The sequence below is a fragment of the Megascapheus bottae genome, chromosome 2 (assembly GCF_031878675.1).
Source record: "Megascapheus bottae isolate mThoBot1 chromosome 2, mThoBot2.hap1, whole genome shotgun sequence".
Classification (NCBI taxonomy): Eukaryota; Metazoa; Chordata; class Mammalia; order Rodentia; family Geomyidae; genus Megascapheus; species Megascapheus bottae.
In genome coordinates, this window is record NC_143510.1 from 860,272 (window position 1) to 1,004,450 (window position 144,179).

Consider the following 144,179-nt stretch of genomic DNA (forward strand, 5'->3'; position numbering starts at 1 on the left):
TCAAAAGAGTTCCTGCTTGGCTTTTTTACTCCCGAGTCTAACAGTTTCTTCTAGTAAGAAAGTAAGACTAGCACTCCACCATTTGAGCCACAGCTCCGCTTTCAGATTTTGCTGGTTAATTTGGAGACTTCACTGCCTACGCTTGTTTTGGTACTGCAATCCTCATAACTCAGCATCCTGAATAGCTAGGATTACAGGTGTGAGTCACTAGCGCCCAGCTGATTTATTCTTTTTGACTCCGATTTTTTTTTGACTCCCATTCTTTTTGACTCTGAAAATGGTCTTCTGTAGATACACAAGAATTATGTATTTTCTCCAGCATTTTCCTATTGATGGAACTGTACTGCCCTTCTGGTTTTCTGCACCACAAACAAATGCCTGTACAGAAACTCTTACGTGCAGAATATGTTTCTATGGGCTGGATTCCAAAGAAAGGGATGGCTAGGTCAACCAGTATATATTTTTTTAATTTTAACAGATGTTGTCAAATCACTTTCCAAAAAGTCTCTACCACTCCACACTTTGCCCAGCAAAATATTAAAATAACTTTTTCCCCTAAGGTCTCTGTCAATAAAACTTTATTGCTTCTCCCCCCTGCCCCTCCCTCCAGCTCCTCCTTCTCTCCCTCCCAGCCCTCCTCCCCTCCGGTGACTTTCATTTGCAATCTTCCATTAGTGTGAGTGTCTTTTCATATTACTGGACAGAATGAGTCTCTTCATACTCTTGCTGTTCCTCTCCTCTTAATCCACACCAAGCACCATCATACAGAGCAGATTTTAACTCTGGCCTTGTATTCAATTAATACATTTTTACCTAACCCATTCTTGTTTGATGTGTGGTATGTGTGTGCCACAATGGGGGTTGAACTCAGGATCCCACACTCTTGCTTGGCTTTTTCCACTCAAGGCTGGCACTCTACCACTTGGGCCACACCCCATTTATGGTTAGAGACTCGATTCTCTCTGACTTTTCTGTCCCAGTAGACTTCAAACAATAATCTTCAGATCTCAGCCTCCCGTGCTTACATGCAAATTTTATTTTTTTTCCACATGGAATTTATTTTTTGTGGATAAAACATGGAAATTCGGGCCTCTTTGACTCATGACTACAGTCGTAGCTATGCAAAAAGCTGAGATCTGAGGACTGGACTTCGAGGCAAGCCTGTACAAAAAAAAAATCCATGAGACTCTTATCTCCAAGTAAACATTAAAAAACCAGAAATGGAGTTGTGGCTCAAGTGACAGAGTGCTAGACTTAAGAAGAAAAGAAAAAGAAAAAAGAAAAAAAACTCAGGGACAGTGCCTGTGCCCTAAGTTCAAGCCCCAAGACAAGCACAGAAAAAAGAAAAAGATCATGGTAGTCATCACAAAGCTCATGATAAGTTGTAAGCTGTATATGGAAGAAGGTGTCACTGAGATCTGACTGTCCTTTATCATTACAGAGGACGTAAAACACCACTCTGAAGTTGAAAAATAATTTTACCAACTTATATACCAACACAACACTACAAGTGGCATAAGCAATAAAGACGAAAAGATCACTTATAAATGTCAAATTTACTCAAAAATGCTGCCTTTTCAGCCATGGAAGTCAGACATCATTCACTTAACAAAATCATCTTGCCCCAATGTCAGATCTCTGCTAGCATGATACCCAGGGGGAGCCACAGGTCATTCACAAGTCCCTCTCCTTGTGTTATTTCTTCATTGTACTATGATCATGAGCTTCACTAAAAGACATGTGTTCTTACACATACTTCAGCTGTCACATTCATCACCAACATTCTGAAGCTTTTCAAAATAAGAATGTCACTAAACACAAAGACAAGTTTTCTTTAGCCTGTGTTCTATCAGGAAAGTAAGTCTGTGTCTCTTCTTGATTGTGGGGGCTGGCTGTGTGCTTGCTCTCTGACTGGATGGGGCAGAAGGACCATTTTCTAGGCTGAGGCCTTAAAATGGGCAGTGTTTCCTTCCTGCCTGGTAGGGTGTATGTTCTGCCTTCCATTTAAAAATACTATAGCCAAGTATCTACAGGGAACTCAAGAAACTAATCCTCCCCAAACCCAACAAACTATTCACTAAATGGGCAAGGGAACTAAAGAGAGACTTATCAAAAGAGGTTAAAATGGCAGGAAAATATATGAGAAAATGCTCATCATCCATGGTCATAAAGGAAATGCAAATAAAAACAACCCTAAGATACCATCTTATCCCAATTAGAATGGCCAATATTCTGAACTCAGACAATGACAAATGCTAGTGGGGTTATGGAGAAAGAGGAACCCTACTGTACTGCTGGTAGGATTGTAAACTAGTTCAGCCACTCTGGAAAGCAGTGTGGAGGTTTCTTAAAGAACTGAAAAGGGACCTTCCCTATGGTTCCACCATACCACTCCTGGGCATCTATCCTAAACATCATAACCCAGGATATGTTAAGGACAACTGCTCGGCCATGTTCATCTTTGCACTATTCACAATAGCCAAGCAATAGAAACAACCCAGATGCCCAACTACAGATGAATGGATACAAAAAAGGTGGACTCCATATACAATGGAGTTCTATATAGTCAACAGACAAGATAAAATAATGGCATTCGCTGAGAAGTGGATGAAATTAGAGTGAATCATCTTGAGATAAGTCAAGACCAAAGGAACAAAAGGCACATGGAATCCTTAATATGTGGATATTAGATCCAAATAGTACAAGAGCGATGACTTAATATTTGGGTATCCAAGGTTATGGACATGGTCTTGGAGATATAAACATAACTATATGGACATAAAATCTATGACGGGCTATATACTCTATATACATAATGTTTTATTACATAGATTAATATGTAACTATGACAAACAAACCCTCAGCTTAATTTTAATTATGTTCTAAAGTCTATATGCCAGTGATTATATATAGAGGTTCCCTTCTTGAATACTTGTTTGTTAAACATGACATTTGAAATATGATGTAAAAATCAATGTTAATAAATTCTTCAATAAAAAAATAAAACAACAACAACAACAACAAAATACTATGGCTAGGCCCTAGTGGCTTATACCTAGCTACTCATGAAGCTGAAATCTGAGGATCACAGTCTGAAGAAAGCTAGAGGTGGAGCTGTGGCTCAAGTGGTAGAAGGCTAACTGAGCAAAAAGCTGAAAAACAGCATCCATGCCATGAGTTCAAGCCCAGGACTAGCTCAAAAAAAAAAAATCATTGGAAATGGTGTTGTGGCTCAAGGGGTACAGTGCTATCCTTGAGCTGAAGAGCTCAGGGACAGCACGCAGGCCAGAGTTCAAGAACCACAATCAACAACAACAAAAAGTTAATTAAATTAATTAAATACACATTCTGCTTTAAGAATCATTCACTCCACCAAAAAGTTTTACAGAATTAATAATAAATTGCCCTATAATGATTAAATGAAAGAGCTTGTACTATAATTTCATTCTTTTTTTTTCCTTTTTTTTTTTTTTGCCAGTCCTGGTTTGAGCTCAGGGCCTGAGCACTGTCCTACTGTCCTTGGACTTTCTCAAGGCTAGAGCTCTACCACTTGAGCCTCAGCACCACTTCTGGCTTTTTTCTATGGATGTGGTACAGAGGAATCGAACACCAGTCTTTGTGCATGCTAGGCAAGCCCTCTACCACTAGGCCAAGCTCCAGGCCTATAATTCCATTCTCATAAAAATGTATTAAATTACAAAGGGTAAAGTTTTCCAGGTATAAATATAAAGCTCACCTGTAGTTTCGTAAACAAAAAGACAGAACACACATGTCACAAAAAAACTACTTTATTTCTAATAAAGATAAATTTGGTTCAAACTTTTGACCATTAATGTACCTGGCAGTGTATGCAAAGTCACAGATTTCGAACTTCCCTGGAATTGAATCATCCTGCTTTAAAAGCTTCAATTCTAAAATAAGAATTATGAAGTGACAGAAAACATCACAATCTGAATTCTAGTTAACACAAAACCACATGGTTTGTAAGGTCAAGTCCCTAATTTACAGCTGGGAAAATCACCATAGAAGACAACTAAGACTGGATCAGAATCACTTAATGGAAAACCAGAGGCAGGCCTCAAACTACATGTCACATCTCTGGCCACTTGCATAAAGAGGGATTTGCAAGCTGGAGGACAGTAAATCTATCTAAACCTGTCTAAATGTGATCACCTAATAGTACTATTGCTTTCCTAAAATTTCCAAATAAGTTAGACAGTGAGGTGATAACATACTCTTTCCTGAAGGATTATTAAAAATCTTAAACTTCAGTCTCTGTAATGTCCTTTTCAAAACTCAAAATATGAAGAGATGAAGAAATGGTGAGAAATGCAACTATCATATTCAATGTACATTATGTAAAAACTGAACTACTAACCTGGGGGTAGACAAGGGAAGAGAAAAAATGGGAGAGAAGGAATTTTAAAAAAATCAAAAATATCCTCCATCTTGAAACATACCTATCATCCTCAAAATACAAGAAAACTCACCAGGCTTTTTAGGACATCAAGTCTTCTCATGAAATCTCTTTTTCCCAACAACTGGTCAGAAGTGAACAGGGACAAGCTGCACTAAGGATATACAAAGATTTTTTTTTTTAACTTGTTCATTTAATCCATTTCTGAATTCTCTACCGTAAGTGAAGAAACCAAATGTAAGTGAACAGGAGTCTGTCTGCAAATATAAAATCCCTTTACATAATTGGCTCTTAGAAGTTTGGAGCTTATGGAAAACCCAATTAAATTTTACCTGGCATATATGTACTAAAATATTTTGTTTGCCTTTTGAAGCCACACAAGATTCCAGCCCACAGACACAGAACCTTCAGTTTCTTTCTCACAACGGTCATGTACAACTCCAAAATTACACTATAAAAATGTTATTAAAACTCAGTAATAGTAACAAAGAAATTCACCACAGAACACTAATTCTTGGAAATCCCATGGAGCCTCTAATACACACACACACACACACACACACACACACACACACACACAAACACACATACATCTTCTTACCCAAGATAAACAAAAAATAACAACATATAAATTAAGTGCCAGACATAGAAGGCTCCCCATGGTACGCCAATGTTCTTACATTACAATGGAATTAATCCTGATCTCACTTGAACTCTGTAAGCTGAGTACATAATGGCATTATTTTTCAAAGGGAATATTATATCAGTAAATTACTGCACACTTTACAAATAGCATGTGTAATGTTTAATCCTTAACAGAAATCAGCCTCATGCCTCTTTATAGGCACCTGTACCTGGGACTTTGAGAAATAGTGCACAGTGGCATCCCACATCCAGAAGTATCAAGACCTCATCCTGAGCCAGGCATTGGTGGCTCATACCTGTAACCTTAGCTACTCAGGAGGTTGAGATCTGAGGATGGAGGTTTGAAACTAGCCTAGAAAAAAGTCTGTGAGCTTTTTATCTCCAGTTAACCAGCAGTTATCCAGACTTAAGCAAAAAGCCAACTGAGCCTACAAACTAAGAGTTTAAGATCCAGTAGGTAGTAGCATTAAAAAAAATAATGGGGCCGGGAGTCTGGCCTATTGGTAGAGTGCTTGCATAGCATGCATGAAGACCTGGGTTTGATTCCTCGGTACCACATACATAGAAAAAAAGAAAAAGAAAAAGCTGGAAGTGGTGCTGAGGCTCAAGTGGTAGAGCTCTAGCCTTGAGAAAGTCCAAAGATAGTGCTCAGGCCCTGAGTTCAAGCCCAGGACTGGCAAAATAAACAAACAAACAAATAAGTAAATAAATCCTCATATTTATTTGTGACCCAATAGTGAATACCACTATTCTCTCCATGCTAAGTAGAATGCATAGAATGCAAAAGCAATCAGACTTCACTAAAATGAGATTCACGTTTTTAATACTATCAAAAGCCAATAAGCCAGGCACCTGTAATCCTAGAAACTCAGAAGGCTAAGATCTGAGGATCACAGATCAAAGCCAGCCCAGGCACAGAAGTTTGTGAGACTCTTAACTCCAATTAACCACCAGAAAACCAGAAGAGATACTGTGGCTCAAGAGGTAGAGTGCTAGCCTTGAGTTGAAGAGCTCAAGACAGAGCTCAAGGTCCAAAACAACTTCAAGCTCTATGACCGACAAAAATGTCTCTCCCCCCCCCACAAACTTCTCCCCAAAAAAATAATTGCCAAGAATATCTGAAGATCAGATAAGTGAACCAATTTCTCACTTATAGAGACATTTAGAAAACTTTTTTGTGTTTTCAACTTAAAAGCATTTTGTGCATTACAATTTCCTTGCCTTAGGAAATAAAGGAAAGAATGACTCCAAATTACATGTGTCCTTCAAACATGAATGGCCATCCAGAAATTGAATGTGTCCAGGGGGTGAGTTCTCCATCACCTTTTCCTTCTATGGGACCCTACCACTACTAGGCAATGTTAAGAATAATACCTGTGGCTACAAACTCACTTCACACAAGAATGAAAAGTTGAGCCTTGATGAGAAATCAACAAAGAAAAAAAATGTATCTTCACATATGTTCAGCCAGAATCATAAGCTCTTGTCCCAAGACATCTGTTGGTACTAGGGCAACTTTTAACTTTACCAATCCAACATCTTTCCCCAACCTCTGGCCATAAGCACAAGCCATAATTCAGGCCAACCTAAATAACCCAACCTAGTCCTAACAATTACCTTAGAGACAGGAAACTGACTAAAGTTTCATCAGACTTCTGTGGGATGTTCCAAACTAGAGACAGAAGACGCCACATTTGCCTCTAGTCGGAACTCTTTTCCTGTCCGAGGCTGTGATCTGACTTGCCTTATTTCACTTCTGGGGATATACAAATTTAGTGGCACTTTAGAAATTTTGCCAGAGGTAGCCCCTGGAACATTCTTCCTCCTGACACTTGTGTGGCTAGCTATGTCTTACATTCAGATCTCAATTCTCAACGTTTGACATCCCTTCTGCACAAAAGCTTCTCTAAAGCAGAAAACTGTTACATTATTCTACCTTAACTTTCCTCACAGCAGTCACCTTTTAATAGATATTTTTTCAAATCTCATCGCTATATCTAGAACATGACCATAACCAAACATGAACTCATTCCATAATTTCTTGAATAAACAAATACAAGCTGTAAATAAGTGAGTCCAAAGCCAAAAGGAGCAAGGCTCTAGGGAGAAAACCAGCCTGAAAGAATGCCATTAAGGAAAGAAGCAGAGAAAAAGTAGGCATTTCAGGCACCTGTGTGAATAAACCAAACTGGATTAAACAGTGAAATGTACAAATAAGATGCCTTCTAACCAGAACAAGCACTACTACTGAAGAGAATTACAATCCAAAGTGACTAAAGAGAATTACAATCCAAAGTGACTAAAGAGAATTACAATCCAAAACTAGCACAGGCAGAAAAGTCCATGAGACTACTCTATCTCCAGTTAATCAGGAAAAAAAAAAAAAGCTAGCAGTAGAGGTGTGGCTCAAGTGGAAGAACATCAGTTTTGAGAGAAAAAAGCCAAGTGAAGCTAAAGGTCCTGAATTCACACACACACACACACACACACACACACACGCACACGCACGCACGCACGCACACGCGCACACGCACACGCACGCACGCACGCACACACACACACACACACACACACACACACACACACAGAGGCTTTAAGAAATGGCAGTCAGTGCTTCAAAAATTCTCATTCACAGGTCAGGCACAAAGTGGTTCCTGCTTGCAATCCTAGCTACTCAAGAGGCTGAGATCTGAGGATTGGTTTGAAGCCAGCCAGGCTGGAAAGTCCATGACACTCTGATCTCCAATTAACCACCGCAAAAGCCAGTAATATAGCTGTGGCTCAAGTGGTAAGGTGCTAGCCACCCTTGAGCACAAAAGTTCAGAGACAGTACTCATATCCTGAATTTAAGCCCGCCCCCGGGGGGGGGGGGGAGCAGCGGGGAATCTTTTTCTTAGATCTAATCTCCTAGGTATTGCTTGGGACTCAGACTAGAAGGAAAAGAGAAATATTCTGAGATTGTAATCTTATTCTTGAACTTGCCCTGAGTAAAAGAAGGGAATTAGGGTACATTTCCACAAGCAATCCTGAAAGTTGAAATGAAGTCTCTTTCTAGTGAGGTCTCTTTGTAGGAGTCAGAAATAGGAAGTCTCAATGCCTGAAAAAAAGCTGAATCCAAAACGTAAGAAGGGAAGGGTTGGTGCTAAATGGGATCAACAGTAGCCAACACAGGAGTGTTTGCATGTATTCCTGGTCTGAAAATTAAAAAGAAAAACTATACTGTATTATGACACAGATAGCTTGAACAAAGTAAGGATCCAAATAATTCTTTCCTCAAATAAACCTTAGAGAATATCAGTACTAGTTTCATAAGAGAAAAACAATATGAAACTCTAAAAGTTCTCTCATCACTCATAGTTGTATTGCAAAAATAAAGTGCATTTGGCTACTTCCACAGCAGAATCCTATGACATTTTATACCTTAAATTCTGATTTTGTTGGGGATGGGATGGTAAGAGAATCCCAAGACAGATGAGAGCATGCTGGATTTGAATCCAGGGCTCTAATCTCAACTCTTCCATTAAATTTGTGTTGTCACTCATCTGTTTATTTCCCTTGGTCAAGAAATTAATAAGTCACTTTCCTTGTTCAATGAACTAACAAGTAAAGATAAACTGAGACGATCTTTTCTGATTAAGGTATTGTTCCTCATTAATTTCTAATTAGAAGTGATATTTGCTCCGTAACTAGAAGATTTCTGCAGATGATTTCCAGTTGAAAATCTGGGTGAGCCAAATCCTTAAGAACCCTTCCAAGACTCATAAGGCTTTTTCCTACAGTACTTCTCTCTCACCGAAACTGCCCCGGTAGTCGTAAATGTAAATAGCATGCTGTTACAACTTCTGAAATAATTTGTGAACTTAATTTAATTTTTCGTTAAGCCCAAATTCATTATTAAAACGCTGCAGTATACCTACAGAAGCAGGCCCTCGTGCTTGGACAGCGGAATGGAAAATGACAGAAACCACTTCAGAATTCAATTAAAGACAAGCTTCCTAACCACTGGCTTAGATGAGGAGGAAGACTGAAGTCAAAGCACAATGAGCGCTGGAACTTGAGTCACAACCAAATGGAAATCTCTGAAGACAGTGAAAGGGGCAATCTCCCCAAGACAAGCAGGCAGGACTAGGAGAGACTGACCCTGAGTTCACATCACTTCTCTTTGAGATCATTGATATACAGTTGTGATAAGTTCAAAAACAGGCTGATGACAGAGAGAGACAGGAGAGGAAATCACTGCCATGCCTTTTGGGAACCTCAGTTGAACACATTTTGGCAAAGCTGACCCAAAATCATATGGGATGACTCTGGATAAAATGCCATGACTTTTGCCAGCTGCATTACGACCTGGAGCTAGTTCTTCTCAAAATTATTAATAATGAAAAATACTTACACAGGATACACATGATTGCCAGGAAAAAAAATGCACTTCTTTGAAACAGATTTTAAAACAACAAACCACCCACAGAAACCACAAGGGCACAAGATGAAATGATTCTGGTCCCGACTTGTGAAGCACTTAAGCACTCCCCAAGAGAAAGATGCAGCATCAGGCTCTTTTGCTAAGATGAGTGAATGGACTGTCTATGAAAATACCTAATTTACAATTATCACGAGATCAGTATAAATATACTTCTAATGGCCTAAGTTTCAAGAGAAACAATTTCCTCCAAGGAGAACCTTACCATTTTAAGAGACTACTTACTTCTTTTAAGAAAATGCTTCTTTTTCTCCAAGTAAAAAACTAGGTAAAGATTCAAATTTGGATCTCAAAATATATTAAATCTTCCTTAATGTACTTAGCATTACAGTATTAACGCTATATAAGCTACACCTATTAGAATGGTCCATTTTAATATCAATATTCCCTGTTATCAGCCTCAGCATCATTAATACATTAGGATTGCTCAATTTGTACCTTAGTAAAACATTATACCAGATACCTAACTTTAAATAAAGCTGAAAAGAAGAAGGAATAAATACAAGGGAAGGAATATTGATCCAGAAAGAGAAGGCAGGAATTAGATATCTGGAATTATACACTAGGCCAGTTTTACTGAACAAGTAAAGAGAACCAGAAAGGAAGTCAGTCAGGCTATATGTAAATGAGTTTTTATGTAAACTTTACCTATTATCCAAGGCATTGTTACATGCTAGCTTGATTCTTCTTTTCTGTGGACTTCCTTTCTGGTTCTATTTACTTGTTCAGTGAAATCATCTGTTACCCAGTTCCTGCCTTCTCATTTCTGCTGGTCTCCTAAACAATATTCCTAGACTGAGCAGTAGGAACTATCTAAGTATTAATTTTAAATCTTATAAACTGTAGTTCCAACACAAAGAAAAAGATGAAAATGTCAAGGATAGAAAGACTGGACTATCATGTTATCAGGAAGAATACAGTTCTGAAGAATGACTAGACGTCCATAAAATGCAGAACACACTCTATAAACATACAGAGGAGCTCCAAACATCACACAATTTGTCCACCAAAAATTTTCATGCTGTGATAAAAGAACCCTTTTCTAAATAGCTGTTAAGAACAGTGATTATGTGTACAGAAATGATAAAGGTCCATAGTTTTTTTTGGGGGGGAGGGGGGTTAATGCCAAGGCTTAATAATGGTAATCAAAATATAGGAAACTAGTGAGAGTTTATGGTACATATTCTCAGACTATAAATTTAGGGGAAATTTGGTTTTGGTTTCTGCAGTGCTGGAAACCTGAACTCAGAACCTTGTGCATGCTAAGCAAGTGCTCTACAACTGGGCTACACGAGAGAATACATTTTACACAAAGACTTAGTGACAGTATGAAGGAAGAAACCTTTTATACACTAGATAAGAAAAAGTACAAATCAGAGTAAAAGATGAATAAACAAAATATGTAAAACAATGATCTTCAAATACTGGACAGCAGCAAATACAATTCCTGAAAAAGGTTGCCAGACGTTTAGCACAGCTAATCAACCTCCATCCTTGCCTCCATATAAGAACTAAAGCAAGATTCCAAACATGTTAAAAATGGTAGGAAAGGGGGCCGGGAGTTTAGCCTAGTGGTAGAATGCTTGCCTAGCATGCATGAAAACCTGGGTTCGATTCCTTGGTACCACATACATAGCAAAAAGCCAGAAGTGGTGCTGTGGCTCAAGTGGTAGAGCTCTAGCCTTGAGAAAATCCAGGGACAGTGCTCAGGCTCTGAGCCCAAGCCCAGGACTGGCAAAATAAAAAAAAAAAAAATGGTAGGAAAGTTTATTAGAAAAGAAAGATGGCAAACAGAGAGATGACATTAGCAGAGAAAATAGCCCAGTTGCCCTACCACAGAAGAGTAGATCCAGAAAATGTGGTACATACACATAATGGAATTTTACTCTTCAACTAATGGAATAATATGTCATTTGCAGAGGAATAGATGGACCTAGAATAAATCATGTTAAGTGAAGTAAGCCAGGTTCAGAGAGACAAACGGACATTTTTCTCTCATCCATGGAAGCTAGATCTACATACAATTATGCACAATACCAGCTCAGTGCATTTACAAACAGAGAATACAGTCTGGGGAGGAATCCAAAGGTGGAGCTCCTCTCAACAACTAAAATACTGTTTACCAAAACAAACAATAGGGCCAGGAGCTTAGCCTAGTGGTAGAGTACTTGCCTAGTATGTACAAAGCCCTGAGTTCAACACCCCAGTACCACATATACAGAAAAAGCCAGAACTGGTGTTGTGGCTCAAGTGGTAGAATGCTAGCCTTGAGAAATGCCCAAGGACAGTGCCCAGGCCCTGAGTTCAAGCCCTAGGACTGGCAAAAAAACAAAACAAAACAAAAAAACCTCTAGGAAAGGGAAACACATTTCTCTGGGGGAGGGACAAAAAATGAAGTACATAACTCGTGGGTAGGGATGGGAAGGGAAAATAGGGGAGAATGAAGAGCTACTACTGTCATATCTTCACTTAGGGAATTGTAAACCCCCTTAGTACAACTACAAAATAATGATCCTTTTTTTCCGGTCCTGCGGCTTGAACTCAGGGCCTGGATGCTGTCCTTAAGCTTTCTTAAGGCTAGCACTCTATCACTTGAGCCACAGTAATAGTACTTCTGGCTTTTTCTGTGTATGTGATACCGAGAAACCCAGGGCTTCTAGGCCACACTCCTGGCCCCAATAATGACAACTTTTTTTTTGAAGTGATCACCTTTTTATTAAGATGTTGGCAATACCCAAATCTGGGCTAGAATCACCCTAACCACATTACCAGGCTCTGTCCCCTCCCACATACCCTGTGGGGCTCAGAACTCCCAGAACACAAAACGCTCTTCTCCACAAGTCTTGTCATTCCATTGGCCGTTGGTGAAACAGCCACCTATAGAAGAGAAAGGATGAAGACAAAGGCAATCACAGGTATTTTTCTTCTGAATAAAAACTCTTCACGTTCAACCTCTACTGTCCTACTCAATGAGTTATTGAGACAATAACCCAAAGAGGCTACAGAGACTGGCCATGGAGCTGAAATACTGGCAGAATTGCCTGCGGCTGAGTTATAATACTAAGCAATTGTTGCCTACTACAGAGCTGCAACTCTAGTGGTCTCTGTCCACTGTGGAACCAGAAGGGCTGTGTGGACTCTGCCACTGAGAGCAACAGCATAAAATTTTGTGTCAACATAGCACCGACATGCAAGAAGGAAACAGCACTTCAGATCACCTTCCTCTATTTTTAGGAATCCAGACATTGACCTTCAGTTAAATAGGGAGACTTGGAGGCACAGTCAGAATAGCCAAGTCATCTGGGCGTGGTGGTTCACACCTGTAATCTAGCTACTCAGGAGGCTGAGATCTGAGGATCAAGGTTCAAAGCCAGCCCAGGCACAAAAGGACCTGAGACTCTTATCTCCAATTAACCTCTGGAAAAACAGGAAGTGGGGCCTGGCTCCAGGGATAGGACAACAGCTGTGAGCTGAATAGCTCAGGGGCAACATCCAGGCCCAGGGTTGGATGGTAGCCTTGATCTGAAGAACTCAGGGACAGTGCCCAGGCAGAGTTCAAGCCCCACAGCCCACACACACAAAATAATAATAATAATAATAATAATAATAATAGCCAAGTCATTGGCAGGTTCAGAGAGTCCATTATTTCAAGATTGGTCAGCTGGGGCCTTGTTAAAATAAAAGCTATTTAACTAACACCTGGCAGGTGCTGTGCCACCGTTTACTGAATTCCAAGACAGCTGCAAATGAGTGCAAGAGAGAATAACTCAGGAGCATTAAGTGCTTCCCCTCCGCAGACTACCACCAGCCCATGGTGCAGAGTCACTGGTTCAAAGACCCAGATCCACTGGCTTGGGTAGGCAAGTGAAAGATGAATTGTTACTGAGCACTGGTGGCTCACCCCTGTAATCCTAGCTACTCAGAAGGCTGGGATCTGAGGACTGTGATTCAAAGTCAGTTAACTCCAACTAACCACCAGAAAATTGGAAATGGCTCTGTGGCTCAAAAGGAAGTGCACTAGCCTTGAACGAAAGAACTCGGGGATAGCGCTCAGGCCCTGAAATCAAAGCCCCACAATCAGGGGGTAAAAAAAAAAATCCTGTTTTAGAACTATGTTGATCACTTTATGCTAGAATAAAACCTATAATTAATCTTTAGGTGTCAGTGAAAAAAAACTACTGGGGGTCATAGACCCTGGTTGCCATATAGGCTGGTCACTTCTAAGCTAGAAGGCTAAATTACAATACTTTCTCTCAGAGACCCAGGATAATATCCCTTGTATTCCCCACCACTCAAGGCTGACTGCTCTCCACCAAAGGCAAGGAAACAAACGAGAAATATCTATGTAACTGATTTAGTTTATCAGGTTTCACCACAATGTCAGGTAGTAACTCAAGCCCAGATGGCCACTCACTGAGCTGAGAAGACAAAGTCAATGTCTTTTAGAGGAATCCATTTTCTCCATCCATTCAAGAAATAAAAAGAAGTTGAGGCAGACAGACTGAGTTTATTTGAAGGGGAAGGGGAACCATGAGACTTTCCATTTGGAGAGGAGTGAATCTAAATAGAGGCCTCTCTGAGAGCTACTGATATAGTGTAGGAATCCTCCCAAGCTTTCTGCTGATGCTTGATGCCTTGTGCATGAACCACCCTGGCTCTCCTCATTAGTTGAGCAGGAGCCTAGGGCATTCTGGGAGGAAGTGTCTGAGGGGAACTCACATCACTATGGGAAGAAGCAATTGAGCAGGAGCCCCAGGAACTATGAGAAAAAGAATTGCCATGAGGGCCCACATGTTATCTGCCACATTATGTCCACTGTTTGGGGTTTTTTGTCAGTCATGCGGCCTGAACTCAGGCTCTACACACTGTCCACGAGCTTTTTCGCTCAAGATTAGCGCTCTACCACTTTGAACCACAACTGGCCTTCCAGTTTTCCGGTGGTTAAGAGTCTCGTGGCCTTTTTTATCCGGGTTGGCTTTGAACAGTGATCTTCAGATCTCAACCTTCTGAGTAACTACGATTACAGGTGTGAGCCCCAGGTACCCAGCAATGTCCATCAATTATTACATGTGTCTACCTAACAGTTTCCTTTTCCTCAGAGTGAAAAATGTCAATGCAATTAACTTTGCAGACCAAGAATCTGAAAATAAAAGCTCCAAAGCCAGAAAAGCATTCTCAGATTAGAATTAACACCAATTCACACATGAATAAAAAAAATCAACAAAAACATTTTTCAGTGATGAGGAAAAAAATTACAAGGGGACAGTACAATACTTATAAGATAGAGCAGGACTAAAAGAATATGCTGCTGGATGAAAATTTAAAAAAAAAAAGATCCTGACAAACCAGCCAGGGCCAAGGGCCCCTCCTATAGAGGTTCTGCAACTTTCACCATGGCCTTGAGCAATCCGATATGCAGGCCTACACATCACTGCACCATGGCCTTGACCAGTACCGAGTGCAGGACCATTGCCCCTATAAGACTTCAACGTCCACAATGAGCTGCTTGAACGCCAGAAGTGTGCACCATCAAACAAGCAACCAGTCAGAGGCACTAAAAGATTCATGGAGAGTTCATGTGGTCTGCCTGGAGCCTCTGATTGGCTCTGGGGACTGCTATTGCCCACAGGCCATCCAATGAGCTTGACAGTCACACAGCTCTCTCCTACACACCATACTCAGGCAGTGCCCTGCCGCAGAACCCCTCCTGTATAACAGAAGCACCGTTTTGTCTTTTCCTTTTCCTTCAATAAATCCTTACTGTTTACTTCTCCGTTTGTGACTGTGGACTCATTCTTCCAGATCATCAACACAAAGACCCAACCCAGGTGTTGCAATTTTCCAGTATCAGTGAGTTTTTAGCTTAATTTTCATGCTTCAAGAATGCAAATTTCACATTGTCTTTACAGAAAGTACAACTTAGTATTATTTTTTAAACGCGTACATATTGGGGGGTTTTGAACTGAAGACCTCATGCTTGGTAGGCAGGAACCAAAAATTTGAGCCACCCCTCCAGCCCTGCTCTTTTCTTTTTATATGGCTAATGCTGTCAGGTTCTCAGCAATTCCATGGTTTGATTGACAGCTGGCAGAACCTTTTCTGATACCTAAAAGCAATGGTATCTGGCCAAGAGCAGAGCCAAAAACATTCCCAGATCATAACTACTACTGCAGTATTGCCGCCACTACAGAAAGTACATTTGAGACAAAGGTAACCACAGCTATCACCCCATCACGGCAAGAGGCCTCAGGCACTGTCCATCAGGTGGCCAGCTTCCACTACAAGAAGAGTTTTGGCTCAAGTGGCAGAATGCCAGCCTTGAGCCAAAAAGAAACAAAGAGCCCAAGTTTAAGCCCCAGTATTGGAATGCACGCACACATACACACACATACACACACACACATACTCCTCAAATCTGTGGTTCTTGTATAAAGCCTTCATATTTCCTGAGCTAGCTCTTCTACAGCAACTCCAAATGACAAAGCACATTGGTTAAACAATTAAGGGTTCGGTTGGGGGGGGAGTGAAGCCCACCCAAACTCCAGGAACTTTCATTAGACATGCCTTTCATTCTTTTCCTCCTTACCCATCCGAAGAGCTTGTGGTGTTTTACCATTTTAAAACAGCTCATTTTCTGTTAATGTAGATCATCTAAATATATAAGCTAAATGTCTACTTCACTTCTAGAAACATGATCAAGTAGCCAAAGCCACAGATCTGTTTTGATGACCACTTTGACTCAGTTGTCCATTGCGATAAGAACTCTAGCCTTGCCATTAGCAACTGAGTACAACCATGAGTTCTCATGCCACCTGGAAACTAACTGTCCCCACTACATTCACATCTCCCAATCCAATCACAGTTGCAGTTCCAACTCCTAATGTCTGGCCTTCAGAAGAGAACTTTCATAGACAGTCCTCTCCAAAGTCACTAGAGCTCTCTCAGGAAGTTCCCATAGCACTGGTGCTATAATAGGTACCCTAAAAGATGCTTCTGCTGGGCCCCAGCTTTGCATCTGTGCCTTTTGATCCAAGCTGTTTTCCTCTGCAGTCCCTTTAAGATCATCTTGGGCTTCAGGAAACAGAAGCTCACTGAGAAGCATCTTGCATGGGAGACACACAACCCTCCAACAGGCAATGCCGCCTTCTTATCTGCTTAAAGAAAACAAGGGTCTACTTTGGTCCAGAAATGAAGTGACAACAATTCTCCAGAAGCCCTCCAAGGACAAAGACTGAGCTAAAGGTCAACCAGGCCCCACCAGTAACCCAGGACTGTGTGAACTCTGACATTTTTCTCTCTATTTAACATGACACCAGAGACTGTCCCCTGAAGATGGTTGACAATGGGCGGAATTGCTACCTTCCCATGGCAACCATGAAGAAATTTCCTTTCTGAACACTTCATCATGTACCTTTGTTTAGCATATGGGGGTGAGTGGCCAGGCGTGACTTGGAACTCCTGGATGTGGGGCCTAGGATCTAACCAGTTTCAGTACAAGATCTGCCTTTTGAAGCCTCCTAATTTGAGTCTCCTACTCAGAGGCTTACTCCCTAAGCCTCTAAGTTCCTTCTACTTGAACATATGGCAAGTTTAATAATTTCAACCTGTGCTGTAGACTAATTTGTGGCCTATTTCAGTCAAAGAAGCAACTGTTTTAGTATTGAGCAACGATGGCTCATGCCTGTAATCCTAGCTACTCAGGAGGCTGAGATCTGAAGATCACAGTTCTAAGCCAATGCCGGGAAAGAAAGTCCATGAGACTTTTATCTCCAATTAACAACCAAAAATCCAAAGTGAGGGATGTGGCTCAAGTGGTAGAGCTCTACCCTTAAGCAGAAATAGCTAAGGGATAGCAAACATGCAGGCCCTGAGTTCAAATCTCAATACTAACACCAAAACAAAAAATTTTTCAGGGGCCAGGAGTTTGGCCTAGTGGTAGAGTGATTGCCTAGCATGCACAAAGACCTGGGTTCGAGTCCTTGGTACCACATACATAGAAAAAAGCTGGAAGTGGCTCAAGTGGTAGAGCTCTAGTCTTGAGAATGCCCACGGACAATGCTCAGGCCCTGAGTCGAAGCCCTAGGACTGGCAAAAAAAAAAACCCACCAATTAGATTCATTAGATTCATATTTTACATTGACATCTTCAGCAAATTTAAAGTGAATCTTCAGTAATAATAAATTCCAGATGAATATGGGACATCTGGTCAGAAATAAACAAATGCCTGACAGCTACACAATTAAAATATAATAATGATAGAAAAAAGAAGAGGTAGAAGTAGAAGGATCAATGTTCCAGGCCAGCCTAGGCAAAAGCACAAATACAAACAAGTGGGTAACCCAAGTTATAGGGTTCTTGCCTAGCAAGTCTGAGGTGCTGAGTTCAAGTCCCAGTACTACAAAAGAAAAAAAATTTCCAATTTCCCCAGGTAATATATTCAATCATAGTAAGAGTTAATAAGTATTTGTCCATGAAGTGTTTATTTAGTCATTTCTACATTCATTTTGGAAATTCAACTAATTCACATGCCTAAACTGAAATTTTCCTCTATGTAATATGAAGCAATTATATCCAGAGAAAATGTTAATGTTCTATGTCTAAGATATACTGCTTATCACTCATAAAAGTACTTTATAGCCTACTTTATTAAGTTTCTCAGTCAATGAGCAACTTATTTTTTTTTACATTTATAAATTCCTAACCACACTATAACAGCCTTCTTGAAGACAAAAATATAGTTTGTAATCTCTGGAATTATCATGGCACTCAGCAGATACCCAGGACAGTTCACAGATTCAATACATATGGGAAATTTTTACAGATCTGAACTCAAACGATTTCCAAATGATATAATTATGTACACACCTGATAAAGATGACAAAAAATGGTAGAGTGTAAATGGAGTAAAATGACAGTAATGTTTTGGACTATTCAAGTATTCAACAGCATTAGTAGGAAGGCTGCAGTAAGGACTTTTGCCATCTTTTTGCTCCATAAAATATGAGCAATGGTGGCCAAAAAAAAAAAATCAAAACTTTTTTTCAGAACACCATAATGAATCACAGACATTACTCCAGGCAGCTATGGTCACCTGTCCTAGGTGTTGCCTCCCTTTCTCAAGGATCTTAACAGTCTGAAACCAGCAGGCCCCAAACTGTGATGCAATCTGGGGAGGAACCTGGGGAGAGAGGATGGAGTGAACCTCCTCACAGAAAACTACTGGCCCATCTCAATCCTGAGGAGCTCAGGAACATGCCATCCCCCTGCTAATCTTTATTTGGTCTAATTCAAAGTTTGCCCGATGCCAGGAACCTGTTCCTCAGAGATCTGCCAACAACAAAACAAAGAGGGCCTATTGTTTTGGGGGGGGTTGGGGGGAAGGGGGGAGAGAGACATGGACACCACAACAAATAGAACCAAGATCTCAAAAAAAAAGAAAAAGCTATGGAATAAGAAGCTCCATAAGGGCTTTGAAAAGATCCAGCATTTCCTTTTACAATACAGAAAGCCAAGCTCATACATGACGCAGAATGCATACTTGGTTGCGTGTGTGTGTGTGTGTGTGTGTGTGTGTGTGTGTGTGTTCCTGCAAGCTAGCTTATGCCTCAAGAAAGCTGTCCACTAGATCTAAACTTTCACCTTCTGCTAATCTTTAGGCTGTGCACAAGCAGGAAAGGAAGGTTAAGGCAGATGCTTGCCTAAGCATTGGGAACCTGTCCCACCCAGTAGAGAATCCTTGGAGACTCAAGGATGCTGGACATTTATAGAAAGAATAATCTAATCATCAGCTGACCAGTAAGCTAACCAGAAGAGGCCTCAGATAAGAATACAGAACTTCCATGCAGAGTTCAAAAGTCCCTACGGCTGGGCAACCAGTGGCTCATGCCTAAAATTCTAACTACTCAGGAGGCTGAGATCTGAAGTTTGGGTTCAAAGCCAGCCCCAGAACCATGTCCCTCACAAATAAGAGCAAAGATTAACAAATAGGAATGCATCAAAATAAAAAGCTTTCCCACAGCAAAGAAAACAGTCACTAGACTGAAGAAGCAATAGGAATGAAGGAGATGTTTGCCAACTATACATCTGACAAATAATTAATAACCGGACTCGACAAGGCACTCAAGAACTAAACTCCAAAAGAATCAATAAGAGAATTCATAAATGGGCAAATGCATGAAACAATTCTCAAAAGAAGAAATACAAATGGGCAGTAAATACATGAAATACAAATCAAAAATGACACTGATCCTCCTTTACTCTAGACAAAGGCTGGTAGGGAAAGGAACACTTATACACTACTGGTGTAAGAGAACTACTATATGACCTAGTGATACCACTCTTGGGCCTATATCCAGAAAGAATAAGGATACAACAGCAACACTTGCACACTAATATTTACTACCTCACTATTCACAGCAGCCCAGCTATAGAAGCAACCCAAGAAGCCTTGATTCTTTCAAGTACTGAAACACTTGATGAAAGGACAATAAAAATGTGGTATATACATATAATGGAGTATTATTTAGCTATAAAGAAGCCTGAAATTATGTCAAAAAATGAATTATGCACAAAAATGAATAAAATTGGAAATCATCTTGTTATACAAAGTCGGCCAGATGCAAAAGGGCAAAGGTCTGTGTATGAGACCATGATTGTAAATGTGGAGCTGTTTAGAGGACAGGAAAAAGAAGAAAGATGGGGTGAATAATGAGGAATGGAAGGTGAATAATATTAAAAAAAAAACAAACATGACATCACTGGGCACCAGTGGTTCATGCCAGTAATCCTAGCTACTCAGGAGGCTGAGATCTGAGGATTGTGGTTCAAAGCCAACTTGGGAACTAAAGTCCATGAGACTCTTATTTCTAATTAAACACCAGAAAACCAGAAGTGGAGCTGTGGCTCAAGGGGTAGGCCAGTACCCTTGAGCTAAAGAGTTCAGGGACAGCACCCAGGCCCAGAGTTCAAGTTCCATGCCCAACCAAAAAAATAAATAAATAAATAAATGGCATCTATAAATGCAAACTCAGGTGAAAGCTGTCAAATAATAAGGGGAATAGAAAACAGGGAAAGAACAATAGGGGAGGATAATCTGAGAGATGTCAAAGGCATGTGTGAAAGAAATACCACAATGAAACCACTTTGCACTAACAGTCTAAAAATATGAATGACAGGAATATGTAGTAGGTTTTGTGGGGGTGGGCACACTGGGAGAGATATGAGGCAATAAAGAGGGTGTTGAAGAGCAAGTATGTTCCAAGTGCTTGGTGTACATGCATGAAAAATGAAACCTAATGAAACTGCATTAAGACAGGAGAGGAATGGCAACAGGATGACATTGATTGGAGTATATTATACAGGTGTATAGAAATATCACTACAAAATTCCTTGGCACAAGTAATGCATGCTAAAAATGTAAAATAAAATAAATTAAGCATCCAAATAAAGACTGTAAAGAACTATATAAATAAAAACACTTTATAAATACAAGTTGATTTTACAATGGATTATAGTCCTAAATGCAAAATTTAAAGCAATGAAAAGTTTTAGACAAAGAGGAAAAAACCTGTGAAGCTACAGATCAAGCAAAACAAATCATAAAGGAAAAAAAAAAGATAAACTGGAATTCATCAAAATTAGAAGCATTTGTTTCTTGAAATACACAGGAAATTGAAAAGACAAACTGCAGACACAAAGAAAAATATTTGTAGAGTCAAGCACCTGTGGCTCAAGCTTGTAATCTTAGCTACTCAGGTTATGAAGATATTGAATATCTCAATTCAAAACCAGCCTGGGCAGGAAAGTCTGTGAGACTCTCATCCCCAATTAACAACCAAAAAGCAGGACATGGAACTGTGGCTCAACTATTAAAGCACTATCTTGAGCAAAAAAAAAGCTAAGAGACACCACCTAGACTCTGATTTCAAGCCCCAGTACCTGCACAAAAAAGGGGGCAGGGAGAAGGAAGCTAGGAGGAAAGGAGGGAGGAACAAGAAGGAAGGAATGAGGGAGGGAGGAGGGGAGGATTGAAAGAGTTTTTAAGAAAGCTCGAAAGTCACCAGGATAGCTGGCTGCCAGTGGTTCACGTCTGCAATCCCAGCTACTCAGAAGACTGAGATCTGAGGAATGCAGTTCAAAGCCAGCCCAGGCACAGAAGTTGGTGAGACTCTTATCTCCAATTAACCACCAGAAAACTCAAAGTGGCACTGTGGCTCAAATGATAGAGCACTAGCCTTGAGCTCAATTGAGCTCAGGGACAGCACTCAGGCCCAGGGTTCAAGGCCAACCCCCCCCCAAAAAAGTGACCAGGATATCAAGTGTTGGTGGCTCACACTTGCAATCCTAGCTACTCAAGAGGCTAAGATCTGAGGATCACAGTTCAAAGCCCAGGCCAGGCAAGAAAATCCTTGAGTCTCTTATCTCCAATAAGCTACTCTGAAAAAGCCACAAGTGGTGTTGTGGCTCAAGTAGCACATAGCACTTAGCCTTGAGCAAAAGCAGCTCAGGGACAGCACCCACACCCAGAGTTCAAGCCTGTTCAAGACTGTCTCACTCACACACACACACAAAATCACCAGGAACAGTTGTTTAAAGGAGCTAGAGTATGAAGTAGCTTATCCTAAACTTTCACAAAATGGAAACATCCCACCCAGTTCAATTCACTTGGCTTGTGCTATCAAGAGACCAGCGGCTTTATCATAACAATTCTAACTAATTTACAAATCCTACCGTATCTTGGAATTCCATATAAAAAGCCTCATAAGATTAGTTACTGATTGTTCATTTAGGTTCTAGACAAGCCACAAAAAAAAAAAATTATTCCTCTCTGATGAATGAGTTCTAAGCAGCTTCTTTTTGTCTGTTCACTATTAAGGTGATTATAGTTTCAAAAAAAAAAAGTCTTAGAAGTCTGAAGCCAATCATTCTAATAAAAAATACATTTTTTCCATTTAATAAAGGCTAAGAGTTCAGTTATAATTTTCATCACTATTTGCTTTATGTTTCTTCCATTTGGCTTATACTGTTGCTAGGAAACCAGTTCATAATACAATTTCCCAGTGCAGCCCACACAATCACCTTCCAGCCCATCCGGAGGTCACCAAACTTTGTAACCAGGACAATTCTCTACCAGACAATATTCCAATGGATATTTCACACCACACAGGTGCACTCTGACCGGGCATTTGTCTGCTCTGGTCCAGGTCTCCTAACAGGTAAGTGATCAGCCAATGCCCTATTCAAGCTATGGAGTTGATCCCCAACCCAGAGCTGTCCCTAGACACCCAATCAGTCCTTGTCACGCACCCAACTCACTTTTCGCAGTTCAGGACTTAAACTATGAGCTGAATGAAATGCTTGCCCCATTAGAGGCAGGACAGCAACAGATCACAGTCACTCCCCTGAGCAACACACTTCCAAAACTCCTGTTCAGATAAATACTTGAGGTGCAGACTGCATGCGTAGTTGACTAACTCAGGAGCAGCAAGGACAGCATTCAGAGAGAAGTATGACTTTACCTTCCACACAATCAGGCTTCAACTCAGCTCTCATGGGGGGGAAACCAACTAAGCGAAATAATCACAATATCATCTTACCAAAATTAAAAATAAATAAAAAGGCACTAGTGGCTCCCATCTGTAATCCTAAGTATTCAGGAGGATAACACTGAGAATCCTAGCTCTCAGCCAGCCCAGACAGAAAAGTCCATGAAATCCTTCTCTCCAACTAATTAGCAAAAAAACCAAAAATGAAGCTGTAACTCAAGTGGTACGATGCCAGAATGGAGCAAAAAAGCTAAAGGGCAGCATCTAGACCCTGAGTTCAAATCCCAGTACTGACACTAAAAAAACAACTGTCAAAACTCTATCTACTGCTCCTTCCTTTAAGGTGAAAACAAAAAGTAGGTTTCATGTGCAAAAACCTTGGTTTGGGCTGGGAGTTTGGCCTAGTGGTAGAGTGCCTGCCTAGCATGCATGAAGACCCGGGTTCGATTCCTTGGTACCACATACATAGGAAAAAGCTGGAAGTGGTGCTGAGGCTCAAGCGGTAGAGCTCTAGCCTTGAGAAAGTCCAAGGACAGTGCTCAGGCCCTGAGCTCAAGCCCAGGAAAAAAAAAAAAAAAAAAAAAAGCTTGGTTTGAGCAGATGAAGGGGAAAAAGTTTCTTACTTGAGCTGGTCCTGAAGCCAAGGCTCAGGGCTCTGTCACTTGAGCCACATTTCCACCTCCAGCTTTTGGTGGTTAACAGGAGATAGGAATTTCACGAACTTTCTTGGCCAGGGCTGGCTTTGAACCTTGGTCTTCAAATCCCAGCCTCCTGAGTAGTTAGGATGACATGTGAGCCAACATCTTGACTGTGAGGATGGGGTGGAGCTGGGGGGGGTGGAGGAGCCCCACCCCGCCAACTACTGGGCAGTGGGGGGACGTTACAGGTGGGCGGGGCTGACCTACAAGGTCTCCCTGGCCCCGCAAACACGTGGGGGACAGGGGACACCGCCCCGCACGGGGGATGGGAGGAGGGCAGGGCAGCGCGCGCACAGGCAGGGGGTGCGCGCGCACGGGGGAGAGGGTGCGCGCGCGCGCGGGGGAGAGGGTGCGCGCGCACGGGGAAGGGGCGGCGCAGTGACGCAACCTCGACGAGCTCGTGAGCGGATTCTCCTGAGCGCCCGCCCGTAGGACGCGCGGGTGGCCGAGTCCATGGCGACGGCCCGGGGCCCGGGGCCTCGGCGGACCCCGCGGGCGCCCGGAGGTGAGGCCCGCTCCCCCAACCCTCCCGGCGGGCGGCTGAAGCGGGGCCGCGACGCCGCCGGGCGCACCGCCCCCGCGGGCCCCCGCAGGCCCCAGACCCCTGCCCGGAGGCCCAGCGTCCTTTTACCTGCTCCCCGCCGCGCACACACGCCGGCGGCGCTCTGCAGCCCGGGACCCCACCGCTGGGGCGGCCCCGCGCCGCCCGGCTCCCCACACCTCTGCCCCGGAAGTGGATGTCCGCCAAGGCCCGCCCCTCCTGCACCTGTCAGTCAGGGCGCCGGGCGCGCGTCACGTGGGCGGAGGCCGGAGCCCGAGGCCGGGCGGTGGAGACCCGGGAGAACAGTCGGTGCCCGCCCGCGCTCCCGGCCTGGCTGGGGCTCGCGAGGTCACCGGCGTCTGACCGTACACCCGCGCGGCCGCGCTCCGTGTCGAGGGCACGCGGGAGCACCGTCGACGCGGAGACTCCCCCTGTCACTTCTGTCCTCCACCGAGAGCAGCGGTGTCCCCACTGACCTGGTGTGTTCAGGCCCAGGCGGGAACTGCCAAGGCAGCACATCCTCTGCAGACTCTGTATTTTGACTCGGGGAAGTGCGCCTTACCACACATAGTTTTCATCTGCCTCTGGGATTACCACGCTGAGGGCCACCTCTGTGCCCAGCCAACGCCCAGCCATCTTGGCGTGACCTAGGTTCTGGTCATGAGGAAAAGCAGTCAACAAATCTTTCTTAAACCGAGCACAGTTAGCTCTGCTTTGCCTCCTGTGCCTTTGTGCTGAAAACTCCAGGTACGTGTCTAAGCAGTGTCCATGGAAGGACTTTTACATTACCCCAAGTTCAACCTTAAACCGCTTGATAAGCAGCAGTAACAGCCAGGCACCGGCGGCTCACGCCTGGAATCCTCGCTACTCAGGAGGCTGAGATCTGAGGACTACGGTTCAAAGCCGGCCTGGGCACTAAAGTCCATGAGACTCTTTAACCACCAGAAAACCAGAAGTGGCTCTGTGGCTCAAAGTGATAGGAGCCCTGGCCTTGAGCTGAAGAGCTCAGGGACAGCATCCAAGCCCAGAGTCCAAGCTCCATATATAATAAAAGTAAATATCTTACTGAATATTTGCAGTGTACCCAGCATTGGGCTAAATAATTTTAGATATCATGTTCTTATTTACGTAGTTATTCAGATTTTCTTTAAGTAGTTGTACAAAGGTATTTCAATTCAGCATGTCAGTTTACAAGTACAGTATGCCTTGATCAATATCACCTCTCCCATCATTCTCCACATCTCTACCAACTGGTACACTGGTTCTGTTTTCATATATGAATGTTGAATACTATGACTGTATTTATTTGCCTACCCTTCCTCTCTCCATTTGTCTGCCCTTGAGCCACTTGAGCTCCCCCTCTCCTAACAAGACATTTCAGTTTCCTGATATTCGTTTTGTTAAACTGCAAGTTATTCAGAGGACATTCACCATTGGAATCTCCCTTTGTATACCATACTTTAGTCAATTTGTGTATATATGCATCTTGTCTTCTACATGTTTTCATATATGTTTATAATTTAGATCTACCTTTTACATCTGAGAGAACACTTGTTGGGCTAAATATCTAGTTTGTGATTACAACCAACCTACAAAGTGTAAAGTAGATATATTAAAGTACAGTAACTTTTTTTTTTTTTGCCAGTCCTGTGCTTGGGCTCAGGACTTGAGCACTGTCCTTGGACTTTCTCAAAGCTAGCACTCTACCACTTGAGCCTCAGCACCACTTCTGGCTTTTTGCTATGTATGTGGGGTACCGAGGAATTGAACCCAGGTCTTTGTGCATGCTAAGCAAGCACTCTACCACTAGGCCAAACTCCTGGACCCCATAGTAACTTTTTAGATGAGAATACAAACATCATGATGATGACTTAAGAAGCAAAGTAGGATCTAAAACCAGATCTGCCCAACAGAGGGACATAATATTTATTCACTGCATTGCATGTTTATTCTACTTTCCCTACCACTTCTTTATCATTCCAGCTGAATCTCACCAGCTTTATAAAATCCCCTTCCCAGAGTAATTGGTCACTTTTCTTACACATAGTACAGTAGTCTGTAGTATATTACCACTGTTATCCAATCATCACCACAAATTTAGAAAAAACATTTTGCCAGTCCCAGGGCTTGAACTCAGTGCCTGGCTCTGTCCTTGAGCTTTCTCATTGCTAGAGCTCTACTACTTGAGCCATACTACCACTTCCAGCTTTTTCTTCATAGGTGGTACCAGGGAATCAACCCCAGGGCTTCATGCACACTAGGCAAGCACTCTTCTGGCCCACAATTTTATATTATTTTTACAGTCTCTTCAAGAAACCCTGAATCATTTATGAATCACCCCTCACTTCTCCCATCTTCTATCACTAACCTCAGTCCTAAACCTCACTGGTCCTCTTCCTTTCCTTTTTTTTTTTTTTTTTGCTCAGGGCTAGCAATCTATCACTTGAGCCACGGCGCCAATTCCAGCTTTTTACTGTCTATGTGGTACCAAAGAATAGAACCCAGGGTTTCATGAATGCTAAACACTGTACCACTAGGCTACACTCCCAGCCCCTCTCTTTCTGTCTTCTTTCCTTTTTTTTCCTCTCTTCCTTCCTTCCTCATTTGCATTGACTATATTGAGACTTCAACTCAGGACCTGAGTACTGTTCTTTAGCATTCTATCACTTGAACTACAGCTCCACTTCTGGTTTTTTTTTATAGTTAACTCAAGTGTCTCACAGACTTTCCTGCCTGGGATGGCTTCAAATTTGATCCTCAGATCTCACCCTCCAGAGTTGCAAAGCTTCCAATTGTAAGCCACTCATTCCCAGCCACCAGCCTGCTTTCTGTCGTTAGTGTGAGCCACCACACCTGGCTCTTATTTACTTTCGCTGTGCTTCTATCTGCAGGCATGTCATCCTCATAAATTGCAATCTCATGAGATGAGTAACATGATGCCCGGTCTCCAAATGATCAAATATGAAGAAAGATATCCACTCCCAAGAATGAAAAATTATGAGCTTCTGAGGAAAGGTGATAGCTGAAAGGCTTCCCAAGAAAATCACTTGGAAATACAAAGGCGTTTAGCGTCAGCATCCTGACAGGCTACCTCGAGGGCAGGTAGTAACAACTGGGCTTGGGCTATCTGCACAGTTTTATAGTGCTGGGTTCATGTGGAACGTGAAAGCAGGAGCCTGCATTGTGGGAGGGGTTAACATTTACAGTTATACCTACCCAAACAAGGGAGAGGGAAGTTGCATTGTGGGGAGGGGCTGCCATTTGAGATTGCAGCTACCTATATCACCTGTTTCCACATAAAAGCCTGTGTCACCTGATTTCAGGGAAAGGCAGTTTTGTTTTCAACAAAGGTCTAAGGTAGCAGACTGGATAAGAAAATGGAGAAGGAAAGACTAACAATAGCCACAAATTTGCCATTGAAGGTTTGAAAGTCATGTGAGAAGTGAAAAGAAAATAAGAATTGGAAAAAGTGCCACACTGGGGTGACTGATGCTGGTAACCCTAGCTACGCAGAAGGCTGAGAGCTTAGGGTAACAGTTCAAAACCAGCTCAGGCAGTGAAGTCAATAAGACTCATCCTGAGTAGCTCACAAATATGAGCCATTGGCACCTGGCTAGGGTCTGATTCCTTATGACATGAATTTGGATCTAGGACGTCTTATTTTCACTTCTACTAAGAAAACCTGTAGTTTTTACTCACTTGTCAAGTGTGAGTTGCTTTCCCCACATTTGTTCCATGGAACACACACCTGAGAAGTTTGGGTGGAAATAATCTCACGTTTGTGTCCCAAGTTAGTCCCATCAGAATAACCTAATACCAATCTAATGTATCCTCCTTGGCTTTGGGTGATTGTTTAGAATTGAGCTACAGCCCCACTACCAGCTTTTCACTGGTTAGTTAGAGCTGGCAGTCTCACAGCCTTAACTTCCTGGGCTGGCCTCAGACCACAATTCCCACATCTCACCTGCCCTGGTAGTTGGTCTAATAAGAGTAAACCACCAGCATCTAGAGTCATAAGCATGTTTCTTCTTCTTTTGCATCTTATTTTCACAAAGCCCTACCTACCAAAGTTCTATGACTCCTGGAAGAGCCGAGTTGAGGAGCAGCCTTTAGTATGTATCCCTGTGGGGAGTACTCAAATTGTGACAGAGCATAATGTGTTATAAATGTATGCATGTGTGTGGCCAAAATCACCTTTTTGTCATGTGTTCATCAGTGACTCTTATCTAGAATTCAAACTCCAAGGGTATTCATCTGAAAGGGCTGTACTTTTATTTATTTATTATAATTTGGTGGGGGTGGAGGAATGGGACTGGTCTTGGGTCTTGAACTCTGGGCCTGGCTACTTTGGTTCAAGTTTAGTGCTCTACCACCTGAGCCATGATGACACTTGCAGCTTTTTCTGAGTAGTGTATTGGAAATGAGTCTCACAGATTTTCCTGCCAGGGTTGGCTTAAAACTGATCCTCAGATCTCAGCCTCCTGAGTAACTAGGATTATAGGTGCAAATCACCAGTGCCTGGCTTGTCTGTTCTTGTAGATGTCATTATCTTCCATTAACACCTTAGACCTTGCTGATCAAAAAAAAAAAAAAAAAGTGTAGATTTTCATGAGTAAAATTAGTGGCTTGTTCCTTAGAATCGTAGACATTGTAAATGAACCCATGTTGATGGATTGGTATTGTGCACATTACGTAGTGTGGATAAAATATATCAAACATCTAACTCACCTTCAAATTCAAATGTCTAAAGCTCCAATAATCTTAGTATGCTGACAGATACAAAACTTCAATGTTCTACTTACTTAAAAGAAGAATCATGATTATTGTCACCATCACTGGAGGCACTGTTCCCATCATGGAGATGAGGAATCATTGATAAGTGCTTTTCTCTGCCACTGTATCATTTTTCACATATCTCTAGTACAGATACTTAACCTGAGATCTTGGATTCAACATTAAATTAAAATCAGAAGAATATAAAAGTCTAGTTAGGAAACAAATTCCAAGATGTTCCAGCCAGGGCTACATATAATCTCTGACTGTGAGTTTTGATCTTTGAAAATAATGAGCAACCAATAGTTCTAAAATGAATATTTAATGGAGAAAGTCTTTTTGGTTAAACTTAGTGCTTAATTGATAATAGACTTTGAATAATCTCAAGAATATCCTCAGATACCTATACTCAACATGACAGGAAACAAACAGTACTCCCAGGAGAAAATCTCACATGGGACCATTGGAGAATTACACAACTGCCTGAAGCCACGCCCAGGGCCAGGATATGACTGGGAGATGGAGCCATGGTGAAATGTTCTAACATACTCTCTCTTTTTTTTTGGTCGATCATGGGGTTTTGAACTCGGCCTGGGCGCTGTCCCTGAGCTAGGATGCTAGCTCAAGGCTAGCTCAAGGCTGGAGCCACAGCACAACTTCCAGTTTTCTGGTGGTCAATTGGAGGTAAGAATCTCATAGACTTTCATGCCTAGGCTGGCTTTGAACCACAGTCCTCAGATCTCAAGCCTCTTGAGTAGCTAGGACTTACAGGTATGAGCCACCAGCCCCCGGCCACATACTCTCTTTTTAATTGAGATTTTATTGTATTTATTTTTACCTTTTCCTTCCATTAGATACTTTTATTGGACTTTTATTTTTAGACTTTTATAGATAATATTTGGTTGTTAGGTTTATCTGGAGGTCCTATGGCCTAACACATTTTAGGAGGAAATAAAGGTGGAAGAAAAGATAGAAGAGGAAGATACAGAGATAATAGGAAAGACAAGAAAGGAAGGAAAGAGGGACGGGAAGGCAAATGGGAAGATGGAGAGAGGGAACAAGTGTGCTATTTACTGTGACTGGGCAAGGAAAGTATATACTTTGCAGGGGAGGATTCCAGTGGTGTCACTCCTTTGAACAACTAAGTTACAGTTTAACAAACTGAATACCAGGAACCTGAAACATGTGCTGTTCCAGTGGGGTGAGGCCAATGGGAAGGGGACAGACAAATAGAAGGGTAGGGATATACATCATATTCAGTGCACACGTGTGAAAACTTAAAGAGATGGCTGGGATCGAGCAAGGTGGAGAATGAAGGAAGGGGTGGCATTAGTCAAAAACCACATCATACTCATAAATTGACATGTTGAACTGAAACCTTTTGTACAACTACTTAAAATAATAAAATTTTTTAAAATTAAAGGTATATAGGATCAGTCATTGTTATACAAAGGAGCATTTCCCTCATTTAGAAATTAGAATGTTCCTTTTCCAAGACTAGATTATGACAGGTGTTAGCCAGAAGTTGCCCTAACTGTAGTCATATTCCTTAGGGATCATCCAACAAGTACAAAACCAAAGGCGATTGTTCATTTTGTTGGCAGGAACTTCCTATGTTCTAAACATCTGAGTAATGAAGCATGCACTCTCTTGGGACCATGGAGGAACCCAGTCTAACACATTCAGAGACAAACAAAGCTGATACAATTACAGTGAACTGAATCTGAAGCATTGATCAAATCTGCTCTAAAGCTTCCATCACATCCTATTTGTTGTTTCAACTAAGGTTTTGTTTGTTTAGCTAGTCCTGGGGCTTGCACTGCTTCCGGCTTTTTCTGTGTATGTAGTACCAAGGAATCAAACCGAGGGCTTCATGCATGCTAGACAAGCACTCTATCACTAGGCCAAACTCCCAGCCCAAATTTTAACTTTTTTTTTGGTCTTTTCTTTTTTGATACTAGGATCAAACCCAGGCTGTTGCACTTCCTAGGCCAAGTGCTTTGCCACTGAGCTCCATTCCAAGCCCTGGTTGTCATTTTCTTTAAAAAAGAAGAGTCTGTCTTCCTTTCTCTGGTCATGTTCATAGTAAGGTTAAAACAGACTTCTCCTTTTCATGCTCCTGTGACACACACCTGTAATCCTAGCTACTCAAGAGGTTGAGATCTGAAGATTGCAGTTCAGAGCCAGCTGGGGCAGAAAAGTCTATAAGATTGTTATCTCCAATGAACCACTGAAAAACTGGTAGTGGAGATATGGCTCCAGCCTTGAGTGGCTGTCTGCCTGTATTGCTTGTAACATCTACAACAGTAGTTTAGTAATTTCTGAAGGAGCATTAGGATAATGCAAGAAAGATGTGAAAACCCAGCCTGAATTTTGTTTATCCAGTGTACATCATAAAAGTAGTATTCAGCAGCCAGAGACCAAAGGTTTAACCATTTAGAAGTATGTGAATAATTTGGGTATTAAAATTAATCTATAATTTTAAAAAGATTCCACTATTGACATTTATGAAGATTATAGAAAGTTTAGTTCCATAGATACCAGTTGTTTTGTCTTTTGTGCATGTACTGGGGCTTGACCTCAGGGCCCTGTGATAGAGCTCTAGTTTTGAGAAAGCCCAGGGACAGTGCTCAGGCCCTGAATTCCATCCCAACGACTGGCAAAAAAAAAAAAAAAAAAAAAGGTCAAGAGAATAAGACCTTGAGTTCAGGCCCCAGAACCAGCATAAGCGCACTCACACGCGCGCAAGCGCACACACACTCCAATAACAGTTCTGTAGGACTGAAAGCACAAGGACATACAGTCCCAGATTGTATCAAGCCTGAACCACCTAAATCCTCATCTTGTAATTAGCAGCATCTAAGTTCAGAAAGTTGTTCAGCAAATTTGGAGGCACTGATTTCTGTAACTCATGTAACCTTCTGTGTTGTATTCGTAACTCATGTAAGCTTTTTTGTGTTACATTGAGTTTTCAGATTCTTTGCATAAGATATTTAGCTTAAATCTAAGAGTTGCAGTTTAACAAACGTTAATAATGGCATCCTCAGAGATTAAGTGACAAGAAAATTAGTTTGAGTTTAATGAAATCATTGTTTTAGTAAATTTAGCTTTATAATATACTCCCAAACTTAAAGTCTTAATGGTAACAGTTGGTAATCAAGTTTCTGAGAAAAATACAGATTTTTATGAATCCTACTGTGAGGAATAAAAGTCATAATATGTTTTTTACATTGTAGTAAAATGTTAGGAATTCCTTTTCTGTTTTCTCTATGATGAGAGTTGAATCCAGAAAGCACTCTACCCCTGAGTACAGGGGACAGTACCGTAGTTTTAATTCAGAGCCTCAAACATTGCTTGGCTCAGCTAGTGCTCAACTACTTGAGTCCTGCTTCCAGCCCTAATTTTTGTTGGTTATTATGAAGATGGAGTATTGTAAATGTTCATGCTTGGGCTTGCTTGAAACTGCTATCCTTCAGACATCAGCCTCTCAAATTAAAAGGATTATAGACATGAGCCATGTGTGCCCAGTTCAAGCTTCAAAGAATTCTTCATTACTTTTTGCACAGACAAGATTTCCCCAGTTATAAAAATAATGTAAAGATTGTGCCAAAGGCTATCTACAAATTCAATACAATGCCTATCAATATCCCAATGTCATGTTTTTGTTGGTATTAGAACTTAAACTCTGAGCCTGGGCATTGTCCCCTGAGTTATTCAGCTCAAGGCTACCACCCTACCCCTTGAGCCACAGTGCCTCTTTCGGTTTTCTGGTGATTAATTGTAGATAAGAGTCTCATGGGCTTTTTAGTACTGGAGCTGGCTTTGAACCTGGATCTTCAGATCTCAGCCTCCTTCTTGAGTAGCTAGAATTACAGGCGTGAGCCACTGTGCCCAGCACAACATCATTCTTTAATGAAATAGAGGAAGCAATCCAAAAATTCATACAGAATAATAAAAGACCCCATATAGCAAAAGCAGTCCCTAGCAGGAAGAACATCACTGGAGGAATACCAATACCAAATTTCAGACTCTTACAAGGTTATAATAAAAAAATTTTTTTTAAAAAAAGCAGCTTGGTACTGGAACAAGAACAGGCCTGGGGACCGATGGAATGTGACTGAAGACCCAGAAATTAACCCACAGACCTACTGCCACCTATCTTCAATAAGGGAGTCAAAAATAAATAAGAAGGAAGAAAGACAGCCTCTTCAACAAATGGTGCTGGGAGAATCTGTTAAACATCTGTAGAAAACTAAAGTTGGATCCTTATCTGTCACCCTGCATCAGAATTAATTCCAAATGGATCAGAGATCTTGAGGTAAAAGCAGATACCCTGAAAACTTTACAGGAAGGAAGAGGAGATACACTAAGACTCTGGCATAGCTCAAAACTTTTTTTTTGGGGGGGGGGGATTATGGGGCTTGAACATGGCCTGGGTACTGTCCCTGAGTTCTTCAACTCAAGACTCTCACCCTGAGCCAAGCCCCACTTCCCATTTTCTAGAGGTTAATTGGAGATAAGAGTCTCAGATCCTTTTGTGCCCAGGCTGGCTTTGAACCTTATCATCAGATTTCAGCCTCCTGAGTAGCTAGGATGGAGGCGTAAGCCACCAGCACCTGGCTTGAAACTTTCTTAATAAACACCCAGAAACACAACAAGTTAAAGAAAGTTTAGACAAATGAGACTACATTAAACTTCAGAGCTTCTGTATGGCAAAGGACGTAGCAAGATAAATAGAAAGCTCACAGAGTGGGAGAAGATCTTCACTAGCCATACACTAGATAAGGGCTTCATGGCTTCATATCTAAAATATACCTACAGCTCAGAAGACTGAATCTCTCAAAAACAAATCCTCAAAGAAACAACCATCCCATTAAAAAATAGGATAAAGAGGCTGGGAGTTTGGCCTAATGGTGGAGTGCTTGCCTAGCAGGCACGAAGACCCAGGTTCAATTTCTTGGTACCACATACATAGAAAAAAGTCAGAAGCGGTGCTGAGGCTCAAGTGGTAGAGTTCTAGCCTTGAGAAAGTCCAAGGAGAGTGCTCAGGCCCTGAGCTCAAGCCCAGGATTGGCACCAAAAAAAAAAAAAAAATGGGATAAAGAGGGACTGCGAGTTTGGCCTAGTGGTAGAGTGCTAGCCTAGCATGCACTAAGGCCCAGGTTCGATTCCTAGGTACCACATACTTAGACAAAAGCTGGAAGTAGTGCTGTGGCTCAAGTGGTAGAGCACTAGCCTTGAGAAAAGTCCAAGGACAGTGCTCAAGCCCTGAGTTCAAGCCCCTCAATTGACAAAAAGAAAAAAGTGGGTTAAAGTCTTAGAGATTTCTCAGAGGAGGAAATAAGAATGGCTTATAGACACATGAAGAAATGCTCAACATCTCTGGCCATAAAAGAAATGCAGATCAAAACAGCTTTGACATTCCACCTCACTCCAGTGAGAATGGCCAGGATCAAGAAAACTAACAACAGATGCTGGCGGGGATGTGGCCAGGAGGGATCACTACTACACTGTTGGTGGGAGTGCAAACTCATTCAACCACTATGGAAAGCAGTATGGCAGTTCCTCAAAAGACATAGAGCTCCCCTATGACCTAGCAATTCCACTCCTGGGCACTTATCCAAATGTCCAGAAACAAGGACATAATAAAGCCATTAGTACAACAATGTTCATTGCAGCATTATTTACCATTGCTAAGATATGGAACCAACCCAGATGTCCCTCAGTAGATGAATGAATGAAGAAGCTGTGGTACTAATGTACATCAGAAAGAAAGACATTGTTCTATTCGTGAGGAAATGAAAAGACTTAAAAAAAATCACATTAAGTGAAGTAAGCCAGATTCAAAGGAACATAGGCTCCATGGTTTCCCTCATTTGTACACATTCGTACACAGCACACATTAGTACACATCTAGGATTTCCCTAGATCAAAAGCTCAATACAATAGCTCAAAAGCTGTGTACATATGGTCATATAGGATGAGACTAAGGGAAATGAACTCCAGGATATGGTCAAAAGAGGTTTATCTTTGTGATTGTTGTTCTTAATGCACTGTGAAGTTATTTCCTTTCTCTTTTTTTCCCTTTATGGTTTATCTCATGTTGTTACTGTATCTGACCTGGTATATTATATATACATTTATTTTTTTATTTGAACTAGGGAAAGAAAGGGGAAAAACAAGATGAGGGAAGGGGAGGAGAAGTGGGAGAAAAACGTAAGAAGGGGAATCAGTGTTCAAGAAGTAATGTAGCCACTACCTACCTGACAAATGTAACTGTCACCCCTGTACATCACCCTGACAGTAGAATACAGTTTTTTAAAAATGATTATATGTTGATAATTCATAGTACCATCAGTATACTTTGTAATCACTATGGAAGTCAGTATAGTGTTTCTTCAAATAATTAGAAACATAGTTTCCATGTGATCCAGTCACTATACCTGCAGAAAGCAAATTCAGCTTACTGTAGAGATCTCTGGATAGCCATGCTTATCACAGCACTGATTAGCAAAGCTAAATTATTAAACCAGCCTAGGTGCACAGTATGGATGACTGGATAAGGAAAATGTGAGGGGTGTGTGTGTGTGTGTGTGTGTGTGTGTGTGTGTATCTCACACATATTTGTACAATGAACCTTTAGTCGGCCATAAAGAGATTGTCCCACCAAGACAATCTCATACATATTTTATCATTTGTGGAAATGTGTAGAAACACAAAGCAAAGTGGAAATGAAAGGTGATTACAAGCATGTAGAAGGGGGAGGATGGAAAGAGTAATAAAAAGGATGAGCAGGGCCGGAAGTTTGGCCTAGTGGTAGAGTGCTTGCCCAGCACGCACAGAGCCATGGGGTTCTATTCCTTGGTACCACATACGTAGAAAAGGCCAGAAATGGTGCTATGTGGCTCAAGTGGTACATCTCTAGCCTTGAGAAAGCCCAAGAACAGTGCTCAGGCCCTGAGTTCAAGCCCAGGACTAGCAAATGAATAAATAATTTTTTAAAAGCATGTACATAATTATAGTATATGATACTCATGGATGAACTCACAACAAATCAATCTCTACAATTAATATATGCTAATAAAAAGCCTATGCTTAGACATTTGTAGCAGTTTTATTCATGAGTGCTAAGATTTAGGCAACCAAGAGGTTCTCAGTGGGTGAATGGATAAATGACTTATGAGACACATGGCCATTGAAATATCATTCAGTGCTTAAAAGAAATAAGGGACAGGGCCGGGAGTTTGGCCTAGTGGTTAAAGTGCTTGCCTAGCATGCATGAAGACACGGGTTCGATTCCTCGGTACCACATACATAGAAAAAAGCCAGAAGTGGTGCTGAGGCTCAAGTGGTAGAGCTCTAGCCTTGAGAAAGTCCAAGGACAGTGCTCAGGCCCTGAGCTCAAGCCCAGGACTGGCAAAAAAAAAAAAAAAAGAAAAAGAAAAAGAAATAAGGGAAAAGACATAGAAAGAGCCTAAATGCATACTACTAAATGAAGAACACAGATGTTTGCCAGTGGTTATAGGAAGAGAGGAATGAGGGCAAAAGAGGCAAAGTTGAGAAGATTCTCCTCACAGTAAAACCTCTACAGCTACTACCAGAGGATAAACGCATTTCTGTAGTTTCCCAAATCCATGAGGGATATACCACCCAGAATGAACTCTGTGAGCTTCCTGTGTAATAATGAACTGTCTCAAGTATGTTCTGGTAGCGGGGAAAGTTGTGCATGCGTGTGTGCAGAAAGTATGCGGTATCTCCTGTGCCTTCTGCTCAACGCTATAAATCTAAAGCCATTCTAAAAGAATAATAATTATGAAGTTAAAAGTCCACAAAATCCTATGTGAAGATTTTGACGTCATAAATAAGCAAACAAAGTCAGCTTAAATTCTAAGACTTGATGACAGCAAGCTTGATGACACAGAGGCTTGCACACCCATGGACACTGCCACGCAGTTCACCAAAGCTAACTTATGGAACAGCCTAGACGTCCTACCATGGATGAGTGGATGAAGAGAGCATGGCGGGTCACTATATTCAGTGTTCACTCGTGAAAATGGAAACATAATTTTTGAGGGGATGCGGTGGGGCTAACAGCTAGGGAGAATGAGAAGATGTTGACATGGATCAAAACACATTGCCCTCCGAATTGACAGGTCAAATTGAAACTGTTTTGTTCAACTGCCTAAAGAAAATGTTTTTAAAAAATTGAATTGAAAAGATAAATTCTGTAAATTGATGATACTCTTTCATTAAAAGTAGGAGGAAAAGAAAATAACTTTTATGTGCTAACTAATTTATACTATTGTCTCACATATGATCCTTACACTTGCCTATTTTGTCTATTTTTTTTCCTCAGAAGGTTTTAATACAAGCTCACACACAGATTGTATCATATTTAGATATATGGATATAACCCAACTGATTAGTTGAGTTGGTAGTCATTTAATCAATGATTTAAAACCTGCAGTAATGAAAAAAGCTGCTGGCAAAGAGACTGCTGAACAGCTCATGAAACAAGTGAATCTGCTAACCATTATTATTCAAAAAGATTCTGAAACGAACACAGGCAGCTCTTACCTGCAATCCTAGCTGCTCTGGAAGCTGAGATCTGAAGAACAAGGTTAAGGCTAGTCCAGGCAGAAAAATCTGATTTCCAGTTATCTAGAAAAAAAGCAAAGTGGAAGTGTGGCTCCAATAATAAGAGCCAACCTTGAGTGAAAACACCAAGCAAGAAAAGAGGCCCTTCTTTCAAGCCACAATACCAACATGAAACAAACAAAACCAGATCAAACACTAAATAGTGTTAGCTACAAAAGGTGATGAAATGCTGAATTAGATAGCTTCATACACCCACACCCATTCTGAAATGTCTCCATACTGATTTAACCAAGGATGGTATTCACTTCAGTGGCCATGATTAAATTAAGAAATATCCAATATAATGGCACTTGTAACATGGTTGACCTCCAAACATATGTGTGCTTTGTCCAAATCAAACAGTACTTTGTCTTATTTGATTATTTGGTTTTTCACCTCTTTAAGAAAGAGAAAGCTCCATATTTTATGTATAAAATGAGACTTCTTTATAAAAGTGTGTGAGAACTCAGCATGTTGATTAAAAGAACCTAGTTTCCCTGGAATGAGTAGATAGAATAGATATTGGTATAGATATAGATGGCGTGTGTGCGTGTGTGTGTGTGTGTGTGTACTTATGTACCAATATTGGAGTGGAACTCAGAGCCTAGCCTGTTGACTTGTCTACTCAAGCCTAGTACTCTAATACTTGAGTCACACCTTCACTTCCAGCTTTTTCATGGTTAATTGGAGATAAGAGTCTTATGGACTTCCTTGCCTGGGGTGACCTTGAACCACATTCCTCAGAGCTCAGCCTCCTGAATGACTGGGATTACAGTCATGAGCCACTGGTGTGCAGAAGAATATTTTGTAGCCACTGTTTTCATTCAATGCTTTGTGGGAGGTGGTGATTTAAAGGTGGGGGGACATCAAGGTGGAAGTACTTCTTCCTTGTTTAAGCTTGTGATAACTCAAATTCATTCCAAGTATTCTGGATCCATTTTTAGCTAACAGGAACATTTTTCCAAATGATAGCCATTTGATGAGCTGGCGTGGAAAGAACAGGCAGGCTTGGAAGAGCACGACAGCAGTGGTGGCATGGCACAAGGTGACATCATAGCTTTGGCATTGGCTGGCACCTTTGGGCAAGGAGTATGAACTGTACCCTTAGCTCTGATATCTCCCCTCCCAGTGACCACCATGTCTCATCCTCTGATGGCAGTGTACAGCCATGACTCCACCGATGCCCACATTGGCTATCTCTCATGCAGAATCCAAGTACACACACCCAGTTAGCTCACTACTACCTACTGCATTCACATAGAAAATCATAACACTCTATGCCAGAAATGAATTCACATGGTATAGGTCAATTACAATATCTGATGATAGGCAAGACAATAAGACGTGTGTGCGTGTGTGTGTGTGTGTGTGTGTGTGTGTGTGAGAGAGAGAGAGAGAGAGAGAGAGAGAGAGAGAGAGAGAGAGAGAGAGAGAGAATGACAGAGAGAGAGAGAGAGAGAGAGAGAGAGAATGAGAGAGTAATGGAGCTTGAACTCATAGCCTGGGCACTTCCCCTTAGTTTTATCTCTCAAGGCTGGGACTGTACTGCAGGAGCCATACTTCCACTTCTGGCTTTTTGGTAAACCAAAAGGTAAGATAGTTGAGTCTCACAAAACTTTGCCCCCAGATAGCCTCACTCCCGGATCCTCAGATCTCAGCCTCTGGAATAGCTAGGACTACTGCCACGAACCATGAACTCTCAACTCTTGGCAGTTTTTTGTTGTTGTTATTAGATGTATCATATGTATCCTCCATACATGGAATTCTCAATAGTAAGAAACTAGCTGATCACGTATTTGATCACGATGATGTATTTGAAGTATTAGATAGTGAGGTTCTTTTTGTGTATGTGGGCTAGTACTGGGACTTGATCTCTTGTGCTCTCACTTGGCATTTCTGCTCAAGGCTGGCCCTCCACCACTTGAGCCATAGCTCTACATCTGGATTCTTGCTAGTTAATCCGAGATAAGACTTTGCTGCCCAGGCTAGCTTTGAATCATGATCTCAGATCTCAGCCTCCTGAGTAGCTAGGATTATAGATGTGAGTCACCAGCGCCTGGGTATATATTGAGGGTTTGGGGGAGGGGACCTTGTTTTTGGAGTAGTAGTTGTTTTATAGATTCTGCTTTAAAGTTTGGAGACAAACCATCTAATCCCTTCTAGATTAAAAAGTGCCTATGATTGATGAATAGGTAAACTGCCTTCTTTTGAATATCTCCCACCTGAATTCAAGACTGTTTAATGATAGACTGTCAGTGAATATTGACTGAAAAAACTAAAATGTAGGCTAAAACAAGACAAAACACCTCCAGAAGTTTCCTTCACAAAAGCTTGAAATCTTCCAGGAGATTCAAATGTAGATGAAAAGTTAAATCCCTGATCAAAAGTATATAAAGTTCTAAGAGTGTTTTAAGGACAGAGAAAAGACTTTAGAGAGAAATTCAAAATTGGAGGCCCATCTCCTAGGTACGTAGTCATGTGGACACACTGGCAATGAGGAATGCATCTAGCAGATGTTTTCAAGGTCTTTTATTAAGTACAATTTAAAAAATCTCCCTGATTTTATCCAAAGATAAAAATCTCAAGATCTGGATTGCGAATAGACCATTAAGGTATCTGAATACAAGGAAATCTCCAAATGCAAGGAAACTTTGTAGAGGAATGCAGGATTTTATACTATAATATCCCAGTCATCTGAGGGGGCCCTGAACCCCCAGCAATAGCATCACCAGCACTCAGGGAACAGAGCTAGGAGTCAGTCTAATAGCAGCTCAGTGGCTACTCTCCACCTTCGAGCTGATACAGAGCAGGCCTGACCTTCCATGGGGCTGAGATTTTAAAGGTAAACATCACACGCAGGTGGTAGTCATCATATGACGTCACCTTATGGTGACCACAGTCAATCACCACAAGGATGAAACCACTCACAGGTGGTCAGGCAGGTTAAGCATTTTTACAAAAACAAAAACAACTTGGCAGTCAACCTGTCAGGTTATTAGAATACATAAAACGCTGACCTGGGTGTGCGTTGCTCACACCTGTAATTCTAACTCCTCAAGAGGCTGTGATCTGAAGAGCACGGTTCAAAGTCAACCAGATAGAAAAGTCCATGAGACTCTCATCTCCATTTAACTAGCAGAAAGTGGGAAATGGAGCTGTGGCTCAAGTGGTAGAGATCTAGCTTTGAGAGAAAAAAAGTTCAGGGACAGAACCCAGGCCCTGAGTTCAAGCCCCAGGAGACATATACACGCACATATACACGCACACATACATACGCACACATACACACACACACACACCAATAATAATAATAAAAATTTTTTAATCCAAATGTGGTCTGGAAGTATTGCATAAAACAGATCAGATTAACAAGAACCAAAAGTAAGCAGATCCATCACAATGCTCTCTAATTAATCCTGTAGATTTTGAGTTTGAACAAGGAAACAAGAGATTCTGTAAAATTTAGTCTGTGTAAAACTTAGAGGGTGTGGGTGGGGAGGAGAGAGAAACAAGTCAAAACATAGTCTGAGGTTTTGAACTTAAGTGGGCGAATGCTGATGTCATTCTCTGGAGTGCAGCACCCAGAAGAAGCAGGTTTGAAAGAAACCAATATGTTTATCAAAAATCTTATAAAGAAAATCCTACTTAATGTCAGGCCTCAGTGGCTTATGTTTGTAATCCTAACTATTCAGGAGGCTGGGATTGGAGGATTGAGGCTCAAAAGCAGCCCAGGCAGGTAAGTCTGTGAGACTTTTTACCTTTAATTAACCACAAAAAGCCAGAACGTGGAGGTGTGGCTAAAATAGTAGAGTACCAGCACTGAGCAAAAAAGACAAGTCAGAGTGCAAGGTACTGAGTTCAAGCTCCAAGAATAGTGCACACAGGCGCACATGCACACACACATATCTGACCTGTCTTTTCTCAAGAAACACTTCTATGTTCAGCTTTTTTTATATATATATTTTTATTGTAATTAATAGAAGGGTTACATGATATTTGCCAGATAAATGGTGCATTAATTCCCATACATTGATACCCTTTCACATGTCTTGGTCCCCATTTCCCTTCCCCCCTATGTTCAGCTTTTGGGGAGTTAAACTGGAGGTGAAAGTGTCATGAATACTTCTGGCTGGCTAGCTTTGAACCTGTATCCTCAGATCGTAACCTTCTGAGTAGCAAGGATTACGGGGGTGAGACGCCAGGTCCCAGCACATTTCATATCCTATTGGCCATTGCTATATATTCTTTGGTGAAACATTTGTTCCAGATCACTGTCCATGTTTAAAATTATTTTGTTGAGGTTCAGGAATTCTTCGTGTTTTCTAAATATGAACATGTTATCAGATATATGTCTGCAAATATAATATTTGAGCCAGGAGTTTGGCCTAGTGGTAGAGTGCTTGCCTAGCATGCATGAAAACCCAGGTTCAATTCCTCAGTACCACATACACAGAAAAAGTGCTGCAAGGGGCTGGGAGTTTGGTCTAGTGGTAGAGTGCTTGCCTAGCATGTACAAAGACCCGGGTTCGATTCCTCGGTACCACATACATAGGAAAAAAAAAAAAAGGTTGGAAGTGGTGCTGAGGCTCAAGAGCTCTAGCCTTGAGAAAGCCCAAAGGTAGTGCTCAGGCCCTGAGCTCAAGCCCAGGACTGGCAAAAAAAAAAAAATGCTGCAATTTGTGCTGTGGCTCAAGGGCCTCAAGAAAACCCAAGAAACAGTGTCCTAGCCCTGAGTTCAAACACAGGACTGGCAAGAAAATTATATATATGTATATATATGTATATATATATGTGTGTATATATACACATAATATATAATACATTATATATAATAATGTATATGTGTAATATAATATGTGGTATGTAAAACAATATATATTCTTTAATAAATAATATATAAAATAATATATATTATTTAATAAATAATAATGTATAAATATATAATAACAATATATATAAAATATTTGAGTCCCATTCCATATATCCATGGGCTATCTTTATAAATTGTTGATTGTCTTTTATTTTTTACAAAGGGTTTTACTATGTGTCACAGAACTTTTAAAATTTTGATATAGTCTAATCTATCAATATTTATGTTTGGTATCTATTCATCTGTGTGTGTGTGTGTGTGTGTGTGTGTGTGTGTGTGTGTGTTTGCACACGTGCACCAGTCCTGGGGCTTGAGTTCAGTGTACTGTCTCTGAGATAGTTTGCTCAAGGCTAGCACTCTATTACTTGAGCCATAGCTCCACTTCTGGCTCTTTTGGGTGCTTAATTGGAGATAAAAGTCTCACTGAGCTTCCTGCCCAGGCTGGCTGCATGCTGTGATCCTTACATCTCAGTGTCTTGAGTAGCTGGGATTACAGGCGTGAGCCACCAGTGCCTAGATGTTGTGTAGGAACTCATAACCACCTCCAGTGTTCTGCATCGCTCCCCGAATTTCATCTCAGTTTACCGGTGTCATTTTCTCATGGAAGACTTCCTTCCATTTTGAGGTATTTTTAGATGTGAATGGAGCTGAGTTCTAGTCTCACTCATTTGCATAGGAATATTGAGTTTCTCTAGTACCATTTGTTGAAAACAACTGTTTTCCCCCATTGAGAGGTCTTGACAATTTCGGTGAAAATTATTTGACCATGGATGTGAATCTCTGCACTTCTCATTTTGTACCAGTGTTGTCTGACAGTTTGGACCACAGTTTTGATTAAAGTATCATTGTCATAGTTTTGAAATCTATAATTTCCTTCCTTCCTTCTTTCCTTCCTTGCTTCCTCCCTTTTTTCTTTTTTCTTTCCTGCCTTCCTTTCTTTGTCTTTTCCCTTCTTTCTCTCTTTATTTTCTTCTTTATTTTTGTCAGTACTGGGACTTGAACTTGAGACTTCGTGCTCTTCCTTGTCTTATGTACTCACAGCTGGCATGCTACCATTTGAGGCACACCTCAGCTTCTGGCTTTTTGCTGGTTAATTGGAGATAGGAGTCTTTCAGATTTGTCTCTTTGGGATGGCATAAAACCATGATCTTCAGGGGCCGGGAGTTTGGCCTAGTGGTAGAGTGCTTGCCTAGCATGCATGAAGACCCGGGTTCGGTTCCTCAGTACCCCACATACATAACAAAAAGCTGGAAGTGGTGCTGAGGCTCAAGTGGTAGAGTGCTGGCCTTGAGAAAGTCCAAGGACAGTGCTCAAGCCCTGAGCCCAAGCCCAGGACTAGCAAAAACAAAACAACAACAAAAAAAAAACACCATAATCTTCAGGCCTCAACCTGGACCAGGCTCTTCCTGTTTACACTTCTTGTGTAGCTTGGATGGCAGCCTGGTGTGTTACCATGCTCAACTTTTACTGGTTGAGATGATGTCTCATGAAATTTTTGCTCAGAATTAACCTGGAACTGTAATCTTCCGGATCACTACCTCCCAAAAAGAGGGTGAGACACTTTGCAAGCTTAACTGCATTGCTTTTCAAGATTGTTTTGTCTCTGTGCCATACCTTAAGATCACACAGGAATTTGAGAATTGAATTTTTTTCTAATTCTAGAAAGAAATATTGCTGGGATTTTAATAGGAATTATATTGGATTTGTGGATGGTATTGTCTTCCAATCATCAATATATCTTTGAGATTGAGAAAAATGAACACTGTTTTCAATTTTAAAAGTCCATTAGCCAAGCAGTGATGGCTATAATCCTAGCTACTCAGAAGGCTGAGATCTGAAGTTCACTGTCTGAAGCCTGCCAGGGAAAGAAAGTCTGTGAGACTCTTGTCTCAGCTAGCAAAAAGCAGACATGGAGCTGTGTCTCAAGTGGTAGAACACTAAGGTGAGAAAAAAAATCTCAGAGACAGCACCAAGGCCCTCAGTTCAAGCCTCAGGACCGGCAGGCACACACACACACACACACACACACACACACACACACACACGTCCATTAATCTGAGTGCTATTTGTAAATAGCTGTAATCGTAGCTATTCAAGAGCCTGAGATCTCATAGCTGTGATAACTCTGCTGGACAAAATAACAATAAAAAAAATTCAGTCCAGGGAAGGGGAGTGTGGCCTACTAGTAGAGTGCTTGCTTAGCATGTACAAAGCCCTGGGTTCGAGTCCTCATTACCACATAAACAGAAAAAGATGGAAGTGGGACTGGGCTCAAATGGTAGAGAGCCAGCCTTGAGAAAGCTCAAGGACAGTGCCCAGGCCCTGAGTTCAAACCCTAGGGTTGGCAAAAAAAAAAAAAACCATCAGTCCAGCTTTGCTTTTGTACTAAATTCTTACATATACTAGTTTCTGTCCATGTATTTTTTTTTAGTTCTATTTCCATTGATCTAATTCTTCTTTTGGCATATTATACTTTTTATTATGATTTTCTAGAGTATTTTCATGAGTGTAGGTTTATTTTCACAATATTAAACCATTTAATTTTGCTTATGATTTTGGAAAGTAGTGTTACAAATACTTTGTTAGGTTTCATCAGTAATTATTAATATTGTCAGATGAAGTATTATTTAATATACAAATTAGTTTGAGGAGACTCAATGGCTGGGTGATATTGGATCATCTAGCATCTAAGAAGGTAAGATTTATTCAAAGACTTGTTCAAGTTTTATTAACTTCTTCAGGTCTATATATTTCTTGTTACAGTCATGTGACAGACATGTACACTTATATGTATAGTAGAATTGTAAAAAATAATTGTATAGGGCCAGGTGTTTGGTATAGTTATAGAGTGCTTGCCTATCATACACGAAGACTTGGGTTCGATTCCTTGGTACCTCATACATAGAAAAAAGCCAGAAGTGGTGCTGTGGCTCAAGTGATAGAGCTGTAGCCTTGAGAAAGCCCAAAGACGATACTCAGGCCCTGAGTTCAAGCCCCAGGACTGGCAAAATAAATGTCTATGTGCGAGTTCTGGGACTTGAACTCAGGGCTTAGTGCTATACCTCTTGAACCACAGTGTCACTTCTGGCTTTGTGGGGGGTAGTTTATTGGTGATAGAATCTCCAAACTTTCCTGCCCCACCTGGCTTCAAAGCATGATCCTCAGGTCTCAACCTCCTGAGTAGCTAAGATTACAAGCTTGAGCCACTGGCACCTGGCAGTATTATAAAAATGTTCATCCCATTTTCTCATTTTCTAACTCAATATTATTATTGTTGCAATGGAAAAAAATCACACCTGACAATATTCAGTTGCTGTAATTATACTTTATTGTTGAAGACCAAATAAAGATTACAGACATACTACATTAGACATACATCTCTTATGTACATCAGTACATAAGAGAAGTTTAAGGCATCCTGTACAAGTTTTGACTTTGGATGAGATGTCTGTAATATTTCACCTGCAAACATGATGGAATCCAGTGAAAATGTCATCATATTTAAGTGTACATAGTCTTGGTATGTTATATGCTTGACCTGTTAAACACTGAATTTTATAAAATATAATTTCTGAGTGGACACTAGTGACTGACGCCTATAATCCAAGACACCCAGAAGGCTAAGAGCTGAGGAGTGCTATTCAAAGCCAGCCTGAGCAAGAAAGTCCATGAGAAATCTATCTCCAATGAATTACTACAAAACCAGAAGTGAAGCCAGGTGCCGTGGCTCACGCCTGTAATTCTAGTAGCTCAGGAATCTAAGATCTGAGGATCACAGTTCAAAGCCAGCCTGGACACTACAGTCTGTGAGACGCTTACCTCCAATTAACCACTAGAAAACCAGAAATGGCCTTGTGGCTCAAAGGGGTAGGGCAGTAGCCTTGAGTTGAAGGGCTCATGGACAGCGCCCAGGCCCAGAGTTCAAGTACCACAACTGGCAAAAGCAAAAACAGAAGTGAAGGGGGTGGCTCAAGTGATAGAGCATCAGCCTTGAGCCACAAAAGTTTCTGAGTTCAAGCCCCAATATCAGCACAAAGAAGAAATAAATGTAATCTCTGTATTCTATGAGTCAGGATGAAGTAGGAAGATAGAGGTACTTTGTTGTACTCAATCTATTCACGTATTTGCACACTTCTAAGCAAATCTCACTTAGAGAAGCCTGGACACCCTCCGGGCAAGCATGGCACATTCTAACTACGGCTGTGCCTGAGTTTGTCCCTGCAGCTCGGGGTAGCTATGGAAGGAGGTGGAAGGGGTGACAGGTGGACAGTTAGCTCAGTCCTTTGTGCCATGAGGCTATCTTTTTCTTTCCCTTTCTTTTCTCATTCATTCATTCATTCATTCATTTAGATAAATAGGATTACAAGTGTGAGCCATAGGCACCCTCTGTGTGTGTGTTCATATGTGTGTGCATGCATGTGCACATGTGTGAACCCATATGGGGAGTTGATCTGAGGGACTTGAACTCATCCTTGGCTTATTTACCCAGGATTGGTGCTCTACCATGTAAGTCACACCAACACTTCTAGCTTTTTGTTAGTTAATTGGAGATAAGAGGTCTCAGAATTTGACTGCTGGGGCTGGCTTTGAACCTCAGTTCTCAGATTTCAACTCCTCAGTAGCTAGGATTACAGATGTGAGCCATATGCACTGGGCTTCTTCCTTTCTTTTTCATGCTTCCTTTTATTCTTTCTTTTTGTGCTGGCATTGAGACTTGATTTCAAGGCTTCATACACTTCCTTAGCTTTCCTAAGGCTAGTGTTCTACCCATTAATCCATATCTACAGTTCTGGCGTTTTTTCTGGTTAATTGAAGATAAGGGTTCTTTTTTTTGGGGGGGGGGTCAGTCCTGGGGCTTGAACTCAGGGCCTGGGCACTGTCCCTGAGCTTCTTTTGCTCAAAACTAGCACTCTACTACTTGAGCCACAGCGCCACTTCTGACTTTTTTCTGTTTATGTGGTACTGAGGAATGGAGCCACTAGTGATCAGCTAAAACTTACTCTTAAAGATCTTGCTATTATTAAAATTATTATTAAATCATGAGTGAGAAGAGACTGAGGAAGAAATATGAATTAGAGGTTTTGTTGGGAAGTTGTAGAATTGACAGTTCTGAACAATTGTCCTGAGTATCAGCAAGATATAATAAGCATGCTGTGTCCCAAACATCTTTAGATGTCTTCCAGGAGAAGTCAAACACTGCTCTATGATGTAGCCATCTTTGATTTTTTTTTTCCCCAGTTCCAGGGCGTGAATTCAATCAGAGCCTAAGTGCTACTCTTGGGCTTTCTCAAGGCTAGTGCTCTACCATTTGAGCCACAGCACCGTTTCCAGCTTTTCCTATGTATGTGGTACCAAGGAATTGAACCTGAGTCTTTGTGCATGCTAGGCAAGCTCTCTACCACTAGGCCAAATCCTGGCGCCATAGTCATCATCTTGACAGCAGCAATACAATGTTGGAGAAGGTGATTTAGACTTTTTTTTTTTTTAATCAAAGCACTTGTGATGGTCATGAAAGGACTGGAAATGAAGATCTCATCTTTCATACATCTAATTTAGAGTATGCTTCAGAGCTGAGCATGGTGGCACATACCTGTAATCCTAGCTACTCAGCTGACTGAGATCGGAGGCCAAAAAAAGTCTACTAAGATGTGGCTTAGTGGTAGAGTGCTTGCCTAGACATGCATGAAGACTGGGTTTGATTCCTCGGTACCACATACATAGAAAAAGCTGGAAGTGGTGCGATGGTTCAAATGGTAGAGCCCTAGCCTTGAGAAAGACTAAGGATAATGCTCAGGCTTCAGTTCAAGCCCCAGGAATGGCAAAGAAAAATCCCCAAAACCAGGAGTCAAAGCTGTGTTTTGCTGACTCTGATTTGTATGTTCCTATGAAAGCAGAGGTGAAATAGAATCCTCCCCAAGGTTTCCATAAAGGAAGTCACTCACTAACAAAATGCCCTTAAAGATAATATTCCATGCTAACTCTTTTTTTTCCATGAATTGAGAGAAGCAATTTGTATTGTTGGGAAGGGAAAAAAAAACTTAATTTCTTTTCCATCACAATTAGGACATAATATTATGTCAAGAAATCATTTGTGGGCCGGGAGTTTGGCCTAGTGGTAGAGTGCTTGCCTAGCACGCACAGAGGTCTGGGTTCGATTCTTCAGTGCCACATACATAGAAAAAAGTGGGAAGTTGTGCTGTGGCTCAAGTGGTAGAGCTGTAGCCTTGAGAAAAGTCCAAAGACAGTGGTCAGGCCCTGAGTTCAAGCCCCACGACTGGCAAAAAACAAAAATCATTTGTGGCCTGGGAGTTTGGCCTAGTGGTAAAGTGCTTGAAGACCTGGGTTCAATTCTTCAGTAGCATATACACAGGAAAGGCTGGAAATGGTACTGAGAAAGCACAAGGACAGTGCTCAGGCCCTGACTTCAAGCCCCAGGACTGGCAAAAAAATCATTTGTGAACATAGGATCTCTGTTAGCATGAAGCCAAACACTGGTGTTAAAAAGTGCTATTTTGTTAAACACTCCTGGCTTCCTGCCTGTAATCCTAGCTACTTAGGAGACTGAGATCTGATGATCCCGATCTGAAGCCAGGGCTCCTACAGGAAAGTCCAGGTGACTCTTACCTCCAATTAACAACCAAGAGGCTTGAAGTAGAAGTGTGGCTCAAGTGGTATGGAGCCAGCTTGAGTGAAAAATAAAAAACCAAAAACAAGGCAAAGCATGAGGCCCTGAGTTCCAGTCCTAGCAAGTAATTTACTTCAGTACTTTGTGTGCAACTTACAAAGGCCACTGGCATTACAGGGGTACTTTTGTGTGGACTACCACCTCAGAGAAGAGGTTGGTGCCAGTAATGGAGCTTGAACTCAGGGTCTGGAAGATTATCTTTAGCTCTTTCCACTCCCAGCATTTTGGTACTCAGTTAGTGATAAGAGCCTTCACTGGGCTGGCTGTGACAGGAGGTCCTCAGAGCTCAGCCTTCTAAAGTAGCTAGATTACAGGTGTGAGCCACCGGTGCCTGGCTGGATTTATAAAGTATAAAGAATTGGGTAAACAATTTTCTAATTAAGAATCTGTGCAATTGAAAAAAAAAACCAAACAACTTCCTGATTTTCCCATAAGGCAACTTGGTCTTTTCAACTATGGTTTTACAGTATTATAATTTCAAATCATTTTTTTATCAACACAATAAGCTTTGACATTAATAACGTAGGCCAAAGAGCCAATCTTTCTTGGGAAATAGAGACTTATAACTAACTATTCAAATAATTTAAAACTTGCTTTATGCATACATTTTACATTAATTGCCACAGAGAACATATTTTATCAGATGGAAAAAGCAACATCTTGTTTACTTAGAGTAAGGTTTATTTTTTTAATTCTGTTGTGGTCCAGCTGTTTGACTCAATAAATTTTTTAATCTTTCTGCTTTGTTCATAAGCTCCTACAAGTAGTTCTACAAATATAAGATTCTTCAGCCCCCAAACACTGAAATAGAAGAACCAGTACCTATAAACAACCCAGACTACGACAGACTTCTGGCAATTAATTTCAATTAAGTTATTTACAAGGTGTGGCCCTGCTTTCTCGGGAGCAGATGTTTCCGTTGGCACAGCATGGTGGCCACCAATGGAGCCGGCCTGGGGAACAATCCCTCACTCAGGGCCTGCTGCACCCCAGGACGTCATCCTCGGCCAGCCCCAGAGGCCTAGCCACCAGGAGGGGCCAGAAGGGGCTTCCGGCTGCGCCCCAAGCCTTGTTCCCAGGTGTTAGCGTGATACCTTCTGATGATATGGAGCACAGATAATTATTTTTTTCATTTACATGAGCAATTACCAAACCTAGGGAAGTAGGAAAAACATATGTTGTTTTCTTTAAAAAAAAAAGGCTAATAAAATTTTATTGATAAATGTTTTATTAACTTTGTTCATCTTAAACATTAGGAGCTGATTTTGCATAATGATATTTGTATGTGACTATTTGCTTATACTCTACAAGGCATCTTCACAAACCTACTATTAAGTTTGAATAATATAAAATACTTTTTTAAAATATAAAACACTTATTTTTCATAAATACATTATTATATAAATATGTATGTATTTTTTTTTTCTGTGCCAGTCCTGGGGCTTAAACTCAGGGCCTGAGCACTGTTCTTGGGCTTTCTCAAGGCTAGAGCTCTAACACTTGAGCCACAGCACCACTTCCAGCCTTTTCTATGTAGGTGGTAAGGAGGAATTGAACCCGAGTTTTCATGCATGCTAGGCAAGCACTCTACCACTAGGCCAAACTCCCAGAACCAGTAGTTTTTATTTATTTGTTTATTTATTTATTTATTTTGCCGGTCATGGGGCTTGAACTCTGGACCTGGACACTGTCCCTGAGCTCTTCAGTTCAAAGCTACCACCCTACCCCCTGAGTCACAGCCCCATTTCCAGTTTTCTGGTGGTTAATTGGAGATAAGAGTCTCTCCGGTCTTTAGTGCCCAGGCTAGCTTTGAACCTTGTTCCTCAGATCTCAGCCTCCTGAGAAGCTAGGATTACAGGTATGAGCAACCACACCCTGACAATATTTTTTATTTTTATAAAATACTTTTATTTCTGATGTTGAGATATTCAAAACGTCTCAATATTATATTCACTTAAGGATTATTAAGATGCTATACTAGGAAATACTGTAATATTCAAATACTATTTTACTCTAGTATGTAAATGTATTTTAAGGCAGCTGGAGGCATGGCACATGTCACAGAGTACCAATGGGGGAAAGCTAGCAGCAGATAGCAAGTTGGAAAACTAGTCTAAGACAAAATAAATAAGTAAACAGATAAACTGAAAAATACCATTTTAGTGTTTCAATAATACATATTTTTTGAAAATATTTTTTGTATCACTTCAAGGTCTAATATTAATATTTTACAATACTATGTTAGTATGCTAAATTAGTATTTTTTTGCCAGTCCCATGGGGCTTGAACTCAGGGCCTGAGCACTTTCCTTGGGCTTTCTCAAGGCTAGAGCTCTACCACTTGAGCCACAGCACCAGTTCCAGCTTTTTCTATGTATGTGATACCAAGGAATCAAACCTGGGTCTTTGTGCATTCTAGATAAGCACACTACTACTAGGTCAAACTCCTGGCCCCTAAATTAGTATTTTTAAATACACTTAAAAGTACCATTTTAATACCATTTCAATAGTAATATTGATTATTTAAAAAACCATAATATTTAAATACCATTGAAATTTTACTAGTGAGTAGTTGAATAACATATTAATGAAGTACTATGTTACTTTAATACTATTTGAATTTAGATTTTAACCTTGGAGAGGAAAAGAACTTAATGAAAGATTTATTGGTGATTTTTTTTTAAAGTTGGATACTAAACATCTGATTTTATTTCACAATTATGTATGTTATTAGAATGATTTCTATTTAATAATTATGTCTTACTTAGCTATCCTATCTTCTTTAAGAAAGGGACCGTTTTGCTGTACACTGGGAGTGCATGAGTATAATCCTAATTACTCAGGAGGCTGAGATCTGGGAATCAAAGAGACAAATCTGAGAGACTCTTATCTCCAATTTACCAGCATATAACTGGAAATGGAGCTGAAGTTCAAGTTGTAAAGTGTCAACCTTGAGTGAAAAAGCTAAGTGGAGCCAGGCACAGTGGCTCATGCCTGTAATCCTGGCTACTCAAGAGACTGAGATCTGAGGATTGAGGTTCAAAGCCAGCCTGGGCACTAAAGTCTGTGAGACTCTTCAATTAACCACCAGAAAACCAGAAGTGGTGGTGTGGCTCCAGTGGTAGGGCGGTAGCCTTGAGCTGAAGAACTCAGGGACATTGCCCAGACCCAGAGTTCAAGCCCCACGACCAACAAAAAAAGAAAAGAAAAAAAAAAAAAGAAGGGAAAAAGGCAAGTGAGAGTGCCAGACCCTTAGTTCAAGTCCCAGTATTGGCACAAATAAATGAAATGAAGAAAGGAGTTATTTAAATTGTATAAGATTATACCACTATTAATATTCACTATTACTTGAACATGGTATTTTAGTACATTGTATAAGAATTGTTCTCTGAGTCACATAATAAATAATTTTTAAATGATGATAGTAATTTTATTGCATTTTATTGTCGGGATAATGGATAGAGGGGTTACAGTTACATTCGTCAGATAATGGGTACATTACTTCTAGAACCTTGCTACGCCTCATGTTTTTCTCTCAATTCCCCTCCCCCACCCCTTCCCAATCATCTTGGTTTTCCTTTTCCTTTCCCTATTTCAAATAAACAAATAAATGTATATACAATATACCACTTGAAGTCAGATATAGTGACTGTATGTGATTAACCATAAGCAGAAAAAAAGAAATAAGTTCACATAGTATATTAAGAACAACAATCACGAAGATAAACCTCTTGTTTCCATATCCTAGAGTTCACTTCATTTAGTCTCACCTGTATGACCATATGTACATAGCTTCAAATAATAAAGAATTTTTGAAAATAGTCTTCATATTAGATATATTAGATATAATATCCACCTATTAAATTACTAATTGTTTGGTGTGCTTGTCCTGGGGCTTGAACTCAGGGTCTAAGCACTTTCCTTTGGCTTTTTCACTCAAGGCTGGTGCCTTATGATTTGAGCCACAGCTCCACGTCAAGCTTTTGGGTGGTTAATTGGAGTTAAGAGTCACACAGACTTTACTGGCTCCCAGCTTCAATTGTCAGATCTCAGCCTCCTCAGTGGGAGACTTACAGGTATGAACACAGCACCCAGCTCTAACGCTAAGCTTTGACGACCTCTTTCTTGGGGGCTTACTATTTTTAACTTAAGGCAAATGGTGGTTCTTAGTTTATGAATTCACTAAAATGGTAATCCTATACACACACGCACACACACACACACACACAGCCCTCCCCTTTATTAAAGTTAAATGATTGTTCCCACTGTAGTGTGTTTTATGTTATGTAAGGTTCTGTAATGGACCCCATTTTTTTTCTGCCCCTGGGCAAATGTAAACACTTGTGAAAACTCTTAACAGCTGGATGGTAACTGGACCCCTCAGTGATTTCATTTAGTTCAAAAGAACTCTAAATGTATCCAGGTGTTAAAATTATGTCAAGGCTAAGGTTTTAAAAAAAATCAAAAGATATTGTATTATGGATGCACTTTATGATTTGATGAGTACATTATGTACATCGAGTGCAAGTATAAGAAAACTAGGTCTGCTACTGACTTAATTAAGGTCAGTAAAAGCTAAGTTGAAAAAGAAATAAAAGAAATGGCATCTTTTGAAAGCAAAGAATACTTGAAGCCTTTCAACACCTTTCCTCAGCAGTGAGGCTCAGAGGTGCCCTGAACAACCTGCTTGCCATAAACGGAATGAAGGGCCCATTAATAGGCTGGATAGTAAATTTGGAATGTAAACGCTTTTTGCAGCTTTCCCATGAAGGAGATGGGTACACGGCCATCTTTGCTTGACTGTGAAGTTCAAGGTGGTCCTTGCTGGGCTGCCACACTCCCGTGGTCTGCTGGGGGCCTCCTGGGAAGCTGGGGTGGTGTGTGTGCCCCGCTCCCCCCGCAGGTCCAGGCCTCAACTACACACTTGAGCTCCATTCCTAGCTGTTAGAACTCTTGCATCCAGGATATGGGAGCAGCCTGGAGGCTGCAGCCCCTGTGATTCAGTGAGATGAATGTCTGGTCCGGAGTGTGGCCTAGCATGCATGAAGCCCTGGGTTCCATTCCTGGGTACCACATACACAGAAAAAGCCCAAAGTGGTGCTGTGGCTCAAGTGGTGGAGCCCTAGTCTTGAGAAAGCCCAATGGCGGTGCTCAGGCCTGGAGTTCAAGGCAAAAAAAAGGTATGAATGTGTCACTGATGTAATTATTGTTTAACCGAAATGATTCTGAATATTCATTCTGACCTAAGGACAACCTGATAAAGTACTTTAGGGAAGGAGTGGGGGTATCCTGAGGCTTGAACTCAGGGCCTGGGCAGTGTCTGAGCACTTCAGCTCAAGGCTAGCACTCTTCCACTTTGAGCCACAGTTCATTTCTGGTTTTCTAATGGTTAATTGGGAATAAGAGTCTTACAGATTTTCCTGCCTAGATTGGCTTCAAACCACCATCCTCAGATCTCAGCCTCCTGAGGAGCTAGGATTGCAGGTGTGAGCCACCAGCACCCAGTTTAATGCCTGTATTAGTGGGCCTCTGCCCCTTACACCTGTAACCCGGCTACTTAGTTTATGTGGGGTTTTATTTTTTTGTTTTTTGGCTGGGCGTAGGCTTGAACTCTGGGCCTGGGTGCTGTCCCTGAGCTCTTCAGCTCAAGGCTAGTGCTACAGGGCCACTTCCGGTTTTATGGTGGTTAATTGGAGACAAGAGTCTCATGGACTTCCATGCATGGGCTGGCTTTAAACCATGATCCTCAGATTTCAGCCTCTGAGTAGTTAGGATTACAGGTGTGAGCCACCAGTACCCAGCTTAATCCAGGCTTCTTAGAAGGCCAAAATCTGAGGATCATGATTCAAAGCCAGCCACCACAAACAAATCTGTGGCCCACTTATCTCCAATTAACTAGCAAAATGCTGGAAGAGGAGGTGTAGCTCAACTGGTAGAGAGCCAGCTTTGAACAGAAAATGCCAAGCAAGAGCATGAGGCCCTGAGTTCAAGCTCCAGTAATGATATTTAAAAAAAAAAAAAAGACTTTCAATGACTTTTATCAATCTCTGGGACATATTTTACAGTCCCCTTAAATAAAAAAAATAATACAAAGAAAATTAAACCACAAATAAAATATATTTAAGTCACGTTAAGTGTCTCATGCAAAGATCTAAAACAAAGGAAATACACAGTTGTGGTTAGAATTTGATTTTAGCCCATCTATGATATTGAAAGCACATACTTAATCAGATGGTGTTAGCAAATTTTTCGGAGAGGAGGCAGAGGTGTGATTCAAAGGGTAGAGCACCAGACTTGTGTGAGAAAGTCAAGTGGACAGCACAAGGCCTGAGTTCAAGCCTGCTAAATAAATAAGTTGTGTTATGGTAGGATAAAAGCAAGGCTTTTTTTTTGGTTGTGGTGGCTTGAACTCTGGGCCTGGAACTGTCCCTGAACTGTTCTTTTCAAGGCCAGCACTCTACCACTTTGAACCACAGCATCACTTCCTGTTTTCTGATGGTTAATTGGAGATAAGCATCTCACAGATATTACAGGGGTGATTTTGAACCATGATTCTCAGATCTCAGCCTCTTGAATGGCTAGGATTACAGGCATGAGCCACTGGCGCCCAGCCAAGGCCCTTTATTAGCATTTTAACTTGAGGTTGGCATTTGAGGTATGGCACTTGAACCATAGTTCTACTTCCATTCTTTTGTTAATGAGGGATAGGAGTCTCCTGAGTTTTCCTACCAGGGCAGGCTTTGAACCACAATCCTCAGATCACAGCCTCCTGAGTAGCAAAGATTACAGGTATGAGCCACTATACCCAGCTTTACCCATGCACTTTTAACTGACTAAAAGCAGACTGTGACTCTGGTGAGAACAATAGAATTTGTCTTTGGGGTATGAGTGCTTCTTGAGATTGTTTTTTGCCAGTCCTGGGGCCTGGACTCAGGGCCTAGGCATTGTTCTTGTGTTTTCTCAAGGCTAGCGCTCTACCACTTGAGCCACAGAAACACTTCTGGCTTTTTCTGTGTATGTGGTACTCAAAATTAGACTCTGGAGTTTTCTGTCCCTTAATTCAATTTAAACTCATTTCTGCAGGGACAGAGCTCCAAGGGCAGAGAAAAATACAAAGACATAAGCAAGTGCAGCAGTGGTACTCACTATGTTGAAAATTAGCTTATATACACAATTTGTGGGTGGGGATGGGAGGGTAAAACTGGAAGAAAGGGAGGTATGCAGTGACATTCCACAAGAAATGTACTCATTAACTAACTTATGTCACTATAACCCCTCTGTGAATGACCTTTATAATAACAGTCCATTTTTTAATGCAAAGAAATCTACCATCATAAGCTGGGTGATGGTGGTTCACACCTGTAATCCTAGCTACTCAAAAGACTGAGATCTGAGGATCACAGTTCAAAGCCAGCCCAGATATGAAAGTCCCTGAGACTCAGGGACAGGGTGGTAGGCTTGAGCTGAAGAGCTCAATGACAATGCCCAGGCCCAGAGTACAAGCCCCACGACTCCCCCACTCCCCCCAAAAGAAAGAAATCTAGCATCATTACCTATGTCCCTATTTCACACTTTTCTGAAGTTCAAGGGTTGAATATCCTCTTCATTTATTTTTATTTTATTTTTGGTATTGGTACTGGTGCTGTACTAAGGGCGTGGCATGCTTATTTGGCTTTTTCATTCAAGGCTGGTGCTTTACCACTTGAGCCATATATCCAGTTCTAGCTTTTTGCTGGTTCATTAGAGCTAAAAGTCTCAAATTTTCTTCCTGAGCTGGCTTCTAACTGCAATCCTCAGATCTCAGCCTCCTGAGTAGCTGTGATTACAGGTGCAAACCACTGGTACATGGCTCTTGAATATCATTTTTTAAAAATTTTTTAAATGTTTTATTGTAATTAATAGAAGGGTTACACTATATCACCAGATAGAAGGTGCATTACTTCACAAACATTGATACCCTTTCTCATGTTTTGGTCCCCATTTCCCTCCCCCCCAACTCCTCATCTTGTTTCCTCCCTTGAATACCATCTTAAGTAATTCTTTGGTTTCTATCTTCCCAGTGACAAATACAAATCATATAAATCATGAAGCCCAGATTTAAATCACACAAATCATCAAGTGACACATTTTTCATATAAATGATAGTTTCTTCGTTGCATTTTTCCTAGTCTAATCCATATGTATGACTATATACACATACACACCCATAACACACAATACCAGAATTTGGATAGATTTTCTCTTTGTTTGACATGAAGTATCCTTCACACATGCACACATGCACACGCACATACACACAAAATCCACAAAAACTGGCTATAAGATTCTCACTTCAGCAAATGCAAACACTTAAATAAGCTCATATATTGTAAAAGTTTTCTATGTGGTTAAGATTCTTAAATGGCTCATGCCTGTAATCCTAGCTACCCAGGAAACTGAGACCTGAGCATTGAAGTTCAAAGCTTGCCTGGAGCAGGAAAATTTTGTGAGACTCTTATCTCCAATTAATCACCACCCACTCCCCAAAGTGGAGATGTGAGTCACATGGCAAAACACTAGCTAAAGCACTAGCTTGGAGCAAAGCAGCTAAGGGATAATTTAGCTAGGACCTAAGTTCAAGCCCCGGGACTGGTGTGTGCTTGCACACACGTGCGCACACACACACAAAAAGCGAAGAATCTGGAAGAAACGGCCCATCTTTGTGATGGGCTTCATAAAGCTTCTAAATTCCCCATATCACTACCAGACAGACAGAGAATGCGTTCTTCAAATGTCATCTAACTCTCTTCTCCTGCCCCTTTGCTTCAAATTAGCATAGACCATCCAATTTAAGTCAGCATTTAAAAAAAAAATCACTGAAACTTGAACAGGCCGAAGGAGAAATGTTTCCACTCCTACCACACTTAAAAGCAGTAGGGCATCTTTTTGTATTTTTCTTATTAGCATGGTAATAGAAAACATCTGAAATGATTTAGGAAATTAAACACATTAAAACAACAAATAAAAGAAGCTATAATGAATAAAACTCAGAAGACCCCATAGAGTTACTTGTTTCTTTCTTTTCTTTCCTTCTTTCCTTTTCCTCCCTTCCCTCTTTTCTCTCCTCTTCTCTCACCCTCCTCCTTACCCACCCCCCGCCCCTTCTGTGTGTGCCAGTCTTGGTCCTTGAACTCAAGGCCTCACTTGAGTCTTACCCCCACTTCCTGTATTTTGCTGTTTAATTGAAGATAAGAGTCACACAGATGTGTCTACAAGGGCTGGTTTCAAACCACAATCCTCAGATCTCAGCTTCCTGAATAGCTGGGATTACAGGCGTGAGCTACCAGCTGTACACTTCCTGTTTCTTTCTCGACCTTGGTCCTAAGTACCAGGCAATAAATCAGTGAGTATGATTTTGAACTTCTGTGTGTTAATGTGGAAACCAGCTTTTATTTAGATCACTATTTCTGTAAGGTAATATTTGATTCTGCTGTCCCATTTTTTCCTCTCTGTGGAAACACTAGCATCATTTAGTTTTATTTTATTCTTTCAGTGCCATTACTGGGATTTTTATTCAGACCTTGCTTGTGTTCTTTTTTTTTTTTTTTTGTCCAGTCCTAGGGCTTGAACTTAGGACCTGGGCACTGTCCCTGAACTTCTTTTTCTCAAGGCTAGCACTCTACCACTTGAACCATAGTGCCACTTCTGGCTTTTTCTGTGTACATAGTACTGAGGAATTGAACCCAGAACTTCAAGCATGCTAGGCAAGAACTCTACCAATAAGCCACCTTCCCAGCCCAAGGACTTTGTGTTCTTGCTTCACTTTCTCATGTAAGGCTGGTGTTCTACCACTCAAGTCACAACTAAGTCACAATAATTACAATAGACTCTTTGCTATCCTAGCTGGCTTTAAAGCTCAGTCCTCAAATCTCAGCCTCCTGAGTAGCTGGGATTATAGGCGAGATCAACCAGAGCCTGGCACTTACTGGGAAAATTTATTTGGGGAAGGATTCTTTGTCCTTTGTATTCCAGTTAAGTGCGTAAGTCATAATGAATGTGTTCCACATAGAACAAATATACTACCAGGCTGAGGTATTAAAAAATGTCTCTCCTCCTTAAATCAGGCACCCAACCTAATTTCTCCAACAGAAATGAATTAGAAAAGAAAGACAAGTGATCTAGAATGATACAAAAAGAGGTAGATGGTTGGCCAGTCACTGGTGACTCATATCTATACTTCCAGCTATTCTGGAAGGAGGCTGAACTATGAGGATTGAAGTTTGAAGCCAGGCTGGGCAGAACACCAGCAAAAAGCCAGAAGTGGAGCTGTGGTTCAAGTGGTAGAGTGCCAGCCTTGAGTGAAAAAGCTCAAGGACAGCATCCAGGTCTTGAGTTTAAGTCCCCCCTTCAAAAAAAATTAAAACAAAATAAACATCTTGGTATTTTTGTTTGGTTTAATTTTAATCTTCCTATTATCAAGAAAAAAAATAAGCCACCAAGTAAAAAAAAGACTGGAAATTCTCCATTTATAACCTTAGCTAAATAATTTAATCTTTGGAGGAAACTGTTATTTTTTTAACCTTCTGGATTCCAGAAGGAGGGGATTTCTTTTGTCATGCATGCTGTAGCCTACAAGATAGCTCTCATGATGACTTCCTACCAGCAAAACTGCAGCTTCCTGAGTGCCACGTGAACACAGTGTGATCTCCATTTCTGAACCACAGGAATTCAGTCCATGCCAGCCAATTGGTGTTACTGTCCCTGAGGCTGGAAACGGGTGGGAGAGAAGATGCTCAGCCTGCAAGGTTGTTGGAGATAGTTAATGTCCTTGTATAAAAACCCTGGCTATAATAAGACATTTTAACCAGGATAAGGAGGAAAGAAGATTGGAAAGAACTGGAGAACTTAGTGCAGATGACAGACAATAGAATCTGCTTTCTTTTGTGACAGTTATCCTAGACAATCTGCTTTTAGTTATTAGCCATCGGCAGTCTTAGTCTTCAAGTCTTCTCTCTGCCCTATAATTCTGTGAAGCTACATATTTAAAGTCTTTCGTCAGTAAAATAGAAACCATGAGTGGAAAAGCAGATATTAGAATAGTAATTTCAATGGGACTCAGAAAAGTAACCAGGCAACCAGCCAAAACTCTTCGTAAAAGCTGTGTTTCTCTAGCTTGAGAGGAATGACAGTGGATTCTGATGAGTATGACACTGAATTTGTAGATTGCTTTTGGTGGTGTGGCCATTTTCACCATTTTGATTTGGCCAATCCACACACATGGGAGGTCTTTCCATTGCTGATGTCTTCTTTGATTAATTTCTTGAGAGTTTTGGAGTTTTTGGTGTTCATTAGTTAGGTTTATTCCTAGGTTTTGTTTGCCCTTTTCTGTTTGTTTGTTTGTTTCTATTTTTGTTTTTGTTTTTGTCGGTCGTGGGGCTGTGCTTGGGCATCGTTCCTGAGCTTTTCAGCTCAAGGCTACCACCCTAACCCTTGAGCCACAGTGCCACTTCCAGTTTTCTGGTGGTTAATTGGAGGTAAGAGTCTCACGGACATTAGTGTCTGGGCTGGCTTTGAAACTCAATCCTCTGAGCTCAGCCTCCTGAGTGGCTAGGATTACAGCCATGAGCTGCTGTGCCTGGCTTATTTGCTTTTTGAAGCTATTACTAATGGAATTGTTTTCCTGGTTACTTTCTCTCCCTGCTCATTGTTGGTTTATAGAAAAACTACCAAGTTTTGTGGGTTGATTGTATATCCTGCTATTTTGCCCAAATTATGTACCAGTTCTAGAAATGTGAGAGGTGGAGTCTCTGGGGTCCTTTAGATACAGGTCAGGTCATCGGCAAATAGGGATTACAAGTAATGACAAAGTAAAGGCATCCGCACTATTCACCATAGCCAAGTTGTAGGAACAGTCCAGATGCCTTACTATGTACAAGTAAACCAAGTAAATTATCTCTCTCTATATATATACACACACATATGTGTATATATTTGTGTGTATGCATATGTCATATCATATATTTACATACATCACATTTTAGATAGCAATTTTACTCAGCCATCAGGTAGAATGTTATAATGTTACACCATATGCAGAAAAATGGAAAGACCTGAAAAAAAATTATGTTATGTGAAGTAAGTCTGGTTCAGAGAGACAAAGGACACATTTTATTGCATCTGTAAAATAAACACATATGAACCATGTAAAAATATAAAACAATAAACATATTATATACTAATTGTTAGGGCCACCTGGAAGAAATGATGACTTCTTCCCTTGGCTCTCTCCCCCTGCACCCTGGAAATCCCCGCCCAGCACCTGTTACCCTGGCAACTGGCATGCCTGGGGGCAGTGGGAGGTCCCCATTGAGGCATTTCCCATCCTCTGAGGTCATATCCACTGTGTCTATACCCTTCCCCTATATAATCTCTCACTTCCCGCCCTAAGCCTCTCTTGCTCACTGGACTCCATCTTGGGCGGCAGGAGTCTGCTCTTTCCTCACCCAATAAATCCTCTTCTCCTGCACTGCGTGCAGTTTCCTTTCCACAGACCTTACATTTGGTGCCTGACTCGGATGGGGGAGAGGGGTCAGGAGTGGCTGGATCCCCTCCATTTCTCTAGTGTCAATCCGCCTTCTGCCCCCTCACTCCCAGACCTCTGCCTTTCCCATTGCTGGCTGTGCATTGGCTACAGTGTTTGCTGTCTGCGCCTGGTGAGTGACTCCTGCCTGCAGGCCTCTTTTCTGCCTCTCTTAACCCACCCCTGCCCAGGGCTCTCTCCCTGTGTCTAGTTTAAGACCCGGCACCCCCCGATCTGTTGTGGTGAGATTGGATTCCCCTCCCCACACACTCTACTTTCCCACTGGACATCCTTATTGATTCTACCCTCCGATGTCCTCACTGATGCTGCCCCGTGTTCAGTGACCCCACCCCTGACTCCACCCCCAGTCACCACTGACTCCACCCCTCCCTGGTGTCCTCACTAACTCTTCCCCTACCTCCTCACTGACTTCACTTCCTCTTAGGTTTCCTTATTACAATGGGGTCTCATCAGTCTCCCCCATGCCAGGATACCCCCTTGGGATATCTTTTATGCTCTTTAGATGTTCTTCTACTCAGGGACTCCATAAAGCCAAACTGCTCATCTTTTATTGCGATTGTATCTGGCCAAAGTCTAGGCTAGACAACTGGTCTCAATGGCCCCCAAAAGGGACTTTGGATTATAATATTCTCAGGATTTTACACAGTTTCTGCCGACACATGGCAAATAAATGGCCAGAGGTTCTATATGTTCAGGCTTTCTTTGCTCTCCATGCTTGCCCTTCTCTCTACCAGTCCTACTCAACTTTCCCTGGCTTCCTGGCACAGGGGCAGCCTGCCCATGCCAAATCACCTAAGAGCCTGGAGCCTCTTCCTAAACCTAAAGTGCCTGATCCCCTGCTCAACATTGAGGACTCCGCTCCTCCTCCCCAAGGTGAACCTTTCCTGCCTTCTCCTCCTTTTTCCTCCCCTCCTGAAGCTCACACCCAATCCTGCACTGGTAGCTCACAGCCTCCAGCAGCCCCCTTATTTCCTCTGCGAGAGGTGGCAGGGGCAGACAGGGTGTTTTGTGTGCAGGTCCCCTTTTCAATGACCCATCTTTCCAATATCAAAAAGCAACAAGGATCTTATTCCCAAGACCCCAATAATTATACCAAAGAGTTTAAATACCTTGTTCAGACCTATGACCTCACCTGGCATGACATATACAGTCCTGTCCTCTACCCTTACCTCTGAAGAAAAGGAAAGGGTTTGGGTTGCAGCCCAGGCACACGCTGATGAAACCCAACGCCTAGACAATACTTTCCCAGTAGGGGCAACAGCTGTGCCCAGGGAAGAGGCCAAATGGGATTATGCAAATAATGCTCTTGGAAGGGTTGGCAGAAACAGGATGGTAACCTGCCTCGTAGCTGGCCTCCAGAAGGCAGCCCACCATGCAGTCAACTATGATCAACTAAGGGAGGTTACCCAGAGACCCACTGAAAACCCGGCTGAATTTCTTGATCCCCTTACAGTGGCACTCCAGCGTTATACTAAGCTGGACCTGGAGTCAGAGGAAGGTATAGTGGTCCTTAATACCCATTTTTATCTCTCAATCAGCTCCTGATTTTTTTTTTTTTTGCCAGTCCTGGGCTTGGGCTCAGGGCCTGAGCACTGTCCCTGGATTTTCTCAAGGTTAGGGCTCTACCACTTGAGCCACAGCACCACTTTTGGCTTTTTGCTACATATGTGGTACTAAGGAATCGAACCTGGGTCTTCGTGCATAGTAGGCAAGCACTCTGCCACTAGGCCAAACTCCTGGCCCCCAGCTCCTGATATTTTAAAAAAAAGTTGAAAAAGGCTGAGGATGGCCCTCAAACCCCCCAAGGAGATCTGGTGAGCATGGCCTTTAAGGTTTTTAACAACCAGGAGGAACAGAAAAAAGCTGATAAGGCTGCCCAGAATAGGAAAAGTTACTAGCTCCTGGCTGCTGCCCTCAGGGCTCCTCAAAGAAGAGGCGCCCAACGCACACCACCCAGAACATGTTTTAAGTGTGGCAAGGACGGCCACTGGGCAAGGGCTTGCCCTACTCTTCGACCACCCTCTGGACCCTGCCACAGTGTGGACAGCCAGGACACTGGGGAGTCGATTATCCCTCCTCGTCTCTACAAGGTGGGCCAGTCCCTCCCACACCCCCCACACATGGGGAGGAGCCCAACTTATCCGAGATGCTCAGCTTGGCAATGCAAGTGCGATGCTTCCCAGGGCCGCTGGATCCCACAAGCCTCACGATGGAGGAGCCCAGGGTGTGTCTCCAGATTGCAGGCAAGCTACTTGTATCCTTTCTTTTGGATATGGGAGCCAGTTAATCATTGTTACCTGAGTATTCCAGCCTGTCTTTTCCCTCCCAGATCCCAGTGGTGGGTGCAGATGGCCTTACTTGCTCTGCAACTACCCACGTAGAATAGATAACTTTCCTTTTTTACATTCCTTTCTAATCTTACCCCGCTGTCCCATATCTAAGGCTCCCTCAGCCCCTTACAGCCCTTTTCCTTCTCTCCTGGTTTTGCCTGAGGAACGAGTCTTTCTCAAGACCCTTAATCTGTCTGGTTTACATCCTAAGTGGACAGGCCCTGGATACACCCCTCCCCCTATATAATCTCTCACTTCCCACCCTAAGCTCTCTTGCTCACTGGACTCCATCTTGGGCAGCAGGAGTCTGCTCTTTCCTCACCCAATAAACCCTCTTCTCCTGAACTACATGGAGTTTTCTTTCAGCAGACCTTACACTTATATGAAACTATAAGCAAATATTAAACTATAAACATGTATGAAAATAGACAGATATATGCATATGTATACAAACAAATCCCTGAAAGATGGCGTACACAGGGGAGGATTCCACTGGTGGAAATTCTGAACAACTAAATGTTTAACACAATAACACAGGGGAAGCTGGAGCAGGTGTTGTAAGATATGGGCATGGGTCAAGGGGAAGAAGGGTCAGACAAGTGGAGAGAATGACTGCAGTCGTAAATAATATTCAGTGGGTGGGGCCGGGAAGGTAGCCTAGCAGTAGAGTGTTTGCCTAGCATGCACGAAGCCCTCGGTTCCATTCCTCAGTACCACATACACAAAAAAGACTGGAAGTGGTGTGGCTCAAGTTGGCAGAATGCTAGCTTTAAGCAAAGTGTCCAAGGACAGTGCCCAGGCCCTGAGTTCAAGCCCCAGGATTGGCAAAAAATAATAAAATAAAAATTCAATATGTGTATGTGAAAATGGAAGCAGGTGGCTCTGGCTCTGGGACTGGGAGAGCTAGGGAAGAGAAAGGGGTGGGGCAAAATTGGTCGACACACTTTGTGGCTCGCACACTGACATTGAATTGAAGCCCCCTTTTGAGCCACCTGCCTGTTATTTCTGAGTGTCTTCACCCACTGTTCCTCTCGCCATTTATGGAGATGTTTTCCATGAGTTATAGAATAAATGCTTCTTAAGTAGTTTTAAAATTTGAGCTTAGTCTCTTAAATAAATCTTGAAAAAAGAGAGCAGTGCCAAGCATTATAATGAGCAATGGGCCATTACATGCTGAGCTACACAGACATGATTGTGCAGAGATCGGGGGGAGAGAGAGAGAATGGGTACATGTACGTGAGTGGTGAGTGCAGTGATACTAGGGCTTAAACTCAGGTCCTGGGCACTGCTGACGATTCCTATGAATTTTCTTTTTATTTACTTTTCATTATATTTAAATAGTGTACAAATCAGTATACTGTATATCCAGAAAAAACAAAGAACTATAATTACTTTTGCAGGAAAGGGAAGTGATTTTTCAATTTTCATTTTTAGATTTTAATTGTTTAGTTATTTGATTTTTCTTCATAATAGCATTATTTTCCATTTAATTTAAGAATCAGATGAACAGCCAGGCACGGGTGGCTCACGCCTGTAATCCCAGCTGCTCAGGAGGCCGAGATCTGAGGATCATGGTTCAAAGCTAGCCTAGGCAGGAAAGTTCTTCAGACTCTTACTTCCAATTAATCAAGTGGTAGAGTGCCAGCCTTGAGTGATAAAAAGCACCAAGGCCCTGAATTCAAGCCCAAAGACTCAAAGAAATCAGATTTTTAAAAAAGTTGAAAACTGCAGTTGCAAAATCAGATGCCAGCAGCCCATTATGTGACCACAAGCAGAACACATTAAAGGAGTTCACAACAATGAATATCCTATGTACTAAACATCAATTATATGCTTTAACTCAGGAAGATGGTAAATGAATGAATAGTCTAGAAGGGCAGAAAAGCTTAGGATCAGCAGCTGGAAAATAATTATTTAGGATTAAAAATAAAAATCCAAGTTTCTAAAATTCCAAAGTGTACTGACAATCTTATTTAAAATGGTAGCATCTCCATGAAATTTATGAAAGATGAATTCAGAGAAAAACTATATATTGCATAATTATACAATGGATAAAAACCTAGAATTCATTTCTCCCAAAAGATAAAGGAGTGGGAGTTTGGCCTAATGGTAAGAGTGCTTGCTTAGCATGCATGTAGACTCGGGTTCGATTTCTTGATACCACATGCATAGAAAAAGCCAGAAGTGGTGCTATGGCTCAAGTGGTAGAGAATTAGGCCTTGAGAAAGCCCAAGGACAGTGCTTAGGCCCTGAGTTCAAACCCCGGGACTGGCAAAAAAATTTTTAAAAATAAAGGAGATTGTATCTATAGAAAAAAAATCCTTCATAATAAAAATTAATACAAGCTGGACACCAGTGGCTCACTGGTACCTATATTTCTAGGTATTCAGGAGGCTGAGATCTGAGGATTATGATTTCAAGGCAGCGGGAGCAGATAAACCCAAGAGGCTTTTTTTTTTTTTTTTTTTTTTTTTGCCGGTTCTGGGCTTGAGCTCAGGGTCTGAGCACTGTCCTTGGACTTTCTCAAGGCTAGAGCTCTACCACTTGAGCCTCAGCACCACTTCCGGCTTTTTCCTATGTATGTGGTACCGAGGAATCGAACCCGGGTATTCATGCATGCTAGGCAAGCACTTTAACCACTAGACCACACTCCCGGCCCACCCAAGAGGCTTTTATCTCTAGTTAGTCAGCAAGAAACGGCTGAAGATGTGGCTCAGGTGATAGAGCTCCAGCCTTGAACAGAGTGAATACAAGAGGCCCTGAGAACAAGCACCAGTACCAGTACACAAAAATATGAATATTAGACTATTAAAAGAAAATAAAGAATTGGAGATTATGATTCTAAACATCTTAGTTTAACAAGGAAGTTAAAAAAGAAAAAGACCTGATTGAGTAAATGTGACTCTGTCCAAAATGAACGCACTTTTTTTTCCATTATAAATTCCAAATTGATGGAATACTATGTAATGATAGCTTTACATTTATTATTTGGAATTTAAGAATTTAAGCAGAAATATTAGTGCAACAGTTTTTTTTGTAGGTTCACTATGATTCAAAAATAGCACAAAAAGCACTGTTAGGGGCTGGGAGTTTGGCCTGGTGGTAGAGTGCTGGCCTAGCATGCATGAAGACCCGCGTTCGATTCCTCAGTACCACGTACATACAAAAAAGCCAGAAGTGGTGCTGAGGCTCAAGTGGTAGAGCTCTAGACGTGAGAAAGTCCAAGGACAGTGCTCAGGCCCTGAGCTCAAGGCCAGGACTGGCAAAAAAAAAAAAAAAAAAAGCAATGTTACTCTATATTTTGTTTCCTATGTATTTAGTGTTGTAGTTAGTTAGACTTGTGGTTGACTGAATTTGGCTAAATTTGGGCTAGCACTGCTGGTTTCTAGAATTGATAATGCCACACTTCTAAATTTTTATTTTATCTATGTGTGGATTCTTTTTTTCTTTTTTTGTCCTACTGACGCTTGAAGTTGGGGCTCTGGTGCTTTTCTCTGGCTTCTTCAGTCAAGGCTGGCACTTTACCACTTGAGCTACAGAAAGCTCTTTTCAGCATTCTTCTGGTCAATTGGAAATAAGTGTCTCACTTGACTTCCCTGCTCTGGCTGGCTTGAAGCCATGATCCTCCCCTGCGTAGCTATGATTACATCCATGAGCTGCTGGTGCGTGTTGTTTTCTCACACACACTTGCTTACCTGTTTTGGAGCTTGAACCCAGGGCCTGGGCACTGTCTGAGCTTCTTTTGCTCAAAAGGCAGTGCCTTACCACTTGAACCATAGCACTACTTCTGTTTTTTTTGATTTATTGGAGATCAGAGTCTCACAGACTTCTCTGCATGGGCTGGCTTCAAACTGAGGTCCTCATATCCCACTGATATCTAAGATGATAGAGAAGAGTCACCAAGACCCAGCCTCTAATTTATTTTTTTACATTTAATTGTGTGTGTGTGTGTGTGTGTGTGTGTGTGTGTGTGTGTGTGTGTTCTCAAGCTGTAGAGTACTAGCCATGAGCAAAAAACTCAAGGACAGCAGTCGGGCCCTGAGTTCAAGCCCCAAGACCAAGATTTTTAAAGAAGATATTGGATATGTATGGAGGGAAATGGCACCGGACTGATAATTGTACAAGGAAAACAGAATGGCTTAAGATGCATTTGAGAGAAAGCTTTGTGCTGGTGGCTATTTGTGTGTTTGTACTTCTCATTCAGGGAACTATTCTAGTATTCCTGCGTGACATCAGCCATTAGCCAAAGAAAGGATATACTTGATTTGGATAGAATTTTTTATTTTTTGGCAAGCTGATCTTATCTGCTTCTTCACGCTATTCTTATCCAAGACTTAGCAGAAATCTTTTTCCTGCAAACCTCTACCGGTCATGGCTATGACTCACCACTGGATTGTTCAAGTTCCTAGTTCTTGGATCCACAGCACTGAGAATTATGACAAATCATTCTTTTGTTAACCTGCTTCTTTCCTGGTTCTGTTTCTCTTTTTTTGGCATGGGTACCCAAATCCTTTTTCTGTATAGCTATTCACCTGATCCAGGTGTGTGCTCTTCCACGTCTCCTCCCTGCTGAGGCCACACACTTCTGAACAGCACCCTGTGGTCTAGATTTACAGTGGAGGTGTGTACAGTCACGTACCCGTTCTCGTCGAGGCCGTACGGGCACCTGCATGCACGGCTGGCCTCGCAGTGTGACGACTGCACACTGACACATGTGCTGACACACGTCCATGTTTGCTCACTGCCAGAGCTGACCACACAGTCTGGACTGCGCACTCCTCTCCAGAGAATCAGCAGGGAGAAACCAGACTGAGAACAGTAGACCAAACTCTCTTCTTTCAATTAGCTCACATACTTTGGTTGCTTTAAGTAACTGTCCCTTGACTTTTGAAGGTGTTTGATTTTCTAAATGTAGCTTCCTTGAAACAGATTATTTTTGTTGGATTGGATGTTTTCTTCCTTCCTTTTATCCCTTCTCTTTCTTCTTTTCTTCATTCCTTCCTTCCCCTTTTCTTATTTTCTTCTTTTTCTTTAAAAATATATATTTCGAAATATACAATTATAAGAAATAGAAATACAGATTTATTTATTTTTAAATAAAAACAAACACTTGCTTCTAGTTATTTACATAAACATATAAGTATAAAATAAATGGGTCAGTAAATCTATAAATTTATTTATTTAAGCACATAGACTAAATATAAATTTATGTTTATATATTTATCTAAATATATAAATAAGTATAAGTTCATAAATGAGTATGCTTGTTTAGATATTGATATCAATTTGTTTATATATTGGTATAAATATATACGTAATATATACTTTTTATGCTTGCTTATTTTTATTATTTATCTTAAATGTTTTTGAATATCATGAAGTTGTGCAAAAAGGTTACAATTTAACATGTCTAAGTGTCTAGTGATGATTGCTCAGTCGTTCCTTTCATCCTCCTGCCCCTTCCTATCTCTTCCCTTCCTCAGACTCTTCACATCTCCTTCTGATCTGTTTATACCCATCCTGGGACTTGAACTCAAGGCCTGGATAATCTCCCTGAGGTTTTTTTGTTTTTGTTTTTTGCTAAAAGCCTAGCACTCCACTACTTTACCCACAGCTCCACTTCTGGCTTTTTGGTGATTAGCTGGAGATAAGAGACTCGTGGACTTTCCTGCTGGCTTTGAACTGTGATTCTTAGATCTCAGCCTTCTGCCTAGCTAGGATGACAGGTGTGAGCCACCAGCACTTTTATCACATGTACATGTTAAGTGGCTGCTACCTGTCCCCTTTCCTTTTTCATTAACGGAGCTCCTCCCCTCAGCCTTGTTTCATAATCTTGTTTCAGCTTCCCTACCTTCATTTTATTAAGTAGTCTTCTAAGTGTGTGAAAGGTTTATTCCATTGGAGGTCACTCCTACGTGTTCTATACTTCGGGTGTTTCACATGTATAATCCTAGTTACTCAGGAAGCTGAGATCTAAGGATCATGACTCAAAGTCAGCCAGAGCAGGAAAGAGCCTGATCTCTGATTTCCAAATGTAGCTGTGGCTCAAGAGTAGAGCACCTGCCTTGAGCAAAAAAGCTAAGAGACACGGCCCTGAGTTCAAATCTCTGTACTGGCACCCTAAAATATAGCCTGTCCCCTAGTTAAAGATCTGAAATACAGCACAGTGTGTGTGTGTGTGTGGATAAGGAGACATTTAAGACTGATCTAGATAAAGTGCATGGGAATGTATTAGGGAGACAAATCAATGGGAGAGAAAAGAGCTCTTCAGGTGTCATTGCTTTTCTATTTTACATTTTAGTGGCAGTTAGGGGAGCTCGAACTCAGGGCCTTGCGCGCGTGCTTACCTATTTGCTCAAGGCTGCTGTTCCTCCACTTGAACCACACAGCTCCACTTCCAGCTTCTTGCTGGTTCACGGGAGAGAAAAATCTCCCTGACTTTTCTGCCCAGACTGGCTTCCAACCATGATCCTCAGATCTCAGTTCTTGAGTAGCTGGGATTACAGGTGTGAGCCGGCGCCCATCAAGGGAGTTTTTCTCAGGGATGCTGCAAGTCACTGTGGGTGTTCAGCAGAGATGCACGGTGAGTAGTTTATTCAATAACGCAGACTGCTGAGTCAGGAGGAAAGGGAAAGAATGGAGAAAGCTTCCGGAGTAGAAGGCCTGGGGAGTCGTGCTGTGGGCCTCACCGGTGAGACATGATGGGACTGAGGAAAGCAGCAGGTGCCCGAGGTGTGCAGAGACGTGAGATCACCTCGTACAGAGAATCACTGCAAGCGATGAGCAACACATGGGAGAAGTTTACAAGTTTCTACCCTGGACAAAAATATATGATTCAATAAAGGGAAGTAGTGGAGAAAGGAGAATCAAAAGGACTTTAAAGTATGGCTATTAAGGGGAGGGTGCTTGTGGGGTTTATTAGTCTATTGATACAGATGGGCAATAAGAGGAAGCAGGGCTCACACCTGTAATCCAGGCTACTTGAGAGGCTGAGATCTGAGAATCCTGGTTCAAAGTCAGCCTGAGAAGGAAAGTGGATCAGACTTTGATCTCCAGTGAAGCAGCTAGAGGCCCACAGGGGAGATGTGGCTCACGGGGTAGAGTGCCTGGTCTTGTGAGCACAATGCCTTGAGTTCAAACCCCAGTGGACATGGACCCTCATTTGACAACCACTGATAGCCTACGACCTCCCAGACTGAAGAATTTAAAGCCACTCAGACTGGAGTAAGTATCTTAGAATTCTTGATTTGTCTCTTTGATAAAGCTTAAGATTCTCTTTTTTCTTTTGTGTTGATACTGAAGCTTGAACTCAGGGCCTGGAGAGGGCATTCCTTAGCTTTTCTGCTCCAGGCCGGCTCTCTACCACTTAAACCTCACCAGCCGCTTCCACATTTTGGTAGTTCATTGCAAACAGAGTCTCACGGACTTTCCTGTCCAGGCTGGCTTTGCATGGCCACTCTCAGATGGCCTGTCCTAAGTAATTTCTCTCATATTAAATGGTATAAAGTTGTGTATGCCAGAACCCCTGGAAGCATTGTTCCTGAAGGACTAGGCCCCAATCTTGACTCTAATCTAACATCCCAGATGGACTAATGGCCTCACAATCCAAAATGGCAGCCGCAGTCAGGGACGAGACAGGTACACGTTGGCTTTCTCAAGGGAAGTCCCTACAAGATGCCACGGTACTTTCCCCTAGTTTAGTCTGTAGAATTTAGTTGCTGCCCCCCTGCCATAGTAGCTTCAGATGACTGTTCACTATCTACTGGCAGCTAAGCCTGGGCTCCCCTCAAAGGTGTGTTGCACAAGTTCCCTCCTGTGGAGAGAAGGCCCTTGTCAGGCATCCGTGTATGCCTGAAATCAGAGTTCCTTGGCATCGTCCTTTGGTTCCGAGGTCTGGTCAGGAGAATGCTCCTTTATTCCGAAAGGATGCTCTTTCCACATTCTTGTTTGGTCCATCACATTGCCAGTATCTCTGCTCTTGCTCTTTCAGGGTTCTTCCTGAGTAATGTGAGGAGGGATGGAGCACAGGCCAGGCTGTCACACAGCTGCCCGCCTGATGACCTTGGGAGCTGTAGGTGAATAACCAGAGGACAAGAGATACAGAGTACAGGCAGCAGAATACTGGACAAAGAACAACATGTACACACAGCATTGTGGTAGACGAAAGGACGACTCACATCCGGGGTCAAATGGAGCAGGAGTATAAACTGTTTCACCGTGTTACTCAGAACAGGGCACAGTTTATGATTCTTAAATGATTTCTTACTTGTCATTCCCATTTAAAGATTTGGATATATAGATATGTATAGACACATAAATGTGTATCTGTACATATGTGTGTTTATATATTCACACGTATACAGACATATATATAAGTGTGTTTACACTTACGTATGCATATATGTGTATGTGTTATTTATTTTTGGTGCCAGTACTGGGGCTTGAACTCAGGACCTTGTGGTCCCCCTTAGCTTTTTTGCTCAAGGCTGGTCCTCTGCCACTTGAGCCACAGCCTCCACTTTCATCCTTTTGCTTTTTTTTCTTGGCCAGTCTTGGGGACTGAACTCCGGGCCTGAGCACTGTCTTTCCTCGAGGCTAGAGCTCTACCACTTGAGCCACATCACCACAGCTGGCTTTTCTATGCATGTGGTATCGAGGAACCGAACTCAGGTCTTCCTGCATGCTAGGCAATATTCTACCACTAGGCCACATTCCTGGCCCTCATCCTTTTATTTTTAATCGAAGGTAAGAATCTTTTAGGTTTGTCTGCCTCGGCTGGTTTTGAACTGCAATGCTCAGATATCATCCTCCTGTGTATCTAGGATTACGGGCATGAGCCACCAGCACCCATTGCTAACCCATTTCTTAATGAGGAAATAGATAAAGTGATGTGCTTTCAGGAAGCAGAAAAGACAAAAAAATAACAAAGGGGGGGGGAGTAGAAATAGCTTATAGATAGCTCTAGTTTTTCATCTTTCACAAGTCAAGTACTGGGCTGCTTGGCTCTTTAGATTATAGATTGTATTCCTACATATTTTAATTTTAAATGAATAGGGAAAAAAGAGCTAGGTGATGGTAGCTCAGGCCTGTATTTCTATGCAAGAGGCTGAATCTGAGGGTTGAGGTCTGAAGTCAGCCTAAGCAAAAAAAGTCTATGGTACTCTCATCTCCAATTATCAAGAAAAAAACGAAAGTGGAGGTGTGGCTCAAGTGGTAGAGTGCCAGCCTTGAGTGGAAAATCTAAGGGATAGCACCAGGCCCTGCATCAGTTCAAACCCCAGTACTAGCACAACAATAGCAAAAGAAATTCTTATTATCTTTATTTGAAATACAGTTTTTCAGGGGCTCATTTTCTTGTCTCAAAACTAATAGTCCATTGGTAGAATTATCATCATTATTATTGGACAATGTAGGCTATTTGTTAATTATGTTCCAGGATTCTGTAATTCTCCAGTGTAATGTTATTCTTATGTTATTTACAAGGAAACTAAAGCTTAAAGCAGCCGTATGTAACTGTCCTGGGGTGGGGGGGAGGGGAAAAGAGAAGTTATAAAACACAGCCCTGCCAGGCCTATTCCTATAATCCTAGCTACTCAAGAGGCTGAGATTGAAGAATCATGGTTCAAAGCCAGCCCTGGCAGCAAAGTCCATGAGACTCTTATCTCCAGTGAACCGCCAGAAGAAGGGAAGAGGAGCTCTGGCTCAAAGTGGTAGAGAGCTAGCCTTAAGCTGAAGAGCTCAGGGGCAGCACCCAGGTTCTAAATTCAAGCCCCAGGACAGACCAAAAAAAAAAAAATATATATATATATATATATATATATCCTTTCTACCAAAACTCTGTATGCAGAGGTCAAAAGGGCAATTTATTTATCTTCTTATGTCACAAAGATATTTGACCTGTGAGGTTGATTTATCCATGAACAATTCTAGTAGGCTTTGGCTAATTCAATTTAGAAATTAGTAGCTCCTATACTTTAAGTCAGTGCAGACACCCAAGAAGTTTCTCACAGACAACCCGCCCGTGAACCTCGGCCTGACCCCTGCATCCCTGCTTTGAGTGTCTTCACAGTTACTTACGCCAAGAATATGCAATTATATAGAATGACATCAGTGCATTTATAATACAAATATTGCCCCAAGACTTTGGGGGCTGTCTCTATAAACTTCCATTTCATAAAGGCTTGAATGAAAAGTCAAATTATGTCCTCATCACCTCTCAGTCTTGTCTAATGAAGACTCATTAAAAGGTCAAAGGAGCAATGGAGATAAAAAGATAAAGGAAGAGAGCAGACTATCCAATTTGCTTTTGCATTTTTCACCTTTGTTCCAGACAGGACTCAAGCGCTATTAGCCAGAAAATGCAGTTGGCCTGGGCACTGTGGCTCACATCTGTAAACCAGGCTACTCCAGTTTCCTGGTGCTTACTTGGAGATCAGGGTCTCTTGGGCCTTCCTGTCCCCGCTGACTTCAAATGACGATCCTCCGACCCCAGCCTCCTGTATAGTTAGGATTTCAGGCATGAACCATTAACTCCTGGCTTGTTTGGTTGCTTGCTTGCTTTTCCTCTCTCCCTCTCCCTCTCCCTCTCCCTCTCCCTCTTTCTCTCTCTCTCTCTCTCTCTCTTCCCCTTCCCGCAGGGCAAGTCAGAAGTCAGGGCTTCAAAACCAAAACCGCAATGTAGAAACTGGAATGTTGTATGTGTAGGAGAAGAGACATGAACTACAAACTCTGACAGACATCAGGCATAGGTTTGAATCCTTGCTCAAACCAATCTACAAACCAACTGACTTGGGCAAACTGCTTCTCTAGTTTTAAATAGTGAAAATAATATCAATCTGTAGGGTTACCTGGAGGGCAGCTCATCTACAGGTACCTAGTACCTACTCATTAAGTATTGTATTATTGGGATTGTTCTCTATACTTTATGAGAGACCTTAGGTTCCCTGAAAGCTGAATGTCTGTTTTATTTATCTTCATATCTCCCAATGCCTACCATGGCAATTATATGCAAGTTAATATATATTCATATATTTATATGTTCACATATTAACATATACATATTATATAAGTATATTTTATATTATTTGTTATGCATTCTATTATATAGTATCATAGTATAAATTAATATATTGTGTTATATCATACTATATACAAATGTATTAAATACTATATATGAATATATATTGTTTTTTTTCTTTATGTGGTACTGGGACTTGAACTCAGGGTCTTGTGCACTCACCCATTTAGAACTGGGTTCCTCTTATCTTTGCCTCCTGAGTAACTGAGATGACAGATATGAGCCACTAGTGCCTGGCTAAGTGCCTATAGTCTTAACTTTTCTATACCATACACGGGAAAGCTGAACAAACCATTTTGCTTAGAGCTAACCTCTTCAGGGTTTTTGCCTTCATCTTTGGTATTTCTCTTGGCTGGGGTGAATCCTACTTTGGTGGAAAAGAAAAAAGTTGGAGAGATTGTGCTTAAGGAAATCTTAGCCCAAGCATCCTAGTGCAAACGACTTCTTTTTAACCAGAAGACCCCATTTCCTTCAAAACCAAACCAAACCAAAAACTTAACTTCAAAAAAGGAATTTTTTTTTAAAGTCACAACTGTAGAAAGAATCCCAGGCTCATGTTCCCCAGGCTGCTCTGGAAACTTGTTTACAAGCCTACTCTGAGGATTTGCTCAGGTCATTACCCATGCATAGACGGGATTTATCCCTCTTTGTATGCAAACACATCCACATTGCTGGGTGTTTTCTTTGCATGTTGATAAGCACACCTGGAATTGTGACACAGAAGACCAGGGAGGCAGAGACCCAGTGGGTGGCTGAGCCAAATGTACAAAGAGATAAGCACAAAACGAGCTGTCACATATTCTTGATTTTCCATGTGCCCTAGTATTGAGACTTTAACCCACTGTCTCATGTTCGTGCTTAGCTTTTTCGGCTCAAGGCTGATGCTCCATCGTCTGAACCACGCCGTTACACTTGGCTTTTGGATGGTTCATTAGAGAAAAGAGTCTCTCATATTTGTCTGTCCAGGCTGACTTGGAACTTTGATCCTCAGATTTCAGAGTCCCTTTCTTCTTCATTTTGTTTTAATCTCTTGTTTTCCTACAAATTATTGGGGTGTGTGTGTGTGTGTGTGGCCCGAGTCCTGAGCTTTTGTGCTCAAGGCAGGCACTCCACTTCTGGCTTTCTTTTGCAATTAATTGGAGATCTGAGTCTCACTGACTTTCCTGCCCAGCCTGACTTGGAACCACAGTCTTCAGATCTCGGCCTGCTGAGTAGCTAGGATGACAGGCTTAAATAAGCCACCATTGCCACATAATCTAGAAATGAGAATTTTGTTATGCTAGTCCTGGAGCTTGAACTCAGGGCCTGGACACTGTCCTTTATCACTTTTGCTCAAGGCTAGTGCTAATTACTTGAACCACAGCCCCACTTTTGGCCTTTTCTGTGTATGTGGTACTGAGGAATCTGACCCAGGGTTTCCTGCATGCTAGACAAGCACTCTACCACTAGGCTACACTCCCGACCCTGGAAATGAGAATTCTTAAAAGCAGTTTGAACATTAACTAGAAGAATGTTTTTTTTTAATTCCTATAGTTTCTTCTGAAGTTGGGATAATAATAGCTAACATTTAAATTCTTAAATTCTTCCAGACAGTGTCTGAAGCGTACTTTACATGTACTGCTCATTTAATTCTAGTTCACTAGTGAGGATATGTGTGTGTATACATGTATATATTTGTGTGTATATATATATATGCACACACACACACACATATATATATATATATATATATATATATATATATATAGAGAGAGAGAGAGAGAGAGAGAGAGAGAGAGAGAGAGAGAGTCTTTAAGTAGTTGTACCAAGGGTGTCAATTCAACATGTCAGTTTATGAGTATAGTGCATCTTGATCGATACCCCTGGTTCCATCATTCCTCTTATTTCATGGGATATCATCCATATTTTATTTTTGTCTTTTTATTTATGCTAGTCCTGGGGCTTGAACTCAGAGCCTGGGAACTATTCATTTCTTTTTTTGTCAGTTGTGGGACTTGAATTCTGGGCCTGGGCACTGTCCCTGAGCTCTTCAACTCAAAGCTACTTTCCTACCCCGTAAGCCACAGCACCACTTCCAGTTTTCTAGTGGTTATTGGAGATAAGGGTCTCGTGGACTTTAGTGCCCAGGCTGGCTTTGAACCTTGATCTCCAGATCTCAGCCTCCTGAGTAGCGAGGACTATAGGAATGAGACACTGTACCCGGGTTCTGGGCACTATTCTTGAACTTTCTCAAGGCTCCGCTCTACCACTTGAGCTACATCACCACCTGTGGCTCTTTTTTTTTTCCCCTGTGGATGTGGTACCAAGGAATCAAACCCAGGGCTTCGTGCATGACAGGCAAGCACTCTACTGCTAGGACATACTCCTGGCTCACATCCACATTTTAAAGAGCTGAGTCACTGGGGCCGAGAGTTTGGCCTAGTGGTAGAGTGCCTGCTTACCATGCATGAAGACCCAGATTTAATTCCTCAATACCACATACATAGAAAAAGCCAGAAGTGGTGCTGAGGCTCAAGTGGTAGAGTTCTAGCCTTGAGAAAGCCCAAGGACAGTGCCCAGGCCCTGAGTTCAAGCCTCAGGACTGGCAAAAAAAAAAAAAGCTAAATCAACTTATCCAAGTCTTACAATTTAGTGAAAGAATAGCATTTAAAGCCAGCCTTCTAATCCAAAATTCTAACCCCAAACCATTTTTATCAACCACTCTGTGGAATGCAGGAGAAATAATACAAAGTTTTATAAAAATGCATGCCACGAGATTTCATGAGTTACTCTTCCTCTCCGATAAAAGTGCATGTGAGAGAAGATAGAAAACATGGGGACTGGGCGTCATGCTTCATGCCTGTAACCAGAGCTACTCAGGAGGATGATAGCTGAAAACCTTGGTTCGAAGCCAGTGTAGGCAGGAAAGGCCATGAGACTTTTCTCTGATTAACCACCTAAAAGCCGGGCTACAGTACTCTGTAGCCCAAACCGTAGAGTATTAGCCTAGAGCAAAAAGAGCTCAGGGATAGTGCCCAGGGCCTGACGGAAAAAAAAAAGTGGCAAAAATAAATAAACAAATATTAAATAAAAAGATATGGGGCAATACAGTTCTTATTTCCAGATAGCATTTTGGATGAACAATTATTTTTTTCTTAATTTATTATTTTTACAAGTGCCTCTGAAAACTATAACAGATTAGATACAACACTAAACTGTTTTTCAATTTTGTATTTCTGCTTTAAAATGTTTAGAATTAGTGTTTGAGAAGTTATGCACCTTCTACCTGGTGAATATAATGTAGCCCTTCTATTAATTACAATAAAAATATATTTAAAAATGTTTAGAGTTGGGCCAGGCTAAAACCCAGATGTAAAATATAAAATATAAAATACCCAGGATACACAGGATAGTACTTAAGCCAAATATATGGCAGTAAGCATAAGAGACACCGAAAAGAGAGTGGTGTGGTGGGGGGGGGGTGTCATCACCGGGGCTTGAACTCAGGACCTCCTTGTGTTGCTTGGCTTTTTTCACTCAAGACTGGCACTCTACCACTTGAGCCACACTCCCACTTTGAGTTGTTGTTATTGTTTCGCTGGCTAATTGGAAACATGTCTCAGGGACTTTTCTGTCTGGGCTGGCCTTGAACCAGGATCCTCAAATCTTAGCCTTCTGAGTAGCAAAGCTAACAGGCGTGAGTCACCAGTGCCCAGCTAAGCCTTTGATTTAAGAAACCCCAAAATTTTGCTTTTTTTTTTTTTTCTGAAGTGGAAACCTTATTCTCTAGTCACTACAGTAAACATTTTCTGGAGAAATGTAACTGCCCATTGCTGGAAAAAGTTAGGTGTCTTGTTTATAAGCACATGGCAGAAGGAAAGAATTTGTTGTTTGTTGTTTTTTTTTAAACTTGATGCTTCCATGAGATTCTTGCTATAAACATTTTTAATATGCTGTAGAAAGTTAACATTTAAACACTGGGTTTATATGCTTTTTTTGGTTAGACTTATAGCCACAAAGAAAACCCACCTTTTCTTAGTGTTTGGTATCATGAAATGTAGACCTGTTATTTTCTCCTTCCCGTTTACATTTTGTAATTTTAAGGCAAATAGCACCCTGTCTAGAAAAGCAGTAGTTTTATTTCTACTTACTTCTTTGTTCTTTTTCTGTTTGACTCTCCAGAATCATATGGGGACATAGAGACCATCTGTACCACAAACCCCAGAACTTTACCCTAAAGCCAGGATCAGGGAGCCATGCTTCTTCTGGTTACCATCTCTCCATCAACTCAACTGTGCAGTGGGGTTCTTTGCTCATGCCTGTAATCCTGTAATCAGCTACTCAGGAAGCTGAGATCTGAGAAGCCCAGACTGAAGCCAGCTCCAGCAGAAAAGACCATGAGACTCTTATCTCTAATGAACTGGAAAAACGCCATAAGTGAGAATGTAAGGCCCTTACTACTCTACTACCAGCACACACACACACACACACACACACACACACACACACACACACACACACACACACAATACTATTTGATTCTACTCACGGAATATTGCCAGTTAAATATTTGGTTTTATATGAATAGTCAACTAATTCTGACCTTTGTTTTGGTTTGTTTAGGTAAACAGTATACTGTACCATGGTGTGAACCCAGGGTTTCACGTTTGTTAAGCTTGCTCGTTTGGCTGTATTATCAGGTCACAGTTATAACTGGGCTTTTGGTTCATTCATTGAAGTCTAGTGGCTTTTTCTTCTCAGGCTGGCTTCAAACTTTGAGCCTCCAGATCTTAGCCTTCTAAATAACTAGGATTACAAACATGTGCCCTGTTCGATTTCTTATTTATATGTCTTAAAGGAGGAAATAACCTAAGAAACTGAGAAATAAATGGTATGTGTTTATGTAGCAGAAAAAAATCTGAGACTCTAGACTTGAGATTTTGAAATAGTGCATTTTCTCAACCTTCATTTCCCTCCCTCCCTCCCTCCATCCCTCCTTCCCTCCCTCCCTTCTTCCCTTCCTCCCTTCCTTCCTTCCTTCATCCCTCCCTCCCTCCTTTCATCCTTCCTCTTTCATTTCCTTTCTTTTTTTGTTCAGTCATGGAGTACAGTTTATACACAGTATAGGCTAGTAAGATATTTTTCTTTCAGAAAACACTGGCGCTTTGGGAGACTATTTGCCAAGGTATATACACCCTATGACCCAGAAATTCTGCTCGAGATCCAACAAAACTCATTTGCATGCACAATGGAAGCATGCATGAGATGCTTCTATTCAAGTTATTTAAATTGTTTGAGAGGATTAATTACTGGGAAGGAATGAACAACTTTGCACTGATCCTCCAGTTCAGAACTTTCTGTAGGAGACTGAGCAATGGAAGCAATTGCCGCTGTGGCATTTGGTTGTAGGACAGGAGCCCCTGGATTTTTAAGACCTAGCCATGAGGTCTTTGCCTGGGATGTGTCTGGGTCTCAGGTCCCTTTTCTGTTAGCTGTGTTTTATCATAATCTATCCCCTTTAGGACACTTCTGAGGTCCCCAAAGATGAAATTTGGATAATTCATGCAGGACCTATTTGAAGAAACTTGAGTACATATCTCCTGTATTACCAGCTTTCTTCACTAATACCCAAGACAACAAATGTAATGTCATTCAACTATATTATTTTCCTAGATCGAGTTAATGGTTCTTCCTTATTTGCACGCTGTTGTCTGTTACTCCCTTGACTGTCCCTTAGATGGGAAACTATAGCACAGAAGGATACAGAGAACAAGAGTACGAGGTGGTCTGATTTTACTGATGACAAGCCAGCGAATTGTGGCATGAGAAATGAAGTAATCCCCTGGGGCCAGTGAGCAAGACAAGACGGCAGGGTGGATGTCTTGAATAAATACTATGCAACTACATGGAGTTTGGTAACAACGTTCACATCTTCTGCTTTCTGTTTGTCTTTGTATAAGGAAGCCATTTCTTTGTAATTGATATTGGATACAAGCAGACTGTGAAGAGAACAGGTGAGGGTAGGTGAGAGGAAATGGACAAGATCCATCTTTCAATGTACTGACTTGTCATTTCTCAACACATAGGTATAGAAATATAAATTTAAAAGTGCTGTTTCTTGTGCACGTGGGTTCATTGTCCGTGGATTCTGTATACTTCAGAATGGCCTTTGCTAACAAGGACTGAAAAAGAGTTACAGCGTGGCTTGATCCAAGGCTAGAGACTGGAAAAATCATACCATAGTTCTTGTATCATGCTGTCATAAATGGGAAAAATAAATCACTTCAATGTGTAATAGTAGCTTTCTGCTGCTACAGGGAGATAATCTGAGCTACAACTTTGAAGATGGAAGGCCACAGAGGAAGCATATGCAGTGTTAGTGTAAATAGGAAAGTAACTCTCAGATGTTTTCAGGGTGATCATGCTCTGGTCATGCTGAGCATATTAATTTCTCTCTCTCTCTTCTTTCTCCCTCCCTCCCCCGCCTCTCTCTCTCCAGTCCTGGGGCTTGAACTCAGGGCCTGAGCACTGTTCTTGGGCTTTCTCAAAGCTAGAACTCTACTACCTGAGTTACAACACCACTTCTGGCTTTTTCTATGTATGTGGTACCAAGGAATGGAACCCGGGTCTTCATGCATGTTAGAGCACCCTACCACTAGGCCAAACTCCCGGCCCTTTTGGGGGAGGCGGGGAGGGGTCATGGGGCTTGAATTCAGCCTGGGCACTATCCCTGAGCTCTTCAGCTCAAGGCTACCCCCTACCCTTGAGTCAAGCCCCACTTCCAGTTTTCTAGAGGTTAATTGAAGATAGGAGTCTCAGGTCCTTTTGTGCCCAGTCTGGCTTCGAACCTTGATCCTCAGATCTCAGCCTCCTGAGTAGCTAGGATTACAGGCGTGAGCCACGGTGCTCAGCTCTTTTAAGTTTATAAGTAAACTAGAACACAGGCAAATTACGTGGAAGACTTACTTAAAGTCAATATTAGAAAATATCATCAACCATTTATGCAAAGGGGTTTTACTGTGATCTATACAACATGCTTATAATGTACTTTGATCAAATACACATATCTCTATCACTCCCTTTTAAACCCTCTGTCATTGTTACGAATTTATTCTGAGGAGAATATGAATATAGTAGAATTGAGAAATCCAGGAATATCATCCTAAAAAATTACTCTTATTTTGGATCCCCTAAGTTACTTTCCTTTTCCTTTTGGTGGGTTTTATTGTGTTATTTTCATACATACATTCAATATACTGTTATAACATTCATTCCCTATCACCTTTTTCTTTCCCTTTTGCTACCTACTGGGTCTCTCTCAATTACTAATCACCCTTCTACAATCAAGTCATATTATGATAACAAGGTGAAATATTGTGACAATATGAGATAACCAAGGGACAGCAAAAGAGATGAGAGATAACATAGTACATTAAGGACAACAATCACTCATTATATGGCTTTTGTTTATATATCCTGGAGGTCCTTTCATTTAGCGTCATACTATATGGCCTTATGTATCTAGGTTTTGTTCTATTGTAAATCTCTGCTAGTAGAGCCCAAGGTTTCTACTGATTATGACAAATGAGGGAAACCATTGAGCCTAAATTACTTTGAGTCTGGCTTACTTCACTTAATATTATTTTTCCTAAGTCTTTCCAATGGGGCAATGTAGTTCTTTCTGACAGCAGCATAGAATTCCATTGTGTACAAATACCACATCTTGTTGATCCACTCATCAACTGAGGGACATCTGGGTTGGTTCCATATCTTTGCTACGGTAAATAGTGCTGCAATGAACATTGTTGTGCTAGTGGATTTAGTATGTCCTTGTTTCTGGACGATTGGGTAAATACCAAGTAGTGGAATTGCTAAGTCATAGTGAAGCTCTATGTTTAGTCTTTTGAGGCACTGCCACACTACTTTCCATAGTGGTTGAATGAGTTTGCACTCCCTCCAACAGTGTAGTAGTGATCCCTCCTGGCCACATCCCCTCCAGCATCTGTTGTTAATAGATTTCTTGATCCTGGCCATTCTAACTGGAGTGAGGTGGAATCTTAGAGTTGTTTCGATTTGCATTTCTTTTATGGCCAGAGGTGTCGAGCATTTCTTCATGTGTCTATAGGCCATTCTTGTTTCTTCTTCAGAGAAGACTCTCTTTAAGTCTTTTAATGGGATTGTTGTTTCTTTGGAGATTAGTTTTGGAGTGATTCAATTTTTTGAGTTGTTGATATATTTTAGATACGAGGCCTTTGTCCGTTGTTTGGTTGGTGAAGATCTTCTCCCACTCTGTAGGCTTCCTGATTAGTTTACTAGCTATGTCTTTTGCCATACAAAAGCTCTGCAGTTTAATGCAGTCCCACTTATCCAGCCTTTCTCTGATTTGTTGTGATTCTTGGTCCTTATTAAGAAAGTTTCGACCTGTGCCAAGGAGGCCTAGTGTATCTCCTATTCCTTCCTGTAAAGTTTTCAGTGTATCGGCTTTAACCTCGAGGTCTTTGATCCATTTGGAGTTAATTGTGGTGCAGGGTGACAAAGAAGGATCCAGCTTTAGTTTTCTGCAGGTGCTTAACCAGTTCTGCCATCACCACTTGCTGAAGAGGCTGTCTTTCTTCCATTCTATTTTTTGGGTGATTTTTTTAATGGATCCCAGATTATATTTTAAAAATAGCAATTGTTTCTACCTGAAACTTGCATTCCACTTCCATCCAGGTAATAGCCTGGTGGATCTTTCCTGATTACTTAATTTAAACTCAAAGATAATATAATAAAGAAAGGACAGAATAGAAGTATAATGAGAGCTGGAAGCCAATTTCCTCTATACCTTCATAGTTAATTATACAGCAAAAAAAATACCCCCTGCATTCCCCTGCTCTCCACCTCAGCTTTTTTTTTTTTTTTTGTCATATAAAAAGGTGAATTTATTGGGAAGTAGATGGTGAACTGACCCGCCAGGGACACAGTGCAGACTCGGGAGCTGACACTGTGACCCCGAGCAGCTCTCACACAGGGTTTTTAAGGCAAAACCCATGCAGTGGAACCTGGCCACATACAGGTGGCCAATGGGATAGTTGCATACACAGAGGGACCACAGCCAGCTCCAGCCACGGGCAGGTAGCCAATAGGGTCACAGCCCAGGGTTTGAATTTACCTATCACCTTAATTGGAGCTGGCCAGTGAATTAGGCAGGTCTCCACACAAAGCAGGCCCACCCCCACCCAAATGGATATCCCTCCTCATGCGGGGTGGAAAGAAGGTCAAGGTTGCCCCTCCCTAGAAGGGGAAAGGTGGCTGGGCTGTACCATTGTCGACCTTCCACAATGGGGCAAGGAACTACTAGGCATTGGGGATACAACAGTCCATGCTCCCCTTCACACTTCATGACCCAAAGAACTAAAGTTATAAAGTTAGGCTTTTCTTAGTTGGGCCAAGGGGTTCCAATTTTCAACCCACCTCACTCAAGTGTGGAGGTGGCATTAACCATTTCATTTCCTTTTTTTCTTTTGTGCTGGTATTGCTGCAGCTCCACTTCCAGCTTTTGAGATGGTTCATTTGGAGATAAGAGTTTCCCAGACTTTCCTGCCTAGGCTGGCTTTGAACCGCGAGCCTCACATCTCAACCTCCTGAGTAGCTAGGATTATAAGCGTGAGCCACTTCCTACAGCTCACTTCTACATTTTGTAGCCAGCTCTCTTCTCATTTTTAGAGTCCCCTAAATTCTATCTTTCCATGTCCCTATGCCGTTCTAGTCTGTCTCGCTCGTCCTGAACTTCATTTGACTTGTCTGTGAAATCTTTGTAAGGACCAATGTGAACACTCCTGGCATCTTTCACCATGGCTGTCTTCCGGAATGTTCCCATTTGCTTAGAACTCTTTCTCTTTGTGTTAAGCACAGTGACAGATGGCTCATTATCCCAGGGCTTGCATGTTCATACAGATTGTTACATATTTTCCCCGTTAGGTTGCAACTTAGGTGGTTCTGTAGAAAATTCTCCATGACTCAACTTTTGCTGTCTGCCAAGTATGGTAGTTGTCATGAGCTGTGCTCCTGCTTCCTTGCTTGTCCCGGTCCTGTCTGGGTCCCCATGGACAGACACATCTGTAGCAGCTGTCAGACCTAAATGGCCATGTTTGCTGCCCCCCCAACACACACACCAGAGCAGCCCTGCATAATTCTGGGGAGGAAGGTCAGGGCAAGAGAAGAATAGATGGATGCTTGGGAGTTTACACCTAGAATCCAAGCTACCTCGCAGGCTGAGAGCTGAGGATCCAAGTTCACTGTCGCACCAGCCAGATGCCTCTGAGAGAATTTTATTTTCAACTGAATTTTATTTTCACTGAGCCATGGATCAGTGGTAAAGCATTCCTGAATATCAAATAAGACAGCAGTGATGATAATGGGTAGGCTTATTCAGTCCATTCTGTCATCAGGCCCTTTGGAAAGTTCAGGAAACTGGTGCTTAGTGAGTTCAAGTGTATTTTCAAGAATCAAGTCAAATGAATATTTTGGGTATGCCAATATTGGGGCATGGGTAGTCACTTTGCTTTTTCACTCAAAGTCAGTGCTCTGCCACATGAGGCATGTCTCCATTTCTGTTTCTTGCTTATTTACTGAAGATAAGAATCTAAAGGCTTAGCTGGGTGTGGTGGCTCATGCCTACAATCCTAGCTACTCAAGAGACTGAGATCTGAGGATTACGGTTCAAAGCCAGCCCCAAAGAGATTCTTATCTCCAACTAATCACCAGAAAACTGGAAGTGGCACTGTGGCTCAAGAGTGATAGCCTTGAGCTGTAGAGCTTAGGGACAACACCCAGGCCCGGAGTTCAAGTCCCATGACCACCAACACCACCAACAAGAAAATCTACAGGCTAGGTTTTCTTCAAACCTCAATCCTCAGATCTCAGCGTCTTGACTAGCTAGGATTACAGGCATGAGCCACTAGTTACTGGCTTAAAATAGAACTTTTTTTTTTTTGCCAAGAAGACTATCTCCACATTATGTGGTTAGCATTGAAATAATTTGATAACTTTTTGGCCAGTAGCTTCTACTTACTAGAACAAAGCAAAATGGCAACATAAGAATTGTAATGGAGATTAAGTGTGAAAATATCTCAGAATGCATTCAATAGGTTACCTACAATTTTGTCCTGTTTCTAAATAGTTTGAAAGAATTAACATTTGTTCTTCTAAACTATTGGGTAATACACATTTCATCAAACCTGAGGCACAGTTTTCCATATTTTAATAGCCCCTAAATTAAAACTATAATTGGGAATGTTTCTCTTTAGTGATATATAAGCTTTATTCAGGCAATAGTCTAATAAGGCATGGATGGCTCAAGCCTGTAATCCTATTTAGTCAGGAGGCTGGAAGGTCAAAGTTTGAAGCCAGCCTGGACTCTTATCTCCAGTTAACCACCAAAAAGCTGGAAGTGGAGTTGTAGCATAAATGCTAGAGTCCTAGCCTAGAGTGAAAAAACGGAGAGACAGGGCCTAGGCCCCCAGTTCAAGCCCCTGGACTGTTAGGAAGGAGAGTGGGGGAAGGAAAGAAAACTCAGTGAAGCCCAGGAGTGTATATTTGTTTTCTATTGTGTGAGCTCATTAGTGGAGACTTCCAGTTTGTTTTTATTTAAATGCGACTAAAAGCCATGAACTTGAGATCTATGGAAGAAGCAAAATTCTCACAGAAAATGCCCCTTCATTCACAATGAGTGCACTTAATCCTGATCAATCACAAAGCTGACATTTCAGGAGGAAAATATGTACAGGGTTTTTCCTAGGCTGAAAAAATGGGAATCAAATGAGAAAGTCAGACTTCTGGGTGAAGGTTTCTTCACACAAAGATTTCATTTGACCTCTCTGAGTCGAAGTTCAAACATCTTTGTACTCTTAGGTTTGAGAGATACGAATTACTCTCCAAAAATTCCCCTCCATATACTCCATTTCTCTGTCTCAGATATTGAGATTGTTTCAATCTATTTAAGTTTTGGGTCTTATTTTTCCCTTGAATACAAGAGTTTGTAAGAGCATTTCTTCTTCCTCTCCTTTCCTTTCCTTTTCCTCTCTCTCTCTCTCTCTCTCTCTCTCTCTCTCTCTCTCTCTCTCTCTCTCTCTCTCTCCTCTCTTCCTTCTTTCTCTTTCCTCCTCCCTCTCTGCCCTCCTTTCTTCCCCCCTCCCTCCCTCCCTCCCACAAAGGCTGTACAGTAAGCCCCTCTGCGGTTCAGCATGCATGGTGCTCCCTTGCCTTGCAGAGTCAGCACCATTGGGACTTGTCAGTGCTTTCTGGTTGAGACTAAGTCATCATAGTTTAGTCGTTGCACCTCGCCGCATTCCGTGAGGCAGTGTCAGCACATGCCTGGCTTAGCCCTTCCATTTGATCCTCTTGATGCCGCTGTCGTGGAGAACTTACCCCAGCTGGCAGTCAGTCAGGGGATGTGGAGGCAAGAGAAGACAAGGACAGATCCTTCTGAATGCCTCAGACTGTCTCCTGTATGTGTGTGTCTGTGTGTTGATACTGGGTCTTGAACTTAAGGCCATGCATTCTTGCTAAGCTTCTTCACTCAAGGCTAGAACTAGAGCTCTGCCACTTGAGCCACATCTCTGTTTATGACTTTTTTTTTGGTCAGTCATGGCACTTGAACTCTAGGTCTGGGCACTGTCCGAGCTCTTCAGCTCAAGGCAGGCACTCTACCACTCGAGCCACACCGCCACTTCAGGTTTTCTGGTGGTTAATTGGAGATCAGAGTCAGACTTTAATTCCTGGGCTGGGTTTGGACTGTAATCTTCAGATCTCAGCCTCCTGAGGAGCTAGAATTACAGGCTGAGCTGCAGTTGGCTCTGTTGGCTCTGGCTTTTGGCTGCTTCGTTGGAGATAGTCTCACAGGCTTCCCTGCCTGGGCTCACTTCGAACCATGACTCTCAGCTATCAGTGTCTCCAGTGGTAAGATTACAGGCTTGTGCCAAGACCTCTTTCCCGCATTCTTCTTGTCGGCAGGCTGAATGTGGTATTCAAGTTTGCCTTTTCCTGGGCTAGCCACTGCCCCAGGCTTTCTTCTTAGATTTTATTTTTAAAATGCGTGTTCATAGGGCTGGGAGCGTGGCCTCGTGTTAGAGTGCTTGCCTACCAAGCTCAAAGCCCTGGAATCTATTCCTCCATACCACATTCCCAGAAAAAAACAACAAAAAACCAGAAACGGTGTTGTGGCTCAAGTGGTAGAATGCCAGCCTAGAAAAAGCCCAAGGCTGGTTCTGGTTCAAGCCCCAGCACTGGCAAAAAAATAATAATAATAACAACTGTCCTTGGAAGGTGGGTCATTGGCCAACAAGCATTGTACTCATAAGCAGGTTCATGCAATTGTAACCCTTTGGCAAAACTACGTAATGACAATTTAATAATAAATTTTAAAACCATAACTGTCGTTGTAAGGTGCCGATGGCTCGTGCCTCTAATACTACTTACTTACGAGGCTGAGAGCTGAGGCTTGCATTTCGAGCCAGCCAGAAAGTCTGTGAGACTCTTAAACCTGGACCTAACCAGCAAAAAGCTAGAAGTAAAGCTGTGACTAAAGTGATAGAGCACCAGCCTTGAGAATATCAGCCAGGTAAGAGAGCGAGGCCCCGAGTTCATCTGGAGACATATGTGTGTGGAAGGCAGACAAGCTAGGTAGTTTGGGTTGGATAATACAATCTCTTTTTATTCTGGGAAACAGAAAAGTTTCTATTGGATGATTTTACTAGAAACAAGACTGTCTTTATATTTTCCAAAAAACAATAAATGCTCTCCGTGTGTGTGTGTGTGTGTGTGTGTGTGTGTGTGTGTGTGTGCAAGCGCGCACCAGTCCTGGGAATTGAACTCGTGACCTGAGCAGGGACCCTGAGCTTTTTTGCTCAAGGCTGGTGCTCTACTACTTGAGCCACAGCTGAACTTCTGGCTTTTTTCTGGTTCATTGGACATAAGAACCTTGTAGACATTTTCTGCCCAGGCTGGCTTAGAACCACAATCCTTAGATCTCAGCCTCCTGAGTGGCTGGATTTATGCAGGCATGAACCACCAAGGACTCTTTTCTTTTCTAATCTGAAATGCAGAAAGTACTGGAGAGCCTTTTGTTATCAGCCTTCATCAGAATAGAAAGCAAAAAAGTTAGACATCAAACTTTCTTGGAAGAAGAATAAACATGTTATGCCAGTTGCAACAAGCCAAAGAATTTAGAACTCGAATCCTTGTAATGTTATTAGTAAATTGGGTAGGGGGGGGTGGGGGTGACCCATCACTGAAATGTTTACAACAGACCCAAAGAAAAAGCAAGATATTTAAAGAAATGTCCTATTTTCAAACAATGTAGATGCGCCCAGCCGTGCTGAGCTTTGAGTTCAATCCAGTTGGCATTTGGTTTTCTCTTTAGGATTCTGTAGCATTGCTTATGCTCTGAGAAATTTGATTAAGCATTACATTTATTCCTTACAGTAAGAAATTCTCTCATCTGCTGTGAATTGGCTGTTTTCATGCAATTTCCTAAAGAAGAGAAACTATCAAAATAAAGGTCTGCTTCACTCAATAAAGAATGAACCCAGAAAAGCACTGCTGGCTCATGCTTATAAATGCAGCTACTTAAGAGGAATAGAATTGAGGTTTACCAATTTCCCTGGTAGGAAAAGTCCATGAGACTCTTAGCTCTAGTTAGCCAGCAAAATAGTCAGAAGTAGTGCTGTGGCTCAAGTTGTTGAGCACTAGCCTTGAGGAACAGCAACAACAAAAAAGCTCCGGGATAGTGTCCAGACTGCTCCCCCCCCCACCTTCCTTCTCTCTTGCTCACACAGTAAACCTACTCACCATTACACAATCAACCTGACTTTTCCCAGTTACAGATTGTACCCTGGGGCCTAAACCAGGATTCTTCTGGTTGCTTTGAGGGTATCAAAGTGTAAACTTCAAAGATATAAAATGATGGATAGTTTGTGTTCACAATAAATTGTTCTAAGCGATACATACATGTAGCAATTCCTTTGAAACCTTCTTTGAAAATGAAAACCTTATTCTTTTTTTTTTTTTTGAGAAAGCAATTGCAAAATATCAGGAGATTATATTTGAGAATGTCTTAATCAGGAATTAGCTGGAAGGTTCAGGAACTTCTACAGCCACAAACTTGGTACCTGTTTGACTGGAGAAATCTTAATTCAGCTAGGTTAGGAGTTTAATTACTATTTGAATGAAAAATTAAGGCTAAAACCCAGCTGGGTATTAACTCATCAAGACTTCTGACATACTGGCTTAATAAAGCTTCTTTTGTGTGTTTGTTTTTGTTTTTATGCCAGGGCTTCACGCTCTCCCTTGGGCTTTTTCACTCAAGGCTGATGCTCTACCACTTGAGCCACATCTTCATACCCAATATTTTGCCTGTTAGTTGGACAGAAGAATCTTTTGAATTTTTCTGCCTGGGCTGGCTTTGAACTACAAATCACAGATTCCTGAGGAGCTAGGATTACTTGTGTGAGTCAATAATGCCTGCTTTTTATCATTCAAATCATTTTAAATTTATCTTTTATTTTTATTTTTTGCCAAGTCCTGGGCCTTGAGCTCAGGGCCTGAGCACTGTCCTTGGGCTTTCTCAAGGCTAGAGGTCTACCACTTGAGGCTTTTTTTTCTATGTATGTGGTACTGAGGAATTGAACCCATGTCCTTGTGCATGCTAGGCAAGCACTCTACCACTAGGCCAAACTCCCAGCTATTTATTTATAATTTTAAAATGTCCTAGGTGCTAAGGATCAAACCCAGGGCCTTGACTATTCTCTTCTAGACAAACGCTTTATCCACTGAACTACATTGCCAGTCCTGTAAATTTTTATTTAAACCATTATGGTTTCAATAGTTCATCTTGTTTTTTGTTTATTTAACTCTACAATGGTTATAGAAAGGAGTTGTAATTGAACATGCCCATTTATGTATCCAGTGCATCTTGGTCAGAGTTGCCCTCCTATTCTTTTCCCTTCTCCCCCACCAGTCACATCTAGTTTTCTATTGTTGTTTCACACACATTGAGTATTATGACCGTATTCGTCCATTTCCTTTGTCCCATACACACATTCAAAACATAATTCAATTTTCTGATATTCATTTTGATAAACTATTCATTGTTCACAGTGTATGCAGCAGGAGTTGCACTCTTTGAGGTACTACACTTTAGTCAGATAGAATATATAGAGATATATAGATATGGAAGGGAGGTATATCTGTATCTATAGATAGAGACGTAAATAGAGATTGCTGTATGGGTTTACATAGAGTTGTATTTTGAGTCTAAAACCCACATATGAAGAAAATAAAACATGAGCCCCAGACCTGGTTTGATTCGCTCCATCTATATTCCAGACCTAGCCATTGGCCTACAGATGACCCAGTGGCTGAAAAAAGATTTCATTTTGTGTGAGTGTGTGTGTGTGTGTGTGTGTGTGTGTGTGTGCGTTTGTGTGTTTGTACATATGTATTACACATTTTCTTGATCCACTGGCCTATCAGAAGTCATTTGGGCCGTTTCATAACCTGGTGGTTATGAATTATGATGCAATGAACATGAGTGTGTGAACGTATATATTGTTGAACTCTTTTTGGATAAATGCCAAAGATTGGCATGATGGGTCATAAGACAGTTGTATGTTTTTAAGGAGTGTCTATACTAACTTCCATAGTGGTTGCACTAATTCACATTTCCACCCATAGTGTATTTTTGCTGACCAAATCCTCAATCAGCGTTTGTTGTTCATATTCTTTTTTCTTTTTTGCCAATCTTGGGGCTTGGACTCAGGGCCTGGGCACTGTCCCTGAGCTCTTTCTTGCTTAAGGCTAGCACTCTACCACTTTGAGCCACAGAACCACTTCGATTTTCTGCTGGTTAATCGGAGATGAGAGTCTCACGGACTTTCCTGCCCTGGCTGGCTTTGACATGTAATCTTCACATCTCAAATCTCTAGGATTATAGGTGTGAACCACCTGGCGTGTGTGTGTGTGTGTGTGTGTGTGTGTGTGTGTGTGTGTGTGTGCATTTTTTAAAGCTTGATGACATCAAATATTTGAGCCACTTACCTTGAGGAAGAAATCTCCAGCATTATGAATATATGCCATATTTTCAAACCGAAGATGCTCTTAACATTTAGCTCTTTGATCCATCTGGAAATTATTTTTGTACATGGTGTAAGAATGGGATTTAATTGTAATTGTTTTTCCACGGAGTTCAATTACCCTGGTAATATTTATTGAATAGCCCTGACTTTCCTCATCGATTTGTATGTCATGTTGGTCCTGGTTCAAGTTTCCACATAGGAAAGAGGAAAGGACCTCTTTCTGGATTCTCTTTTACATTCTTTTGGTCTCTTTGCCTTTTCCTGTGCCAATCCCAAACTGTCTCCTTCTTTTTCTCTCTATATATTCATGATATATTTAGTCAGGCATATTCCCCGCCCCCCCCCATCCTTCTTTAAATTTATCTTGGCTCTTCTTGAGTCTTTGTGATTCCATATCATTTTTTACGGTTCAATTGTCAAGTTCTAGGAAGATTCTTAGGGACTTTGCTTAGGAGGTGATTATATTTATGAAGCATTTTAGAGAGATGTTGACATCTTTACAATCCTTGAGGAGAGAACATGTTTTCCAATACCTTTATAGAATATTCCTTTATAGGAATATTCCTTTATAGGATATCTCTTCTCTATACTCCATTTTTAATTAAAATCTTTTGTTAACACTGAGTTTTTACATCGTATTTCAAATGTCAAACAAGTATTTAAGAAAAAATCTCTATATTCAATCACTGGCACATACATTTAAGAATGTAAAATGAAGCGAGTCTTTGTATGTCATAGATACATATCAATCTATGTAACATTATGTCTGTAGAGTATATATCCCATCATAGATTTTTATATCTATGTAGTTTTGTTTATATCTCAAGACCATGTCCATAACCTTGGGTACCTGAATATTAAGTCCTCGCTCTTGTACTGTTTGGATCTAATATCCACATATCAAGGAGACCATACACCCTTTGTTCCTTTGGTCTTGACATCTCACTCAACATAATTCGCTCTAGTTCCATGTACTTCCCAGTAAATGCCATTATTTTATCTTGTCTGGTGGCTGTGTAGAATTCCATTGTGTGTGTGTGTGTGTGTGTGTGTGTGTGTGTGTGTGTGTGTGTATATATATATACATTTCCTGTATCCATTCATCTGCAGTAGGGCATCTGGATTGTTTCCATGGCCTGGCTATTGTGAATAGTGCAGAGATGAACATAGCTAAGCAGGTGTCCTTATCATATCCTGGGTTATGATGTTCAGAATAGATGTCCAGGAGTGGTATGGGGAGATCATAGGGAAGGCTTATTTTCAGTTTTTTGAGGAACCTCCAAACTGCCTTCCAGAGTGGTTGTACTAGGTTACATTCCCACTAGCAGTGCAGTAAGGTTCCTCTTTCTCTACATCCCAGCCAGCATTGGTTGTTTTCTGAGTTCAGAATGTTGGCCATTCTAACTGGGGTAAGGTAGTATCTCAGGGTTGTTTTTATTTGCATTTCCTTTATGACCATGGATGATGAGAATTTTCTCATATGTTTCTTTGCCATTTTTACCTCTTCCTCTGATAAGTGTCTCTTTAGTTCCCTTGCTCATTTAGCGATTGGTTTGTTGGGTTTGGGGAGATTAGTTTCTTGAGTTCCCTGTAGATATTGGATATTAAGTATTTGTCTGATGTATTATTGGTAAATATCTTTTCCCAGTTGGTTAGCTGTCTTTCTACTTTAGTAGCTATGCTTTTATCCGTGCAGAAACTTTTTATTTTTAGGTAGTTTCATTTGTCCAGTTTCTCTCCAATCGGTTGTGACCCTGGGACTCTGTTCAGGACGTTTTTGCCTGTGCCTATAAATTCCAGTGTCTCTCCTCCTCTATGGTGTAGCACTTTCAGAGTTTCAGGTCTGATACTGAGGTTTTTGATCCATTTTGAGTTAATGTTTGTTTATGGTGAAAGGCTAGGGTCAATTTTTAGTTTTCTGCATGTGGCTGCCCAGTTTTGCCAGCACCAATAATTGAATAGGCTGTGTTTGTTCTATTATATATCTCTGGCTCCTTTGTTGAATACAAGTTGACTATAGGTGTGTGGTTTTATTTCTGGATCTTCTATTCTATTCCATTGATCTTCTGGTCTATTTTTGTGCCAATACGATGCTGTTTTTGTTATTATGGCTCTATAGTAGAGTTTGAAGGCTGGTATTGTAATACCACCTGCATTGCTCTTTTTGTGTAGAATTGCTTTGGCTATTCTAGGTCTTTTGTTGTTCCATATGAATTTTTGGATTACTTTCATAAAGAATGATGCTGGAGCTGGGCACGGAGGCTCATGTCTATAATTCTAGCTACTCAGGAAGCTGAGATCTGAGGACTGCAGTTCAAAACCAGCCTGGGCACTAAAGTCCCTGAGACTCTTATCTCCAATTAACCACTAGAAAACAGGAAGTGGGGCTATGGCTCAAGAGATAAGGCGGTAGCCTTTAGCTGAAGAGCTCAGGGATATCACCGAGGCCCAGAGTTCAAGCTCCACAATAAGTAAGAAAGAAGGAAAGCAAGAAAGCAAGCAAGGAAGAAAGAAAGAAAGAAAGAAAGAAAGAAAGAAAGAAAGAAAGAAAGAAAGAAAGAAAGAATATCCTTGGACTGCATTGAAATTGTATATCAGTTTTGGCATAGAATCCATTTTTTATTTAAAAATATTTTACTTTCCTCAGTGGGGCTGTGGCTTAAGAAGTAGGGCATTAGCCTGAGCTGAATAGCTCAGGGACAGCGCCCAGGTTCAGAGTTCAAGTCTCATGACCCACAAAAAATTTTTTTACTTTCCTCATTTAGGTTTTAACCATTATTTATTAGACTTCTACTTTATTAGCTATTTTTTTAAATTTTATAGAGTTTTTAAATGTATAATCTCTTGAAGGCCAGTACTGTCATTTTTAAAAATGTTAATTAGATTCTAGTAAGCTTATGGGGGGCATTAACATTCACAGAGACAAAGTACTTGGGTAACCAGATGCTGTGCTGCACAGCTGTAATTCTTGTTACCCAGACTGGACACTCAGCTGAGGATCAGTCTCTAAACCAGCTTGGACAGAAAAGCATGTGAGACTCTTCTCTCCAATTAACTAGCATAAAGTCAAAAGTGGAAGTGTGGCTCAAGTGGTAGACCCCTCCTTTGAGTACAAAAGCCAAGCAAGAACATGAGGCCCTGAGTTCAAGACACAGTAGTGGTATGAAAAGAAAAATGTTCTTTGTTAACAATTGTATTGTTTAAGATGCCTTGGGCACAGAAATGGACACGTTGAATTCCAGTCTCATTGTAAAACTATGTGAAAATAAAGAAAACTTGCATTCCTTACAAATAATAACTGTTACATTGCTTCTCTTCTCAATTTACTCCCGTTCTTCCTGTAGTCAGATGAGGTCTTCATCAAAGATTCATTGATGCTTGTGGTGATATTCTTGTCTTGCTATTGGAAACTCTCTTACAATTTATCGTTAAGTGTGATATGTTTTAATTTTCATAGATACCTTTTATTCATTCATTCTTATGTCAGTTTTGTGGCTTAAATTCAGGACCTCAAGCTCTTACCTGGCATTTCCCATTAAGCTTAGTGCTCTACCTTGAGTCGAACCTCTAGTGTTGACTTTTGTGTGTATGTCGGATGTGGGGGGAGTCATGGGGCTTGAACGCTGGGCCTGGGCACTGTCCCTAAGCTCTTCAGCTCAAGGCTACTTAGTGCTCTACCACTTTGAGCACAGTGCCACATTCAGTTTTCTGGTGGATAATTGGAGATGAGTCTCATGGACTTTCATGCCTGGGTTGGCTTTGAACCTCTATCCTCAGATCTCACCTCCTGAGTAGCTAGGATTACAGATGTGAGCCATGTGCACTCAGCCTTTCTGAGGTCCTGTTTATACACACATTATTCTGGTTGGGCCCATGAGAGTGGCTTGGGACCTGACTACACAGACAGAAATAACACTGGCTGCCCTTCCCAGCCCCTTGTCAGCCAAAGGATTGAAAGGGGACTTCTTTAAGCAAGGAAGAACCCTGCTGGTTAGACTTCCTTTAAGCTAAGAGCTTATCTCTTTCCTGCTTTAAGATTCAAACTAACCTAGGGGAGGAACACAGGTACCAGGCCTAAGTGCCTTTGACTATATAAAAAAATGTTTATTGAATTGAACTCCAGGAAATGGAAACAAAAGGGTTGTTTTCCCCCTATGTTGCTGTCTTTGTTTTTTGTCTTGTTAATTGATCTGTCCTTGAGGGGAATAGGAGAAGGCACAGAAATGGAAAACAAATGAACAAATGCCGCAGTGGTACTTGGTAGATACAACTTGTGGGTTGGGATGGAAGAGAAAAACTGGGAAAGAAGCAGGGCAGGGGTGACATTGTCCAAAAAGAAATGAACTCTTTACCTGACTCATGTAACTCTAATCTCTTCTTGAGCCACAGCACCACTTCCAGCTCTTTCTGTGTATGTGGTACTGAGGAATCGAACCCACGGCTTCATGCATGCTGGGCAAGCACTTTACCACTGAGCCACATTTCCAACCCCAGAGCTTTTAGACTGAAGCTCTCTAGATCTGGCTGCCAACTGCTCATCTTGACACCTGACCACCTCCATAATCACACGAGCCTATTGGGGTTGTTGTTGTGTTGTTTATTCTGTTTTGTGCCCTGGAACTTGAACTCAGGACTTAGGCATTGTTCTTTGGTTTTCCTTTGCTCAAGGCTCCACCACCTTGAGCCACTGTTCCACTTCTGGTGTTTTGATGATAATTGTAGATAAGAGTCTCATGGCCTTTCCTGCAGGGCTGTCTTTGAACTCTGACCCTCAGATCTCAGTTTTCTGAGTAGCTAGGATTACAAGCATGAGCCTTGCAAGCCTATTAGTTTTAATAAACTGCTGTGTGTGTATGTGTGTGCTTGCGTATGTGTGTGTGTTTATGTGTACATGTGTGTGTTATGTATATGTATGTTGTGGGTGTGTATGTGTGCCAGTATTGGGACTTGAATTCAGGACGTCACACTTCCACGTGACTTTCCACTCAAGGATGGCACTCTACCACTTGAGCCACAGCTCCACTTGTGGCATTGTGCTAGAGTCTCCCAGAGTTTTCTGCCCAGGCTGTCTTCAAACCACGATCTTCAGATCTCAACCTCCTAAATAGCTGGGATTAGCGGCATCAGGCGCCTGCACTCAGCTAATAAACCTTGGACATGAGGAGCCCCAGTTCAATTTCATATGTGTTTGTTCATGTGTATTTTATCTGTGCTGCAGCTTAGTTTCCGTCACCTTGTATTCAGTCAGGATGAGCTCGCAAGATAGCTTTTCCGAAGCGTGCACGCCTCTTACTTGTTCTTCCCAATTGTGACTCCTTTTATTGTGGATTATTCAGACCCCAGACTAGAGAGGTTATTTAAAACCTATGGTAGATCAGGTCACACTTCTGAGCCAAGTTCTGGGTATCACACATAGAACACAAAGTACTCAGCCTGTGCTACCAGGGCTGCACACCTGGAAGTCCTAGTGACTTAGGAAGCGGAGATCTAGACTGAGGTTCAAAGCCCCCTGGGTAAAATGTCTGTGAGACTCTTATCTCCAGTCACCCACCAAAAAGCCAGAAACGGAGCTTTAGTGCAAATGGTAGCCAGGCTCTGGGGCGTGGTTCATGCCTGTAATCCTCACTACTCAGGAGACTGCGATCTGAGGATCAAGGTTCAAAGCCAGCATGGGTAGGAAAGTCTACAAGACTCCTATCTAAATTAACCACTAGAAAATCAGAAGTGGCACTGTGGCTCAAAGTAGTGCTAGCTTGGAGCAAAAGAGCTCAGCAACACCAGACCCTGAGTTCAAGCCCCAGGGCTGACAAAAATCGAGTCAAATCTCTATCCATTTGCAAAATGAGGCCCACACTAATACCATGCACATTTCAGACTCCATTTTCTAGAAGTGTAGGGTTTTCATTAAACTTCCTGTCTCTATTGGCCGTCTGCTGTGCAGGGTCATGCGATTATAGCAAATGCAGGATGTAAATTTATATCTTTGGCATGAAATGAAAAATAAAATGATCGGAAATCTGAAAATGTTTTTGCTTGTCTAACAACTTGATCTTAAAAGTACAGTACACTCTTAGAAAGGGAACAGGGTAGAATTAATGTCAATAGTCTAAACACTGGTTTGATCATCGGGCAGGTCTCCCATGAGAGGCAATGAGGTTAAAATTCATACTCACCAAAAACATAGTTAGATATTCCCATCCTCTGCCCACACATAATCTATGTGCTGGAACAGGCTGAATGCCAGGTCCTCAGACAATAAAAGCAACGTGGCTCAGGATCACATCATAGCTAGACCTTGAGTTCACTAATCCTAGTTAAACCCAGAAGGCAAAAAAACAGAGATTTAAATGTATATCCAGAGTCTTGAAGGAAAAATAGCAAGCAAGAAATTCATATAAACCAGCCCCTGGTACTCATCTAGTCTGCAAGTCTAGCTACTCAGGGGGCTGAGCTCTGAAAATCACAGCTTAAAGCCAGCCGATGAGACTTTTCTCTCCAACTGACCAGCAAAAAACCATAAGTGGAGGTGTGGTTCAGATGGTAGAGTACCTGCCTTAAGCCAACGAAGCTAAAGGAGACAGCGAGGCTCTGAGTTCAAGCCCCAGCAGAGGCACAAAAACAAACCAATCCAAGAAATATCAGGGCGGCTGAAAAGTAGCTGATGCTACAATCCTTGCCTTCAAAAAATGAGATTTGCATGGAGGTAGAAGGTGGAACAGAGATGATCCACATTTGTTACTTAAGGATTTTATTTCAAAGCAGATGGTTTTTAAATTCGTGGGAGCTGTGAACCTTCCTGGATTGAAATGTTACTTATAACTACAAATAAAAGCAAAGTTCTTTTGATTGGAATAAGAATGCTAATAACCCCATCTTAATTGTGGTAGGCCAGGGGGCAATGTTTTCCTAATCTCTATTATACATATACCTACTTTTGTTTTATACAACTAATCAAATCATTGGGATTAGCTCTATTTATACCAGTAGCCTCTGAATAGGAAGCTATTTCCTGCTGTGTGAGATAAAATAGTTATGCTAGGTCAGTGTTGGTGGCTCATGCCTCCATAGTGACTAACAGCTAAGCACTGAGGTTCAAAGCCAGGAAAGAAAGTCCATGAGACTCTTTATCAGCAGTGAATGAGCAAAAAGCAGGAAATGGAGCTGTGGCTCAAGTAGTAGAGCATTAGTCTTGAGCAAATAAGCTCAGGGACAGCACCTAGGTCCTGAGTTCAAGCCCCAGAACCTGCACAGGCAAAAAAGCCCTCAACTAAAAGTTCTAAACTCTATATGGAGTTACAAATCTGCTATCCCAGCTACTCCAGAGGTTGAGGCAGAAGGATTGTGAATTTGAGGCCAGTCAGGGCAACACAGAAAGATGACCTTGAAAATTAAACGGTGGCTGGGGTGTGGCCTAGCGATAGAGTGCTTGTCGAGCATGCATGAAACACTGGGTTCGGCTCCTCAGTACCACATACATAGGAAAAGTCAGAGGTGGTGCTATTCTTGAGAAGAAAGCTCAAAGAACAGTGCCCAGGATTGACCAAAAAAAAAAAATTAATTAATTTTTAAAAATCAAACAAAAAAGCCAGATAAGAACTGGAGGTGTGTCTCAAGTGGTTGAGTCTCAGTCTCGGGGGGAAAAGCCACGTTAGAGAGCCCCAGGATCTGTACAAATTAATTATTTTAAAAATGAAAAAAAAAGCAAATATGAACTAGAAAATAGAAGAGGTGGACAAAAGAAAGTACTGGAGGTTGGAAGTAGGTAAAATTCCCATAATATTCTAGAACTGATATCTGCATAATAAATAAGCCAGCTGGACCCTCCAAATCCATGCTTCTGGCTTTGGGTTTTCATTTCTGTGTTTGCACTGGGACTTAAACTCAGGGCTTCATGCTCTCCTTTGGTGTTTTCACTCAAGGTTGGTGTTCTAGGACTTAAACCGTAGTTCCACTTCTGGTTTTTGCTGGTTAATTGAAGCTAAACGTCTCACAGACTGCTGTGAATCATAACCCTTACTTCTCAGCCTCCTGAGTGGCTGGGCTCACAGGCCTGAGTACTTGATGGAAGGAACATTTTTTTCCACTCTTTCCTATGCTAGGGAGGCTTGCTCTACGTTGTCGACCAATCCTAAGTTCACACCATGTGGGAGAATGATTCCCGCTCTTCCCACCATATTCCTAGCTGGGAATTGGCCAGAAACTCATTCTATATTGCTTTGTGTGTGTGTGTCATGCTCATCAACATTTCCATTTGATCTTTGGAATCTGCGACATCCTAAAAGACAGCACCCAAATAACAGAGCAAATCAAAAGCAATTTGATATATTGGCAAAAGATGGAAATTGAAGCTGGCACATGTAGCTCACGCCATTAATCCTAGCAACATAGGAGGCTGAGATCTGAGGATCACAGTTCAAAGCCAGCTGGGGCACGAAAATCTGTGAGACTCTTTTCTCCAATGAACCACTAGAAAACTGGAAGTGGTTCTGTGGCTCAAAGTGGTAGAATGCTTGCCTTGAGCTGAAGAGCTTGGGGGTGGCTCCCAGGCTCTGAGTTCTAGGCCCATGACCTACAAAAAAAACCCCAAAATGTCTGTTTATTGATTTGCAAAGAGAGGTCCACTCACACTACACAAAGTTCAAGCCCTAGGACCAGAAAAAAAAAAAAAAAGATAGAGACTGAGTTCTAAATGGGAATAAAAAAAAAAAACCAAAACAAAACCTCTGGATTTGACAAAATAAACCATCATTTTGCTAGATTTTTCTTTTAATTGCTTGATATATAGAAACTACTCAACAAAAAATTTCAGGAACAAATCCTAGCTACTCAAGAGGCTAGTCTTGTGTGAAAAAAAAAAAAAAGAAGTAAAGGATAACACCCAAGCCCCAGGACAGCACACACAAAGCAAGTTTCAGGATTTGATTAGCATCCCAACATGTCATCTCTAGAATCATCTAAGGTCTGTTTCCTACTCAGCTCAACCCAACTCCACACTGATCACTTGATATGGGGCAAACGTTACTGTAAATAACTTCTTGGAGTGCATTCTGGCACTTTGTATAGATTCTATGGATTGATCTCGACAATACTCATGATTTTCCTAAAACATACCCATTTTATTCTATCCAGTCCGTTCTCCTCCTTTCTGTCTATTTAACTCAATATCTACTCTTTTCTTTGTGTCAGTCCTGGGGCTTGAACTTAGGGCCTAAGTGTTAACCCTGAGCTTCTTTTAGCTCCAAGCTAGTACTCCACTACTTGAGCCACAGCTTCACTTCTGGTTTTTTAAGCAATTTACTGGAGTTGTGTCTCACACTTTCCTGCCCCAGCTGGCTTTGAACTGCAATCCTCAGATCTCAGCCTGAGTAGCTGGGATTACAATTGTGAGCCACCAGCGCCTGGCTGAACACACCCTTGATATTTTCATCAAGAGCACAAAGATCACTTCAAGTCCAGAAGATACTCACCACCGTGGTCAAAAGGTCATCAGACATTAGCAATCGATGTTTGAAGGTCAAGTCCAAAGAAAACCTAGGGAAAGGCTTGGAACGAGCTTGAATATCTTTATCATCAGGGCTGGATCCACAGGGGAGAAGGCTATGGAGGAATGGAAAGGAGGGTTTTGCTTGCTTTGGCTGTAATCAATATGTTTTTACAATAAACAAATGGGTGGCCGTCAGACATGCACATTTGATGTTGAAGGAAAAAGCCGGTTTACACCAAATAAATCCCAGAAACAGTTCAAGAGCAGTTCATCGGAGGGAAAATATTGTCCCTTAACTCACCGGCAGAGGGAATGTCAGCTTTGCTTATCTTTTGTAGATGGGCCAACTGCCTCTCGAAGCCTGGGCTATTCTGTTGAAGCTGTCATGTACATTGGTCTTAAAAGTGAGTAACCTGAGGGTTGGGAGTGTGGCCTAGTGGTAGAGTGCTTGCCTAGCATGCAGGAAAGCCGGGGGTTCGATTCCTCTGTACTATATACACAGAAGAAGCTGGAAGTGGCGCGGGTAATCTAGTGGTACAGTGCTAGCCTTGAGCTGAAGAGCTCAGGGACAGCGCCTGGGTCCAGAGTTCAAGCTCCAGAACTGACAGAAAACAAAAACAAAAGTAACTAACCTGAGGTGCTTTAATTTCAGACATAGCAAACCTTGGCTAGTGTTGCCTTCTCAGAATCGTTCTCCCCTCCCCTCTCCTCTCCTCCCCTCCCCTCCTTTCTTTATGCCAGTAGGGGTCTTGAATTTCGGGCCTCCTGCTCTTACTTAGTTGCTGTTGTTGCTGTTCAAGGCTGAATGCCTAGCACTTGAGAAAGCACATCCACTTTGGGCTTTTTTTTTCCTTTCTGGTTATTTGAGGAAAGGGCCTCTTGAATTTGCCTGCTTGGGCTGCTCTGGAGCCCCGATCCTCAGCTCCCAGCCTCCTGAGCTGGATTTACAGATGTGACCATCAGTGCCTGGCTTCAGGAAGGGGTATTCGGAGAGCTGGTGGTCTTTCAGCCCGGAAACCAGCCCACTCTGAGTGCGAGTCCTCTTCCCCCGCCTTGCACCAGGCGATCACATCCTACGAATGTCTGAAACACAGCCAGGATGACGGGTGCTGTTGCTGCACAAATCACAGAATAGAATCGACTGATCTAAAGGCCATGATTTATGCACAACCCAGGCCTTTCCTTCACTTAAATGCCTTTTAAAATGCAGCCAATAGCCAGGCAGAGGCAACTCGTACTTGCCATCCTGGCCACTCGGGAGGCTGAGCTCTGAGGATTGTGTTCAAAGCCTCCTGGGCAGATAAGTCTGAGTGATCGATCTATCATCTACAGTTAACCAGCAAAAAGCCAAAAGAGGAAGTATGGCTTGAGTGGTAGAGTACCAACCTTGGAACAATTAAAACAAAAAAAGAGCACAAGGCCCTGAGTTCAAGCCCTAGTACTGAACAAATAAACAGATAAAGACCAGCAAAAACAATGAAGTAAGACTCTGAGGTAGAGGGCAATTAATTTCATTAAAATTTGTAAATATTTCCAGGTGTTTAAAAACTCTTGCTTTTTAAAACATGACAGGAATATTGCAAACTTATATTTATTATATTTTTACACACTTATAACATAAATATTTGTCATGGGTCTCCAAATCTCTGTGGGAAAATGAACATGTGTCTGAGCACTGTCCTAGGGCTTTCTCAAGGCTAGCACTCTACCACTTGAGCCACAGCACCACTTCTGGCCTTTTCCATGTAGGTGGTACCGAGGAATTGAACCCAGGTCTTCATGTATGCTAGGCAAGCACTCTACCACTAGGCCAAACTCCTGGCCCCTATACATTTCTTTTTAATCATGTTTTAAATGGTAGGGATAGGGGTTCTTTCTTTCCTTGTTTGTAAGATGTTAACCCCGGAATGGTGGAAGTCTAGAATAACGTCAAGATAAAGCAAGCAGGATTTGAGTTTTAACCCCATCCCTTACTGACCAGACAGATGTAACACTCCCTAACCCTCCATCCCTTCACCACTAAAATGAGGAGGACAGTAAGGCTTTTCAGCGAGGACAGAAGAAAGCAATAAGTTGAAATCATCAGGCTTTATAAGAATATAACTTGTCATTCTGAATGGTCTTTTACAACCCAGTGAAAACCGGTGACATCTAAGTTATCATTTATACCAATGGTGCAAGCGCCATTGGCTCACACCTAACTACTCAGAAGGCTGAGATCTGAGGATCTTGGTTCGAAGCCAGCCCAGGCAGAAAGTCTATAAGACACATCTTTCCAATAAACTAGCCAAAAAAAGCCAAAAGTGGTGCTGTGGCTCAAGTGGTAGAGCTAGCAAAAGAAGCTCAGGCACAGCACCCAGGCCTTGAGTTCAAACCCCAGGACTAAAGGGGGAAAAAAAATCATGATTGGTAATTTGGACATAAATACTCAGTTGAAGCCAAGACAGCTCTACTGAAAAGCATTCCAGGCAGCCAGCACTGGTGAGCACGCCTGTAATCTCAGCTACCCAGGAGCCTGAGATCTGAGGTACAAGGCTCAAAGCCAGCCAGGGCAGAAAAGCCCATGAGATTTCTATCTCCAGTTACCCAGCAAAAAAGCTGGAAGTAATAGTATAGCTCAAGTGGTATAGCATTAGCTTTGAGTGAAAAATCCAAGGAGCATGTGAGGTCCTGAGTTCAAGCCCCAGTACACACACACACACACCCCGACCAACATTAATGATGGCTATTTCAGCACACAAAAACACACCTTTCTTCAGGAAGCATCTCTGAGTGAAATCCAAGCACCTCCAGGTGGATTGTACTTAAAAGAACCTTAGATTCTAGAACAGTCTGCCAGTTAGAGCCATGCTAAAACTGGTAAACTCTAGCGGGATTGATTCTAAATCTCCAAACAGGAGAATTCGTGAACACGCATTCTACCTGGTAGTAGACATTTGATTACAAGAGAGCAAGACAAGGTGATATAAATTCATTAAAACTTGGGTCTGGAGCTGGGTGCAGTGGCTCACGCCTGTAATCCTAGATACTCAGGAGGCTGAGATCTGAGGATTGCAGTTCAAAGCCAGCCCAGGCACTAAAGTCCATGAGTCTCTTATCTCCAGTTAACCTCTAGAAAACAGGAAGTGGGGCTTGGCTCAAGGGTAGGGTGGTAGCCTTGAGCTGAAGAGCTCAGGGACAATGCCCAGGCCTAGGGTAGGGTAGCAGCCTTGAGCTGAATAGTTCAGGGACAGCACTCAGGCCCACAGTTCAAGTCCCATAACCCACAAAAACAAAACAAAACAATAACAATAACAACAACAACAAAAAACTTGGGTCTGAATCCTAGCTAGTCAAGAGGCTGAAATATGAGGATCAAGATTCCAAGCCAGCCAAGGCAGAAAAGTCTATGAGACTCTTACCTCAACTAACCACCGAAAAGCCAGACATGGAGTCACAGTTCAAATGGTAGAGAAGAGGCGGTGGAGTAAAAATGTTAAGGGCCTGAGTTCAAGCTCTAGTACCATGCACACATACACATCTGCACTGTCGTATAGCTTCATAGCATATGAAATTCCAACGAAATGGTATTTAAGTATAACAGTATGGAATAACAAGAGGAAACGATGGCTTTCAATATCCTGCTTTTCTGCTAGTCCTAGGACTTGAACTCAGAGCTTCTTGCTCTCCTATAACCTCTTCACTCAAGGCTGACTCGCTACCACTTGGGTCACAGATCTACTGTCTGGCTTCTTGCCGGCTAAGTGGAGATAATTGTCTCTCAGGTTTGTCTGCCTGAGCTGGCTTTGAACCATGATCCTCAGATCTCAGCCTCCTGTGTAGCCTGGAATACACGTGTGAGCCACCTATACCTGGCACATTTTCTTCTTCTTGACCAGAAAAGGGCTGGATGATTGCAGACAGTACCCCAAGTCTCTTCTGATGCCTAATTAGTGGGCCTGCAGCTAACTATTAAAATGTACTCAACATGCTCTTAATTTTATTTCTGAACTGAACCTTTCTGAAGTAGAAAAAAAAAGATCAGTTACCATCTTATTATTTTTTCATTCTCATTCACCTCTGAACTTCCTGGTTCAGTCTGAGGCCAAAGTCAAATTTGCCAAAACACCACGGGAAAGGCTGCTCTCATAGTATTTCTGGCTCACCAAAAATTTCTTGAGAAAGCCAGTTTCCATGAGATTTCAGTTCCAATTTTGTAGACCCAAGAAAACTCAAGATAGTTCAGATAAAGTTCAGATAAGCATTCCGAAATCCAATAACTTGTGCCAGATAAACCACGGAGTCATTTGACAGGTCTGCATCACTGCTTTAGAACAATAACAAAAACAAAAGTCAGCACAGAAATGCTGACCCAACGTGGGCAATTTTGAAGAAGCATGACGTAGTAGAAGCTGCTACTCAGAAATGCTTTGCTCTCTTGGCGTGTGCATGTGTGTGTGTGTGTATGTGTGTGTCTGTGTCTGTGTGTGTCTGTGCATGTGCTGGTACTAGGGTTTGAACTTGGCCTCGTGGCCTCAGGGCCTTGTACTCAAGACTGGTGATCTACCATTGGCTTTGGCTTTTGGGTGGTTAATTGGAAATAAGGGTCTCTGGGTTTTCCCGGCCTGGCTGACTTCAGACTTCACATCCTAGCCTCCTGAGTAATTAAAATTAGAGATGAGAACCACCAGTGCCTGGCTTAGTCTACCTAGTACAAAAATAAAAATAAAAATTCAAGTTATAAATAATAACACAGTGCCTTATTTTAGATATAAGATGAAGCTTAAATGAAGTAACCTAGCAACATCAAAGATGGAGCAATAGTTCGTCTGTGCAAAAGTACTGTGGTCACTGACACAAGCTACAACTTGGCTTGATAACACTTTGTCCACCTGTTTATCTTTATTAGCTCTGTTCTCTTCTGTTATCCCTTAAGGTTGGGCATGAGATCACCTTCAGTACTCAGCATTCATATTCCAGAAACATAATGAATCCCTGGCCCAAAGACTTGGAACTCTGTGAAATACAACAGGAAAGCATGGGAAAACAAGTAATTGCCATTTTCAAAATACAATGTAACTGTAACCTCTCTGTACATCACCTTCATAATAACGATTGTAATTTTTTAATTAAATACCCAGGCTCACACATGTAATCATTGCCCCTCAAGAAGCTGAGACGTGAGAATCCTGTTCTGAACTAGCTGCGGCAAGAAAGTCCCTGATTCTCTGATCTCCAACCAAGCACCAAAAAATCAAAAGTAGAGGGGTGGATTCAAGTGGTAAAGTGCTAGCCTTGAGCACAAAAGTACCCAGCCCTTGAGTTCAAGCCCCATGACCAAAAAAAACAAAAAAAATTCAGTTGTTAGAGCTCTGAGGAAACTCGAGATAGAATTCCACTTACAAAATGGGTTTTTTTTGTGTGTGTGTGTGGCTTATGCAAAACCTTATTATACTCAAGGACAGTCACGGGAGGAACTAGGCCAGTAGGGAAACTGACCATTTCTGCCCTTCAAAAGTTGAACATGATTATTGTCCCATTAAAGTTTTTACCAGTTCTCTCATCTCCCAGGAGAGTCTTGAGCATTAGCAAATCAAATCTGTATTTTCCTCACCCAGCATCAATCACCACTTGAAGTTAGGCAATAGGACAAATACAGGCTTGCCACACTGGTGTCTTTAGGAAGTGAGTTTTTAACTGAAGGTGGGTTTCAGTGAGCATTTCCACATGGGCCCCGCGCAGCTCTCAACTCACAGCCAGTGGGAGAAAGCTTTACAGGGCTGAACTCAATGGCTTAACAAAAGGAACGCCAGGAAGTTGAAACACGTGCTGTCTATTGGTGGCCACGTTTCAAGAGGAGTGGAGAGGGGCCGGGAGTTTGGCCTGGTGGTAGAGTGCTTGCCTCGCATGCACGAAGACCCGGGTTCGATTGCTCCATACCACATACATAGAAAAAAAAAAAGCCAGAAGTGGTGCTGTGGCTCGAGTGGTAGAGCTCTAGCCTTGAGAAAGCCCAAGGACAGTGCTCAGGCCCTGAGCTCAAGCCCGGGAGTGGCAACAAAAACAAAAGGAGTGGGGAGAGAGCTAGGTGGGCAAACTCACTAAGATTCAATGTGCAAGCTGGGCCCAGAGGCTCACTCCTGTAATCCTAGTTACTCAGGAGGCTGAGATCTGAGGATCACTGTTCAAAGCCAGCCTGGGCAGAAAATTCCCCATGGAACTCTTATCTCCAATTAATCACTCAAAAACAAAAACAGAAGTAGCACTGTGGCCCAAAGTGATAAAGCACTAGCCTTGAGTGAAAGAGCTCAGGGACAGCACCCAGACCTTGAGTTCAAGCCCCATGAGGGACCAAAACAACAACAACAAAACCAAAAGATGTAATGAATAAGCAAGGGACTGAGGGGAGGGTGGGGTGGGAGAGAAGGGGAGAAGGATGGAGAGGGGACATTGATCAAGATCACCAAGTGACATGTTGCCCCTTTTGCACAACTACTTAAAAATAATTTATAGGTGAAAAAAGAGCATTGTTTGAGCATAGGCAGCCATTTTGAGACATTTAGGTAAGAAAAATTGGATGAATTTTAGCAACTTAAACTACTCTACCTGCTTTTTTTGGTATTTCCAGACAAGCTGCTTACAAACTTGGGGTACGGATTCCTCAGTCGTTTTTCTGGTGCTTAATCACACTCACTAACTCACTCCTGCTCATACTTGAGAAACATAAGCCTGGTTTCCAAGTATGGGACTAGCTGTCTCTCCACCTTGTCTAAACTTCAAAATTCAGAAAATTGAAGAAATTTAATCTGGTCAGGCATTCTCCTTAACAGCTTCTCTAGAAAAGTGTAAATCATCAGCGATATGGTATTCATCCAAACTTTTCTTTGAATTCTGAAACTCATGTCTTTAGAGGGAAGACAATTATATCATAGTTAACATACTACAAAACTCCTCCCTGAATTCAGGGTGTGGTGGCTCACACCCATAATCCCAACTATTCAGGGTGCCCATCTGAGGATCAGGGTTTGAAGCCAACCCAGGCAGAAAAAAAAAATAAACCCCTAAGACCTGATTTGCAACTAATAGCAAAAATCTGGGCAGAAGGCACAACATAAATGGTAGAGCAGCAGCCATGAGTAGCATGAAGCCCTGAGTTCAAGCCCTAGTACTGGCCAAAAAAAGAAAAGAAAAAGAAGAGAGGGAAAGAGGGAGAGAAAAAGATGGGGGTGGGGAGAATGCAGGAAAGAAGAACTCTTCATATTCTTACACCTAGCAAAATAGAGGACATACTTTAAATCTAGGTCTGTTTAAATTAAAATTCAGTTACCTATTTAATGTGAAATTATTCTCCATGTGTATAATGCACTTTACCATTCTATAAACAATGAAAAGAGTAAACGTTAAACTGATGAAAACTAACAATGTATGTGTAATAAGCCAGGCACAATAATGCAATTTAACACCAGCAAGCTGTCTTTTTTCCATTCTCTGTTTAAACCAGTGAAGACACTCCTCAAATGGTTTCAATACGGGATATCTACATGCAGATCAGACATCTCACTTGTTATCAGATTAGGTCAATTTACTTGTAAGACCCCCAAAACTCTGAAATATACTATATTGAAAAGAGGAACTATTTTACCAATCAGTGCTCACAATCCATCTTCACTAATTGCTACAGTCATGGCTCGTGTATCCACCGCCCTGGAGGAGCAAACAGTCCACCTCCAGGAGCAGGCCTCTGCTCCACTTAGATCAAGCGGATGTGATGGGAGCGTTCTGATCTCTTGTTACTCTTTTCTAAAAAGTCAGAGGGAAAACTTGTAAAACCACAGAGATTGGGTAAAAGCGGGAAAGGTTACAACACACCATTTTTCCTTTTTTTTCTTTTTGTACTGGTATTAGGACTTGAACTCAGAGCCTGGATGCTGTCTCTTACATTTTCTTTTTTCCTTAAAGATGATGCTTTGGGCCAGGAGTTTGGTCTAGTGGTGGAGTATTTGCCTGGCATGCACCAAGACGCAGGTTCGATTCCTCAGTACCACCTACACAGAAGTGGTGCTGTGGCTCAAGTGGTAGAGCTCTAGCTTTGAGAAAGCCCAAGACAGTGCTCAGGCCCTGAGTTCAGACCCTGACTGGCAAAAAAACAAACAAAATGATGTTCTACCACTCTACCACTTGAACCACATCTCCACTCATGGCTTTTTTGAGGGTTAACTGGAAATAAGTCTTGTGGAACTTTTCTGCCCTGGCTGGCTTTGAACTTCAGTTCTCAGATCTCAACCTCCTAAATAGCTAGGATTACAGGGCAGAGCCACCACGCTCAGCTCTCATCTACCAGTTCTATTTGTCTGATTATTTGTGAGCTTGGTTTGGGACTAGTGCTGTAGGCTAGGCTATTTTCAAACTCACATTCACTGATCTTCCTTCCTTCCTTCCTTCCTTCTTTTTTCTTTTTTTGTGCCGCTCATGGAGCTTGAACTCAGGGTCTGGCATTTTTGCTCAAAGCTGACACTCCACCTACAGTTCTGGCCTTTTCCTGTTTAGTTGTACATAAGAGCTTCAGAGACTTTCCTTTCTAGGCTGGCTTTGAATCTTGATCTTCGGACATCAGCCTCCTGAGTAGCTAACATTACAGGTGTGAGCCACCAGCACCTAGCTTCTCCTTTAGTTTTTTTATCTTTTTTGGTTGGTCATGGGGCTTGAACTCTGAACCTATGTGCTGTCCCTAAGCTCTTCAGCTGAAGGCTGAGCCACAGTGCCACTTCCTATTTTCTCATGGTCAATGAGTCTCATGGACATTCATGCTCAACCTAGCTTTGAACTGCGATCCTCAGATCTCAGCCTCCTGTGTAGCTAAGATTACAGGCATGAACCACCAGCTCCTGGCAGTTTCAGCTTTCTTAATGCTAGAATTACAGGTCTGTGCCACCATACTTGGTTCTAATGACTTTAAAAGCTGTTTTCAATTTATCTGCTAAGTCTTTCATGTGAGATTTATACTCTGAATAACTATATTTATCTTTTTTTAAAAAATCAATTTTAATTTATTGAAGGAAAGCAAATTATTTTAGTACCATTTACATTTTAGAGAACTTTTTTCAAATAAGATAATTATTCTTTTCCTTTAGTTTATATACACAATAGGGATTAAAGGAAAAGAAATGCCAGTCTATTTTGTCAGAAGTATTATTAAAATAATTACTAATTACTCTAAAACGGATTCTGTTGATGAACAGGAAATACAATTGTCATGCAGTAAGTTGGAAAATCACTTTGTGTACCAGGAGGTTAATTCCATTGCATTAAAATTAATCTTCTTGGAAGTTCTCTTAAGAGTTGACAAAATAATTGTGTTATAGCTGAATTCATAACATTATCTACCTAAAACAGGCTTCATTATTTTCAGATGTGAATATTTACTTTTTCTAAGCATGCATTAGAGAGATTAAGTTAATTAAATTAATTATTAGTTAAAATAGTCGTTCAATGGGAATAATAGCAGTGAGCATTCTTTGGAAAGTCAATGGAGGAGTGCTATGTTAACTGGAAAAGATAGTCCAGATACTCTGTCTTTTCTTTTCTGTTGGTCCCAGTACTGGGTCTTGAACTCAGGGCCTAGACACTGTTCATGGGCAATTTTACACAAGGCTGGCACTCTGCCAATTGAGCCACAGTTCCACTTCTGGTTTTTGTTTGTTTGTTTGTTTGTTGTTTTTGGTTTTGTTTTTTTTTTTTTTTACTAGTTCCTACGATATAAGACCCTTTTCTGCCTGGACTGGCTTCGAACTCTGCTTTTCAGATCTCCTGAGTCGACAAAACTGCAGGTGTAAATAAACCACTAGCAGAGATGTTATTTTGTTCTAAGAGTCCTTGTGTCTACCTCAAACCACCAAGATGCACAAACACTAACAATACAGCAAGCAACCAGTTTGGATGGGCTATAGTGGTCAGAGGTATATTTATTTTACTCCTTTATAAAGTTTATGTGTCATCCTCCACAGAGGATAAATTGCTTTTCCAAGGAAAGTCTAAAGCAGTTCACGTGTGCGGATCAATGGCCAAAGTCCCCTGGGTAGAGCCCAGTCGCTGTCTCACTCTCCTGTGGCTCTCTGTGTACTCTGAATAGCTGATAATCTCAAAGCCAAGCCATGTGCCCCTGAACACCCAGAAGAAACTAACGAGTAAGAGTTGAAGGACCAAAATAAAAACTCCTATTGAAGAGGGAAAAAAAACTGAGGCCAGACACTGTGGCTCCCAACTGTAATGTGCCTTTCAGGAGGCTGAGATGTGAGGATCAAAGTCTAAAGCCAGCAGAACAGGAAAATCTATGGGAATCTTGTCTCCACTAAACCACCAAAAAGCCGGAAATGAAGCTGTGGCTCAAGTGGTGAATGCTAGCATTGAGTGAAAAAGCTCAGAGGGGCCAGGAGTTTGGCCTAGTGGTTAAAGTGCTTGCCTAGCATGCATGGAGACCTGGGTTTGATTCCTCGGTACCACATACATAGAAAAAAGCTGGAAGTGGTGCTGAGGCTCAAGTGGTAGAGCTCTAGCCTTGAGAAAGCTCAAAGACAGCGCTCAGGCCCTGAGCTCAAGCCCAGGACTGGTAAAAAAAAAAAAAAAAAAAAAAAAGAAAGAAAGAAAAGAAAAAGAAAAAGAAAAAGCTAAGAGAGAACATGAGGCCCTGAATTGAAGCCCTAGTACTACCCCCCCCACACACATACATACACAGAAAATGAGAAGCTGTATGCTTCTCAATTGATTTAAAATAAATAAAAGTTTTCTTCTGGAAAGAGATTATGGAAATGCCCTCCTCCAGTGGTGGAGAAAGCCTTTGGTTCAGTCTGTCCAGCTCTCTGGAAGAACTGCTTTTGTTCATTCTCTTCCATGACCACATCTAAAGCAGATACTGGCCAAGTACCAGTGGCTTACGCCTGTCAGCCCAGCCACTCAGGGGGCTGAGATCTGAGGATTCTAGTCTGATGCCAGCCCAAGAAGGAAAACCCATGAGATTCCTATCTCCAAGTAACCACCATAAAAGGCAGAAGTGATGCTGTGCAGCTAATGGTAGGGCACTAACCTTGAGCACAAAAAGCTCAGGGACAGCCCCTGGGCCCCGAGTTCAAGCCCCAGGTCTGGCACCAAGACAAACAAAGAAATAAAACAACGACAACAATCCCCCCAAAAAAACCTAAAATAAAAATAAATCAGATACAGGAAAGAATTTCTTGGAGAAAGCTGTCATCACTAGCTCTGTGTGCTTCTTTCTGATTTCAATTTATGGCTCAAGAGATGAGCTGATGGGTCCCAGGCTTTCACCGCCCAATTTGCTGCCCTCGCCGGCAAGACTGTTCCTTCTTTTTAAAAATGTCTTCCAGGCTATTTGTTTCTACTCAGTTCCATGTGTGGGTAATAAATCACAGCCAAGGCTCTGGTCTTGATATAGATTTTGAAACTATGGGTTCTGGTCTTTATAAGGACTTAAGTGTCCCTCAATTCCCAAAGGAAAATTTCCCTCACTATTCTGTTCCTTGTTGACAAGAAAGTGAAAACCCCAGCCCACGCTTCTGTGCAACAATCCTGGTGGATGACAGACTCTGTCCTAGCCGCTGACCCTGGCTTCTGGCTCTGCAGTCACCCACAAAGCTATGCCCAGGCCCAAAGGCTGTGCCAGCTCAGGGAAATCATCCTTCTCCAGCTGGAGTGCTGGGTTCAGGCCTGTCATCCTAGCTACTCAGGAAGCTGAGATGTGAGAACTCCAGTTTCAAGCCAGCCCAGGCAGGAAAGGCCATATAACTACAGAAAATGGCAGAAGTGGTGCTGCGGCTCAAGTGGCAGAGCACTAGTCTTGAACAAAAAGAAACTCAGGGAAAGCACTAAGGCCCAGAGTTCGAACCCCAAGAATGGAAGGGGGGGAGAGATCATTCTTCCAGTTCAAGTGTGTGTGTGTGTTGTGCGTGCGTGCGTGTGTGTGTGTGTGTGCGTGCGTGCGTGTGTGTGTGCGTGTGTGTGTGTGTGTGTGTGTGTGTGTGCGTGCGTGCTATTATTGAGAGGTGAGCCCTGAGGCCTACATGCTGTTTCTTGGCTTTAAAAATTTTTTTTTTGCTTAAAGCTAACTACCACTTGAGCCACAGCTCCACTTCTGGCCTATTGCTTGCTAGTTAATTGGAGATAAGAATCTCATTAACAAACCGGGTGGCTGTGGCTCTCGCTTGTAATTCTAGCTGCACAGGAGGCTGAGATCTAAGAATCCTGGTTCAAAGCCAGCCCAGGCACTATAAAGTCTGTGAGACTCTTATCTCCAGTCAACCTCCAGAAACCTGGAAGTGGCACTGTGGCTAAAGTGGTAGAGCACTAGCCTTAAGCTGAAGAGCTCAGGGACAATGCCAGGCCCAGAATTCAGGCCCCACAACTGAAAAACAACAACAACAACAAACTTCATTAACTTTTCTACCTGGGCTGGCCTCAAACTGTGATCCTCAGATCTCAGCCTCCGGAGTAGCTAGGATTGCACTCGTGAGACCTGCTTCCAGTTCAATTCTTTAGCAAAATCTATCTCCTCTCACTAACTTCCAAGTTACAAAATAAACATGATAATGCCCTCTGGAAGATCATTCGTGAAATCACCCATGGAGCCAGTATTGCATTTAAAACTCTAGGAAAGAAGTTTTACCACTTCATTTTCCAATTTTCCTAGACTTTAAAGAAGTAGCTATATCTTTCTAGGACTAATTTCTCCATCTGTAGAAGAATTTGTCCAGACAATGGTGGCTTATGTTAGGAGTTCTAGCTACTCAGGAGTCTAAGGTCTGAGGATCTCTGTTCTGAGATAGCCTGAGTAGAAATGTGTTTGAGCCAGAAAAGGCCAGAGTAGAGCTGTGGATCCCAGGGTAGAGCACTAGAGTTTAGTAAAAGTGCTGAGGGAGAATGTGAGGCTCTGAGTTCAAGCCTCAGTACTGACACACACCAGAACAAAAATGATGATGATGATGATGATGATGATGATGATGATGATGATGATGATGATAGTAAAGCGAACATTTAGGCATTGCTCTAAGCACTTTAATCTATATGGTTAAAGTTCTAATAAACTTTAAAGGCAAGTCCCCATTGCGCAGATAAAGAAATTGAAAGGTAAATGGCAGGTAGCTTGCCTATAATCCTCGCAATTCACAGGCTGTGATCTGTGTCGTAGTTCAAAACCAGTTGGGGTAGACAAATCCATGAGATTTGAATTTCCAACTAATGAACAAAAAGCCACAAGACGAGGTATTGCTGAAGTGGTAGAGCACCAGCCTTGAACAAAAAAGCCAAATGAGATCAGAGTTCTTAGTTGAAGTCCTAATGTGAGCTCATGCATGCAAACACACACACACACACACACACACACACAACCAATGATTTGGAAGATAAGGCTTAGATCTATCATAGGAACTGGATAATAAGTGATAATAATTATCATTATGTTTTTCCTTTATTACATACTATGGGTGTAATGAACCAGTCCCAAGAAAATGAGAACCAAATCGCTCCGTACAAATTGGAGCATGTGCACCCCCATTCTACCCTCAGTACCCTCAACCAGCCGGCAGAGATCCTCAGAACCACATATCATCCCTGTCTCTAGAGAGAGGCAAAGTGGATCCAGCAAGAGTTGGTCTCCCATTAGGTTTAGTCCTATGAAGATGGTGCCAATGGACCCCCCAAAATTAGAGAGGCTGAGAATGAGCTGAAGTGTCCCGATTTTCCTTGACAAGTTCCTAATGCTGCATTTGGACTGAGTATACCACTGGAGGAAGTCTGAATTTGCCCTCCTTCTGGTGGTAATATGCCAAAATGAGATCGTTGGCCTGAGCATGTCCCGCCATGAATGCAAGTTGACTGCAGCAGTGGACATTCTGATCTGAGTCTCCTGTCCCTGGACGGTATTAGAAGAATTAGAACCAGGCAGGGTTACCTACAGCGTAATCTGAATTAAGAAGCAAAGCAATTACATGAAAGTCTTCACTCCGGAGTGGAATTAGACTCACTCTTAGCTTGACGTTACTAGCTGGCTAAAAGCACACGGCAGTTTCTTACATGCCTGAGAAAAGAAAAAATTAGGACTCATTTAATTTTTCCAGATTAGGAGACACTGTGCTGAGAACAGCAGACACTCAAAGCTGAGGCACCTTGCATTAGCATCCAACGAAAGGTTGCCGGGGTGTGCGTGTGCGCGCGTGTGTGTGCGTGTGTGCGCGTGTGTGCGTGCGCGTGTGTGCGTGTGCGTGTGTGCGTGTGCGCGCGCGTGTGTGCGCGCGTGCGTGTGTGCACGTGTGTGTGCGTGTGTGCGCTCGTGTGCGTGTGTGCGTGCGTGTGCGTGTGTGCGTGTGCATACGTGCGTGCACGTGTGTGCGTGTGCATGTTTGTGTGCGTGTGTGTGTGCGCGTGTGCGCGTGTGCGTGTGTGCGCTGGTCCTGGGTCTAGAGCTCCGGGTGTGAGGAATGTCCACCCCACTGAGCCACAGCGCCACTTCAGGTTTCTGGTGGTTCCCGGCTGGCTTTGAGCCCTGATCCTCGGATCTCAGTGTCTGGGTAGCTGGGATGGCAGGCGTGAGCCACCGGGCGCCGCTTGTTCCTTTTTGTTCTGGGTGGATAGCTACGGAGATGGTGGGGGCGGGCATGAAGGCCAAAATACAAGATCATCAAGGAACTTCCTTCCTCTACTCGCCTCATGTGGGGGGGAACAAGCTGGACTCCAAGCGTCGCCGTGGGGATTCTTCAGGGTTTTCTTCTGCGCCCAGCTGCCCACGGGCCGCGCCTGCGCAGAGGCCCCGCGGCCCAGGTTCCCAGGCCTCGCGGCCCAGGTTCCCAGGCCTGAGCCAGGCTGCCCACAGGCCGCGCCTGCGCAGAGGCCCCGCGGCCCAGGTTCCCAGGCCTGAGCCAGGCTGCCCACAGGCCGCGCCTGCGCAGAGGTCCCGCGGCCCAGGTTCCCAGGCCTGAGCCCGGCTGCCCACAGGCCGCGCCTGCGCAGAGGTCCCGCGGCCCAGGTTCCCAGGCCTGAGCCAGGCTGCCCACGGGCCGCGCCTGCGCAGAGGTCCAGCGGCCCGGGTTCCCAGGCCTAAGCCAGGCTACCCACAGGCCGCGCCTGCGCAGAGACCCCCGCGGCCCAGGTTAACCGGCCAGCGCCAGGCTGCAGGAGGAGCTGCGCCTGCGCAGAGACCCCCCGGCCCAGGTTAACCGGCCAGCGCCAGGCTGCAGGAGGAGCCGCGCCTGCGCAGAGGCCATGCGGCATTGCACAGCTCCTCAGACCCAGTCGTGCAGATGGGCCTACAGGCGATGGCTGCTGCTGTCTGTCTGCTCGCTCTCTTCCTCCTCCTCTCCTCCTTTTCCCCCGCCTTCCCCCACACTATTTCAATGCGCAGATACTAAGTTTTGTTTTGTTTTTAAATTCCTCTAGCACTCTGGAAAATTCAAGACTTGATTCAAATACAAGTAGTGCAGGTAAGGGGTGGGGGGGGGCATCCCAGCTGCTCAGGAGCCGAGGTCTGGAGGCTGGGCTCGGTCCGCCTGGGAAGGCCGACCCGGGGGGCTCTCAGGCCCTGTGGCCGCAGGTGGAGCCGGCCCCAGCGGTCGAGCTCCGGGACAGCGTGCAGGCCCCGAGGGGCGCGCGGGGTTCGGGGCCCTACCTGGTGGCGCGGGCCTCCACCCAGCGCAGGTTTCCAGAGGATTTCAAAACTAAACACTGCCTGGCTTGCCCCCCTCGAGGCTGAGTCCAGACACCACAATCTCTCCATCAGGAACAGACTTCCTGTCTGCTATTGTTTTTTTTATGTGCCCAATTAAGTGCAGGTTCGGGGCTGCTTCTTTAACATAACTACAGTGTTTTTCCCCCAGAAGGGGGAAATGAACTTAAAAAAACCAAACAAGAAGGAAGTCTGACAAGAAGATGGTCTGATAAGAGCTAATAGATTTTTCTCATTTTATACCTGATATCTTCTAACCTGAATGAAACTACCTGTAGCAAAACAACTTTGTTTTTTATTTACTTGTTTACTCAAATATTCATTTATTCATTTCTTTTGGGGGGGGGGCAGTCCTGGAGCTTGAACTCCAAGCCTTGGCATTACTCCTGAGCTTTTCTGCTCAAGGCTAGCACTTTATCATTTGAGCCACAGCTCTACTTTTGGCTTGTTGGTGCTTATTGGAGATAGAAGTCTCAAGGACTCTCCTGCATGGACTGGCTTCACACTGCAATCCTCAGACAGCCTCCTCAACAGCTACAATTACAGGTGTGAATCACGGGCCACCAGACATAATAGAAATTTTAGTTACTTGTGTAACATGTGTGGCAGTTCCCCATTTCAAAGAAATTTACACTCAATAAGGTAAGAAAATTTCCAGGCCTTATAGACTACAAAATGAAATGAAATGAAACAAAATAATAAAATAAAAATAAGTGGAAATGAAATAAAATAGGAGAACATCAAGGCAAGGTAAGTAGTTCACTCAGGATATCTGAGAATTAAAAATCAAAGTTAATGGAAATTCTTTGATTAAAAAAAAAAGAAGAAACAAGAGTTAGATGACGTGGTTCAAAAGAAATCAGAGTCACTTTAAAATTTATTTGCCAAACTAACAACAAATCTGAATATGTGAAGTCTAAAAATAAGTTCATAGATTTTTCTTCACTTTAGTGCCATATTGGATGCACATCCGGGCCCATCCTGGCTTAAAGCTAGAAGTCAAAATTTTAGAACTCTGTGAGAAAAACTTACTTACATTAAAGTCTTAGTAAAATGTTCACCTCAGAAAGGCCCCAAAGTCTGAATCAGTTGATACATCCTCCTTAAATCTGACTAGAAGGAGTATGAAATCTGAGGTCAATGTTCCTTTAGTCATAGTGCCTGTTGTCCTAGCTTCTCAGAAGGCTGAGATCTGAGAGTCATGCTTTGAAAGTCCCTGAGACTCTTACCTCCAATGAACCAGCTAAAAAGCATATCTGGAGGTGTGGCTCGGGAGGTAGAGCACCAGCCTACCAGCTTGGAAAGACCCAAGCAAGAGCTTGAGATCCTGAGATCAAGCAGAGAGAGAGAGAGGGAGAGAGAGAGAGAGAGAGTTCATTTTTTATTGCATGTGAATTATATGTGAATCCATGATGCTTTATCTCATGTCAATTGTCAATTCATGATTCAGTGTAAACCCTGCTTTGGCCTGATTGGAATGAAGTGCTGGGAACATGAGGTCAGCTGGTTGAACCTCACCACCCCCCTCTCAGGAGGATGTGGGCTTCGGGAACCACAGCCCTGGTGTGCAGACAGTCCCCTCCTAATGGGGCCAATTTTGACTAATGCATAGTCCAAGAATAATACTTGACCCAAATTGAATGCAATTCTCTTGGACATACTCTAATTTTCTATGACAGTGAGCAGAGGCTAAATTCGGTGAAAGGATTAGTTTTCTTCAAAGCTGAGGTTGGCCAAAATTTGTGTTTTTTTAAAATTTCTCCCTGATCCCTAGCTGTCTCGTTTGGAATGATGGCAGATCATGACCAGCGTGCTGGCATCTGTCCTCTGCCACACTTCACTATTTCTTTTCACTACTTTTCTTTACCCTCCCCTAAGATAGGTGTGTCTGGTACAGAAGGGAAATGTTCCCACATGGAAGAATTATTAAGAAGAAATGAGTTAAGAGAGCCTTGAAACTTGGCAGCTAATATTTCATAGATACAGTAAACTTCCCCTGACAACAATATACAAGCCATTTGAAGATAGACACTGGAGACTCACATCTGTAAGCCTAGCTACTCAGGAAGCTGAGATCTGAAGATTGCAATGCTAAGTTAGCCTGCTGGAACAGAAAATCTGAGAAACTCTTATCTCCAATTAGTCACCAAAAACCTAGGGATGGAGCTGTGGCTCAAATAGTAGAGCTCCAGCCTTGAGTAATAAAGCTCAGGAACAGGACCCGGGCCTGAGTTCAAGCTTCAATATTAGTGCAAAAATTAAAAAAAAAAGAAAATGTTGATGTCCAAAGCTTGGGAAATGTAGGAAATGTAGCAAACATCAAACTAATAGAGAAATTTTAAATATATGGGATCACATGACATTACTGAAAAATTACAAATTCAGCAATAGAAACCAAAGTGGATGAAAAAAGCAAGCCACAGGTCGAATGCACATATTATATTTGCTTCAGCTGTCAGGATAAAACACTAGTGAGAAAGATGTCTCTATTTACATAGAAACTGAGATCTGCTAAGTATTTTCCACTGACTTGAAGTTATGTATCATTATGCAAACATAACTTCTACCACCCTTGAAGAATGATACATTTTGTCTTATTTTCTTATTTATTTATTTTTTGGTACCAGTATCAGGGCTTGAACTCAAGGACTGTGCTCTCACTTGGCCTTTTCCCTTAAGGCTGGTATCTACCACTTTAGCCATGACTCCACTTCCATCTTTTTGTTAATTGGTGATAAGAGGCTCCTGGGTTTTTCTACCATGATTCTCAGATTTCAGCCTCCTGAATAGCTAGGAAATTTATACATGTGAGTCACCAGCGCTAGGACACATATTTATTTATCTTGTTACTGATACCTATCAACAGAGCATGTCTGCCTAGAAAAGATTCACAGGAGATTATTTCTGGAAGACAATGGCATCTCAGAAGGATGGATTGTAGATCTTTGCAGATCCTCACAAAGGCAACCTGAGCATAAGGCCTAAAGTAGAGACAGCCACTAGTGAAAATTGATAAGAAAATGTATTGGAAACTATTATATGCAGATTCAGTAGGTTTGGATTCTATTTCCCCCCGCCCCCCCCCCCCAAAAAAGCTCACTACGTGTTTTTCCTTGCCATTGTCAGGGTCATAGCCATATCTACAAAGGCTCTGAAAGAAATCTTTACATTTTAAGGACATCCTCATGATGTTGTGGAGACCTTGCCATATTTTCAACTTTATATTCTTATTAGTCCTTGCTTCCCAGATGTGAGCACAAAGCAGGTATCTATTCTCTTCCCTCTTGTGTTTCATCTTTACCTTTGTAGAGTTAATGCAAGGACCAGAACTCCGACTCTTGATTGGCTTATGAATTTAATCCCAGCTACTCAAGATGCTGAGACCGGAGGATCATGGTTCAAAGCCAGCCTGGGTAGAAAAGTCTGTGAGACTCTTATCTCCAATTAACCAGCTAAAAGCTGGAAGTAGAGCTGTGAGTTAAGGGGTAGAGTACAAGTCTCAAACAGAAAAGCTCAGGGACAGCACCCGGACCCTGAGTTGAAGCCCCAGACCCGGCACCAAAAGAAAATGAAAAACAAGGAGAAAAAAACCGAGTTGAACCTAAGGCTAACATGTCAATTATGTCAGAGAGACAAAAATTGAAAGAGGAGAGAGCAAAATGGGCATGAACCCTAAATCAGCACATGGAAGGCACAGGCCCCAGGCTTGTATTATCAGCTGCTACTCAGAGAGGGCCAAGCTTCAGCTGGCTTAGAAGAAAACTGAAACAACACATTAATCTCACGTCCTTTGATAATTTTTCCTGGATAGATTTTGATTTGATATTTCTGACAACAGCCAAAGAAAAAGTCTTACAAGACAGACATAATAAAAACAGCTGATCATCCATAATCACTGAGTATAAGCTCTCCTGTCTTTCCCAGCTCAAAAGAGCACCTCATCTGGACACTGTAGCTACTCAGGAGACTGAGATCTGGGGTCTGCGGTTTAAATCCAGCCCAGGTAAGAAAGACTCTTATCCCCCAATGAACCAGCAAAAAGCTGGAAGTAGAGCTGTGGCTCAAATAGTAGAAAGCCAGCCTTGAGCAAAAATAGCTCTGGGGCAGTTCTCTGACAGTTCAAGCCTCATGATAAAAATAAAGGGACCAGGAGTTTGGCCTAGTGATAAGGTGTTTGCCTAGCATGCACAAAGACCCGGGTTTGATTCCTCCATACCACATACGCAGAAAAAGCCCAAAGTGGTGCTGTGGCTCAAGTGGTAGAATGCTAGCCTTGAGGAAAACCCAAAGACGGTGCTCAGGCCCTGAGTTCATGCCCCAGATCTGGCAAAAATAAATAAATAAAAATAAACAAATAAAAAATAAATTTATTTACCATCAAAACTGTATTGTTAGAGAAAATGGAGAGATTAATGACATCATCAAGGGCTTGAATGGTAGCAGAATGGCCAAGTCCAGTACCTCTTCACTCCAACAGTCTCTTGATTCTGTGCATAAGAAGAATGGATTTTCCAGGGGCCAGTGGCTCACACCTGTAATCCTAGCTGAGATCAAAGGATCCCAGTTTTAAACCAGCCCTGGCAGAAAGACTTAGGCTAAGAGACTCTTAGCTCCAGTTAACCACCCAAAAGTCAGAAGTATAGCAATGACTCAAAGAGTAGAGCATCAGCCTTGAATTAAAAAAAATAAGAGCTGGACAGAGACCCTGAATTCCTTGAGCTTAAGCCCCAGTACTGGTGTACATGGGTACACACACACACACACTGAAGAATGGGTTGACAGTTCAGGGTGCTAAATTCAATAAGTTCACAACTCAAGTTTCAGTTGTCACAGATGTATTTTCTTAGCTGGAACAAATCAGCATATCTCCCAATACCCCAGAGGCAGTTATTAATCCTACAACTATTTGATACCTGCTAGTTAAAACATCAGAAACTTTATGCTTTCCTCGTGAAAGGCTACTAAAGCACACTCACTGTTCTACCAGTGCTTTTGTGCTGGTACTGTGGCTTAAACTCATGGTGTCAAGCTCTCATGTGGCTTTTCCACTCAAGGTTGATTCTCTAACACTTAAGTTGCATCTCTAATGCCAGCTTTTTGCTGTACATTGGAGATAAGAGACTCTCAAGCTGTTGTGTCTTGGCTGGCTTTGCACCAGAATCCTCAAATCTCAGCCTCTTGAGTAGCTCAGATTACAGGAAGGAGCCACCAGAACCCAGCAGAATTTTTCTGCTGGATCAGATTCTACTAGACTAGTTTTTAAATTATGTTATGTGTGCTTTTAGAATGGTATCCAAGAAATAATTGTCAATCCTATTGATGTGAAGTGTTCCTGCTGTTTTCTCCTAGGTATTATAGAGTTACAAGTCATATTTAAACTAATTTTGAACTTATGGCCAATACAGTATAAGATAGAGGCTCAATCTTATTCCCTTTCATGTGGATATCCAGTTTTTGCAGCTAAGGATATTATTGGCACCTTGCTGAAGATAAGTTCACTGTATTTAGATGTAAATGGGCTTATCATTGATCTCCATATTCTGTTCCATGGGCCAAAATGCCTGATGTTAAATTCATAACATAGTTTTAATAACTATCTCTAAGCATATATAATATATGTACACATATATTATGTATACATGTACTTTTTTTGGCTGGCATGGGGCTTGACCTCAGAGCCTGGGTACTGTTCCTGAGCTTTTTCACACAAGGCTAGTGCTCTGCCACTTGGGCCAGAGAGCCACTTCCAGTCTTCTGGTGGTTAATTGGAGATAAGAGTCTAAAGGACGTTCCTGCCCGGGCTAGCTTGAAACCAAGATCCTCAAATCTCAGCCTTTCAAGTAGCTGGTATTATAGGTGTGAGCCACTGGCGCTCAGCTAAACCATGTTCTCAAGTCCAAAAGTGTGATGCCACCAGCTTTCTTTCCTTTCCTCCATATCATTTGGCTATTTAGAGTCTTTTGTGATTCCATGTGAATTTGAAGATGGACCATTTTTGGGGGGCCGTTGTTTCTACAATAAAGAATCTTGAGAGGAATTGTGCTGAATCTCTAGACTGGTTTCAGCTGTGATGGGTAAAAATATGTGTTAATGATATTAAGTCTTTGAAATGACAAACATGGACTATCTTTTTTATTTTTTATTGTCGGGGTAAGGTATAGATAGAGGGGTTACAATTACATTTGCAACAAACGTGGACTATCTTTTCATTTAGTTGTGTCTTCTACGTTTGTAGGTTTCACGATAGTCTTTCACCTTTTAAGTGTATTATTGAGTGTTTTATTATTTTGTTGCTATTATCGGAGATTATTGTCTTGATTTCTTTTTAGATGATTATTAATATACAGAATACCAATGACTATTTGCTGATTTCAAATTTTAAATTTCTCTACATTTGTTTAATAGTTCTAACAAAGTGTGAATAGGTGTGTTGAGTCTCTTACAGTTAAGTTTCTGTCATCTACAAACATAGATAAGTTTATTTCTTTATTTTCCTTGGTGTGTGTGTGTGTGTGTGTGTGTGTGTGTGTGTGTGTGTGTGCGTGCGTGCGCCAGTCTTGGAGCTTGAACTCAGCACTGGGCACTGACCCTGAGCTTTTTTGGTGCTCAAGGTTAGTGTTCTACCACTTGAGCCAGAGCTCCACTTAGACATTTTTCCTTTCTTTTTCTTGTCTTACTGCTGTGGCTCAAGTACTACATCAAATCGGCAGGAGTGGTTATCACTACTTTGTTGCTGATCTTAAGAAAACCTTTTGCTGTTTCCTCCATTGACTCTGAAGTTAGCTGTGGGATTTTTGTATATATGATCTTTATTGTATGGAGGTAAATTCCTTTTAAAAAAAAAAAAAGGCTTTTGTGCCTGTACTAGAACTTGAACTCGGGGCCCAGATGCTGTCCCTGAGCTTTCCTACTGACTATCACTTGAGGCATTATCTTCGCTTCAGCCTACTTGCTGGTTACTCAGAGACAAGAGTCTTACAAACGTTTCTGCCCTGGCTGTCTTTAAACTGCAATCTTCAGATCTCAGCCGCCTGAGTTGCTAGGACTTAGAGGCATGAGCCAGCTTTATCATATATTTATAGGAGAATGGGGAGTGGTAAACACGAGAGGGTTTTTTTTGGAGGGGGTAGGGTAGATGGATAGAAAACTTGTGTCAACAAAGGGAAAAGCCTGGGCTCACTGTCAATAACCTCTTAAAATGACCTCAGACTAGGAAGCGATCTGTGGTTTGATTTAACCCAGATAATTACATTGGTTCTGCATTTGTCAAATCAGAGAAGTCAAAATTGTGGTTCTGCTGCGGACTGAACTGCCCTCTGGAAATTGACTTTTCTCCCCAACTGAACTGTAACAACAATTCAGTTTCCACCGCAGCTGAAGGAGACCCCATTGCCTCCTGCTCCCTCGTTAACAGGCTCACAGTGAGCCCAGAAAAGGTGAGATGGGCTACCAGTTCATCTCCAAATGCCCACGGTAAGGTAGCCATGCCAGCCTGCGTGACTCTCACACCTAACTTCTCACAGCTTCTGATGGCAGCTCAAAGTCCTGTTAATTCATTTTATTTCTAGAAGAAGAAAGCCAAGACACAAATTGACTTTCATGCAGGTTAATGCAAATTCCTCCTTAGTTCCTACTCTTGATTTGAGAGAGAGAGGAGGGAGGGAGGGAGGGAGGGAGGGAGGGAGAGAGAGAGAGAGAGAGAGAGAGAGAGAGAGAGAGGGAGGGAGGGAGGGAGGGAGGGAGGGAGGGAGGGAGGGAGAGAGAGAGAGAGAGAGAGAGAGAGAGAGAGAGAGAGAGAGAGAGAGAGAGAGAGGGAGAGAGAGAGGGAGAGAGAGAGGGAGAGAGAGAGAGGCGCATTTGGGGTTGTATGGAAAATTTGACTCAACCCACCTCCCAGCCAACACCACAAAATGAAACAGAGTCAAATCAGATAATAGGAAAAAGAAAAGAATACAAAATATTATTGAATGTCAGTATCATAAAGGGTAAAAAATAAAAAGCTTATTAGAATCTTGTTTATAATGCAAGGACTCCAGGTTAGTTTGACCCCAAGGGGGAAGCTCTTTTAAGAATGTGTTAAATAATGGTCGGGTGCCTATAGAAATGGAATCTGCTCACAAACATATAGATTCCTCTCCTGGGTTTGGTTTCTGGAATACCAAAAATAATATGTGAGAAATAGTTCATGTTTTCATGTAACATGAAAACAAGACTAGTGCCAGTTCATGTGTGAAAAGTATCTGGTGAAGTGCTGTCAAAACAGCTCCTTAATAAGTCAAATGTATTAAACACACTGTATTTTAATCTTTTGGTTGTAATAGCAAAGGATTAGCAGGGCACACCGAATGCACAATAATTGCATGACAAGCCTTGACCTGGTATTTTACAAAACCAAGTAATCAACACTGAGATGTATGTGGAGGTCTTCGATAGAGGGAAAAGCGTCAAGGTCAGTCAAGGTGAAAGATGGGGTCAGATGAGGATTCTGGGTAGTGATACATTTTGATAACTTGCACCCCCAAACTTTAGATACATCTACACATTTTCTTCATTTTTTATTTTCTGAAAATCTTTAGTCAGCAAATCTGTATTCTTCCTGCAGAGTGTGTGTGTGTGTGTGTGTGTGTGTGTGTGTGTGTTCAATCTGGAAATACATATAATATCTTGAAATACAGAGAAGAACCCAAAGGAGGATTTAAAAAAGTGAACCAGAGACTTTCAAACAAAATTTAAAAGTTTGATTTAGTGAGTGATTTATCTCAAAGACTCAAGAGTAGGGGCAAGACACATTTTGAAAGTTCAGATACGTTTTTCCTTCTGCTTTGCCAAAGTAAAGTTGGCATTTTTCTTTTTTATTCCTAATGTCGGTACTGGGGCTAAAATTCAAGGCCTCTGGAACTTGTTTGGGTTTTTTATGCTCAAGGCTAGCATTCTACCACTTAAACCACATCTCCACTTCTGGCTTTTTACTGGTTAATTAGAGATAAGAGTCTCATGGATTTTCCTGCCATGGTGGCTTTGAACTGTGATCTTCAGATCTCTGTCTCCTGAGTTGCTAGGATTTCAGGAGTGAGGAAAGTATCAGTGGCCAGCTTAGGTTGATTTTTGCCAGTCCTGGGGCTTGAACTCAGGGTCTGGGCACTGTCCTTAGGCTTTCTCAAGGCTAGAACTCTACCACTTGAACCACTTCTTGCTTTTTTTTTCTATGTATGTGTTACCAAGGAATCAAACCCAGGGCTTCATGCATGCTAGGTGAGCATTCTACCACTAGGTCATACTTTTGACTGATTTTTGTTTTTAATGAAAAACTTTTACTCTACACTGAGTAAGTACAGATGAAGGAAAAAGATAAAGGCTAGCTCAGTCTAGAATTTAACTCATGTGGGGGAAACAGAAAATACCTGGGAAGTAAAAATCAGACATTTTCAAATTATCTCTCAGCCCTGTGGTAGCTCAGTTGAATTGCGTGTCTAAATAGAAGCCCAGACCTGTTACAAAAGCCAGTGTTCTTTCCAGCAAAGCCTATGATTTGAATCAGCTATTTTTTTTATTACTCTATAACTAACCTGGAATCAGCACCTCAATACATTAATCCAATAAAATCTTAGTGAAACGTGCCAACACCCAGAATTCTCATTAAATGATAAGCCTCCGACTTTATTTTCTTCCCTCATTCATACTGAGGAAATTCTTGCTTTTGAGATAATTAAAGGCTTGGAGATTTATAAATAGGTTTACTTTGTCACTTTTTTTCCTTTCTCTGGTTTCTTTTCAGTTTTACTCCCTTAATAACTGGCTTAACACCTTTTTATAACAAAAAGGTCAGCGGGGCTCCACACAAAGCACCAGTAATAGCTGCTTACAATCCAAGGCTATGCGCCATCTTGTCTATCTGAGCAGAAGTGCAGAGTCTGTGGGAACAGGAGATGATGGTGTTTTTCTAAGAGCTCATCTCTGAAGAGCAAAGGAAAAATAAGATGGGGGCCAGAAGTGTGGCCTAGTGGTACAGTGCCTGCCTAACATGCATGAAGCCCTCGTACTAAAAATAAATAAATAAGAGATGCTCTGATTGCCTAGAAATCCCAACATGATTCTGTGAGTATGACTGCATGCGTGTGGAGAGGAGGGAGAGCACCGGGATTTGAACTCAAGACCCTGGGCTCTTGTTTAATGATTTTTCTTATGGGTGGCATTTACTACTTGAGCCATACTGCTTCCAGTCTGGCATTTTGCTGTTTCATTAGACAGAGTCTCTCAAACTTTTCTGCCCAGACTGACTTTGAACCATGCTACACTGCAGCCCCCTACAAAGCTGGATGTGAACTCCAGGAGCTGGCCCACAGGAAGCCTTTGGAAGCAGCTAAGTTCTACAGTGTCATTTCGTTATTCTGAAGATCTGACTGCGATGCTGAGGGTAAAAACATGCAGTTGTGGGTGAGGTGTAGACTATGTTATTCTTGCACTTCTGCTTGAAACATCAGTATCAGTCCAGGTGCCGTGGCTCACGCCTGTAATCCTCGTTATCAGATCATGATTCAAAGCCAGCCCAGGCAAGAAAGTCTATGAGATTCTTTATCTCCAGTGACCCACCAAAACCACAGACATGGAGCCGTGGCTCAAGTGGTAGGCGCTAGCCTTGAACAAGAAAGTGCAAGGACAATTCTGAGGTCCTGAGTTTGAGCCCAAAGACTAGCATAAGAAAATTAATACCAGTTCAACCATCAACTAAGATCTATAACAATCCAATTATTGTTGTTTAAATAGTAGTGAGGATGAACTCAGGATGTCATACTTGATGGGCTTGCTTGCTTGCTTGACTTGCTTGCAAGGTTGGTGTTCTACCACTTAAGCCAGCTTAAGCGTGGATTATTGCTAGTCACTTTGGATTGTAGAATCTCAAGGATTTCTCTGCCCTGGCTGACTATGAACATCCACTTTCCAGATCTCAGCCTCCTGAGTAACTATGGCTGCCTATATGATCTACCAGGTTAGGGAATTTAATTCCAAGCATGAAAATACCCAATTAAAATGACTATGCCTATTCTAGTTTTCCATTATATAATCTTAGTTCGACTACAGAAAAAAAATGCCAATAAATTTGACCATTTGTTGTTGTTGTTGTTTGTTGTTTTTGTTTTGTCAGTCATGGGGCTTGAACTCTGGGCCTAGGTGCTGTCCCTGAGCTCTTCAGCTCAAGGCTACCGCCCTACCTCTTGAGCCACAGCGCTACTTCCCATTTCTACTGGTTAATTGGAGAGAAGAGTCTCATGGACTTTAGTGCCTGGGCTGGCTTTGAACCGTGATCCTCAGATCTCAGCCTCCTGAGTAGCTAGGATTACAGCCATGAGCCACCACACCCAGCTAGATTTGACCACTTTTGACCTACAGACTAAGCAATTTCATATGGTTGTGTTCCTGTTTATAAATAGAATAGTGTGGAGATTTTCTCTAGACTTGAAAATCAGTCTAATCCTGTAGATTTTTCAGATTCAGGGCATGTTAAAGCTAAACACTTGAGTATTTGTCTTTCTCTTTTTTCCTAGAGTATCTCTCTCTTCCTCGTTTTCATGGATATCGAGTGTTTCATAGATAAGTAGCTCCACAAGCCAAGTTGTGGTAAGATTTAACCCTCAACTTCATTTGAATTCCAAGATGCAATTTCTGGCTAAGCCAGTAAACTTGAGCAGGAAATACTACATGTTTTACAACCATTCTCTGTGTATCTTGTCCTAGCCAATTTGCCAGCAAATAACATTAGTTCTTGGTCCTAAGAAAAGCTAAAGGGAAAAAAATGCTCAGTTAAAAAGAAACAATTTCCAACTAGTGTCTTCCCAGTTTTGTCAGAAAGCAAAATTATTTATTCTGCAGTATCTTTGATCAAGTAACTGGCACAAGTGGTAAAGCACTTGTATATGATGATGATGATGATAAAGCATCAGCAAGTTCAGATCCTGTTCTCCTACCCCTCCAAGGAGGAGGAAGAGGAGGAGGAGGAGGAGGAACTAACCCTTTGCGGTGTACCACCCGCTCAAGCCTGGAATCCCAGCTTCACAAGAGGCTGAGATCTGAGTGTTGCAGTTCAAAGCCATCCAGAACAGGAAAGTCCATGAAATTCTGCAAAAAATTACGAAAAATTCAGAAATGGATCTGTGATTTAAGTAATAGAGCACTAGCCTTGAGGACAAAAGCTCAGGGACAGTTCTGAGGCACTATGTTCCAGCACCAAGACCATCACAAAAATCAAAACAGAAATGAGAGTATCTGACACAGAATCTACTAAAGAATCTGTCACACAATCATTTACAGGACTGGGCTACAGAACTGAGGAGTTTTCTTCTTGATTTATCATCATCATCATCATCATTATCAACAACATCATTATCATTGTTATTATTACTGTGTGTATGCTGGCACTGGGACTTGAACTCCAGGTCTTTTGCACTCCATTGTTTTTTCTGCTAAGGTTTGGCACTCTACCCCTGGAGCCACACCTCCACTTCTGGCATTTTGCTAGTTAATTGGAGCCAGAAGTTTCTTAAATTTGTCTGCTATGGCTGGCTTTGAACCGCAATCCTTAGATTTCAGCCGTCTGAGTTGCTAAATGACAGTTGTGAACCACCAGTGTTCAGCTTTTGAAATTCTGTTTTTGAATCCTAATAATAATCATTTTCAATGCTCATTGAATCGCTAGGGGTAGCATAGGGACTCAACATACTGTAATCTTTATAAATAGGACCCAAACCTTTAAAAAGCCTCCAAATATGAACCAATAAACCAAAATTACAGTACAGTGTACATTTGCTATAGGAAACTTCCTATTATCCCTACCTATCTATAAATAATTGCTCAGCATAGAAATAGGAGACAAACCATTTACTAAGTCCCAGGCTACTAAACATTGGTCCAACTTGAAAATAAATTTGTTCTTCACCTGTCATCAAAAGTTAGGACACAGGGAGGAAAATGTTCAAAAACAGATGCACGCTGGGTACTGGTGGCTTACACTTGTAATCTCAGCTAATCTGGAGGCTGAGATCTGAGCCCTGAGGTTCAAAGCCAGCCAAGGCATGAAAATCCATGACACTCTTATCTCCACTTAACCACCAGAAAATCAGAAGTGATGCTGTGACTCAATGAGGTAGAGCACTAGCCTTGAGCAAAAGAGCTCAGGGACAATGACCAGGCCCAGAGTTCAAACCCCATGACCTACAAACACAAAGAAAAGAAGAAAGAAAGAACGGGAGGGGAGGCAAGGAAGGAAGGAACGCTTACCTGACGTATGTAACCGTAAGCTGTGTGCTCTCTGGACATCATCTTTATAAGAATACATAAAATAAAATACAAAGTTAGAATACATACAATAGAATAAGTAGTAGAACAATGGGAGGGGGGAGTGCAATCAAGAGTTCATTGTCTATACCACAAAATTAAGAAAAGGAACAGAAGTGGGTCCCAGGGGTGAGAACGTTGAGGGGCTGACACTCAAAGTGCACTAGAGTCATAAACTGCTTCGTTAAATGGGGAAAAATCAATACATATCCTAAAACTTAAGAAAAGTGAGGGAAGGGGTGGGTGGGAGGAGTGGGTGGGAATGTGGAAAGCGGAGGCATTGATCAAAATGCAATGTATTCATAAACTGCTTCAGTGATGGCAACTCCTTTGCACACCTACTTAAAGATAATTTTTTTTTGCCAGTCCTGGGGCTTGAACTCAATGCCTGAGCACTGTCCTTGGGCTTTTTCCTCTTCCACTTAAGCCCCAGCACCATTTCTGGCTTTTTCTATGTATGTGGTACCGAGGAATCAAACCCAGATCTTCGTGCATGCTTAGGCAAGCACTCTACCACTAGGCCAAACTCCCGGCCCCTTAAAGATAATTTTTTAAAAATATCCAAACAAAACTAAGTTAGGGTACACCTAAGCCCAAGGCTCATGAGTTTCCAAAAGGAAAAAAAATGTTTTTTTTTCCCTCAGTAGCAGCTAGCAGAGCATATGGAAAGGGAAGAGAGAAGGCAGATGGGCTTAAGAATAAACAAGTTGGGGCTGGGAGTTTGGTCTAGCGGTAGAGTGCTTGTCTAGCATGCACGAAGCCCTGGATTCCATTCCTCATTACCATATACTCAGAAAAAGCCAGAAGTGGTGCTGTGGCTCAAGTGGTAGACTGCTAGACTTGAGAAAGTTCAAGGAGACTGCCAGACTCTGAGTTCAAGCCCCAGGACTGGCAAAAAAGAAAAATAAAGGAATAAACAAGTTCAGAGCAGCACAAAGTCAAGATTCTCAGTGTGTGTGTGTATGTGTGTGTGTGTGTGTGTGTGTGTTCTAATCATTGCACACTGTACCTGCAGCCCCCACAAAACGGCTCATGGACAAGAGGCAAGTTCACTCCACCCTCCCTGGAGCTCCTGAAATTCATGTTTTACCTGGATCCCCGATGTCATTGTCTTCCAGGTTTTCCAGGAAGAAAATGGAATTCTGTGGCATCTCAGATTCCTTCCAAGGTGGTGGCCCTGTTTCTTTTCACCTTAATTAGCTGATGGCATCTCAACTTCTCCCCAAGGCATGAGATTTCTTCCAGCAAACTCTTATCCAGAGGCTCACATTACAAGGATCCTGTATGCTTTATCTGGATTGGCAAATTAAGCCCACATCCAGTAACTGATATGTTATTAAAACTGGTGCAGTTGAGAGAACACAGCAAAAGAGCTTACACTAAGTTCCTTGAAGGCAAACTACAAATTAAAAGGTCTAATCAATCCCACTTATTATTTGTGTGTGTGTGTGTGTGTGTGTGTGTGTGTGTGTGTGTGTGTGTGTGCATGTTCACTGATGGGCCCAAAGTGAGTGTAATGCGGACCCTAGGAGAAAAATCCATCACACCATCTCCTCTCTCCACAGCAGCCTGTGCAAGAAGGAAGAGAAAACAGAGCCTCCTCCTCTGTCTGTTAGGATGATACTTTTATAACTACGTAGACGGATAAAATAACCAGGCAATCCAGCCACAAAGATGAACAAGAATGCTTGAAAAGTGCTGGACACTGGTAGTTCACACATGTAATCCTACTAGTCAGGGGGCTGAGATCTGAGGATCATGGTTCAAAGCCAGCCCGGGCAGGAAAGTCTCCAATGAATCTCCAATTAACCACTAGGAGACTGAAAGTAGAGCTGTGATGCAAATTGCTATAGTGCCAGCCTTGAGCAAAAGAGCTCAAGGACAGTTCTCAGGCCCTGTGTTCAAGCCCTACCACCGACAAAAAAATATATGTGCTTGGAAAGAAAAAAGAAGCAAAGCACCAGTAGCCAGCATTTGTAATCCTCTCTACTCAGTAGGCTGAGATCTCAGGATTGAGGTTTGAGGCCAGTCTGAGCAGGCAAATATGAGAGACCCTTACCTCCAATTCACTAGCAAAAAGCCGGAAGTGGAGCGGTAGTTCGAGTGGTGGAACACCAGCCCTGAACGAAAAAAGTGAAATCAGAAGATCCTGAATTTGAGACCCAGTGCAAACACCAGAAGAGAAGACAAGAAAAGAAAAAAGAAATTCAGAGAAATAAAGTAACTTGTGTAAATTACCCAGGAATTGGATGCCTTGGATAGAAATCACACTCAAAATGGGAATTCCAAACTCTTACACAGACCGTAATAAATCTTGTACAGTTCTAAATTTGACTCAACATCCTGACCTTGAATTTCACAAACCCAAAGACAATTATTAACAGTTTAACTCCATCTATAATTGTCCTTCTCGCTGACCTTGGAGCAGTGAATTGAACTGTGTATAAAGCCAGGAGGCAACTACCACAATTACAACTGGCCTCGAAACAGCATGGGGTGTGGGCAGGAGAGGACTGCACTCTCCTCGTGGATGCCAGCAACACACACTGCGCCGTCCTTCTCTCAAGTGCTTCCAAGAAGAGAAATGGCTTCAGAAGAAAACACTTGGGAGCTGACTTAGGGGCCTTACCTATTCAAAACAAAGATATGAGCTTGGTGCCAGTGGTTCATGCCTGTAATCCCAGCTGCTCTGGAGGCTGAGATCTGAGGATCATGGCCCAATGCCAGACCAGTCAGAAAACCACTAAAATGCCAGAATTAGAGCTGATAAAACACTAGTCTTAAGCATAAAAGCTCAGTAACAGCACACAGACCCTCAGCTCAAGGCCCAGGACACACACACACACACACACACACACACACACACACACACACACAGAGTGAGTAAATGGTACAGGTTATCAAAGACTACGTTTAGAATGGCAGGAAATATACATAACGGGTAGATACTATTGGGACAAAATTAGACTACAGGTAGACTAAAGTTGAATAGCAATGTTAATTTTCCTTAATTATGTGACAGTTGTCACTGTTTTGCTTTCACGTACTGAAGGTGAAATAAATGCATACACATATTACAGAGTATATATGTCCATACATGATAAATTGTTCATATATATGTTTATATATTCATTTATATATTATGTACTGATTTGTGCTTATTTATATAATGATGTATGATCTACTTTGTATATGAATATCTATGTATATATACATATGCATGTATATAGAGATATATACTCTGCACCACATTTTATACCTCCCATTTCTGGGAAGCACAATTGAGAGGGCGGAAGTTGGCTAACTTCAAGAAACACCTGGAGCCCAACAATATCTTTTTTTTCCAGTTATGCTTTTGACATTCACAGGGAGTGGAAATTCTGTGGGGCCACGCAGGTGATCGCCTCTGGGCTATGGAGGAAGGTCGCAAGCTGGCACTGTGAGATACCGACCTGTCCTGGTGACCCTGCCAAGCACAATACTCCAAGACTAATGGGAGACACAGTGAGTCACATTGACTCCGAAACCTCACTTTCGTGAGAAGCTGTGTATCTGAGCCTATGTGTGTAATTTGGCTTTCTCAATGCAAATTGAATATCATATCCCTAAGGGCCACAGAGAATCTTGCAGAACTGCCCTGAGGAATCATAGAGTTATAAGTGCTTCCAAGCCACTGAGAGATTTTTTTTCAATCTATAGCTCATCTCCAAATTGGACTTTTCCAGGTATCTTCAACAGTTGAGGTTTAAAAAAAAGAAAGCAACCAATGATTAAATGTATAAAATCATTTTTAAAGCATCAAAGTGCCTATTTGCCAATGAGGATAATACTGGGATTATTTCCTTCTAACATGTTTCAAGGGTGGTAGTCAGTCCTTTGAGTCCTGCTAGTGAGGTCTGAGAACAAAAAATTGTTCTTCAGACCTTAAGATGTTTTTGTTCAGATGTCACTTCAGTGGGGACAGGGTGGCCGCTTGCCATAGAAAGTCAACAAGAACTTGGCAATGCACACACTGGAGTCTTTGCTTTCCTCTTCCGGTGTGTGTCCGGATGATGGTGGGTGAAAACTTTGATGTAGGGCAGACAGGAGTGTTTAAGCATACAGCAGACTATTTGCTTAAGAGACTGGTTTGTTCCTCTACTCTGTTAACTCTTCAATACTTTCTGCTGTGTTATAATCTTAACCTCACAGAAAATCCCCAAGACTAGCACCAAGGATGCACATCTACCCTTCATCTAGATTCACTGATAAATGAATATTTTGTCCTGTTTGCATGTCGTCAGTCTAAATACAGATGTTTGGGGCACTGAGTTCAAGCCCCATGATTAGTATACCAAAAAGAAAAAAAAAGAAGATAGAGTAATTCTTAAAATTTCAATATAGATTAGACTGATCTTAGCTGCAAACAATAGAAATACATTCTAAATGAACCAAAATAAGAAAAGAAAATATTAGATGTATATGTATGTTATTTAGCTGACATAATAAATAGATGAACTAGAAGAAAATAAAAAGCTCTTGAGGAGAATCGGATTCAGGGAAGGGAAGGGAGGTGGGGCTCAAGTTGTCAATGTTGGCCTTGAACAAGAAAGCAAAGTAAGTGTACAAGGCCCTGACTTCAAGTTCCAGTAACACACACACACACACACACACACACACACGTGCAAAAAGACAAAGTGATTAAAACCAAAAGAACCACCAGTCCTTCTGTACCAAGACAAAGAAAGAAGCGCTCCACCATACATGGTCAAGAGCCAATGGCCCAGGAAATAATGTGACAGCGTCACATCATACAGGCAGGCAAAAGCTTACAACCAAACACACACCTAGGATCAAAAGAGGCTCCAGGGACCAGGAATTCGGCCTCGCGGTGGAGTGCTTGCCTAGCATGCACAATGACCAGGATTTGATTCCTCAGTATCACATGGCTCAAGTGGTGGAGCTCTAGCCTTGAAAAAGCCCAAAGACAGTGCTTAGGCCATGATTTTAAGCCCCACAACTGGCCAAAAAAAAAAAGTTTTAAAAAAGAGAAAATGTTCATCATCTATGGTCATAAAGGAAATGCAAATAAAAACAACCCTAAGATACCGCCTTACCCCAACAAGAATGGCCAAGATTGTGAACTCATACAATGACAGTTGCTGGTGGGGTTGTGGAGAAAAAGGAACCCTACTGCACTGCTGGTGGGATTGTAAACTAGTTCAGCCACTCTGGAAAGCAGTGTGGAGGTTTCTTAAAGAACTGAAAATTGACCTTCCCTATGATCCCGCCATACCACTTCTAGGCATCTACCCTGAACACCATAACCCAAGATATGATAAGGACACTGCTCAGCTATTTTTATCTCTGCACTATTCACAGTAGCCAGGCCATGGAAACAATCCGGATGTCCTACTGCAGATGAATGGATACAGAAAATGTAGTGTATATACACAATGGAATTCTACATAGCCAACAGACAAGATAAAATAATGGCATTCACAGGGAAGTGGATGAATCTAGAGCGAATCATGCTGAGTGAGACAAGTCAAGACCAAAGAAACAAAAGTGCATGGTATCTTTAATATGTGGCTATTAGATCCAAACAGTACAAGAGCAAGGACTCAATATTTGCATACCCAATGCTATGGACATGGTATTGGAAATATAAACATAACTACATAGACATAAAAACCTATGACTCTATAGACATAATGTTCTATTTCATGAATTAATATGTATCTATGTTATACAAACCCTTAGCCTAATTTTGATTATGTTCTAAAAACTAAGTGCCAGTGATTATATATAGAGATTCTCTTCTTGAACACTTGTTTGTTAATCATGTCATTTGAAATATGATATAAAAATCAGTGTTAATAAATTCTTTAATAAGGCCTCATATCTAAAATATATCAACAACTCAAAAAATCGAATCACTCCAAAACTAATCTCCAAAGTAACAACCATCCCATTAAAAAATGGGCCAAAGACTTAAAGAGAGTCTTCTCTGAAGAAGAAACAAAAATGGCCTATAGACACATGAAGAAATGCTCAACATCTCTGGTCATAAAAGAAATGCAAATCAAAACAACTCTAAGATTCCACCTCACTCCAGTTAGAATGGCCAGGATCAGGAAAACGAATAATAACAGATGCTGGAGGGGATGTGGCCAGGAGGGATCACTACTACACTGTTGGTGGGAGTGCAAACTCATTCAACCACTATGGAAAGCCGTGTGGCAGTGCCTCAAAAGAATAAACATAGAACTCCCCTATGACCCAGCAATTCCACTACTTGGCATTTACCCAACCATCCAGAAACAAGGACATACTAAACCCACTAGCACAACAATGTTCATTGCAGCACTATTCACCATAGCAAAGATATGGAGCCAACCTAGATGTCCCTCAGTTGATGAGTGGATCAACAAGTTGTGGTATTTGTACACAATGGAATTCTATGCTGCTGTCAGAAAGAATGACATCGCCCCATTTGTTAGGAAATGGAAAGACTTAGAAAAAATCATATTAAGTGAAGTAAGCCAGACTCAAAGGAACTTAGGCTCAATGGTTTCCCTCATTTGTCATAATCAGTAGAAACCTTGGGCTCTACTAGCAGAGATCTGCAATAGAGCAAAATCTTGATACATAAGGCCATATAGTATGAAGCTAATTGGAAGGACCTCCAGGATATTGAAACAAAAGCCATATAATGAATGATTGTTGTCCTTAATGTACTATGTTGTCTCTCATCTCCTTTGCTGTCCCTTGGTTATCTCATATTGGTATAGTATCTCACTTTGTTATCTGATATATTGAATTTATTTGTATTTGGTTATTTGAAATTTGATAGGGAAGGGGGGAAAACCAAGACGGGTGGGGGGGTGTGGGGGGGGAGGGTAATGGGTACCAAGACATGTGAAAGGGTATCAATGTACGTGAATTAATGCACCTTCTATCTGGCAAATATCATGTAACCCTTTTACTAATTACAATAAAAAAAGAGACCTCCAATCTAAAAAATAAATAAATAAATTCTTTAATAAAAAATTAAAAAAAAAGAGGCTCCAGGATAGAAGAGCTTAGATTCCCCAGCTCCTACGTGAGAGGCTGGTGGGTCAGTGTTTTTCTCTTAGCTATGGATGGACCAAGATCTAGAAGATACCATAGTGAGGGGAACCAGGTTCTTGCACTCCAGCAGGAACAAAGTTTCTTTTCCATGGGGCCTTCTAGATGTTTCTATATTGTGTGGTGTCTCTTGGCATGTTATCAATGTTATCAGCTGATTTTTCTCTCTGCGTGTGTGTGTGTGTGTGTGTGTGTGTGTGTGTGTCGGTCATGGGGCTTGAACTCTGGACCTGGGCACTGTCCCTGAGCTCTTCAGCTCAAGGCTAGCACTCCACAGCTTGAATCACAGCACCTCTTGTGGTTTTCTGGTGATTCATTGAAGATAAGAATCTTAGGGACTTTTCCTGCCTGGGCTAGCTTTGAATGGTGATTCTCAGATCTCAGCCTCCTGAGTAGCTAGGATTACAGGCGTGAGCCACCGACGCCCAGCTTATCAGCTAATTTCTAAGCATAAAAAGCTTCTCCCAACCTAGGTAAGGTCCAAATTATCACATAGAGTTCCAAACATCAGATGGCATTCTAAAGAAAGGTCACTCTGGCCTGGCAGATTTTGGAAGTTAAGTAACAACCTTCCTTTCCCCCTTTTCCTTCTCTTTCTTCCTTTCCTTTTTCCCTCCTTCCTTTCTTCTTTCTTTTTATTATCCCCGTTCCTTCCTTCCTTTCCCTATGTCAGTCCAACACTGCCAAATGACAAAGCTTTAGCTAGGAAAGCCAATCCCACCAAATGTATGCTACATGTGCATGCATTATTCCTCCCTCAATCATGATTCTACTATGTAGTTGTTCATTTCAGGAACTGTTTAAATGTCTCTTGGGCCCAACTTCTGCTTCCTGTTCTTTAGCTAAGGCTACAGGTGAGTTCCATGCACACCATGGAGACTGCCTGTTTACAGTAAATACTACTGTGGTTTTGTGTAGTTATCTGTTTTCCCTACCATGTGTTTCCAGTTCCTAAGAAAGTGCATCGCAATTTTCCTTCTATCCATCTTCCTTCCTTCTTCCTTTTTCCTTCCTTTCTTTTGTCCATCCATTCATTGTTTATTCTTTTTGAATGTGCCAGTCGTGAGGCTTGAACTCAGGGCCTGAGTATTCTCCCTGAGCTTTTTGCTCCAAGAATAGCGCTCTACCACTTGAACCACAGCTCCACACCTGGCTTTTTGGTGGTTAATTGGAAATGAGAGTCTCATGGACTTTCTTGTCCAGGCTGGCTTCAAACTGATCTTCAGATCTCAGCCTTCTGGGTAGCTAGGATTAGAGGTGTGAGGCACCAGCACCTGGCTTTTATTTATTTCTGTGTCCCAGTTCCTCTCAAATGTTAGAATAACTGAGTTGTCAATGACAACATGGCAGTTGGTGTTACATGGAAATATAAATGTAATTCCATGCCAGATGTGGCATCTGTGGTTCAAGTGGTAGAGCACCAACCTCAAGTGGCAAAGCCAAGCAAGAGAGCAAGACCCTGAGTTCAAACTCCAGTCGTGACACATACATACATATATACATACATACCTGCAACAACTTCCTCTATTTATGATTACGTAAGCCACTAACTTGAACAACAACAAAAAAAAACTGAAAAAATGCAACTGAACAACCTAGTTTCTAAATCCAGTGAATCATACTGATTAGTGCTTTGTAATATTTTTTGTGTATGTGTGATGGTACCGGGGCTTGAACTCAGGGACTTGAGCTCTCACATAACTTTTTTTTTGCCAGTCCTGGGGCTTGAACTCAAGGCCTAAGCACTGTCCTTGGGCTTTCTTAAGGCTAGAGCTCTACCACTTGAGCCTCAGCACCACTTCCAACTTTTCCTATGGTACTGAAGAACCAAACCCAGATCTTTGTGGATGCTAGGCAAGCACTCTCACATAGCTTTTTCACTGAAGGCTAGAATTCTACCACTTAAATCACAGCTCTACTCTGGCTTTTTGCTGGCTAATTGCAAATAAGCGTCTGCTAGACTTTCCTGTCTAAGCTGGCTTTGAACTAGGATTCTCAGATCTCAGCCTCCTGAGCAGCTAGGATTACAACATGAGCTACCAGCACCCAGCTGACTTTCAGTATTTTTATACATGAAAACCATGATTTAACTTTTAAAGTCATAAACACATAACCACATACAAATACATCTTTGTCACAATTGCATTCTGAGTGAATACCATTTACTAAAGTATGTAATAATCAAATGTTGTGCTGTGTTCAGGAAACGGTAGAATATATTCATATTATTAATCATAAGGGTATTAATATGCATTTGAATCTGCATATATGTGGAAGACCTGTCTATTTGTGTGTGTGTGTATATATATATATGGTATGTAGAAATATTTGTTCTACATATGCATATATGTAGTAGATGTTTTTGGCCATAGGCCTGTTTGGTACACCTATAGATTTATCAAATTCCTAATAACAGCACTGTGGTTTCAGAGGTTTGAATCAGCCCAGCCCACAGGTTGAAAAGTTCAGCATTGGAGAAGAAAGACTTCACTTCTCTTGAGTTGAGCCAGAACCAGGCCTGTTTTGTGTCTGTGCCATAGAGCTACATGAACTTGGGTATGTTGCTTAATCTCTTTGGGGTCATGATAAAAGTCATGATAAAAATCAAACCATGTCAACGTGTTTCTCCAGGCAGATAATAGATCTGAAGATAAAGAGGTAAAATTCCTAGGACCAAAGCTAGTCTTGACTCTCCTCTACTACTCCAAACAGGCATGAAGCAGCATAGCTCACACACACTCAGCTCCTAAGGCCAGAGGTGAGTGATATGTCTCATAGGTTGAGTGGAATCCAGGGCATTATGGGAAGAAGCAGCATGTCAGTGCGCTCAAGCCATATATCTGGATAGTGGCATTTATCTTCCACTGGCTATGCTGAATTTAAACCAATGACCTCTACATGAAAGCCTCGAAGTTTGCTTCTCAGTTCACCAAGTGATAGCCCAAACAGAAGTTCTGCTCATCCCTTAGCTTCCTGATATGGCAGGCAATGCTGTTATCTTAGGAAATGTCCCATCTCCTAGGTCAGATAGATAGGGATTAAAAAAAAAAATGTTGGACATACCACATGAGAGATTACAATGAGCCCCTCATGGTACTTCTTCTTCCCCAAATGCCCTGGGGTCCCACTTCAATGCTTCTACCCATAATGCCCTGGGTACTACTCCAATGCTTCTACCCATACCCATAAGGCCCCAGAGTTCCACTCAACCCATGAGAAGCAGAGCTGTCAAGCACTCAACACCAAGTCCAAGGGAGCTCCACGCTACAGTGACTACTCTCTGAAAGGACTCCACTGGACTCTTGGCTCTAGGAATCTGTACTCTCTACCTTTGCTTTCAATAAAGTTTCTGCTTTCCTATTAGAAAAAGCAAAGCCCTGGCCTATCACTGGTGCCACGAGCATTGTTTCAGAGTATGAATTCACTGAAGAGATGAACGAAGGGAATGGAAGCTGTTTTCAGAAGAGACGACACTAGTGACGTCACTAGTATTTTGAGGCCAAAATAAAACTCCTTAAGTCATCCATTCTTCTCAGCAAAGCTCTGTGAGTTTGGGTCTCTTTATTTGAACATATTTCCCCCCCCCTCATGTCATCTGGGAAGATTTAGCCATAACTTTGGCAGCTGTAGTTCAAATCACCATGCTGTTCAGAACAGACCTACAGTGTGCTGCATCATGATGACTGTGCTTTGAAGCAAATTGGAAGAGTGTGGAGTTGGTGCTAAACCCACGATTATGTCTCAAGAAGAGTGGGCAGAGCATCTCCAGTGCAGGTAACAACCCAGAGACCACTGCTTTGGGGGGCTACAGGTGTTCAACCATGATATCTCCAGGGTGGCCAGGACAGCCAGATCAAAGGCAACTTAGAAAGAACAAAAGCACAACCCTAATTCAAGTCAGGAGCATTGTCGTGACTGCAGTGCTTTCTTCTATGAAAACAACAACAGGACACACACACACACACACACCCCTAAGATCAGACTCTAGCACTAGGAATGTCCCTGCCAAGGAGAAGGCATACCCAGTGGAGAAGGCTGATTCATTTTTGTGCAAATATACCACTGCCAATGTACAAGATAAGCCACTTAATTCTTTTCCATAGTCTAGACTTACAAGCTGTGACACAAGCTGAAACACTTCATTAAAACCCTAGAAACTGGGCACTGGTGGCTCATGCCTGGAATCCTAGCTACTCAGGAGGCTGAGATCTGGGAATCGCAGTTTGAAGCTAGTCTGGGCTGGAAAATCCATGAGGCACTTATCTCTGATAAATTACCAACATCCTGAAGTGCAACTGGAAGAGCACCAGCCGAAAGCCAAAAATATTCAAGGACAGAGCCCAGGCCCTGAGTTCAAGCCTTAGGACTAACACAAACAAACAAGCAAATAAATAAAAAACTAGAGACAGAACTCATCTAAGATGTGAAAGATAAAACAAGAGAGAGGAAAACAGAGTGCATCTTTAAGGACTTGCCATTTAACAAAGGAATTTAGGAATACAACGCATTTTGATCTTTTGATCCAGTTACCCCTTTCAACATTCTCACCCAGCCTTCCAATCCACCCTCCCTTCCCCCACTCTTCTTAGTTTTGTAGGATATAAATTGGAATTCTTGTCTGCATTTTCCCCCCTTTTCCTCTTCATTTGTCTACCCTCTCCCCCTTGAACCCACCCTACCGCTGTCAAGTACCCATTTCCTCGTGTTTATTTTGTTGAATTTTGCCTTTGCCTTTCTAAGGAATTACACTATTTGAGTTCTGCCTTGAATCTACTGTATTCAGTAAACACATTCTTATGTACTTGCATACCACACAATGGATTCACTTAAATGTTTACAGGCTAATTCTAGCTTCTACATATGAGGGAAGATAGGCAACTTCTGTCTCTCTGGGCCTGAACTTACTTCATTTAACATGCCTTTTCCCCCCAGGTTTTATTCCATTTCTTTAATCCAAGTTTCTCTACAGGTTTGTCTTATTAATCAACCCAATAACAAGGCAAAGGTGGACAAAAGTCCTGACATAGACTTTTTCCCACCAGAACGTCTTTTCCACAAGTGGCTGGTATTGAACTCTCTTCTATTCCTCACTAGTCACTTGTGAAGTTAAGACAGTTCCAGAGTGTGTGTGTGTGACAGAAAATACAATTTGTTACTTGGAAGAGTGCCTCTTGAACACACAAGATCATGTGAGTTTATCGGGTTACTTGATAGGTCTAAGTTTTAAGCTTTAAGAAAGAAGAGAAAGCAGAAAATCACTGGCTCATACCTGCGATCTCAGCTACTCAAGAGACTACGATCTGAATGAGGATTGTAGTTCAAAGCCAACCCAAGCTCGATGGTGCTGAAACTCTCATCTCCAATAACCAGCAAAAAAAGCCAGAACTGGAGGTGAGGCTCAAGTGGTAAAAAGCTAAGTGAAAAAAAGCCAAGGAAGCACTGAGCTCAAGCCCTAACTCTGGGACACAAACTCTCTCTCTCTCTCTCTCTCTCTCTCTCTCTCTCTCTCTCTCTCTCTCTCTCTCTCTCTCTCTCTCTCTCACACACACACACACACACAACTATTAGACACTTGATTGGCAATGGTGAAGATAAAGTGGGGCTCAGAGTAAAAAGGAAGCCATTTTTTTTCTGGCTGTTCTGAAACCGGAATAGGAACAGCTGACATCAGGACAAATCAACCCTCACATTGAAAACGTGGCTTCCAGATGGGTTTTAATAACAAGGCTGAGCCATCTGGTAGCTTCCTCTTGTAGGCTAATTATTCTTGGTTAGTAAAGCGCTAAGCTTTTAAAATCATTGTTCAATTTTGTTTTGTTTTGTTTTGCCATCCTCCTACTTGCATTTTGGTTTCCTGGAGTAAATCCTTACCCAAGTTACAACACAAGGCAAAGGCAGACTTGCCTGCCATGCTAAGCAGAAAAGCCCCTCGGAAATCCTCAGACATTTCTTCAGGAATGGCGTCTTCTGCTTCTCCTTCAGCATTTATCAACCCACACAAGCCAGGAAGTCAGGAGTAAGAATCCCAAGCAGCTTGAAGTAGAAAAATAAACCCTAAAATGTTACCTTAACTTTATTTTCTGGGACTCTTTCATGTCTATTCGTTCATTCTTTCATCTATGCTGGTACTGGACCTTAAACTCAAGGGCTTGGATTCTCATTTGCCTCTTTTGCTCAAGGCTGA

General features: G+C 41.9%; 1 long non-coding RNA gene across 5 annotated transcripts; it reads left to right on the top strand.

The window, feature by feature from the left end:
• The first annotated feature begins 24,885 nt into the window (after nt 1–24,885).
• Nucleotides 24,886–81,160, top strand: LOC150066224 (uncharacterized). Of its 5 annotated transcripts, XR_016532725.1 has the most exons (4): nt 24,886–25,072; nt 27,217–27,427; nt 79,438–79,700; nt 80,778–81,160. It is a non-coding gene; the product is annotated as an uncharacterized LOC150066224 (long non-coding RNA). The 5 variants fall into 5 exon arrangements; XR_016532724.1 differs by lacking the exon at nt 80,778–81,160 and having other exon boundaries at nt 79,438–80,159; XR_016532721.1 differs by lacking the exons at nt 79,438–79,700; nt 80,778–81,160 and adding an exon at nt 33,171–34,650 and having other exon boundaries at nt 27,217–29,869.
• The last annotated feature ends 63,019 nt before the right edge of the window (nt 81,161–144,179 follow it).